Source organism: Gadus morhua, chromosome 1 (assembly GCF_902167405.1).
Source record: "Gadus morhua chromosome 1, gadMor3.0, whole genome shotgun sequence".
Taxonomy (NCBI): Eukaryota; Metazoa; Chordata; class Actinopteri; order Gadiformes; family Gadidae; genus Gadus; species Gadus morhua.
The window spans coordinates 11,749,202-11,889,759 of record NC_044048.1 but is presented as its reverse complement, the minus strand read 5'-3'; the positions used below and the strand labels follow the sequence as shown (position 1 = coordinate 11,889,759).

The 140,558-nt window shown below is 43.6% G+C and overlaps 12 protein-coding genes and 1 long non-coding RNA gene across 21 annotated transcripts in view; 6 read left to right on the top strand and 7 right to left on the bottom strand.

Annotated features, from left to right (window-relative positions):
* Positions 1-11,503, top strand: part of LOC115552347 (glutamate receptor-interacting protein 2) — a 23,315-nt gene extending 11,812 nt beyond the window's left edge. The window contains exons 10-24 of the mRNA XM_030368382.1: positions 93-236; positions 805-966; positions 1,510-1,696; positions 2,979-3,124; positions 3,282-3,362; positions 3,731-3,794; positions 4,547-4,692; positions 5,135-5,279; positions 5,551-5,690; positions 5,832-6,014; positions 6,105-6,258; positions 6,825-6,942; positions 7,310-7,534; positions 8,942-9,088; positions 9,434-11,503. Coding sequence (XP_030224242.1) covers positions 93-236; positions 805-966; positions 1,510-1,696; positions 2,979-3,124; positions 3,282-3,362; positions 3,731-3,794; positions 4,547-4,692; positions 5,135-5,279; positions 5,551-5,690; positions 5,832-6,014; positions 6,105-6,258; positions 6,825-6,942; positions 7,310-7,534; positions 8,942-9,088; positions 9,434-9,628 — 2,237 coding nt within the window. The 3' untranslated portion in view covers positions 9,629-11,503. The remainder of the gene's footprint in view (positions 1-92; positions 237-804; positions 967-1,509; positions 1,697-2,978; positions 3,125-3,281; positions 3,363-3,730; positions 3,795-4,546; positions 4,693-5,134; positions 5,280-5,550; positions 5,691-5,831; positions 6,015-6,104; positions 6,259-6,824; positions 6,943-7,309; positions 7,535-8,941; positions 9,089-9,433) is intronic.
* Positions 11,504-11,876: 373 nt separating this feature from the next.
* On the bottom strand, positions 11,877-32,619 carry LOC115552424 (sodium- and chloride-dependent taurine transporter). 2 transcript variants are annotated; one of them, XM_030368529.1, is made up of 14 exons: positions 32,369-32,619; positions 25,734-25,963; positions 25,494-25,628; positions 23,701-23,935; positions 23,326-23,458; positions 22,364-22,498; positions 21,858-21,961; positions 21,602-21,726; positions 19,564-19,676; positions 18,276-18,413; positions 17,653-17,755; positions 16,896-16,996; positions 16,524-16,694; positions 11,877-13,788 (listed from the first exon to the last, which is right to left on the bottom strand). In XM_030368529.1, the coding sequence occupies exons 2-14, from the start codon at positions 25,960-25,962 to the stop codon at positions 13,633-13,635; spliced, it is 1,878 nt and encodes a 625-aa protein (XP_030224389.1). In that variant the 5' UTR covers position 25,963; positions 32,369-32,619; the 3' UTR covers positions 11,877-13,632. The 2 variants fall into 2 exon arrangements, with proteins under 2 accessions (XP_030224389.1, XP_030224380.1); XM_030368520.1 differs by lacking the exon at positions 32,369-32,619 and adding an exon at positions 28,700-28,937.
* A 3,132-nt stretch (positions 32,620-35,751) lies between these two features.
* Positions 35,752-42,743, bottom strand: abtb1 (ankyrin repeat and BTB (POZ) domain containing 1). Its single transcript, XM_030368602.1, has 12 exons — positions 42,530-42,743; positions 41,738-41,800; positions 41,573-41,628; positions 41,051-41,195; positions 39,984-40,143; positions 39,156-39,201; positions 38,959-39,075; positions 38,726-38,838; positions 38,524-38,622; positions 38,259-38,426; positions 37,625-37,825; positions 35,752-37,229 (listed from the first exon to the last, which is right to left on the bottom strand). Exons 1-12 carry the CDS (start codon positions 42,583-42,585, stop codon positions 37,023-37,025), a joined length of 1,431 nt encoding a protein of 476 aa, XP_030224462.1. The 5' UTR covers positions 42,586-42,743; the 3' UTR covers positions 35,752-37,022.
* Positions 42,744-49,287: 6,544 nt separating this feature from the next.
* On the top strand, positions 49,288-53,641 carry LOC115552475 (keratin, type II cytoskeletal 8). 2 transcript variants are annotated; one of them, XM_030368634.1, is made up of 10 exons: positions 49,288-49,664; positions 49,897-50,105; positions 50,263-50,323; positions 50,485-50,580; positions 50,667-50,831; positions 51,060-51,185; positions 51,664-51,884; positions 51,990-52,036; positions 53,320-53,378; positions 53,534-53,641. In XM_030368634.1, exons 1-10 carry the CDS (start codon positions 49,392-49,394, stop codon positions 53,546-53,548), a joined length of 1,272 nt encoding a protein of 423 aa, XP_030224494.1. In that variant the 5' UTR covers positions 49,288-49,391; the 3' UTR covers positions 53,549-53,641. The 2 variants fall into 2 exon arrangements, with proteins under 2 accessions (XP_030224494.1, XP_030224485.1); XM_030368625.1 differs by having other exon boundaries at positions 49,289-49,664; positions 53,320-53,587.
* Positions 53,642-55,531: 1,890 nt separating this feature from the next.
* On the top strand, positions 55,532-60,219 carry LOC115552354 (NACHT, LRR and PYD domains-containing protein 3). Its single transcript, XM_030368395.1, has 9 exons — positions 55,532-55,886; positions 55,980-57,582; positions 57,755-57,916; positions 58,036-58,209; positions 58,457-58,630; positions 58,807-58,980; positions 59,117-59,290; positions 59,520-59,687; positions 59,823-60,219. The coding sequence occupies exons 2-9, from the start codon at positions 55,991-55,993 to the stop codon at positions 59,890-59,892; spliced, it is 2,688 nt and encodes an 895-aa protein (XP_030224255.1). The 5' UTR covers positions 55,532-55,886; positions 55,980-55,990; the 3' UTR covers positions 59,893-60,219.
* Positions 59,958-65,928, bottom strand: LOC115552527 (ceramide synthase 5). Its single transcript, XM_030368712.1, has 10 exons — positions 65,581-65,928; positions 64,333-64,435; positions 64,038-64,168; positions 63,878-63,935; positions 63,727-63,777; positions 63,043-63,135; positions 62,489-62,617; positions 61,561-61,667; positions 61,075-61,231; positions 59,958-60,523 (listed from the first exon to the last, which is right to left on the bottom strand). The coding sequence occupies exons 1-10, from the start codon at positions 65,754-65,756 to the stop codon at positions 60,407-60,409; spliced, it is 1,122 nt and encodes a 373-aa protein (XP_030224572.1). The 5' UTR covers positions 65,757-65,928; the 3' UTR covers positions 59,958-60,406.
* slmapb (sarcolemma associated protein b) lies at positions 65,867-75,191 on the top strand. Of its 3 annotated transcripts, XM_030368643.1 has the most exons (12): positions 65,867-65,971; positions 67,204-67,366; positions 67,461-67,582; positions 67,793-67,847; positions 70,163-70,291; positions 70,390-70,464; positions 70,964-71,269; positions 71,619-71,889; positions 72,086-72,257; positions 72,362-72,496; positions 73,206-73,293; positions 73,742-75,191. In XM_030368643.1, exons 4-11 carry the CDS (start codon positions 67,796-67,798, stop codon positions 73,287-73,289), a joined length of 1,224 nt encoding a protein of 407 aa, XP_030224503.1. In that variant the 5' UTR covers positions 65,867-65,971; positions 67,204-67,366; positions 67,461-67,582; positions 67,793-67,795; the 3' UTR covers positions 73,290-73,293; positions 73,742-75,191. The 3 variants fall into 3 exon arrangements, with proteins under 3 accessions (XP_030224503.1, XP_030224521.1, XP_030224512.1); XM_030368661.1 differs by lacking the exon at positions 70,163-70,291; XM_030368652.1 differs by lacking the exon at positions 73,206-73,293.
* Positions 75,192-77,384: 2,193 nt separating this feature from the next.
* abhd6b (abhydrolase domain containing 6, acylglycerol lipase b) lies at positions 77,385-83,236 on the top strand. Of its 2 annotated transcripts, XM_030368788.1 has the most exons (10): positions 77,385-77,527; positions 77,646-77,669; positions 77,781-77,912; positions 79,080-79,236; positions 80,755-80,868; positions 81,057-81,189; positions 81,336-81,493; positions 81,589-81,643; positions 81,733-81,833; positions 81,926-83,236. In XM_030368788.1, exons 3-10 carry the CDS (start codon positions 77,788-77,790, stop codon positions 82,094-82,096), a joined length of 1,014 nt encoding a protein of 337 aa, XP_030224648.1. In that variant the 5' UTR covers positions 77,385-77,527; positions 77,646-77,669; positions 77,781-77,787; the 3' UTR covers positions 82,097-83,236. The 2 variants fall into 2 exon arrangements, with proteins under 2 accessions (XP_030224648.1, XP_030224640.1); XM_030368780.1 differs by lacking the exon at positions 77,646-77,669.
* Positions 83,237-86,191: 2,955 nt separating this feature from the next.
* On the bottom strand, positions 86,192-103,578 carry ampd2b (adenosine monophosphate deaminase 2b). 4 transcript variants are annotated; one of them, XM_030368407.1, is made up of 19 exons: positions 103,011-103,578; positions 102,671-102,856; positions 94,492-94,616; positions 94,232-94,362; positions 93,984-94,052; positions 93,779-93,881; positions 93,151-93,328; positions 92,601-92,748; positions 92,236-92,325; positions 91,903-92,032; positions 91,437-91,631; positions 91,186-91,317; positions 90,894-91,057; positions 90,417-90,543; positions 89,793-89,956; positions 89,037-89,157; positions 88,754-88,927; positions 87,908-88,018; positions 86,192-87,526 (listed from the first exon to the last, which is right to left on the bottom strand). In XM_030368407.1, the coding sequence occupies exons 2-19, from the start codon at positions 102,780-102,782 to the stop codon at positions 87,314-87,316; spliced, it is 2,487 nt and encodes an 828-aa protein (XP_030224267.1). In that variant the 5' UTR covers positions 102,783-102,856; positions 103,011-103,578; the 3' UTR covers positions 86,192-87,313. The 4 variants fall into 4 exon arrangements, with proteins under 4 accessions (XP_030224267.1, XP_030224276.1, XP_030224284.1 ...); XM_030368416.1 differs by lacking the exons at positions 102,671-102,856; positions 103,011-103,578 and adding an exon at positions 99,062-99,206; XM_030368424.1 differs by lacking the exons at positions 102,671-102,856; positions 103,011-103,578 and adding an exon at positions 98,308-98,544.
* Positions 103,579-107,887: 4,309 nt separating this feature from the next.
* LOC115552603 (uncharacterized) lies at positions 107,888-110,794 on the bottom strand. Its single transcript, XR_003978342.1, has 2 exons — positions 110,643-110,794; positions 107,888-110,387 (listed from the first exon to the last, which is right to left on the bottom strand). It is a non-coding gene; the product is annotated as an uncharacterized LOC115552603 (long non-coding RNA).
* On the top strand, positions 108,316-114,720 carry gnat2 (guanine nucleotide binding protein (G protein), alpha transducing activity polypeptide 2). Its single transcript, XM_030368766.1, has 9 exons — positions 108,316-108,661; positions 111,021-111,063; positions 111,472-111,613; positions 111,813-111,970; positions 112,137-112,265; positions 112,375-112,504; positions 112,617-112,770; positions 113,267-113,485; positions 113,853-114,720. The coding sequence occupies exons 1-8, from the start codon at positions 108,556-108,558 to the stop codon at positions 113,455-113,457; spliced, it is 1,053 nt and encodes a 350-aa protein (XP_030224626.1). The 5' UTR covers positions 108,316-108,555; the 3' UTR covers positions 113,458-113,485; positions 113,853-114,720.
* Positions 114,721-116,324: 1,604 nt separating this feature from the next.
* Positions 116,325-127,623, bottom strand: LOC115552550 (guanine nucleotide-binding protein G(i) subunit alpha). The gene is made up of 9 exons (XM_030368753.1): positions 127,005-127,623; positions 123,039-123,081; positions 122,374-122,515; positions 121,753-121,910; positions 119,941-120,069; positions 119,343-119,472; positions 118,714-118,867; positions 117,906-118,135; positions 116,325-117,589 (listed from the first exon to the last, which is right to left on the bottom strand). The coding sequence occupies exons 1-8, from the start codon at positions 127,120-127,122 to the stop codon at positions 117,945-117,947; spliced, it is 1,065 nt and encodes a 354-aa protein (XP_030224613.1). The 5' UTR covers positions 127,123-127,623; the 3' UTR covers positions 116,325-117,589; positions 117,906-117,944.
* A 4,965-nt stretch (positions 127,624-132,588) lies between these two features.
* Positions 132,589-137,612, bottom strand: gpr61 (G protein-coupled receptor 61). Its single transcript, XM_030368613.1, has 2 exons — positions 137,473-137,612; positions 132,589-135,786 (listed from the first exon to the last, which is right to left on the bottom strand). Exon 2 carries the CDS (start codon positions 135,542-135,544, stop codon positions 134,156-134,158), a length of 1,389 nt encoding a protein of 462 aa, XP_030224473.1. The 5' UTR covers positions 135,545-135,786; positions 137,473-137,612; the 3' UTR covers positions 132,589-134,155.
* Between the last annotated feature and the right edge of the window lie 2,946 nt (positions 137,613-140,558).

Here is a 140,558-nt window from a genome sequence, read left to right as displayed (position 1 = left end):
GTTGTTTTTACGAATTCAGTAAAGACGGGACGGGGGGCGATAGAGATGGAGACGGCCTCAATGCATTGAGTCTCTCTCTTGTTGTTTTGTAGTCAAGGTGCAGAAGAGCAACCATCATCACTGGGAGCAGAGCTACTGCCCCCCTCCTCCTCTACCTCCTCCACTGCAACACGCGGGCCACGGGAAGCCATGGAACAGCCCGAGCCACTCACACAACCACCAGGACCACTGCAAATGTAAGTTATGCCATGTGACATGTACTGCTGCTGGCTACACGCAAACACACACGCACGCACGCCTGCACTCACGCACACCCCATTGTAGGGGAAAGACCTTTTTTCCTTCAGCCCATCAAAGGGAATTATTTCCAGTAGGTTGACTCCTCCTAACATCATTCACCATATTTTCGTGTGTGTTTGTGCGTGTGTGCGTGTGTGTGTGTGGGTGTGCCTCAGCTCGTGTGCAGGAGGTCGTGTTGTGACGCCCAGATGTATGATAGATAGATGACCGTCAGCAACCTACCCAGTTGCCTGAACCTACTGGCAGACTGATCTACCTATCATGCATCTGCGTGGACACTCCCACTTGTGTGATGTCACTAAGGGGTTGATTGTGAAAGGATTGATCAACACTGCACCTGGTGGTAAAAGTGGGGGTCCTTTTAAGCGAGAGGAGGTTGGGTTTTATTTCATGCATTTGGGTCTGCCTTAAGCGTTCTTTAGCTTGTGTCGGAGTGTGTGTGTGTGTATTTAGGGGGTGGGGGGCGGTCTTGATGTGTGTGACGGTGAGTGTGTCTCCTTCCAGCTCTGGTGAGCGGTGGCTTCTCCCCTTCCTCCACAGTCACCTCCGGGTTCAGCAGCCAGGGCAGCAGCAGCCTGCCCTGCCCCGCGCCCAGCGTGGCCCCCGGCAGCCCCCGCGGCTCCACGGGCAAGAGACGGCACCGCACCAAGGACCACAAGAGCTCCCGTACGATGGCTAAGACAACCTGTCCCTCTCTGCTACCAGTCTAGTGTGGGCCCTTCCCTTCTGGGAGTGGCTGTTAAAAGAGATTACTGCTCGTCCCCTCGTCCCCTTCCCCAAACCACCTTGACGTGTTGTCGGATCTGACCCATCACAGATTTAAACCTGAGTGGCGTCGTGCTGATGTATCTCATGACTCATTCTCCGCTCCCCCCCTCCTCTCTCTCTGTCACTCGTCCTTTACATGTCTCTCATTCTCATTCCGTTCTCTCCATCTTTTCTCTGCCCACAATCCCGCTCTCTTGCCTAATTTACTGTTTTTAAATCTCACACTCTCTATCTCGGTCTCTTTCGCTCTTTCTCTGTCACTCTGTCTCTCTCACTGTCTCTCTCTGTCTCTATCTCTGTCACTCTGTCTCTAACTCTCTGTCTCTCTGTCTCCATCTCTGTTGCTCTCTCTCTCGCTCTGTCACTCTGTCTCGATCTCTGTCTGTCTCTCTCTGTCTCTGACTGTCTCTCTTCCTTTCTGTCTCTCTGTCTCTCCCCTAGTGTCTCTGGCGTCCAGCTCGGTGGGCCCGGGTGGGCAGGTGGTCCACGTGGAGACCAGCGAGGTGGTCCTGCGGGGGGATCCGCTTACGGGCTTCGGCCTGCAGCTGCAGGGGGGGGTCTTCGCCACCGAGGCTCTGTCGGCGCCCGCGGTGGTCCGCTTCATCGAGCCCGACAGCCCCGCCGAGAGGTAGTGCACCACACACACACACACACACACACACACACACACAGACTGTGGGCCCCCCCTCAAAGAGTCAGGCACACATGAGTACACAACGGGGTCACCTTGAACTCTGTGGAGTGCAGCTGGACCTTGAGGGTCCCGTGGCGGATCATCCCAAGCTCCACTGCGTCTGAAAACGACATCACGGTCGTTAACATGGTGCACTGAAGGGGCTCTCCATCGCTGAGCAGAACAGCTACGCTTCTGCATGTGCTGAGCTCTTGATATCAGACGCTATTACCAGCTCCCAGGGCATTATGATGGAGTAGGATAGGGACAGTGTAGTTGCTAAGGTGGATGACTCCCGGCCAAAGAGGTACTGGGTTCGATTCCCGATCTCCACAACCCCATCCAGAGGCATCCTCGATCCTTAATGACCTGTGTGTCTGTCACTGTGTACGTCTCTTGGCATGAACCGTGTCTGCAAAATCATTTGAAATAGCCTTTGTGTGCAAAGGGTGTGCAGTCTCCTCATTTAGCCTTCCCTAACCGCGGATTAATTAAGCACTGCATTATTGAGGCCTAGTTATGTGCTGATCCTGGCGTTGTGTTCGGGGAAATCCCCCCCCGTTTTGCAAATATTGATCAAAGACGACATGACACAGGCTAATGAACAGCAGTGGCGGCCAAGCCAGTGTGTCACGACGAGCCATAGCCCCGATGCTGTGGGGTAGCCACCCCTGTTTTACATGATTAATGATAATCCCTCTCTGCTGGTGACAGATCACCCCATCCCCTTGGGAATGTCATATGAATTAGCCAGAGTCCCCAAGTGACTCCAGTAGAGCGTGCTGTTGTGATGAGGCCCACGCTGCAGGCCCCTCAGGTTAATGGATATCTCGTCTTGTTTGACGGGGCCCAGTGTGTTGTCGTGGTTGTTGTTGTGTCTGTGCAGTTAAAAGGTTGAGTGGGTGGGAATGGCGGTGTTTGTTTTGTGGTGTGGCTCTCAGCGTGGTGGGGTTGAGTCAGGTCAGTTTCTATTGGGTTGATGTAGCCAGTTGAATCATAGCGACATAGTCTTGCCGGTTGAGGATATTGGTTGAGGATATGGTTTGAACCAGTAACATGCTGGGGTTTGGCCAGTATACCTCCCATTGTGGTGTTATGAACGTCAATCTTAAAGCTAGGTTCTCTCTCTTACATGCTTAGGGTAAGATACATTTATTGGAAAACGAATCAAACATTTGTGTCCAGTATGAATGTGTATTGTGCCCCTGTGTGACCCACGCCTGTGGTCTTTGTGAAGGTGTGGGCTGCTGCAGGTGGGGGACAGACTGCTGTCCATCAACGGCATCCCCACGGAGGAGGGCACCCTGGAAGAGGCCCACCAGCTGCTCCGAGACGCCGCCCTGGCCAACAAGGTCACTCTGGATCTGGAGTTTGACGTTGCAGGTAATATATCTCACCTTGTATAACATGCATCTTCCATTTGTCTGAAATAATGCGAGCTGCATCTTCTATTGTAAAAAAAAGCTGAATTTCAAATTTTGTATATATTTTTTCACCTGCTTTTCCAACGTTATTTCTTTGTCGCTGGTGTCATTCTCAGAGTCGGTGGTTCCCAGCAGTGGCACCTTCCACGTTAAGCTCCCCAAGCGGAGAGGAGTGGAACTGGGGATCACTATAAGCGGTAGGTGAAAATGCGCACCAGGGGGCAGTCTAGCTCAACTTTTCTTTTCTTTTTTTAAACCAGACTCAATGGTCATTCCGTGCACTAAGTTCCTCTCCCTAATCTCCTTTCTGAGAATCTCTATTTTGTTTGCCCTGAAATCCCTGTCTGAGTATTGTAGCCTAGTTTAGAGAAATTCGATTTTCACTCCACCGGCGTTACGTATTTTAGCATACCACTCACTGTGATGAGAATGAATGCATAGGGCATAATGAAATAAACTGTATATGCAATTGTTTTCATCGTTTCTCAGTGCTTGAAATAACAATATTAACAGTGGTTTTGTTTTGTAATGGAAAATGTACTAACAATCATTTATTTATTTTCAGCAAGCAAGAAACCAGACAAGCCTCTGATCATCTCTGACATAAAGAAAGGCAGCATAGCACACAGGTATTAAGTATGAATAAATATATATCTATATGTGATGTATATGTCATATTTTAAAGTAGCAATATGTATTCTGTCGGTTGCAATTTGCAACCTCAACAGTAGATGCCATTAAATCACGCCTTTAAATAATGTTGCATTGCCTTTAACATGAATTGGTGGTTAAACAAAAAGCACTGCTTACCCAAGTACAGCCTAAGTCATCTAGTATTATGTAATGATTGCATAAATAAATGTTTATCCCATGTGGTTATATGCTAAGCTAGTCACTGCTGGTCTTTGGTTTCTGTGGCACACTGCAAGTCACTCTTCTAAACCAGGAACTGAACCACATTCCCTCTGTCTGACTGGGGATTATTTATCAGGAACGAAAGGAAACCATACCTTGCCCTCTGTTTTATACAAGCCTAATTGGATTGAGTGGCCAAAACTGGATCAGTAGGACGAAGCAGCCACATTTACAGAGCTAGGGAGGGAGGGAGGGAGAAAATGGGTGAGAGCGAGGGAGAGATCTCTCTGTCGATTAAGGTAAGGTTAGGGTCACCCCCATCTCCCTCCCTCTCTCTCTCTCTCTCGCTCTCTCGTCTTCAGAAAACGTGCTAATTGGATTCACACTGTATGAGTCAGACAAATCCTGCTGCTGTGTTGTTGTGATCATCTTGTCCCCTTGTGTGTACGTCTGGGTGTGCATGCGTGTGTGTGCGTGCGTGTGCGTGCGTGTGTGTGCTTCCCATGGCCATCATTCTGCCCGGCAGAACAGGCACCCTGGAGCCCGGGGACATGCTGCTGGCCATCGACAACGTGCGTCTGGAGCGCTGCACCATGGAGGACGCCATGCACGTCCTGCAGCAGGCCGAGGACATGGTGAAGCTTAGGGTGCAGAAGGACGAGGACAACATGGGTACGAGCCCGCATCGGGCCCAACCACCGACGCTGCTCAGAGAGAATAGAGACTCACCAAACACTGTAGACTCACACACTCATGGGGGGGAAGTGTAGTGGTCACCCGCCCATGGCTAAAAGGTTGTGAGCTCGAAGCCCGGTGTACACGTTTCTTGCGGAAGGCTCCTTGAGCAAGAATCCGAACCTCTTACCTGCTTGTGAATGACATCTATAGTTCACACTGTCACCGCCAATTAAAGCGTCCACTAAATAGTAAATAGTTACAAATAATCAATATGATATTTCAGCATGTTCCCTAGCTATATTCACTCCACACCAACACATAAATACATTTAATCAGGATGATCAAAGACGGACCCCAAGTGTGAACTATGAAGGACAGAGAGACCTATGTCTTCACGGGCTGTTTTTGTTCCCCTTCCTCGTTTGGATGCGTTCAGACGAGCTGGAAATGTCGGGGTCCATCATCTACACGGTGGAGCTGAAACGCTACAATGGGCCTCTGGGCATCACCATCTCGGGCACGGAGGAGCCCTTCGACCCCATTGTGATCTCTGGCCTCACCAAGAAGGGTCTGGCGGAGAGGTGAGCACGTGTTGACCCCGAAGAGAGACGTCTAGGCCAGCTCAAAGAGTCGCCTGTGGCCTGGTTTAGAAACCGCAGAATGACTCTTCTGTTAAACGGAGCCATAAAGTGTAACAATAGCTCTTCCCTTTTTTATTTTCTGCCTCTCGCTGTGTAACAAGCAGCTGCTTTGTTGTTTGTTGTGTACTGAAGAAGAGCCCAAACAATGACTGGGTGACCACTGTCTGAGACCCCCCCCCCCCCCCCCCTCCACACTGTCTGTGTTTTGAAGGACCGGTGCCATCCATGTGGGGGACCGGGTCCTGGCGATCAACGGGGTCAGTCTGAAGGGGAAGCCGCTCAGCGAGGCCATCCATCTGCTTCAGATGGCCGGCGAGTCGGTCACGCTGAAAATCAAGAAGCAGGTGGACAGTACGTTGTCGTCGGCCCCCTGGAGTTTATATCTGTCGGAGAAAGCCTTGATAATGACCGTTCTGTATGTGTCCGGTAACATGAAGGGCTAGGGGGCCAGGGGTTCACCTCCTCCTCCCTTTTCTCCCGCTGGTTCCCCAGAGCGAGAAGCCCAGCAGTCTGTAGAGCAGACAGGGTTCCTGAGCGACCCAGAGGAGGACTTCCTGAACGACTCCCAGAAGGCCAGCAAGTGCTGTGAGGTCTATTCGGCCAACGTTCCCAGTATAGACTCGGCCATGAGCTCCTGGGACGGCTCCGGGTTCGATGCCGGATACTGTAGCCAAGGTGGGCTCATAATAATAACAAGGGTTTTCCTCCATGTTTTTTCTTCCTCCTATCGATTCTCATGAAATCGTTTCAACGTGATGTGATCAGGGACGTACCTCCACAAGGCGTCGGACCTGACGCTGAATCCCAGCGAGTGGCGGCACACCAAACACAGAGGCAACGCCGGCAGCACGCGGCATCAGCACGCCACCGCTGCGTACGACCGCAGGTTCACCGAGGAGGAGTGGGACAAGGGGCCTGGGTGAGAGCACGCGTCCAGCTGCTGTTGGGAGTTTCCTCCCTGTCGGCCATTTTTGTTTGTGGGGACAGCCTTCTAAGCCGTGCTGCTTACCAGTAAATGGTGGCTTTGTGCGATACTTATTATTATTGGGGATTTGCGATGGCTTTCTGAAGTTTCTTTGAAGTTTCTTTTGAAAAGTGGATGGTTGGAAAAGTTTTTGTCATTTATCCTCGGCTGTCCTTTTTTCATTTATTTTTTCTCTCCTCTACTTACTGCCCTCAAGCTCTTTTAGAATTAATTTATCTTGTCTACTTGCGGTCGTCTTTTTGTGTCTTTCTTCGCAAACCCTCTCCACACATCCCTTTTAGGGTCCAAGGACCCCTCAGCCCTGTATTTTCTTTGGGAGAGGCAATTCTTGGGTTTTATTGTTTACTTTTTCCACATGAAGGCTGTTACTAAAAGAAAGCGATAACAATACCCTTCATTCTGGTCCTGACAGAGTTTTTTTTAAAATACAAACCACAATACCCAGTCAACTTCAGGACAGCAGGGGCTGCTCTCACGTTTTGTTTCCTGCACCGTCACAGATTTGTCAGCCCCCCTCGTGGCCACGGCACCCTCCCCCACCAGGGAGACAGCTTCTGGTCCCAGGCCCTGCAGGACCTTGAGACCTGTGGGCAATCGGAGATCATCAGAGAGCTGGAGGTAGGCTGACCCCCCCCCCCCCCCGCCATCTGCCTGGCCTCACTCTTTTATTCATAGGCCCCTGTCGGCCTAAGTGACCGATGGGATGACGCGCTATGATAATCACCAGAGTGCGTTAGCTCTTATTAACTCTGACAGGCCGGGGTTAAACGCCTCCTGTCCCACTGATCATCAAAGCCTCCTGTCCTACTGTCTTATATTTACATTGTTTGTGTGCACGCACGCGCCATTTCCTCTCTCCTACCCCCCTCTCGCCTGCTCTCTCTCTCTCTCCCTCTCTGCACCGTCCACCCTTGACATCTTTTTGCTTACATACACTATCCACATGACCCCCTCCACATGAGTCCCTCTCCTCCCCCCCCCCCAGGCCTCCATGACGAGCAGCAACCTTAGCCTGTACTTGGACGAGACAAAGTCCCACGAGGACTCTGTGTTCCAGACCACGCTGAGGAGGGAGGGGCCCCGCGACGAGCCCAGGGCCAAGGGCTCACTGGGCCGCTCCGCCGGGGCCAGGCATGCCCCGGCAATGGGCAGCATGGGGAACGGAGGCCTGACCGAAAACTTGTCCCCCACCGCTCTGGAGCTGCACAAGGTACCGAGGAGGAACGCCAGAATGTGTTGAAAAGGTTACACAACAAACGCTTTACCCTGTGGGTTAACTCACTGACCTCCAAGCCCCCCAACACTGGGTGGTTGGATTCTGATTATTCCACCGTCTACGTTGTACACCTACAATGTCATCTCACAAACAACAACTCAACGTTGGCTCATCGGTTACTTGGCAGCAAGGGTTATATTTTCTAATGTTGAAACCACATATCAACCCCGCCACCGCTGGCTCGGTGAACACGGACCACAGGAAGGGACACGGCGGCATCTGCCTTTCACCGCATTCTTAATCACCACCTGAGATTATTGTCCCAACAAGCAAGTCCAGGGGGAATTCACCTCTTCTTTATTTATCGTACGCAGTTTCCCTTCCATCCACCCGAGTTATTTTACCTCCCGTGTTCTGCCTGAGCACGCGATGCCCATCATCATCATCCTCCTCACTGCCGCGGTGGCGTAGTGGGACTCTTGGGTCAGGCCAGTCAGGACTTGCAGGGTGTTTACATGGCAGGAGACAAACGCAAGGACAACAGTCATTACACAGCATCTCTTCCCACAAGCCGCGGCTCCGAGTGTGTTTACCCGCTCTCCTCCGGCCACACGCTGCGTCGATACACATCCTGGAGAGGTTCTGTGTTGCTGTAATTAAACCGCTGCATGCGATTTACTTTGGGGCCGTTTAGTGGGATGTTGTTGTTGTTGTGGTGGACGGCGGTCGCCACACAAGAGGCCCACTGGTACAGGGAGAAATACACATTGTAAAAAAGAGCCGGACAGCTTGATTAAAAACACCGTCCTTGGCCTCGTGCTGAATTGCTAGCAAACCGTGATTTGGTTAGATAATATGGAGAAAAACAGCTACCCATATGAAAGCGTGTCCTTGGGAAAATATTTGTTTTGAAAGGAAGTAGAAACCGGTCGTCCCAGCAACGGACGACTTGCTGTTTTAATCCTTTTATTTTCTACTGGCAAAAAGCATTAAGTTGTCTCCGGCGAGATCGCTATCCGCCTCGCTGCTCCCTGAGCCCTGGTGGTCCCATGTCAACCTGTGGGGGCAGCCAATGGGGAGCCTCTGATGTACTCGCGGCCCTTTTGAGTTGCCATAGTAACGCCAGCGTGAGCTTACTGAAATGCGGCCCATGAATTTGCTCCTGTGAGGAGAGCCTGGGGAACAATTGCCTCTTGTGTCTCACGGGACCGTCTTCAAGCAAACCGTCCTCCATCTGTGTGTGTGTGTGTGTGTGTGTGTGTGTGTGTGTGTGTGTGTGTGTGTGTGTGTGTGTGTGTGTGTGTGTGTGTGTGTGTGTGTGTGTGTGTGTGTGTGTGTGTGTGTGTGTGTGTGTGTGTGGGTGACCCTGAACCCTTGTGTGTGACGGCCTCCCCCCTCTAGGTGACCCTGAGGAAGGGCCGTGAGAGCAGCGACTTTGGCTTCAGCGTGTCGGACGGCCTCCTGGAGAAGGGGGTGTTCGTCAACATGATCCGTCCGGACGGCCCCGCCGACCAGGCGGGGCTGAAGCCCTACGACCGCATCCTGCAGGTGGCTTCTCTTTTACTGACGCGTCGCATGCACGTCTCTTTATAAGCTCATCTTTCTTATGCATTTATCTCTAGCGTTCCAGATAAATACATAAGAAAGATGAGGTGGCTCACACCGGGTAGAGAGCGTACCATATAGGCTCAGTCCTGAACGCAGCGACCCGGGTTTGAATCCTGATTGTGTTTGTTTGCTGCATGTCCCCCCCCCCCCCCCTCTATCTCCCATACCTTCCTCTCTTTCTCACTCTATAATAAAGGGTTAGGTCTAAAAATCGTTAGAAAAGAAAGATGAGGTAGAGACTGCGATTAGAGCGCACTGTTGACCTCCCCTCCTCCCGTCTCGCAGGTGAACTGCGCTCGGACCAGAGACTTTGACTGCTGCCTCACCATCCCCCTCATCATGGAGGCAGGGGACGCCCTGAGCCTGGTGATCAGCCGGAACCCATCGGGGCACGACAACGGGCTCCCGGACAGTCGTGAGGACCACTTCAACGCTGGGTTCTGCTTGCCGGAGCGCCGGTCCAACAGCGTGGCACTGTGACCAAGGTCAATGATCCCAGCAATAAACATTAGGCTTTTGGAATGCTTGGCCTAGCACAAAAACACAACACACATGCACACAAACACTCACATGTGTACAGCCACATCCACATCAAGCATGTCACGCACACGGGTTTTGAGTTTGTTGTTATTGCGCATTCAGCCCCCTCCCCCACACACACCATTGCACTACTTACTCGTAGCTACACAGCAAATCAACATGCACAGAATTGTTCCTTGCACAAATTTCTTCACTCACTCGTGTGTGTTACAGTTTAAGGCACCCGCTCACATTCACTCCTGCTTGTTCCAGAGCAGCCAGAGCCATCCCCTCGGAGGCAAAACACACACACACACACACACACACACACACACACACACACACACACACACACACACACACACACACACACACACACACACACACACACACACACACACACACACACACACACACACACACACACACACACGCGCGCACACACCGCACGCACAACATTACATAACCAGGGATTCGTAGCTCCTGACTTAGCCGGCGCTAAATACACACATCTCGCATGCAAAACACGACTCAGGATGCATTTGAACACAACACGCACACTTTTCCCTCACAAAAGTCCCCAACCACTGTGTCTTTGATGGCTTTGCTTTGTCAGTTTGAGTCAGCAACACGCGTGGCGTTTTTTGGGACGTTTTACGACACAAGCCTCCTGGGTTCACGCACCTGGGCACATCGTTTGATTTTTATTATTTGATTTTTCTCCACCATTGTACAAGCGCACCACATGCACACTTGTGTAAGCCAGTGATGTTTTTTTGTTCAGACTTATTACCGTCAAGCTCACCAATCCCTGTCACTTACCAATCGATCAAATATGGTGTGATCTAACCCTAAACATCCATGAAAATGGCAATGAGAATTAATGGCTTCCAAAGTTTGTTTGCGTTTTGAAGTTTTGTATTTTACACATCATCTTTGCCTTTTATGTTATTTAAAGACATTTTCTCTCTTATTGATGTTCTGGAGATCAAAGTCTGTTTTTGATTATTTCATTCCTTATCCAAGTTGGGGTTTATGTAAACAGCTCCATGAGGCAATGCACCAGAGTGACCGGCCGTGACACTGACTTTGGTGTTTCTCTAATGCTCTGTGGTTGGAGATCAATCAGTCCGGTGGCCCATATGGGATGAATAACACATGTTTCATCAATGAACAGTAAATAATTCTGTTGTTGTGGTGTGGAACGTAAGAGTCAAACTCTTGTTTTATGAGGCATTTCTCCCCACAACGGTTGTCCCCTGATGTATGTATGAGATACTGTGCATGCTCAGCATGCATCCTAAGGACCAGTCCTCCAACCGTTTGCCCATGTTCCTGAGAGGTTTTGTGAAGACCAAGACAGGTTTAGTTTCTAGCCGACCACTTCAGAGAAAATCTGAGTCTACTTTTAACAATGTGTTAACTGCCATAAATAGGCTACGTGGGGATATTTAAGCCACATTCCCGTTTCTATGCAGCTTTGGAGGGGTCTTAGACCTTGGGACAGTATTTTTACAAGTTATTTCCATATGTTAGGTATTCAGTGTCGGTGTGTTCAGCTGCCAGTATTTATGCTTTTATTTGACATGGCCAAGATTCAGAAACCTTGTGTTCCAAAACCACATAGCCTGTAATCGTAGTTTTATTTTTTTACTGACATGCATGTGTGCTCTGTGTGAGATGTGAATGATGTTGTATAGTTTTGTCCCCCCTGACCCCCACCATTCTATGATAGAACTTTAAAAGGGAATTTAAGATTATTTTTGTTATACTTTAATATAAACTAATGTATTTCTTTTAATTAAATTCCATGTGAAATTAAACCTCTTAAGTCAAGTCAGTCTTTTTCTTGATCTGAAAGGTTTGACAAATGACGTTAGAGGCTCAATAAATATTTTACCTGTGATCGAGTCCATTACAAGTGTATCAGTCTCAGGATAGCAACTGTTGCTAACCATGAAGCTAGATGTATCACTTTGCTCAAAGGTCAGAGATGCCACCAAATTATCCAGTCTTCCCTTACGAGTTGTTGGGCAAAATATACAGCATTGGCTGCTACTGCTTGAATAGCAATTGAGCCGTGACATGCACTTCTTTGAGTGTATGGTTGTTTGTAATGTCCAAGGAGGAAGTTTATTTCGATTTGTTATCACACGTAAGCCCTTCATTACAGAAGAAAGCAGTTTGAAGTAAGACACAGACACACAAATCTAAAGAAAAGATTTTAATTTTTTTGTAATCTATCAAGAAATAATGCAATATGCATCTTAAAAAAGGGGATGATGAGACATACTTTGGTACATTTTATTTTATGCTCCCGCAGGAGCCATTTTCTATATTTGATTTGCTGCACATTTATTCCACATTTATTCAGATAGAGTCCTCATGACGTAATGTGGCTCAGTACTCAATATGTACTGGTTTAAAGTTAAAACATTTTGGCTGGATACTGTTTAAATAGGCAATTTCCCTACAATTATCGAATACACAGTCATAAACAGCATTGCTATACTGATCGTTTAGGATACAAATTGCTTTCAATATTCCGAAAAATCAGATGAAATGATTTCAGCCAGGTTTACAATAAAAATGCTGGATATAAATGGCAGTAATCAATCAGTCAATGTGTTACAGAAAGTAATTAGTTACAGAGTCTATATGATGCACAGTATAAAATGGTTACAAAAGGCATGTGTGTTTTTACATACAAGTTACAATTCTACGATACCATTGCCTACATGGGACATGAGACACTCCAGTGATATGCTTGCATGGTACACATTTAAACAGCACGACCAGGAGCCACATGAACACAGCGGAGAACATTGTTTTGAACGTTGTAGACTTTTAGAGAATTTACAGTTCTTACCGTTTGTCCTTTCCTTCCTTTCATGATGGTGAACTCGGTTATTTGATTCTGAAGTTCGTTTTAAGGATATTTTCTGCTTTTATTCTACTTGGAAAGTAAATATGCAGCAGTCTAAATGTAAATGTAAAGTTATCCCTATCAGAATAGTAGACGCTAAAATATGACCTCCTGAAATGTTTTTTCTTTTTGAATGATAAAAACACAAAACTAAAAATAAAACTTCAAACATAAAGTGCAAAAAGTTTCAATAAATGCACTGGGACGGACTGGAAGTCACTGGCAGCGTATAAAATACTCCACCTAAAAATTTACTCTTCCCTTTTCGCATTCCTTGCTCCTTTTTCCCCCCCCCCTCCTTCCGCCGTTCGTTTAACCTTCAACCTTCATCCCCCCCTCCCACCAATAAAAAAAGGATTTTCTTGTGAGTGCATTTACCTCAGTATTTTGGTAAATAATAATAGGATTTCATAAGGACACGTCCTATGCACACTGCATGTCGCCACAGCACCACTCAACCCGGGCGTTTCTAATATGAAGTCTACCTACAGATGTGATCTGGCTTGCCTCCTTGCCTCCTTTCCTCCTTGCCTTGTGGCTCGCGGCAGTACATTCAGATTGCGTCTCAAGACAAAACAACAGTTTAAAAAAAATGGAACATCAACTTTGGGCGAGAAATCCGTCAGAATAACTTTGAGGATGTTTTCGATATGTTCTACGGGATTATACTCTTAATAACACGCAGGGTGCGCACTGGATTTTTGGAAGGTGAATGTCAGTCGTTTCATGTTTCGCAGCGGGCGAGATAATCCTGCCCACGCTCAGATTTAAACGGTAGTAAGCAACAGAACATGTTCTATCAGAAAATACTGCCTTATCTGGGATCAGTGCCAACTACAGCAACAACAATGGTAACATCAAACAATAATAAACGGTAAAAAATATATCAAGAGAAAACGAATATTACTCTTTTCTTGTAGAAGAAAACCAAAAACCAGAATATTCCTAGTGCAGACAATGTAAACCTACCACTATCAAGAGTTAGCCAATATTATAAACACAGAAAGCACGTCAATCGTATTCCTCTCACAGAGAGCGCTCACATCATCGTCTCGACAATGGTGTGGGTGGGCTTGATCAAGCCTTTGTTCCCGTTGGGGTCCAGGGGCTGCACTAGCTCGCTGTCCTTCACAATGTACTCCTTGGGCCGGGAGCTGCCCCCTCCTTTCACGGGCGCCGCCACTGCTTTGATTCTCTGGGGTGGGCAACAAGAGGACTGGGGTTAGCGGCCTGTAACTGGGCTGTAATAGAAGATGTGTAGACGCATGGCAAAGGTTGATCACGGCACAAATTGAGCTTGAGTCCAAACTTTTGGGCTGTTTTTTCTGATTGTGTCGAATGTTTATTGCGTATTATTCAATGTCTTGTATTCTGGGACGCTAACAGGCAGGGGGGGGGAAAGGGGGCTACCCAAAGCCGAGAAAAACTAAACGAACATTGCACCAGTATACAGGAAATATCCTAGTAAATAACATTAGTAGGTAGGGCTGGGCGATTTTAGTTTTTTGATGACGGTCTTTCACTTGAAGCATTTTAATGAACCCCTTTGTTGTACTGTATAAACCGGCAATGTCCTTTGCGATGGTATATTTACTGCCTCTGTGAACCCCTGCCACAGGGGTTCTTTCTTCTCATAAGGAACGACGATTGATGCTGCTGCCAAGGTTAGCTGCCTTTCTGGCTTGACTCCCCCGCGCTAGACTGGGCACGCGTGGCCTTGCATCACGCTGTAAGGAAACGCTCCCAGGCTAATCAATGAGTGCTGCTACACTGACCACTCTGCCCCAGCAAACACCCCTTCTCCCCCCGCACTTACTCTAGCTGCTGCTTTTGGAAGTTTACCAGTTTAGTGCTTAGAGCCAGGGCATTTATTAAAGAACGAGTCTGTTTGGTGTGGCAGTACTCACTGAATGTCGATCGTCCAATCACATCGCTGCACTATGCGCGCATTTGCATAAGGTTAACTGGAAAGCCTGCACGCAAGACTACCCACAATCCCTTTCCCCGCGCAATAACATAAGTGAAACGGATATACAAAGTCAATGGGAGGCATTGCGGAAAGAGAGACGAGTTTGGTGGGACCGATTGACACGCAGCAAAATGCTAAATTAGAAATAAAGTCTATTTTTAGGCGCGTTGACGTGTCCGTCCAGGAATTAACTGTGCATTTTCATAGAATGTACATATGTTTGTATGTCAATTAATTAAATAACATATAGATTATTAGTTGTAGTTGCATATTGCCCTCTACTTAAATTTGATAATGAACATCTTTACTAATGGGAGCAATCTTGCATTGAAATGTTGTGCACTGTAGGGTTTAGGCAGGGGTGCATCATCATCACATCATAGGGATCATGTGGTACCCTTATATCATATACAAGGAAATCACCGTAGTTTTACAGGCCTACATATAACTACGACCGCTTGCCTCTCCGCATATTACACGCCCATTGTTTCCTTCACATCGTCTCCCCATGAACGTACCCGCCGTTGCTGCTAACAAACAAGCTGTCATACTATAGCCTGTTCTTAGACGTACATTAGCCTAGCGTTTAAGCAAACAAATCATTACAGATTAGCTGTGGTTAGTGGCAGGGGATGACAGAACAAAGATTCTCGGCTTCGCGCATCCGACAGTGTTGTTTATATATCAAGGATCTTAGTGAGAAAGGACCCAGAGAGCCCTGCACTTTTGTTTTTAGAGCGATTATGAGCGCTGGCCATCATCGGGCACATCATATTCCCACATAACAGACTGACTTCCCCACGGTCTAGTCAGCCAAAACAAAAAAGCTGATGTTTCCTGGGCTGATCTTTCCGTCGGTGGGGAGTTGACGCTGCTATCTAAATCACTGCGAAAGTAGGGAGGGGCTGGGGCGCTTCTAAATGATCCGGCACGACGGTGCTAAAACATTCAAAACATTCTGTTGTTTATATGCTTGCTTGCTTTGACCACTGCAGAAAGGTCTGTGTAACATAGCAACACTAAAAGGAAATCAATAGTGGAACTGTAACTATGGTAAGTCACCCCGTGTAGTCCCTTATCTACCGTCAGGGGCGGTGCACTGCCATTGCCCTTGTGCCATCTTTTAGAAGTCCCCTTCGCCCTTCTCTTATCTGGTGTACATCCTGCTCTCTATTGATTCAACATCCGCCTCCCCGACACCTTTCGTACCTCCCTCCTCCTACAAACACCCTACTGTTCACTGTAATAATCAGGGTGCAGCAGCAGTGCTACTGTTAGCAGCCGTAGTGGTGGTAGCAGTATTGGTGCTGGTAGTAGCAGTAGTGTTGGTGGCAATGGTAGTGGCTGTAGCTGTAGCTGTGTAAGTGAACAGCTGTGTTAGCGTTAGTGGTGTTGGTAGCACTAGCTGTGTTAGTGGTGGTGGTGGTGGTGGTGGTAGCACTAGCTGTGTTAGTGGTGGTGGTGGTGGTAGCACTAGCTGTGTTAGTGTTAGTGGTGGTGGTGGTGGTAGCACTAGCTGTGTTAGTGTTAGTGGTGGTGGTGGTAGCACTAGCTGTGTTAGTGAACTGTTGTTAGTGGTAGCGGTAGCTGTACTAGTGTTAGTGAACTGTTGTTAGTGGTAGCGGTAGCTGTACTAGTGTTAGTGAACTGTTGTTAGTGGTAGCGGTAGCTGTACTAGTGTTAGTGAACTGTTGTTAGTGGTAGCGGTAGCTGTACTAGTGTTAGTGAACGGTTGGTGGTGGTAGCGGTAGCTGTACTAGTGTTAGTGAACGGTTGGTGGTGGTAGCGGTAGCTGTACTAGTGTTAGTGAACGGTTGGTGGTGGTAGCGGTAGCTGTACTAGTGTTAGTGAACGGTTGGTGGTGGTAGCGGTAGCTGTACTAGTGTTAGTGAACGGTTGGTGGTGGTAGCGGGAGCTGTGTTGGTGGACTGTTGGTGGTGGTAGTATTAGTAGTACTGTACCTCGATCAGAGGTCCCTCAGACTGAAGGATCTTGATGACCATCACCATGGGGATGCAGATCATGGATGTCAGGGCCAAAGACCAGCCCAAGCCAATGGACCAATCGGGGTACTCGTACACCTTGTTATACGTCAGAGGCTTGTACTTCGCCAGGGAGAACACAAAGCAACTCTGGGAGATAAAAATAAAATAAAACATTCAATTTCCAAGGGCAACATTTCACCATTTCTGGTCATCTTTCAGATACAGAGTTGGGGAGTCAACTCTCAGTCAATGTCAAACATTGTTCTTCTCCTTGTCCCATCTGGCAATGCTAAATGTATCGCTTTAAAACACCCATGCTATTCTGAAACGCGGCTGTTCATCTCTTACCGCGCAGAGGACGGGAGTGATGACAGACCAGCTCCATTTCATCCATGAGTTTGGTCGGTAGCCAATCATATCCTCGATTGCGTCATAGAAGTTGTCCACGCCTGGGCACCAGAAGGCCAGAGGAGAGGGAGAAGAAGACGAAAGGTTGGAGTCAAAAGCGAAGGCATGGCCAACTTAATAATGAGCATTGATAATGACATTATGATATTAGTTTGGCGGTCACAAGACTGGATCGTTCCTTGAAGAAGCAGTGGCTATCCTAAACTGAGACTAACCTCCACAGCAAGGACTATGTCTTCCCTCCATGGGCCATCTGGCTCTGCGTCAACTCATGCGTTCCAACTGGATGACATTCCCCATTATAAATAAGCTCCCCTATTGTCTACCGTCAAAATTGGAAACAGTTTCAGCACAAATACCCGAGTTTGCTCTCCCGGGTCCGTGAGATGTTGCCCCCCGAGCAGCGTTCAGCCGGTGATAATAATAGCCACAACAACGGTGATAAAACAATGGCCAAGGGAGCGCCATCTGGGGCAGCCTTCCCACATTTGTCTCCAGCCCAAAAGGTCATCGCTGAGTGGTGCCACTGTTCTTTGCAATAGTCCCTAAAAGGCTGTCGAGGGTTATTTACTAGTGGCCATAGAGCAGGGAAGGACGCACACAGAGTTCCCACCCTGGTGTTCTAGCCGTGCACCAATTTCAGCATGTTAGTTATTGCTGTGTCTAATTAACGCAGATACAGTCGAGGCTCACTCACCGTAAACCCAGGATACAGCGATGCATTCGAAGAATGCAACCCACAAAAGGCACACACCGCTGGCTGCATAGTAGTCAAAGAGTTGAAACACATACATGCCACCCTGGATGGAGAGAAAACAAACATAAATTAGGACTTTACACGTCATATAAAAAGAAACACATGGAGGGGGTGGTGAGTTTCAAAGGGACACTAAAGTGTGAAAGGTGTTGGATGTGAGCGTTCGGGAGAGACGCACAGGGGAATGCCGGCAAACCGCCAGTAGCGATCGAGTTCAACAGGTGGTCCGACGTCATTGAAGTATAGTTAACTTAATGGAAAGAGTCATTGGAAATTGTTCCATTCACTGTGTCAAACATACAGGACGTGTGAGTGGGCTTGGAAAGCCATATTTGGTGGTGGTATAGTCATGGCTTAGGCAGGCAGGAGGTGTGTCTGCTCTGTTATCTCCCCCCGTGCTTGTCCAAGGGGAGTGGGGAGAGAGGGGAGAGGGGGAGGCTATAACTCTGCCCTTTTGTGTTGCCCAAGATTAATAGCAGACATTGCTTACAGTGAGAAGAGCCAATGAAAGAAAAGGAAACAAAGAAATTAAAAAAAAAGGCACAAAGTGCGGGTGAACTCACGTTTGTAACCATGGCGAGTCCGAGAAGATAGCTGATGGAACACATGATCGCAATGAAGATCTCCCGCCGGTAGCCCTTCCTTAGGAAAGATGGATACAGATCCACGATGGAGGTGATCTGTCCTTCCACTTCAACAAACTGTGTGGGGAAATGCGGGCGTTAAGGCAAAGAACAACAAAATCATCAACACAACATCGTACAAACCCTTCAAAATGGAATATCTATATTTGTACATTTGGTGGGTTGTCAACCAACGTTGTTAGAGAATGTTTTTATTGTACGGTAAGTCCTATACCTTGCCTACTTTCTGGATTGTAAATCATTCCCCCCCCCCCCCCCCCCCCCCCAGCGCTATTGTCCAATGAAAACAGTGTTCAGATTTCTGGTACTTGTTGACCCCTCATAAAATCGGAATGAAGAAATTCTGACGCCAAACAATGGCCTTCATGATCAACGCCAACAGCGGCGCATTCAGCGGGACAACGCTATCTGAATGAAATGTAGGCGTCGAGTAAAACCACACACGTCATCCGGGGTTATTATTTACATGAGCTCAAATTTAGAGCACCAGCCCCCGACCTCGCACTCGGCCCCGGGCCTGATGCGTTGGCACGGCGCATGACCGCGTTAGCATTGGGAGTAGAATTACACGTGGAGGATGAAATGTGATCCGGGCACGGCTGCCCCATGGCTGGTGAACACTTGTGTTTTGTCTCCAGCCTACCTCCTCATAATCAAACTTTGATTGCGGCTGAGCTGCAGAGCACCTTACCCCAACCCTAAAAAAGACTAACAAGTATGCTATGGGAAAACAAAAAAAAAATTAAATGTAATAAAAAAAAATATGGTCTACAGTATAATGTCGGCCCAAGCGCTTTTCAAACACCGTTCGGCAGCAATCGGACACTTGCAATTGCACTGTCTCTGTGGGAATTACACATTGTAGTCAGGCCTACTTGCAAATACTTCTTTGGCAAAAGGTTGGTTATAAATACTTTACGGAAGAATGTTGGGCAGCGTTTTCTTCCCCTTCTTTTTGATACTTGATACACTGGAAGACGTGGATGCAGGGAAGCACCGAATGCCTCTTAGAAATACGAGTCTGACGGGATGACAACCGATGCGTGCTATGGAGACTACATACACTGTGGGGCCCAGGGGCCCGCAGAGGTGTCTCTCCAAGGAATAAAAAAATGCCCTAACCCCCCCCCCCCCCCCCCTCCCCCACACCCGAGTACTCTGCATTGTGCACTGGAAACACTGGAGTCATTGTGCGAGAGGGACTGACCTGACTGTCCAGGCCCAGAAGCAGAAGCATGATAAAGAACAAGATGGCCCAGAAGGTAGGCATTGGCATCATGGACACGGCCTTCGGGTAGGCGATGAAGGCCAAACCGGGACCTGGCAGCACAAAGAGAGAGAGGAATGGGGCGGGGAGGAGGGAGGGGGGGATGGGAGGGCGGGGAGGGAGAGGGGCGAGGGAGAGAGTTAACCGGTTTGTCTTATTCCAGCTCGGACGCGATATGGTAGATCGGAGTTATGGAGGTGGGTGGAGTGTACGGTGGTTCAGTATGGTAGTGACGAAATTCAGTAGCCATTATTCAAAATGGAACTTTTCCAACCATGGAGAAGGAGATACAATGATATTAAGAAGAAAAGAAACTGGGGAAATTCTTACTGTCAGGTTACAGTGTTGGATTTCCATGATGGTCATCTATTGAGGAAATACACCGAACACAAAATTCCCAATTTCCTCATAGCCTGGAGCGCCCAAAGAAAATGGTTCCTATCTGTGCAGGGAGAATTAAAAACCTGATGTGAAGTAAAGTTTCATCCACTTCTAGGTTAAATGGAGTTGAATGGATGATAAATCTCAAACAGCGACCCTGAATGAATGCTCCATTAACCTCCTCTCGTTTGTTCATTGGCTAGTAGTCCTGCTCATTGAGCTATGAAGGAGCCAATCAAGAGACAGTTAATAAATGCCTGGTGAGCACTAGGCATGTGCCATAGGCATGTGTATGCTAACTGGCTAGGCCTGACACACACTATTAAAGTATGGTGGAGCAACTAAGCAAAGTCTTCCTCCAGTATTAGATCTACCTGACGATACGTATAGGTATCCGAGAATTTGATTGTAAAAGCTTTCCAATATCCAGATCTGGTAAAGTTTATAAGAAAAGGCCAAAACATTTTAGGGGATCCCCTCTACAATAATGTACGGGAGAACAGTTTTTCTCCCAGGGAACGGATAAATGATTAACCAATTATCAATTTATGTTGGTGTAATACAATAACAGCAAGGTATTCCTCATCAGAGCCCAGTATTAATTTAACAGTAAGTAGCAAAAATGGTATTTGACAACAGCACCTGCTCATTGACTAAGCTTTACAGCTCACAGGTAATATCCAATACAGAATAATCCTTTTAGTCATCAGTCATCGCATCTAGGCATGTAAAAAAGGTGCAGAGCAGTGCATGGAAACCATATTCATAATCAATGGTTGGTTTTCTAATATGACAACACAGAATACATATCATTGGTAGCAAGCGAGCATGCTGAAAGAAGACTCCTTCAGACAACATGGGATGTAAAAAAGGAAGAGAAACAGAACCGGTCGGGTCCACCTCAGCAAATCCTCAGCGTGTCGCAGAACTGGGCTTGGTGTATGATGCTGATTGGTCAGAAATATATCACAGCCAGGCAACACAGTAACGTGTATGATCTTAACCCACATAATGCCAATACTGATTCATGACTAAAGAGTGTCTTACTCGTTGACAACAATTTGAAAAGAGAGACCACGGTCTCTTGTGCGTCATCATGTAAAGTCCACGTGACGCCGGTCCTCTTTGGGACGTCTCCTTGCAGTTAGGATCTGAAGTCACCAGTTGCCATGGTCAGCTTGAGTGAAAGACTGGCCGCCCTAGTGCCGTTGAGAACAGCTGTGTATGGCGCACTTGTATTTATAATAAGAATACAAATAATCAGCCAGCAATTTAACCTAGCAGTTCATTGTGCAGCAGCGGTTTAACAAACAAACCGCTCTTGAGCGAAAACGCCAACCCAACTGAGCCTCAACAGAGGTGGAACACACATCAAACCGGCAACAACTAATTCTGTTTCTTGCGACTTCTTCTAACAATTTCAAACTTTCCTCAAAATCCTCAAAATTAGCATTCTTCCCTTCCTCAGACCAATTTAAAAGCCATTGGTTTGGCTAAACGTTTGTGCGAAAACATGTTTTTTTGCCCCTTTTTTTTGTTTTTGTTTTCCAGTAGCAGTGCCCACCATCACTGCTACCGTGACCTTTGACCCTCGTACCTGACTCTGCCACATCGGCAATGTCCACCCCTTGCTCTTGTGCCATGAAGCCCAGGACGGAAAATATAGCGAAGCCAGACACAAAGCTGGTACCGCTGTTCAGGCCTCCCAGCAGCAAACAGTCCCTATGTCACACACACGTCATGGAGGGTGTTAGAGACACACACACGCAACCCAAGGTCTTCACACCCAGTTTCTGACATGGGTTGCTGTCACTACTTAGGTCCCCCCCCCCCCCACTGGGATCAACGCTCACCTGTAGCAGTTGTATCTGTATTTGTTGTAGCTCCCCAGAGACGTCATGGCTCCCAGACAAATGGCGTAGGAGAAGAAGATCTGCGTCCCGGCATCGATCCACACCTGAAAGGCAGCATGAGGGGTGACGCGGCGTCCAAGAGAAACAAAAGGTTGATGTTTACACAACACTCTCGTGTTTTTTGGCGATTGATTTGGGCATTGGAAAGGCATTAGGTTTGAGATTGAGTTAAATGTTTGACAACAACGTAAACTAGAAGATACCGCAGAAGAAAAAAAAGTGTTCAGAGACCATTAATCATGGCCATATTATTTATAACTCCTTTAAAAATAACTACTCAGGATCATGAGCTACTCCAAAGGGGGATATTCATCAGAGTCATCCGATCACAAGATTTGAAGTCATGAGCCCTCTTTTCAACTGGGCTACCCTATTCACTCCCTCGACAAAAATACCAGAGAATTTGGTAATAATAATAATAATAATGTGCTGATTGAAGCTCCTACCTCTGGATCCTGCAGGCGGTTAAGGTCCGGGTAAAGATAAAACTTGATCCCTTCAGATGCCCCCGGCAGGGTCACCCCTCGCACCAGTAAAATAATCAGCATTACAAATGGGAAAGTTGCCGTTATATACACCACCTAGATTAGAGAAAACCGACAGGTGATTAGCCATGAACCAAACACATTATGGTAAGCCTTTCAGTCTTTACACATGTAATGTCAGTTCAGTTGAATGGTCACAGAAAACATGAACTCGAGGCTGACAAGATGCAGAAATGAGGAGCCCAGAGAACCTATCAAATTGAATGAAATAAGTAATAGTCTTATTTTGACATAAATTACATAAATACTGTAGCAAAGCCTGAATTGACCCACTGAATTGATCCAAGACCATAAAAACGAATGTGTTCCCTCCAGACTACTTTGATTTAGAGCAACAATCTTTGGGCTGACTGATGTGACACTGAGTGAATGGATATTATTGGATAGACACTTTTAATCATATGATGACCATGTAAAACAGCGATAACAGCAGTGAAAAAAGGTTCAATACATTATTAACAAAAAGTAATGGCATGCAGTCGAAAGGCTGCGTCGGCCAGGTATAAGAGCACCGGTAAGATTAAATAAACAGTGTTTTTAGAGTTCAACGCAAGAAGCAAAGAGTTGGACATTTCCTTGTAGGCTCTTTCAAGTGTTTTGTTTAACCCTGATATTGGCTTTGACCCAGTCTGCTAACAAATGCACGCGCAGGGCCAAAAGTAACTTCAACAGTATAAAGGTGACTGTGAGTCTGGCCAAGATGTAACATGCCAGTGCAGTGCATCAGCCAATGGTTCTAAATCAAACAAACCAACTTGGCCTCCAAATAAAGGCGTTTCTGTTAGCATTGGGGCACATATCCCTGTCCCGTTGCTTGCAAAACAAAAACCCAGGCAACAAAACAGAGATCATCACAAACGTACTTTTCCAGTAGACTTGACTCCCTTCCAGATGCAGAAAAAGCATATAACCCAGACAGCGAGGAGACACAGAGCCAGGTCCCATTTCAGAGTGCCAACGTCCTCGATTCCAGTGGAGATGCTCAGGACATTGCGTCTGTGGAACACAGAGATCCACACGACAGGTTACGATCTGCCGCCAGCACGGCGGTACCCCCCACCCTGTTAGCCACCGTTTCAATTAAACACAGTATACAGTGCAAAGTAAACAGGCCCATGACTGTAGCCATTTGGTGTATTATATAACAAAGAAAGCTTTCACACACACACACACACACACACACACACACACACACACACACACACACACACGCGCCAGCTGTTGTGGTCAGTACTCACTCCCAGAACTCAGTGACCGGGGAAGTGAAGTTGGTAATGTTGGCGGCCAGCCAGAGGGTCTTGTTCCTGCGGACCGTGTCCTCCACACACTGCGGTGTGTTCCAGGGCTGGTTGCACTTGGCCCAGGGGAGCTCCGGCTGGAAGCACTGGATCAGGTAGTACAGTCCCCAGGCCAGGATCACGATGTAGTAGATGTTGAGGAGAGAGACGATCACAACGGAGGCGTAGCCAATGCCTGTTGAGGACGGGATGGAGGGGTGGAGCGGAGAGGGGCCATTTTGTCAGTACAACCCCGTGATGTGGTCATCCTCAGAGTACTCTACAGTGACCTGTCAGCCAATAAAAAGTCTGGCTCTCCAGGACACATGCTTTTCCACCATAAAAACACATACAAATATTATATAAAATAAACGTCTCTATTTGTTTATTTTAATCTTTAAAAATCAAGTTTGCATGCTGATTTTAACTTGGTTGAACCTAGAAAGTCTGCCCATATTATTTTGAACCCATTGGGGTATTTTTAAACTTCTATCAACTTCCCCTTCTCGCCTTCCTGATTCTCACATCCAAAGGCGGACAAGTCAATCAGGTGACCAGGGTGTGAGAGAGGGTGCATCTGTTGTGTGTACGTGCACACACCCCAACACACACACACACACACACACACACACACACACACACACACACACACACACACACACACACACACACACACACACACACACACACACACACACACACACACACACACACACACACACACAATTTTGGAATTGTGAAACGTAAACATAGAAGATAAGAATCGTTATCTTACATTAATTGATTTTTTTTTAAATAAATAACCTCTGATTGATTGTATTGTTTGACATTTTTCAACCCCCGGTTGGGCCCTGTCCGTTGGCCTACAGCTCTTCCCTGCTCCTTTGCCTCAGACCTTCAACGTATAGATGTGAATCGGAGCGTCGCAGCTGTCGCTCTGGGTAAGAAGAGTAGGGTGGGGGGTCACTGGTAGTACCACCACAAGGTGGGTTCTTGAGATCAAAGGCTTCAAACCGTCATAAGATCCCCCCACCTCGGAGCAAGACTGCTGCTGAAACGCCCTGCTGATATTGTGTGTCACGAGAGAGTAAGGAAGAGAAACTAAACAGATGGCCCACTCACTGGTGCTGCTGTGTCACGTGACACATGGGCCAACATAGTTTTGAAAATACTGAAACTATTGCAAGGGAACGGTTTGCATTGCTAGGCAACTTCCGCTAAGTATTTGCCCCCTCCTCTGTTCCCATGGCAACAAAGCACTCAACATAGAAATGAATAACTTGCCAGTGTACTGTAAGTAGAACTCAGTGATATTTATGTATGCGTCTTGTTAGATTGCATTGACATGGATCTGTGGGCACCTGGTGCGTATCAAAGGGTTTTGGATCTTCCTCCCTGAATGTTCGCCTTGTAATCACCGTTCTCCATTGTACTGCTAACGGTATTTCACCCTAGCAGAGGAAGCACTAAATTAATAAAGGAAGATAAAGTGTAGGGTGATTTATTATCGGGTTGAACCAGATGGAGGACGAAGCCTGTTCCAAGAGCCCAGCGAACACAAGCCTGAGCGGGCTCTCTCTCTTGGCTATGGCTGCAGACCGGATACAGGAGATGGTTTGTTATTCCAGTGTGTCGCAGGACTTTCCTGGAGCCCTGAGTTATTATGCTTGGAGATTATGGAGAACGCCAAGAGTTTAGGAACCCAAAGAAAACACGCAGTCGGTTTGGGGGATGATCTGTAGGGGGAAACTGACCAGTGAAGATGGGGCAGATCTTAGCCCAGCAGGTGATCCCTCCCTCAGAGGTGTACTGGCCCAGAGCCACTTCCAAGAAGAACACAGGCAGGCCTCCCCCAAACAAGAATATGAAGTAGGGTATGAGAAATGCACCTGAGGATGAAGAAAATAAACAAACAGAAAAACATTACCTTCCATAAAACGTTAGTATTCCAAGAGCCAATACACCAAAGAGGCCCCATCTGGTCTGTTACTTACCTCCACCATTTTTATAGCAAAGGTACGGGAAACGCCACACGTTCCCTAAACCCACAAAGCCGCCAGCCACCGACAGGACAAAGTCAAGCTTGCTAGACCACTTCTCCCTCTGGGGAGCCCGGCCCTCTGCCTCGTCTTCGGGCCGTGTGCCCGGGCTCTTGCCCGGGGAGGGTTTTAGGGTGTCCTTGTGGAAGTCCTTCAAACATTGGAGTTTCTCCTTTTGTGCCATGCTGCAGAGGAGAGGGAGTGGAGAAGATGGCATATGGAAGAGAAAGTTCAAATATAGCCATGAGTGAGATGGGGGTGACGGGGGAGGGGTTGGCTACATCAAGTTTAGCAGAAGGAATAGGAGACAGAGAGAGAGCGACATAGACAGAGACAGAGAGAAAGATAGGAGGCTGCGATAGGGAGCTTGTTTGGTTTACAACATGCTGTTCAACCAGTTATTATAATAAACAGAACACCATCACTTATCTTCCTAATCTAAGACACATTTTTCATACTGGAAAAGAAAAATCAAATAAACAGAACCCAGAATAGAACACAGGCAGTATTCCTAAATATAAATATGTAAAAAATAAAACAAATATAAATAAGTAATAACATGAGTTATTCCAGTAAGCGTTCCAGTAACATCATAATATCACTGGACAGCCAATATCCTAGAGGTCTCTTGGCTATGATCAGTGAGATTCCAATCATGAGTGGTTTAAGACATTTACAGAGCCGTTAATCAAGTTTCATTCCATTTACAAGATATTACCAAGGCATGCTGAGCATCTATGGCCTCTATACACTTATAGTGCTTTGGGCCTAGTTTTACTGACTGCTGGGTATCCTATGAAAGCATACAGTATATTGCAAATAACATTTTTGTTTGACATTCACCTGGCAAACATACAAATAAATGAATAAACTCTATAGACTACATTTGAAATAATAGCAAAATTGTAATTGTGAAAAAACTGATTACGTTAACCGCTATGGATGAAAGCAGTTTTGCGTCTAAATTTATTTTCGGCCTATTCTATTAATATTTACATTTCACCTTCCACCTCCTTGCCTGCCTCAGTCCCTCTCCAGGGAGATTGGTGGCCTTATCCTGGCCTTGAACCAGGAATTAAACATGAAGCGCCTTGACCAGTGCTCCACATGGCACTCAGCTCCACAATCCAGACACACTCAAAAAAGATGGACCAGGAGGCAAAGTGGATCGGAGGGGACCTCAAACCATAACGCGTGTATCACAGTCACGGTTCTAAAGTCAACACAATAGCGGTGGGCGAGACGCCGCTTGAACTGAAACTAATGTTTGTAAAGGGAAAACATGCAGAGCCCCTCTCCCCTGCGTTACACCGGCAGCCACACAGTTGGTTCCCCGCCAAATTTAAAGACGATAGTCCCCCGACATTCCAAAGGCCTTGGCATCGTGCCAGGGGATGCAAGATCTTCATTTCACTCAGCGTACTGTACTGTAAACCACCTTTCAGAGAAAGCAATGATTTGTTATTACGCCCCTCTGTATCCCATTTCCCAGCCCCCGCCAAAGAGGAGCCAGGAGCACCCAAACCGTAATAGGGCAGGAATAACTGTTTGACAAATCACTTGGACACGTTGGGACCTAATGGGCTGTGAGCTTCCTGTCCTAGGAACATAATGATTGTTTCTGGATGAAAACGGGGAGGAATTACAAAGACTTTGATTAATTGTTGCTACTGATTATGCAAGCGGCAAAGGTTTCCCCTTCTTTAGAGCCCGGCACTGGCGGACAGAAACGGCAGGCGACTTCAAAGACTTCCCCTTCTCTCTTTTCGAGCCCAATGCAAATTTGTAGGTGGAGTGTTGCCAATCGGAACCCAAGGTATTAAGTAAGCAAGAGTTGCATTTCCAAAACAAAATAAAAAAATACTGTTTTGCCCAGAGATATCTATGAAGATATAAAAGATATATTGCTAAAATAAAAGGATTTAACTTTGTATTAATACACTTTTTCAACTTTTGAAAATATTTCTCTTCGAAGTTGTCATAACCCCACCTGATCCGATGTTGCGTTCAACACACAAAACCCCCAAAAATGAAGTAAAAAAAGAAACCGAATTGGTTCCACCTGGTGAAGTTGATTCGTACATGAAGCCTGTTTTATGTATGCCTTAGGGCTGCAATTAAAAACTACTTTAGAAGGCATCTCCTGTGGATTTAACGAGGCCCCTATCAATCGCTCCTTCGACCCCGGTCCCGCTTGGTCCCTCTCCGAGTCCTTCCGTTCAGTCATCATGCTTTTCATAGGTTTTTCTCTCGCCTGCATGTTAGTCATGACGAGCCAACTTGAACTGCTTTTCACTCTCAAACCTCATTACATAACTGGATCAGCGCTCGCCCACTCTATCCCTCCACCGCCGTTACCTCCACCCACAACCCTCCACCCGTGTGCTTTCCTTTGCCTGTTTGCGTAGAGGAGTTTTTCACCTTCTGGAAGGTAGTGTGCATGTCTGATAAGACTTAAGGTAAACAGTCCTTAAGATTAGCCATGCGTCCCGGCCAGACACCCATGGCCGGACTTTCTGTGTACCCTCACTTGATAAGGCCAAAACAAAAGCATTACAGCCACTAAGCGCCTCACAGGAATAACCCTTTTTTCCACTGCCAGTATAGTGTAGACCTGAAGGTCCACCCAATGTGGACTCAATCGTTTGATCGCAAGATTAAATATCACAAAGAAAAAAAAAAAAAAACTGAAGGCTGAAGAACTTGATAGCATGGAGGTATGCAGTCCTTCTGTTTAACACAAGAAAGTCTGCTTCCAAGAACGGATTCCCTTACTTAACAAACTGATGAAAAAAATAAATCAGTTCAACAACATTCTCATATTCACACACACACACACACACAAACACACACACACACACACCAAGAGAGAAAAGTTTCTAATATTTCGTTACTAAAAGACATTAGTGGAAAGAACTTACATTTCCTTCATGGCTGTGATTATGTATAGGCTGCTTCTTCCTCAGCTGTCACCATTCCTCTGTACTGAGAACCTTTATGCCAACACAGTTTACAAGGACTAGAGCTGACACTATGGCCCGCCCCATCGGCTAAAGACAATTAAATCCTACACAGAGATTGGGTACAGCCGCACAGCGACGGACAACTGTAAATTTCCACTTCCCACTGACTCCCTACACACACACACACACACACACACACACACAGCCAGGGACTAAGGATTAGTACTGTGCCCTGAGCACGTCACAGCCACCTTCTTTTTTTTCAACCCAGAGAAGGAAGATAGACAGAGAGGGAGGGAGGGAGGGAGGGAGGGAGGGAGGGAGGGAGGGAGGGAGAGAGCCGAGTCAACCTTTCCCTCATTAGACCCATATCTCCTCAACTCTGGGTGGATTTAACTTAAACAAGCCATTTTGCTCTAACCTTCCCAGTGTTGGACTCCTAAAGCACCAGAATGTATATTTGTGTGTGAATGTGTGTGTGGGTATGTCCTCACAGCGACCTAATTTGACACCTTTGTATAAAAGTCCCTTTAGTGAACAGGATATATGGAAACACATGCAGCGACATGCAAACAGAACCGATGGCCAGCTATCTGCAAACATCAACCCGCAGAGAACGGCCCTTCAACAATGCCTAATAAGGCAATGCGCAGTCTATTTATTTTCTGCGTGTGTTGAAAACGCCATTCCCTCATAACTTAGCTTACAATACCCACGCAATTGTGGCAATGTCAGGGTCAATTTCATCCAAATGAACCAGTCAACAGGATTTGTCACAACATGGGGCAAGGTTTGGCTTGTCTTCAATACACCCCCTGGGGCGCCGTTATGAATGACGGCCACTTGAAATTAAATTAGATCATTAATGCACAGGAAATAAATGCCTAAATAAACACAGGATTTTGGTATGGATCACCAGCTTTAATTTCATTGATGAAATAGTTAATAGCCGTGTAGCATTCTATCAATAAATAATTAAGCACTTGACCAAACCAACAGTGGACTGTTACTGCCCTCCAGTTGACACAAGGGAGACATGGCGTGAATATAATGGCATATGATGCAAGGAATTGTACTGAATGCTGGCAACATTTTCACCATTGCCCTGAGAAAAAAAACAATAGGCAAGGCTTAATTTTTTTCTCAAACACCATAATAACCATGAATAAAATTGTTTTTTTCCATTTTCCACAGACATTACACATATTTGATGATATATCTTTGAAATCATCAACACAGTTTGTAGTGAAAAATAAATCTTGATAAGACTATGGACACAGAATATTATGCTGCAACAGAGCCGCATATGGACACAAGTTTGTTGCATTAGCTAGACAACATCTGGCCAGTAGGGGGTATGCATCAGTTTACAGGAGATTATGAAGAAATAGTTGATTTCCAAATGTCCAACTTTGCACATTAAAGATTGTAAAAGAATAGCCTGACGTCGAATTCACATGATTGACATGTTGCCTAGACAAATTCTGTAAGCACAACAGTAGAAACGATGCGTACATATAGTTCTTGAAGACAATTCCCTAAAAAGGAGTATTAATTACACATTGTCTTTAGATGCAAATTATTAGTTTATAATAATAATAATAATACATTTAATTTAGAGGCGCCTTTCAAGACACCCAAGGTCACCTTACAGAGCATATAGTCATCATTCAAAACTATGTAAAACAGACTAGGAATAAAAGGAAAACAGAGGTTAAACATGAAGAATAATATTAATTAATAACACTCAAAGACGCCTAAAGTGAAGGGGGGACCTCACTAACCACCACCAATATGTAGCACCCACTTGGGTTATGTGGAAATAGCCTTATTCCTACATGAGTTCCTGCACATTCGAGATCATGCTTTATCTGAATAATGAGGTACATTTAAATCACATTCCTTTTTATAAATGGAAGGATTAATATCAAAGTCGTCCAAAAAGCTGTCCATGACACTTACGTCGTCTCAGAGAGGGCAACTGATCAACTGATAAATCAACTGATCTATGTTCTGAATTTTGTTTTTTTCTAAATTCCCCACCATCAGATATCGTTCAGAGGCTGGCAAAGCCAAAACTGTTTAATTCTGGGATCTCCCCGAAGTCAGACAACTCAGTAGTGGTCATTAACAAAAAAATGGATTTACATGAATTCAGAGTTAATTTGACTAGTGTTTGTACACAACATGATGAGGCAGTACGATTATGTCAGATATGGACATTATCCACTATAAACGTTTCTTTATCCATCAATGTCTGCATCATATCCATGAACTTAATCTATATAGGCTTCAAAGAACATAATCCACACATACTCTCAGTAATCGACAGCAACTCATGCCAGTGGAAGAGAAGCACTCTGCAAACAAAAGGCAACAAAAGTTTGCCAATTGACTCATTGTAGATTGTTACAATAATATAGTGTAATCAAATCATTATAACTAATTATTCTGGTGCATACAATAACATGGAAGCTGAAAGCATGGAAGATGCAACAGATTTATTATTCAATTATGCAATTGTAATACTTTGAAAATAAATACTTTGATACAAGGTTTGTTTTGCTTGTAAATATTGTAAATTTTCAGAAGATTGAGGAAGTTACATGCATGTGTAGCTGAAGATGCCTTGCTCTTGATTCAAATAATGTGTTAATCGATGTATACCTATCCAAAGTCTAATTAGTTGAGGCACTCCTGAAAAATAAGCTGTTACCATTGGCAAGCACACCGGTCTTTCCTTTCAATGTTATAACATTTTCATGAATCCCAGAAATCTGACCACCACCAACACCCTCCTCACGTTTGTCTTCAAAACAAATGCACGTGTCCCCTCCGGTTATCAGAGACTGATGGTGAAGACGGTTAGATAACAAGACCACCTGGATAAAACCATCGAAAGCAACACATCACAGACGGGAATCGCGTCGTCAACCGCTTCACTGTATTTTACTTATAATAGTTCAAATGTAAAAGCTAAAGCAATCACTAGGACACAAGCCACAGCACAGAACACGCCGTGTTGCCTGGTCTGCATAATCGACAAAATGTAGTAAAACGTTAATTACACGAATATACTTTACCATTCCCTTGAGCCCATCAACCAGTCGTTTGATTAATGGACGCACATAACCCGTTCGCTGACTCTGGATATAAAAAACACTGGTTAGCGATTAGACTTTAGGGGATAAAAGGTTGATAAGCACCTCATAAGGTAGCAGGCAGCCCATTATCACCCCCGGTTGAGACGAAGTGAGGGTGAAACACAAGACACACTCGCCTCTTTACTGATCATGGCCCAGCATACATCGTGCAAAAGGGTCAATAATGACAAATACACATCTCATTAATTATTGTATCCAAGTAACCTGCATGCTGCCCAAGGTGACGCGTTTAATTATCATCGAGCCCCGGGATCAATAATTAACGTTACTAGCGATTCTTTGACCATAAAAATAACGCATGTGATCTTTACCGGAAACAACTTTTACAACCAGCCGCTCGTGTTCGTAATGCAGGCTATTTCAACCCAAACATCGGCTGTAGCGCATGTAGTTGTTTTCAAATGCATTTTGTCAATGTTACCGACATTTCGGACAATTAACGGTAAAGAAGATGACGAATTACCTGTGATCTGTTTTTGAATGAGCTGTTCCTTGTTCCTTATTTTGTGCGATGGATCACGTTTGAAATAAATTTCATCGGGATGAAATCTCTCAGTGACCTTTGTTTCAACGAGCGGGCGTGCGTTTAATATCAGTTTGAGTGGAAAATCACCAGCTTCTCCGTGCAACAGGAGACCTGATTCTTAAAGAGACAGTCCACTATTGATGGGTCGTTCGTGGACAAGTCGGCTCTTTCACGAACATCGAGTTAGAAATAGATCGGGCTAGATACATCCCACATAACAACCGATATTAGCAACGAGTAACGATCAGAGCAACTGACGTAGGCAACGTTTTCATGGCTGTACTGTAGCCTTATGTCAAGCCATGAAATACATAATTTCCCGCAACTAAATACAATTCTACCTTGCATATATTTGAAAAATAGACAGCTATTACACAATCCACCATCACATTAAATGGGCACAAACAAAAGAGATATTAATAGATTTTGTAGTAAACATTAATAAATAAAGAGTCGTTTGAGAGCCAAGAGAGCTGGCTGTTATAGAACAGCAGACCAAAAAGATCTGACTCACTGCGAAGAACCGTAATGTCCATCACTACAGCTCACCAAAATGTGCGCGGTCCCTTAACTTATCTTGTTCGCAAAGTGCATGTAGATAACTGTCATGGAAACGAGCATCTAGAGAAGAACCAAGGTTGCTGTGCAAGCTGGATGCTGCCCATCACTTTGAATAAGTGATATGCGATGTGTAATTAAGCCATTCATTTGTCCTTTTTTTTTTTTTTGCTATTTGTTTATTGATTTGTAATTGTGTGTCATAGGCCTAGTTGACACTATTTCAAAACTCCTCAGCTGTTGTAATGCAAAGTGTGTTTAAAGGCACTTGTATTGTGTTTTAGTTGTGATTTCCCTTCAAGTAGACAAAATATTCATAAACATGACCGATTGCTTTCTGGCACTCGGGATGGAAATGGTCAAGTAGGCGCCTGCCTGGCGAACTGGAAGTAGCACTCAATGTCAAAGCCACATTTATATTGTTTTGGTGTAGGCCTCCCATACCATTTAATCAAAATACACGAAGGTCACGTTTCAAAGCCTCCCCAATCTATAAATACCAACAATGGTTTGTTATTGTTGTGTGTCTCTTATCATAATCATTTGAACAGTTTTCATTCGAATCATAGCAAATATTATGAAATCTGCATAACATAAAGCATCTGCATAACAAATGCAATTTGTTTAGTTGAGTGTTCAGGGTTAGACCTACTTGTCCTGGACGGATTTAGCATGTCTTTTGTTAGAGGTCTTGCTGAGGGCATCCCTGTCACATGGTAATGGTTTAATCCTGTCTCACATGTAAATACTGTCCGTGTCCTCCTGCAAAACCCCTTTGTGTTCTCCACCGGGAACCTTGTGACTCGACTCTAGTAAAGCAACCATTTGTGTGTTGTTAAAACATAAAATTGCAAAAAAAAACATAAAAGGATTCAGGTAACATGGACTGCCACGCCATGATTGTCAAGAGAAAACGCAACTATCGTTTCATCAGCTCACCTTATCTATGGCTTGCAAAAGCTAGAGTAAATATTTTGTGCCGGTTTTTATCTGAGTGTGCCATAAAAGCTATAATGCCAACGTTCACTTCCATGTCCGGGTATTGAGCTGTTAATGCAACAAGTGAGCATGTAAGGTTTAATCCGATATTACCAGGGCCGTGTCATGTGAGGTGTAAGCATCTGACTGTCACACAGTGCCAGGAAAGCGTCAACAAAGGGCACACAAATAAACATGTTTCAGATAACATAATCCTGTTGCAAGCGCTGTTAATTCAATTTTACAGCCATCTTCAACCTGGCACCAGTCATGGAATAACGTCAAATTTGTCTTTGGATGTGAATGCCTTCCTCACTGGGACTAAATCCCTCTTATTTCGTTGCAATCCTGTAAAGAGATCTTCTTGGCAACAACTGATTAATTTAGACCTTTTGTATCCAGCAGGCCTATGTCCTTTTGTTACATAATAGTTGGGGCCTTTTAAGCAAGTATCGTTTGAGGTTTAAGACAAGAGCAGGCTGAGTAAACAAGGTAAAATACGAGTTCATCGTTCAATGGCAGTAAAATTATTAGAAATGATTTATATGTTTTGTTTTCAGTTTATTACCAGATGACATCAAAGGAAGATATTTGGAAAGGAATCAAAATAGGACCTCAACTACTAGCTTCTTGCATATATACATGTTGTTTACCTCATGCCAGTAATACACACTGAGGATATTAATACATGTGAGCTGCATATATTGAACGCTATTATTGTTGCAAGAATGATTCCTCATTCGTAGTATGTGGTTCAAAGCAATAATTTGTTCAAATTATAAAACCACAACATAAGAATTTCAGCTATTTTACATCCTCAGTTATTGAAAAACAAAAGACGTAGAAGTTGTTTGCAAGCTGTGAGCCTGGCCTCCTATCATACTCTGCACTTGGGCTTAGTTCAGGTTTTAGTTACAACAAGCTAGGGAACTTACAATGTAGCCATTCATGTTTATTCCAAAGGAAAAAGCCAAAACAGACGCAAAGCACTGATGCAGTGGGCTGAAATCTCCCACCATTTTAAAGACAAAAATAGCTCTTTAGGAAGGTGAATGAGGTACCAATGTTTGTAACATCTTGAACAAATCATAATTAAAGTTATAAAATATAAATGATGTATACACATTACATTAAGGAGTTTTCCAATGGTAACTGCTATTCCAGTTAGTTGGTCTGTATCGCTGCTATTTTGCAAAGTTTTCTGATCAAATATACTAGTCAACATGCTGCTACATGCAAACGGGAAATGCAATTTGACACCTAGAAGCCAACCATGGGTTATTTAGTTACCTCAGAACCAAATAATAGGTCTCAAGACTAGCAGCACATTTTAATTCGTGGCTTTCAGTATACTAATCCTGAACAGATGGTGTATTACAATATTTTGTAATAGGAATCACTGTTATGTAGGGAACTCTCCTATATTGTGTTTGGTTTTGCAGAACTTGTTCCAATTTGTATAAAAAAGCCTGTCCACTGTTGTTTTAAAGCCTAGGCCTCCATTAAGTTTGTACTTCCGAAGGCCTCTTTGTACTTCTGAAGGTCTTTTGGTACTTCCGCAGGCCTTTTCAGATCAGGCTGATGGGGTTTACAATGGCAACAATACACCACGTGTAAGTGCATCTGTGCAAAGCTAAACAGTCCATTGCTAGCAAAACATACCAGTGACCTTGGCTTAACAGAAAAAAGGTCCACTGCCGTTGCAAGCGATGAAGCACATACAAAGAGAAATAGCTCCATCTACAGGAGCCGTTCTGAATAGTAAATGAATCGGACAAAAGAAAAAGAATATATATACCTTTTTATTCAACATACATTACTTGATAGTGCCAAATAAAAAAAGAATACAAAGGTTTTTGCTGTCATGCTAACTAATGCAATTGAGGAAAATCCTGAATGCCTACATATATTGTATTTTTAAATGATAGCCATGATAGCATCCATTGTAGTTTATTAGGTTGAAGATACCCGAAAGTAGGCAAAGGTCAGAAAAGGGGTCATATCTACATAAAACCTATGTAAAGCGCATTAATGTTAAGTATTTTTTCTAGATCACTCAGAAATAACGGACCTCTTAATTCAGACTAATTCACTGGCATTGTTTGCCAAAATAAGCAGAGTGAATGTATTTGTACAGCGTATTATAGAAGTGTATCATACATGCCATACTCATAATATAGAGCTATGTCTACCATTAAACAAGGTAGCTAAGTAAGTTCAAGTCAATGCATGCATTTATAATAAGGTGACCAGATTCCTCAAATGAAAAACTGTGACATTTGTAGTTTGGCAGTTCCCCCCCCCCCCCCCCCCCCCAAAATAGTAAATATTATTCCTAAAATGGGACATATTTACATTTAGCCTATTCTCACCATGGTAAATGTAGTACTGTAGTAACATATTGCGCTGTACTCCTGGCCCAACGCTTAACTATGATGTGTTTTAAGCTTTGGTAAACCAGCCATAAAACGAACTAAGGTAGGCAACTCAAATACCATACCATTCTATATGGTATTGATAGCCCATTGTTTATGATCGGTTATGCCTGCTTATGGTAAAAAGTTGTACGGTTAGATAAACCCCTTTGAAGAAAGTTTGCATCAAAGCCTCTCAGATAGACACTGGCCTAATGAGCAACTGTCTCAAAATTAATATTCATGATGAGTAAACCAGAACCTTTGCCATTTAAAAATCAATCAATATATTTGTACAATTATAACATTTTTCAGTGTGGACATTTCCGGGGGCAGCTCCTTCAAGCGAATTTCCCTTGAAAGCTGGGATATCTGGTCACCCTTATTCATAATGCATTCATAAATAGATACCATACACAATATAAACACTTCTACGCTTTTGCTGCCGAATTCTTTGTGAGAAAAAAAAGTACATGTCAGCCCAAAAACTTCAAGCATTCGCTTTTTTCCCCAACAATTCTATACATTTTCCATTCAAAACATTTAAAAAACCTTCCATAAGGCCACTTAAAGGACAGGTCTGATCCAATAGGGAGAGCGTCATTCAAAGCAGTGTATGCAAGACGATGCCTGGCTGACACTTAACACTCGAGTCCGATACTGACCAGTAGCTGCTCCAGCACTTGCAGTTTCTGGTTGGCCTCCTCGATGGCACTGTACGTCTGGACGTTAGTGGTGATGTGGTAGCGGATGTCGTCCACCAGAGGGATGGAGTCCATATCCTGGCGATCCACTACAGACCTAGCATCCTCTTGGATCATCTCTGCAAACTCAGCACTGTTCACAAGCTGGGAAAACACAGAAATTTCTGGTTAAATATAGTGGGGCGAGATGGTCAATATTAGGAGCAAAATGGTTCTTGTTAAACCTCATAATAAGGGTTTGGGCATATAGTGCCCAAGCGTCTTGGTATAACCTAATGTGTACCTATATTTACAACTAAGACAAAAGGCCTACTGAGATACTAGATGTGTACTGAGCAAAACATGTTTTTTTTGCAAAATGGGTGTTATGGTCATTTTAAGCCAAAATGATCTTGTCCAGTGTGAAAAATTGAAACAAATACAAATGTACGTGTTTCGTGTTTGCGATATATTCTCTGAGTCCCAGCAGAGAATGTAAACAAACATCATGCACGGCATCAGCACCTAGTGCCAACACAGACACAGAACGAGACGTTCACCTTCTCTATGATCTTGGCCATCAGCTCTTTGCACTGGTCCTCCAGGCGCGAAAGGCTGAAGAGCTTGGCCGTCTTCCAGATCTCCAGAACATTGTCCTCACATACAGTCTTAGCCAGCGCGGCTCCACACAGGCGCTTCAGGCCTGGGAGCAGATACATGTCGGCCACGTACAACATGTCCAGCACGTTGTCGGGGAATAACTGGACACAGAAAAATCACTGATTCATCGTGAATTAATGATTATGTAAAACTACCTTCGGCAGCCTTAGGTATTCCCTTGGTATATTTTAAAATGTCAAGTACTGTTAGGTATGGGCACAGAACATATATTGGAAAAGGCTGTGGGTCTGGTTGGTGATACAGACATTGCTCGTCTTCAACATAGCCTAATAATGGTGATAAGGTTTTGGTGAGAGGGCATAAACGTTTTACAACAAATTTTGTCAAGAAAATGCCATTGTGTGTTTGCAAGGAGTATTCTAATAATTTAGGATACATATCCCGGTGGAGGGCTAACTACTTCTGGCAAGCGTTACTAGTCAGTATTTCAACTTCCAGTTATTAGCTCAGCGTTTTCAGATATGTTAGATGAATGCAGATGCAAGCAGTGTGTTGCCATGTGAGCGACCCTACCTCAGTATCATCACCGTAGATGTAGTAAAGGAGGCAGATAAACACTTCGTAGGAGATGTTGTGGAGCGTGAGCACTGGGACGTTGGGCTGGGTGGTCAGTATTTCTCCCTCACTGAAATGGTCCTCCAACATAGCTTTAAAGTAGTCGCTACGTCCGCAGAAAAATGCCTATAACACATGCACACATAAACAGCTTGCCGGCCATCGAACCAAGCCAGGGTCACAAGACAGGAAAACATTGGATAAAACCTGACTGTGGAAATACCTTGTGACATAAGAAATTGTACCCTTCCACTTTGAAGGCAATGTCCGGGTAAGTGGGGTAGTCATCGGTTATGATAAAAGGAAGCTGACCACATCCAACCTGTTAAAAATACATCAATAAATGTATGAGCTTAAAAAGCCCTCACTGAATATGTTAAAAAAAAGTACATGGTCACTCATGACGAGATATCCTGATCCCTTACTCTTAATTCTGCAGGCAGGGCACCCACTGCCAGCTGCAGCATATGTTCCTGCAGCCGATCGCTGTGAGGTCCAAGGGTAAGGACCTTCACACAAATTCCAGGTTTATTGGAAACTACAGGATATTAAAGACAACAGCACAAGAGATGTGAGTTACTGATAATCAAAAGATCGCCAAACTTAATGTAATACCTAATTATATCGATGCATAAGAAGCGTAAGACAAGGTTCTTACCATATTCATACACCTGTTTACATTTATGCTGAAGGTCCTCTGTAAGGTCATCCATTTTACACTGTTTAGCCAGCAGTCTGCAGTCTTCAATAAAGCTTACGTTGATGTCCATGCGTCCTTCGAGGAACAACTATTATTATTATTACACCAAACAAGAATTTTTAAGGCATGACAGAAAAAGAAGGCTCAATATCTACCTGTGTAGATATACTGCAGGAGCGCTCCAAAAGCTGCAGGGTTTATCTGTAAAAAGGAAATATTTCATTTTAATCTCATTATGCTTCTGTTTTATCAAGTTGTTTGATCAAGTTTCATAGTCAAAGCACTTAAGGGTGCAGTGTGTAGGATTTGGTGGCATCTAGCGGTGAGGTTGCAGATTGCAACCGACTGAATATCCCCCCTTCCCTCACTTCCTCTCACCCCTCCTTCCAATATAATAGGCAAAGCTATGGTGGCCTATACTGGCCTGTATGGTATCAGTAGGTGCATCCAAACTGATGTCATCCTTTACGACAGCGTCAAGCCAATGTAATGAGGTTCCTTAATCGATTTATACATTTTGATCATTGTTATTTGAAAACGCCTCCTCTCTAGAGCCGTTATTCTGTTCTGGGCTACTGTAGAAACATGGTGGTAAAACGTGGCGGGCTTGGTGGAAGAGGACCTGCTCCCTATGGAGATCCAAAGCCATTCTCAGGTAACAAAAACACAACGATTCTTCCGGATTTGACACAAATACAAAATACTTAACAATATTATATTCCATTTCCGCAAAGTACATTCCGCTTGATGCCAATAAAACACTCAGCTTTAAAAATGCATTTGAATATTATCAAAGTCCATTATGTGTTTAACTGGCAGTCAGCTGGTACTAGCAATAATGTGGTAAAGTTTTCAATGTTTCTCCAACACCTCTACCAGCCCCAAGGATTTACCAGACTGGCCATGCTTAGCTTCCAGAGAAACCAGCAGTTCAAGGCCGGTGGCTAAGGAAATGGCTGACTCTGGTGTGAATTAGGTCTTACCAAAGGGTGTTTGAGTGTGATCAAGTTCTTTCCTTTCCACTTGGTTTCAAACATTGTCGTGAAGTACTCGGATCGTGCGCTGAGAACACAGCGGTGAGCCAGGAATATCTCGCCATGGATCATGAACTTTACATCACTGTGCTGTCCCTGCTCAAGTATCCTGGAAATTAAATTAACAGCATACAAGGAATATATAGGTTACATTGGGGAGAGCCTGGTTATCCAGTCAACTAGTGAAAATCTATAGTCTTTGTTGCTTGATTTGAAAGCAAACATGACAAAGCATTCCCTCATCTCTTTTATGTTTGTCTCAATAAGTATTTTCTACCTGGGTTTCTTGCCCCACTACGACTGCAGGTGGTACATGCAATAAACAATTATATAGATAATTGAAAATCAATATGTTCTAAATATTGTTCAGTAAATATATCATTATGGCTTGTTATTATTTAAGAAACAGTGTTTTGCTTTGTGCATTCCATCATACGTTTTAGATTGTAATGTATCCACCGATTCTTTGTGTCATTTTGTGTTTGCTAAGTAAAAAACACTAGGAGCATAAGCAGCATGGCTTACTTTTTCTTTCCACTGTTTCCTACAGGCCATGATCTCTAGTCTAAAAATCTAATTATATATTTTCAATTACATTTGATTTTTTAGCCCTTTATCAAAGTTAGAATTCAGAAAAAAAAAAAAGTGTATAAAGTTGATCTGGCATAATTTGCTCAGCCATGGCAGTGTTAAATTATTTTCCTGTTTGCATAAGGGGATCGCGAATGGTCTTGATGTCAATTTAGTGTCACACCATGATTACAGTGTCAAAGGGCTTAGCAAGCCATATGTATTTTTCTCAGCCACTACAATGTTTATATTTTTTTACAGTTTGCTCTACGAAAGGTCTTGTTGACCCTATGGTGTATATACACCTTAAGTCAAAGGTTGGGAACCAGTGGACTACATGACAATGTAAACACTTAATACACCTATTGTGATGGGCTGGGAAACTGTCAAATCATAATTATCTGAATGATTCCCAAATTAATTACAACTAAGCAATTGAGCCTTACATGTGCAGGAAGTAGTCAAAGTAGTCCCGTTGCATTGTTTTGGCAGTAATGCACTTGTGTTCTTTGAGCAGACGTCGAATAGAGTCTTTCAGGGAGCCGTACACACACCTCTCTCCATCGAATGTGTTGGCTTCGCATTTGGCACCTGAAATCATAGAGTTGGAACCACTCTTGACCTTCTGAACGTGATAATTATACGAGACCAATCCAGGTCACAACCAGCAACGGAACACCGTATTACGATGAAAAAGTATAAATAATGATAAATTAGTGGGAATTTATTGATCAAACATGTTTACAATATGCAAAATAAACCTTAGTTTTTTAAATATAGTGACTTTAAATTGTGTTTTGTCTGACCCTCTGGGGGGTATTTGGCTCATCCTTTTTGAAGTAAACACATACCATACATTCATGCACACCCTATTAAAGACACTATACATACCTGTTCCGTTGGCTCATCCTGTTTGAAGTGAACACATACCATACATTCATGCACACCCTATTAAAGACATTACATACCATGAGCCAACAGGTACTGGACAAGTTCTTCATGACCACAGAGGCAAGCACAATACCTGAAGAACAACAAAGGTTAACATTACAAATAGATTGAGTAGAAACCATAGAGGTAAAACTGCAAAGAAAGCATCCACATAACGTTACATCTTATGACGTCATACTCACAGTGGGGTGCAGTCCCATTTATCCCTCAAATTAATGTCCACGTCTCGTTCTTCAACAAGATACCTTTTTAGAAAAAAAACATAGTGTTTTGCAATAAATAAATAAATAATGCATTGTAAGAAATTATTGCAATATAATAAAAGCTGAAAGAGAAAATAAGCACATCTAAAATACATAATAAATAAATGTAAAAAATTTGGTCCAAACACACGGTACAGATATTAATAGTAATACATCCTCCGGTCATGTTACTGCTACTACCAGTAAACATCTTTGGAACTACCGACATGCAACAGAAGCCAGCCCTGGTCGAAAACTAAAAGAAGGCGATCACTCTTTTTGATTAAGCTGGTATCGAAAACAAAACTTTAACGATACGGCTGCAAACCGTGATGTTATTAAAAGCAACACATAACTTATTATTCACCTACCGCCGTGCAAGTAAACATTTGCTTGTAGCTGCTACTGCTATTGAGATGAACGAGTAATAGACTACAACGAACAGAGAGCGATAATTAAAGGCACCTATATGACCGTAGTTCACTACTATGGATGCAGTAAGGGTGTTGTGAGAAATGTAAATAAGCTGTCACCTCCGCCATGTCCCACAACATGAACAGTGACCATGGGGACTCCGACTAACATACCCAATTGTGATTGGGTATGTTAGTCGGTCTGGGTGCCACTAAACGTAAAGAAAAAACGCAAAAAAATGACATATTTAAAGAGCCCGGAAACCAGCTGAGCCAGGACTGTGCAGGACTGAGTTGTCAACAACGATTTGGTCGTTACCTGACTCTAGAAATGTCCCCCTTCTTGCAGCTGGAAAATAACTCGTATCCGTCCATAATCGATGCAGCGTTTTCAGTTCTCTCTTATACATTGAAACGGCCCAACTCTCGATCAGTTTGTACCTGTTTACTGTCAGGTAAAGGGTGCAACTTTCAGATTGTTTTGCTCTGCGTATCTGTGACTCCCAATGCTTGGTTTAGGAATGCAGTGGTCATGTGACTAAAAGGGGAGGAGCTATTGCCACAATGATCCCCTTCAGAAACTGGCTTGAAAACGGGTTGGTTGGTCGGTTTTACTACAGATTTGAATGGTTTTGCGTCAATATTCAGCCATCGTATTTGATGAGTCTCCAGATGCTTGGTTTGAACTTCACATTTACCTTCATATTTTTCAAGAAACCTTGGTTTTAAAACGAAAAAACCATCTCTTCAGAAAGCAACTGAACTGAGTAAAATGATATAGTATTTTAGACACATAATACCCAATAAATGTGATAAACAATTTTAATTGTACACAACTTTAAACAATTATTTGGAAGCAGTTTTTTGGAAATTTTAAAAAATTGCACATTTGGTATGCTGATGATTACCTAGAATTAGGCTCTAACTAAGTATTTCGTCAGTACAAATGCCATAAAATATGGAAGGACTTGGCTGAGTCTGGTATGATGTCCCGTCTAAATGCCACAATCCTAAATGAGAAAGTTATACATATGACATTATACAAAATAAATCAGCAACCTTGTTTATCCTGATTTCATTACAACTTCATTGCAGATTACTTCTACACAATGTATAGGCCATGATGAAGGCCAACATACCTTCTGGAGCAGGGGCTAAGATCATATGGCAGTGGTTGTTGCTGACCAACAAGTCTGAAAATAGACTGTATCAACAAAATGAACACAAAATAGTTGATACTATAATGCAAATATATTTCTGAGATACAAAGTTACATTTACCAATTGGACAACTCTAGGGCAATTTCCAGGTGAACAATATCTATTTACCAAAATCTAAAATCAGAGTAGATAATGAAATGCCTGAAAAGGGGATATAAGTAAGACAAATTCTTTCCAGCCTAAAATGTCATGAAGAATTTGCAATGAACTTACCCAAAGGTTGAATTGTAATTACGTAAACTCTCACGTGGCTGTCCTAAAATACATTTCAAGTTATTAAATGTCTATACGGCTGTGGCAACTGAAAAGGTTCCTGAGCCCAGGTCTAAAGCAAACAAGTTCTGTCCTAGTATTGAATTACCTCGAACATGAGCAGGTGTATATCATTTCTTATAAAATGTCTATCCACACATCAGTTTTCCATTTGACTTTGAGAACGACCCTGTGCCGTTCATCCAGATCCTTGGTACTCACATGGTCGGGTGTGTACAGGTATCAGACCAATGTCGACCAGAACTGAAACAAACCAGTCTGTCAAACCGCTTTTAACTTGCCATGTTAAACATGACTTACGTACAATGGAATCCAATACAGAACATGGTTTATCTCCTAAGTGCTTTTGAATTATTGGATAGGGGGTCAAAATATCTGATGTTTCTGAGCATATACCAGAGAAGGGTGTGGGTTGAGTGATGTGTAATGTGGCAGTAAGGAAGGCCTACCTATGCTGTATGGTTTACAGTACAGGATTTTGTGCTCCTAAGCAAAGGCATCCACATAGTCTACCATGCTGGTCTTGATATTGATAGCTGTCAGCACAACCACATCATCTCTTCCAGGAGATTAAAACGTTAAAATGTGTGAATTAACAAGCTATACTACACAGCACAATGTGTTGGCATTTGACCATCACTAGCTGAAGCAGGAGCTTTTGACCATAGCTGAAGCAGGAGCATTTGACCATCAATAGCTAGAGCACTAGGAGCATTTGACTATCACTAGCTGCAGCATTAGGAGCATTTGACTATCACTAGCTGCAGCACTAGGAGCATTTGACTATCACTAGCTGCAGCATTAGGAGCATTTGACTATCACTAGCTGCAGCACTTGACCATCACTAGCATCACTAGCAAAGGTTCATCACTAACAAAATCTTTATGGCTGAGAAAAAGTTAGGTTGATGCTCATTGATGAGAATTGATGAGAATATGATGTACTACAGTGAAAATCGAACTGAGACATCAACCATAATCATTATCCATCCTAATTGTGGGATGTACTTGATATGTTGCCACACCCTCCCTCTGGAACTGGAACCAAGCACATCTGACAGGCTAGCACACTCCCATCATTTAAACAGGCCCTCAAAACCCACCTTTCAACACATAACCTCTTTCCATTCCCTCCCTCCTTTGAACTATACCTTGTTTTATCAACCTATTTCAGTTTTTTGGCTACCTATTTTATTTTATCGTATTTAATCTCTTTACTTATATACGTTATTATTCAATTATTTTATTCTGTGTTCACCTTGTTAAGCGACATACGTTGAATGTATTATTATTCTTTCTGACGACAGTGAAAGAAAGGGCAACTATATGTTGCCCTTTCAAAGATAAGCTGTGCACTGAAAAATAAAAAACGTTTTGTGAAAATTCTGGGGCATATGAAAGGGTCAAAAGTTCAATAGTTTCTAGTAAATGAAATAGGTATTATTTAGAAGAATATATTCTTCGTATTTTAAGAGGGTAAAGACAATATTGGCAATGGCATGCTTGCTAAAGATTCTTGCTACACAAACATATGGCCAGACTGAGGCCCCGTCCACATGGAGCCGAAACGGGCGAAAACGATCCGGTTTCGTTTTATGCGGTTCAGGAATATCTCCGTAAAAAGACGGAGTCATTGCGAAACCGCATCGAGCTGTAGAAACGCTGTAGTAAATATTCAAGGCGCTGGTTCTCCACAGAAAAAACTGGAGTGCATACAGCCTGCGCGCATACAGCCTGCGCGCTGTATACAAACATTCAGTCACGAGGAGAATCAACCTTTTAAATTGAGCAGAAATTCTTTTTAATGTAGAGTTAGTAATTCAATTAATCAAGGGGCTATATTTAAAGCCACAAAAAGAATACAAATAAAATAATAAATAAAAAATTCAACGCAACTCTGACGTCCCCCAGCTGGTGGGGGGCTAATGACGTCATCGTTTGTGTTTCAGGCGTCCACACGAATCCTAACCCGAAACCGCGTAGGTCCGGATAGACCACCTCCGAGGGTGGTTTCTGAAATGTGCGGTTTCGGGCACCTGATTCGCCGGCTCCATCTGGACGGTCGGCCGAAACGCACAAGACTTATGCGGTTTCACCAAAAAAACGGCTTTGTGTGGACGGGGCTGTTACGTATTTTAGGAACACAAGCTGTATTTCCCTCACTTAACCAATAGGGGGTAGGACCAAATATATAAGCCGTAAATACTACACATAGCCACAAGGGAAAGCAGGACATTACTGAAGGCTACAATAGATACTTTAGCCACAGAGGGCAGCATCACAGACCAGGCGAGGAAAACCGAGGATTACGTCACACCGGTTTCTCTCCAAGTCTTCCGGTCCTCGCTGAGTCCATAAAGAAGACCACCTGGCCACGAAAACTTTAGAACTCTCCCGGCAGCGATTACAATACGTGGGTTTGTGGTTAGGATCAGCTAGGAGAACACTCTCGCACGTGCTAAGGCACATCTCCAATCTCTCTTTACTTCAGAGCATCAGTTTACCATACCGAAAATACTTTATACAAATAAAGTCTCGTTAAAGCTATTCCTTTGGATTCGACCCCTCTTTCCAAGAAGTTTATTGCAGGGCCTAAAATGACCTTATGCCAATCTAGTTCCAAATCGTGGGCCTCAGGTTCATTGACATTTCTGAGGGCATCCTGCAATCAAAACAAGGAAGCTAGATCCTGAAAAATATCCATCCGAAACAATCCCTCCCCTCCCTCCTGTGCCACACCCCCAATTCACATGACTAGCTCGCTACAGCAATAGGTCTGCGTAGCCCTGCGAAAGACTTTCAAAAGGCAGAGCAGGGTAGTTATGCAGGACAGGTAGACCCTCCAAATATTTCCCTTTTGGACAGGCTTATTATTGGCCTGTGATAACATATACTATAAGTTGCCCTTTTTGTGTGGGAGCATTTGATTAACTGACTACTGCCAGAATGTTAATAGAATTTCAGCAAATCTGAAAAACAAATTATGCTAAAAAACATCCATAACGTTGCTTTAAGACAAACCCACAATACAATATAGCTGCTTTAAAATACTCCACTGATTGAACCTTACCTTGTATTGCCTCCATAATCCACCTTTTTAGGGGTCCAAGCCAACAGGTTGGATCCCTATTGTTTTTGTAAGGATTATTATTAGGGGTCCAAGCCAACAGGTTGGATCCCTATTGTTTTTGTAAGGATTTTTCCTATTATTATTCCCCCGTAAAAGTGGGAATACAGCCCAAACCGTAAATGTTGCACACACGCCAATTGCATGACTAGATCCAGGTCCGTGAGGACTACGCAGACGACAAAATCCAGACACGCCGGTCCCTAGGTGGCGCTATACCAAGGAATACGCGTTTGGGGCTATAACTCCCACACCGAACCTCCCACAGTCAAAAACTTGTACGCACATATTCACTGGAGTCTGCTGCATCTTTTGGCATAGGCCACGCCCATTTGCGTCCATAATTTTTTTTCGCTAAATCGCGAAAACCGCAAAACTGTTTTTTCCCTACTCCTCCCACATTTCTTGACCAATCGACACCAAACTTTGCACACGACATCGTCAGACAAACACGAAAAGAAAAACTCAAACATTTTTTGATCCGACCTTCGATTACGAAACGGTAGCATTTTGAAAATTTGTTTATTAGCTACGTTTTACGTCGAAAATCAAAAATCCAGAAAAATACCAAAATTAGCCATCGGATCAAGTCCAAATTTTACACACATGTCGGTGCTACCCTTAGTGGCGTTCGAAAAAGATTTCGGAAAATTTTGCCATAAGGGGGCGCAATAAACGAGGAAATTGTATATCTTCTAATTGGCCAGAGGAATGCTCTTCAAACTCAAGGGAAACCATCAAGGGGCAAACCCGAGTCTACATAGACAATATGGCCAAGAATTATTAATGTGGGCGGGAGTTATTTGGCAAAGGAAAATTGTCTTTGGAAAATTAAAAATTTCGCCACAGGGCGGCGCCAAAAAACGACGACATTGTCTATCTCCTATTTGGCCAATGGAATGTTCTGAAAACGCGTTTTAGGCTATAACTCCCACACCGAAGCTCCCACAGTCAAAAACTTTATATCCACATGTTGTTCACGGTAGCGTTTTGAATACTTGCTTTGCGTTGTGCCGGCGAAATGCACATTTCTTGTCGCGTTGTGCCGGCGAAATGCACACTTCTTGGACCCCTGCATAACTGCTTGCAGTTCTAGTTATTATTATTCTTACCCCCCTAAAAGTGGGCCCACACCCCAAACCGTAAATGGTGCCGACACGCAAATTGCATGACTAGGTCCAGATCTGTTCGGACTAAGCAGACGACAAAATCCAGACCTGCCGGCCACTAGGTGGCGCTATAACAAGAAAATCGCGTTTGGGGCTATAACTCCCACACCGAACCTCCCACATTCAAAACCTTGAACACACAGATTCACTGGAGTCTGATGCATCTTTTGGCATAGGCCACGCCCATTTGCGTCTATAATTTTTTTTCGCAAAATCGCGAAAACCGCAAAACTGTTTTTTCCCAACTCCGCCCACATTTCTTGACCAATCGACACCAAACTTTGCACACGACATCGTCAGACGCACACGAAAAGAAAAACTATATACTTTTTTGATCCGACCTTCGACTACGAAACGGTAGCGTTTTGAATATTGCTTTATTAGCTACGTTTTACGTCGATACGCAAAAATTCAGAAAATACCAAAATTAGACATCGGATCAAGTCCAAATTTTAGACACATGTCGGTGCTACCCTTAATGGCGTTCAATAAAGAATTCGGAATATTTCGCCATTAGGGGGCGCAATAAACGAGGAAATTGTATATCTTCTAATTGGCCAAAGGAATGTTCTTCAAACTCAAGGGAAACCATCAAGGGGCAAACCCGAATCTATATAGAAAATATGGCCAAGAATTATTAATGTGGGCGGGAGTTTTTGGCAAAGGAAAATTGTCTTTGGAAAATGTCGCCACAGGGCGGCGCCAAAAAACGACGACATTGTCTATCTCCTATTTGGCCAATGTTCTGAAAACGCGTTTTAGGCTATAACTCCCACACCGAAGCTCCCACAGTCAAAACCTTTATATCCACATGTTGTTCACGGTAGCGTTTTGAATACTTGCTTCGCATTGTGCCGGCGAAACGCACATTTCTTGCCGCGTTGTGCCGGCGAAATGCACACTTCTTGGACCCCTGCATAACTGCTTGCAGTTCTAGTTTGTAAATGTCTTTGTAAATCTCTGAAATGTTCATTTTCATGGATCACAGTGTTTCTTTGAAACATTGAACATGTGGGTTTTAAAATAGAATAATGTAATACATAGACAGAAATAGACAATGTAGCCCTCATTGTTCCCATACCATTTAAACATTTGCAGTCTTTTTTAAGAATGAATAAACAATTCATGTCACTCTAACAGCAGAGCCATTCACCAAGGTGGGAATCCTACCCTGAAGGAAAACTAAATATTTATGATCTATTTGCATCACCGTGGGTAGCAGAGGTGTGTGTCAAACTGGTTACACCGCTTAACCTCACAATCAAACCCCGCCCTTCCCCGCACACTGATAACAGCTGTCTGCGAGGAGTCTTCATCTCAGTGCTACAATATTTCTAAGCTCATACTGCGCCTCCCCACATCAACAGTATCCTCCACGCACATTGCGACCACCATGAGTTTGAGATCAAAGCATGGCAGCATCCAGAAGGGTCGATACTCCGGATACTCAGGGGGCTTCAGCAGCATGTCTCTGGGGTCCAACTCTGGCCCCAGAGCCAGCAGCTTCTCCTCCCCCGGAGGCGCCCCTATCAAAGCTGTGTCCGTCAACCTCAATCTGCTCACCCGACTCAACGTGGCCATAGACCCCGAAATCCAAGTCATCCGCACCCATGAGAAGAACGAGATCAAGGGCCTCAATAATCGCTTTGCGTCCTTAATTGATAAGGTAAGCTAATTATTATTTTGTTTTTCCTCAAGTGGTTTGGCTACCAGTCTTTGTCAGGACAGGATAGATAGTTAGAAGACGATAATTGCAATACTTTCATAACCTGAACGCGACTTTCAACGTGGATGTAATTCTGAATGAATACTGCAAGAGTTAGGCTAGTTGCTTATGTTTTTTTTATTGGTTGGTTTAGTGAATGTTGATGACACCTGAGTTATTATCATGCATATAGGTCAGATTCCTAGAGCAACAGAACAAGATGCTAGAGACCAAGTGGAAACTGCTGAGTGAACAGTCCGATGAAGAGTCTAAACTAGAGCCGATGCTGAAGGGCTACATTGCCAACCTGCAGAGACAGTTGGACACGATCGGCAACGACAAGGAAAGGCTGTGCCAGGAGAACGATGTTATGCACAAATATGTGGATGACTACAAGAACCAGTAAGATAGCATTTTTTAGATTTTTTTACTGCATTGTGAAATGTGAAATATGTTCAAAGGAATTTTATTTTAAGATGACATTAAGAGTCATCTTGCCTAATTAAGATATAATTAATCACTTTACTGCAACTTTCAATGTATGATTATGTCGATCCAGATACGAGGAGGAGATCAACAAGAGGAACGGTGCAGAGAATGATTTTGTCATGATTAAAAAGGTACAATATTGGTTATTATCTTAGTCACTCACTCGTTCATTCTCCTTCACTCACACCTGGTTTGAACAGTGCACCGGCCAGCTTTAACGGCCACATTTGCTGATGAGTCTGCAACGTAAAGCCGATGGATTGTGACCCATGCTTCCTCCCCTCACCTCTAGGATGTGGATGCTGGCTATTTGACCAGGGTGGATCTGGAGGATAGGTTGGCTGGCATGACTGACGAAAACCACTTTCTCATTGCCTTCTATGAAACGGTATAGCCTTAATTCAACTGACATGCATTTCATTGTTTGTTCTACTCTGTCTTTATTTTTAACATTGGCCTTGTGTGTGGGTTCAGGAGCTGGAGGAGCTGCGGGAGAGCATGAAGGACACCTCGGTGGTGTTGCAGATGGACAACGCCCGCGGTCTGGACATGAGTCAGATCGTGGCCGAGGTCAAGGCCCAGTACGAGCAGATCGCCGCCCGCGGCCGCGCCGAGGCCGAGGTGGCGTACAAAACCAAGGTGAACCGGAACAAACGTTAACACCTGCAAATCGTTCCTTTTATTTCAGTTGGTTCACGTCATATTGTCGGCTCTCCGAGGTTCAAACATCAGGTGTGAGGCAATACATCTATAAAGGAAATGAAATGTTTAAAGGCAATGCTGGGGGATCTTCCCTCGAGATACATGTTGTATGATGTCATGAGCTGTGATGATAATTAACATTCTATCCTTTGATTTTGTCACCAGTTTGACCAGATGGCTATCCAGGCAGACCAGTACAGCCACGAGCTACGTCAGACTAAGTCGGAGATCGCTGATCTCACCCGTCTGATCGGCCGCGTGCAGAGTGAGATCCAGTCGGCCAAGGGGCAGGTGCGTAGCAGTGGATGGCTTGGGAGGCGAATCAAAGTTGTATTATCAGTTATTTATCAACAGGAAAACATCCTAAAAGACATACAGACTGTGTATGTAATGACACATATGAAGCAGTGCCTATCAAGCAACTGTGAGATATTACATATAGCGGAATCCTGCTGAGCAGAATCCACCTAGATACTGGCTAAGGCATCTAGGATATTTACATACTATTGAAATGTAAAGTTAGGCGTCAAAATGAAACTTCATGGCTGTGGATCCCGACGAACCAGCAGACAATCCCGGTGAACCGGTTCCCGTTGTCGACATGTTTCTTCCATGAACCAAATAAACAAATTCAGTGCAGTTATCAGAGACAACCATATTGAGATTAGACATCGACATGTGGTGTTCATTTTGTTTTGTTTTAAACTGTATCACCGTATCTGGACTATTCCCAGGAAAATGTATCAACCTGTTGAATTATTCTGCTCAGGAATCCTCGCTTGAGAAACAAGTGTCGGAGGCAGAGGACAAAGGGCAGACGGCCACGAGGGACGCCGACGGCCGCATCAGGGACCTGGAGGTGGCCGTGCAGAGAGCTAAGCAGGACATGGCCCGCCAGCTCCGGGAGTACCAGGAGCTGATGAACATCAAGCTAGCCCTGGACATCGAGATCTCCACCTACAGTAAACTGCTGGAGGGTGAAGAGGACAGGTGAGGAGGAGAAGCATCCGGACGACCCTCAAAAACACAACAAGGGCTAAAAGCACAATTTTGAATATAAATGTGTGCTATTTTTTCCTAATTTCTTCACTACAGGATTGGTCAACAGGCTGTGGTCAGCATTCAGACTTTGGCCTACAAACGTAAGTATTCCAAAGAGATTATTATTTTTAAGGCAGTGAACCTTAAACCACTCTTTTTTGTTATAAACAGGGTCATTTGTGTTATATGATCATCAACATTGTAATTTATGCCAGTTTATCACTGCTACTGAAATAAATCCCAAATTTAGAGAAAACTTAAAAAAAAATGTAAATTCTCCCCAAAACACTGTGAACGTTTCACTCTGATGCGTACACAGGTGGCGTTCTTTTCGTGGTGCCAGACTACCTTTTACGAGGTAGTCTGAACTCATGGCCAAGGGGCACTGGCAGTGTGTGTGTGGACTTGTGGAGCTCTATCTGGGCAGTGGTTTAATGGGGTGTCTGCGAGAAAGTTTGGCCTTTCGGACACTTATTATATGACGCAGTGTATGTGGATGGTGAAGCTCGGTCTGAGCAGCGATATATTTATTTAAGGGTTAGGCTTTCCGGACAGCTATGGTATAACGCTACGGTGTGCGGCGGAATTCATGTACAACGTTGCTTATAACGCTCATAGCAGTTACACAACGACAGTACTAAAAAAGTATCATAAAATTGCCTTTGGTTGTAACCCTGGGGTTGTGACCCTGCCCACTCCCCCCCTCTCCCAAAATGCATTTTGAAAATCAAATAGGGTTCGAATTCCATCTGAAACATGTGGGCTCACTGGTTCTTTCAGGCAGGTTTTGTTAAAATGCCTCCTCAATGGATTCAAGCTTAGAAAATGACATAAGTCACCGACTAACGATAGGAATACAACTGCATGGAGCAACAGTTGCCCCATCTTAACTAGAAAAACGTCATGGTTTCTTAGCTTAAATGGTTTGCTAGCTTGAATAACAACAGCTTACTGATATGACATGCAGTGACTTTCAGCTCTTTGTTAACAAATGTAACATACAAGACTTTTAGTGTGTGTGTATGCGCATGCATGTATCTGCGGGCTTGTGTGCATGTATGTGTTTGTATACATGTTGCCATATGTGTGCAACTATGTACAGTATGTATGCCTGTGTGTGTCTTTGTGTATATACGTGTATGTGTTGCATACGTGAATGTGTTTGCATGTGTGTGTGTGTGTGTGTGTGAGTGTGTGTGATAGTGTGTGTGATGGGGTGTGTGTGTGTGTGTGTGTGTGTGTGTGTGTGTGTGTGTGTGTGTGTGTGTGTGTGTGTGTGTGTGTGTGTGTGTGTGTGTGTATATGGTTTTGTGTGTGTGTTTGTACTATTTGCACTGACATAGTATTTGTTTCATGTGTTTTTCCCACTCTGCTTCCCCCCTAGGCGTCAAGGAGATGAACGAGATCAGCAAGCAAGACAGGTCCCCCCCCATTGTCTATAAGGTAGTGGAGACCCAAGACAACATCACATCATATGATTAAACCGAGGTCTTCAATCTAGTTGCATATTTATGCTGGTCTCTCCCTGGTTCTTATTTGTGAATTCTATTCAATTACTATGTTTTGTTAGCAGATTTATTTCGATTTGTGACCAACAGAAACCTGACCAATGAGCCAAACATAAAGGTCTACTGGAGGATTTTGAAGCTGCATATTAACGTGTCTGTGTGACAATTTGTTTAAATAAAAATCCTTTGCAGACTTTAGATTTGTACAACTATTATTCCCTAATCAAACCCTGTTTTTCTTACACTATCTGAAAGTCTTGCACTTGTGCCACTAACTCATGGGTTAATTAGTTTTTACTCTCAATGTAAACCTTACACACCTAACCTGTCAGGTTAACAAATGGATTTGTGGATCGCAGAAAAATGCAGAAAAATCATTACCATGAAAAGACAACGGTGGAGGCTTGTCGACAGGGTAACAAAGAACCACCAACAGCAGAGGACCACACCAGCTTTGTCTCAGAAGGAGGGGTAAGGAGAAACACCAGGCCAAAAGAAACATCAAGGCCCTTCTGCCCCGACCAGGAGTGGAACATGAGGGTTGACCTCGACAGGCAGCTCCGGTTCCCCACAGAGATCCCCACCCCATCTCTCCGACCAGACATAGTTGTGTGGTCAACTTGTGTGGTACTGTGACCTCATCGAGCTCACAGTACCACAGGAGGGAGGGATTTAGGCCGCCTTTGGATTCCGAGGGTTTCTGGGGTGGTCAACCACACGCCTCTTGAGGGATGCAGGAGTGACCGGAGGGAGGCTAAAGAGGGCAAAGGACCTGGCAGAGAAGGCTGAGAAAGGGAGCTTTTGGCTCTGGCTGAGGAGGAAGGATAGGTGTCGGGGAAAGAACACCTAACCACAGACAACAGCAGCAGGGGAGAACAACTATCAGCTGCAGGGGGTGACAGGGAGACGTCCCTGTCAGTGCTCCGCCACCAGCAGGCGTTCCAGAATTAAAGGAGTGAAACGTTGGTGAATGTTGGTTTCTGGCTGATGACCCTGCACTGACCCATGGGCACCGGAGGAGGGGCGACAGGCAGCAATGCCCAGCAGGCGATAACATCTTCCTGTACATTTACTGGGACCTTGGGTGCACTACTTTTATATTGTGAGTCCTATCTAACTACATAGGGAATGATTCCAACCAGTAATTAAGGGCCGTTTTGTGGAAACAATGTGTGTTTGTTGAATTTGACACAGAAGGAGAGGGAATCCAAGAAGAAGTCGGAGGCCATGTTTGTTTCTGTCTGGGATTTATACATACATTTTCAGGTGTAGCAAGATAAAATAATTATTTGTAAACAACCAGAGCTCATCCCGCCCTATAGGAGCCGTTTGAGGAGGCAATGACTTGAACATTGACTATTACAACTCATTGCTGTTTCTAGCCAAAATGGCCCAAGGTTACAAGTTAGAACCATTTATTATGGAGTTAGATGGGACTCTATGTTGAGATAATTTAATCTCAATGGCGAGAGTACCAGGTGGGGGTAGAGGTTCTGCAGAGCGATAGTCTGGTAATTCCATTTTGGGATGCTTATTGTTCCTTGCCTCAAGCTCTCAAACTACATTTTAATAAAACATCTACCACATCCGGGATTTTTTACATTTTAAATACACAAAGGGTTAGCCTCCAGCTAATGTCACAAATGTTGGTTGACTTTGGTATGTGTTCTTGTTAAACTGGTCACAACCTTTGGATAATGTATATAGATTGTTAAAACCTCCACAACCCAACAGTCCACAAATAAAGACTGAGCCTGAACCTTGAAATCTGGATAAAACTATTAGTTTGTACAAATGTGGAGAATGTCAAACCAATTTGTGAGAACAACAGAGTGCAAGTAAAAAGATACAAAACAAGTTCAAGTGTTTACCTATTGGTGGCAGTGTCTGAACACTTCTACCTACATGTCGATCTGGTAGGCAACGCTTTGATTTCGTAATAATAATACAAAAACAAATAATTATATCTCATAATGATTATAAAAATCTAAAAAGTTATCATCATGATTAATATCATTATTTACATCATGATGATTATTTAGCTATAATGGTCACGCGGTTATAAGTAGGAAGTGGCTGTAAGGCGGGGCCAGACTGTTGACGCGCCATGTACGTGTGCTGTGCAGGAGCGCACTTCATTTGCCTTTTTTTCCGCCTTAAAACATCTGTTTTGTGTGTTCTATGTTGTATGTATTTTAACATGCAAGTAAATGTCGTCCGAGAACTATAGACGTGTGCATCAATTCTAAACCTGTAATTAACCAGATATCAATCCTAATTCCGTGTCCGGAGGTTGATTTGTTAACTAAGTAGTTGGAAGACTGTAACCCGACTTTCTTTTCTTAAGTCTCGGGACACTTTGTCAACTATTGTTTACACGTCACTTAATCGGCTGCATTTTCAAGAGCATTCAATAACTGCGTTATACTTAACGGAATATAAGGTAGGCCTAACGAAGCAAGCCACGAATTAATTAATTGATGCAGTGAAATGTCTTTCTATTTATAAGTATTTTATCTATATGTTCTCATCACAGGTTTTGAAACCATGGACAAAGAAGCTTTGTTGGATGACCTTATGTCCAATAAGGGCACATCGTCCCTTCTGAGCGGCCAGCTGGCAATCAAAGTGGTAATAGACAACCAATACATACCTCCTTTGATAACTGGGGCTGAGGAAGACATAAGAGCCAGCTTCACCTCTCTTGGCCATGTTGTCGACTCAGTTCTGTCCGATCAGATCAAAACAATAGCACTAGTTGGCTCAGCAGGGTCCGGTAAAACAACTGCCTTAGAGAAGTTTATTGTAGACTGGGCCAAAGGGGATCATTGCCAGAAGTTCTCTCATGTGTTCCTTTATGACTTGAAGGATCTGAGTTGTGACAGCCAATATTCCCTGAAAACATTGATACAACAGAATCGCCATCCGTTCGACCCAGAGTCTATGGCTCTTGTGCTGCAGAGGCCAGAGAATGTAATGTTTGTGTTTGACACGTTGGACCTCTACAAACATCCCTTGGACCGCTCAGAACACACTCTCTGCTCTGATCCCAGCATGCCAATCACAATATCCACTTTGTTGGCCAGCCTACTTCACGGGTCTCTTCTGAAAGGAGCTACTTTTTTAGTGGCCACCAGGCCTACAGACAGTCTGAAGTTTCTGGAGGGCTTCAAGTTGGAGCTGTTGGGGTTTTCAAAACCCCAACGAGAGGCCTACTTTGGAAAGTTCTTCCCTGACCCACATGTGGCCAACATTGCTTGGCAGAACATGGAGAGGACATTGAGTTTTTACGATTTTGGTTCCTCTCCTCGTTTTTGTTGGACTGTTTGCTCAGTTTATAAGAATCAGCTAGATGCTGGAGAGAGAATGCCTGAAACAATAACTGAGATATGTGTCAATGCAATGGCACAAATAGTCGCATCCCTTGCACTGGATGAGGTCCGGGCCAGAGAAGTGGTGTTGGCCCTAGGTAGACTGGCTGCTCATTGCTGCATCAATCCACAGTCTACCTGCTGCAAACACAGAATTGCAACATTGGGTCTGAAACAGCTCCTAAACGCTCCGGTCCTGGTTCACTCCCTGCTAAGGGTAGACGGTAACATGGAATCAGATCAATGCATCTTGTCGTTTCACTCCCAGCTGATGCAAGAGTTGCTATTGGCTGTGTCTTTCTTTTTGGATAAGACAATAGCGAAAGACGCGACTGAACTGTTGAACACGCATGAAGGCCATGTGAGGTATCTTCATCTCTACCTGGCAGGGCTTTTGAACCCCAGTCAGCGGAGGCCACTGGAGTCTCTGCTGGGGGCGTTTAACGATGAGCAGCTGATGGACTTTAAATGTTGGCTTGAAACCAGCTCTCAGAAAACAGTCGAAGGCTACCACAAAGAAAAACACCTGACAGTCTTCCGGCTGCTCCATCAGAGTCAAAACAATGTGTTGGTGAAGGAAGTCATCACGCCGTCTGCTCGAATCGGCATCAGCTATGGAGGCCTGGGCCTTGTTGACTGTGTTGCTTTGAATTACGTTGTAAAGTGCCTTGGAGGGATGGAGTGTTTGAATCTGTATTTAGCAAATAATTTGACGGAGGAGGGAACAGATGCCCTGATCCCAGCAATGGGCCTGTCTCAGAAGATAACGTAAGTCACCTAGTATGCAGAAAATATTTTTTTTATATTTATTGGATGTACTTTCTTTGCATATCAGAATTTTTTAGACTTGTTGTTCACTGTGCTTGCATGACAAACCACCCTTGTGGGGGAGCACAGGTCAAATTACACCCTCTCTCCCTCCCTCACTCTGTCTCTACAGGTTATCAAATAGCTCCCTGAGCGCAGCCTCTGTTGCCCATATAGCCAAGGCCTTAAGGGAAGGAATAACCAAGGAGCTTGATCTGTCGCATACCCAACTTGGAGACGCTAATCTCAAAGTCCTCTGCAGTGGTCTCAGAGCTTGCAAGTTGCACACATTAAAGTAGGATTTTCCCCAAATCATAATTTCTCTTAGCTGGGGATGGGAGAATGTTGAATGATATAATATGATAATGACATGGTGTGAATATGATATCTACTATATTAACTATATTAATATAGCATTCTAGCATCCGGACTGACAGAGGCCTGCTGTGGAGATCTGTCCTTGGCGCTTACCTCCTCCACCTCCCAGTTGAGTGTGTTGGACCTGATGTTCAACAAGCTCGGTGACCAGGGGCTCGTGCAGTTGTGCCAAGCCCTGGAGAACCCTTTCTGCAAACTACAAGAGCTTAAGTATGTAAAAATGGACCTGATATGTAATGACTTATATTTGGCTGTTGGCTATATTCAACATGACATAAAGCTGAAGGAGTGAGGCGTGAATGTAATCAAATTCTATTAAATGATTTGTATATCGTCACGTGTCCTGTCCGCATAATTGGGTTCAGTTTATCGAAATGTCTTATCTTTGTGGTACTAATTTCAATGTTGCATCTTTGTGGTACTAATCTCAATGTCGATTCTTTGTGGTACTCATAAGGCTACGTAGCTGTCAGGTGACAGCGCAATCCATGGAGGCTTTGTCCACAGCCTTGTGTTGCGGCCAATCACAACTCAGGATTCTGGACCTGACAGGAAACACAATTGGTGACGTTGGAGCAGAGCATCTATCCCAAGCACTACAGCACCCACATTGTAACCTACAGAGGCTCACGTAAGGCCAAACTGAAATGATCACTGCTTTTGTATTTGCTGGGTAAATGACCCCGAAACCAAGTATCAGCATGAATAAAATCATAATTCATATTGTGAATGTTACATCAAATACAACAGTGCCCTGAGATGTAGACTAATTTGCATTGTGATTACTACTGTCCCATCTTTTTTCAGACTCAGTGCCACAGAGTTGACAGGGAGGTGCTGTCAACGTTTGGCCCAGGCCTTGAGATCAGACCACTGCTCCTTGGTAGAGTTGGATCTCTCTGTGAATGAGCTGGGACCGGAAGGAGCGCTGCAGCTCTGCAAAGCTCTCCGAAAACCCGGCTGCCCACTGGAAAAACTCAGGTACACTCAACTTCATTTGATAACACTGGTCTTCAGACAATGGCAAGTTGTAGACGTCAGTGAACACAATGGAACCTGCTCGCGGCACACAGGGGTCACCTGAATTGACTTGTTGTAACGTTTGCTTTTCTTCCAGTTTGACGCGGTGTGAGTTGACACAAGTTGTGTTTACCGAGTTTGGTCTCCTACTGACGAGTGGGGGCTCCCAGCTCAAGTCCCTGTCTCTAGCTCTGAATGACGTAGGAGACGAAGGGATGAAAAGCCTGTGGAAGGCTATCGCAGATCCATGCTGTCTCCTAGAGGAATTGAGGTCAGTAAATCACTGAGCAGCTCTCATTACGTCTCAAGTGTGCCCCAGAAACGCTTGCTTTGAATGAATTTGACTACAATTTGACTGGTTCACTCCTGGGTCTCGCTCAATGTCCCAAGTGCACCAAGAACCGTGAAACTAGCTAAAATTGTGCTTTAACTGTATTTATATGCACTGTGTCCCGGTACAGAGACTAAATGCCATTTGATGTCCATTATCTACACATTAGCATTGAAATGACCCAGCTGACGGACGTCTGCGCTGGGGACCTGTGTGCATCCCTGAGGGCCAGTCGCTCCCTGAAGAGCCTGGACCTGTCCAACAACAAGCTGAGCGATGCATCCATTACAGCCCTTGTCCAGGTCGTACAGGACAGCCCCTTCTTGCAGGAAGTAAAGTGAGTGATCCTCCACATAACCACAGACACACATTAATACCTGTTGCTCCTAGACAGGCATTCGGTCACATTGTCTATGGAATTTTGCCTTGTTTTTATAATTATTGTCCTTTCTTTGCCTTATCTTCCTTTTAGCCTGAAGTATAATGACTTCAGTGAAGACGTTTTCGAGATCATGGACGAGTGTGGCAAAATAAATTACTAAAGGTTCAAGGACATTTTACTGCTATCGGTTTAAGATGGCTCGAAGCAATAATGGCAACTATGACATTTTATTCAACAATTTAATAAATATATTAAATATACTGAAAGGAATGCATAGTGAATTACATTAAAAACATGTTTAATGTAATTTAATTTGACATAATTTGGTATTTTTGAACATTCTCTTTAAGGCATATAAAACAATACTTCTACAACCATCAAATATATTATTCAATGATAAAGCTCTTTCATTTCACAGAATAAAATATTTCACTGAAATTGTAATCTTAATACAAAACAACAGAAAATAAACTTGCTTTATAAAATCGTCTAAGGTCATTCTGTAAGTACCTGACTGCCGTAAACACAAAAGACACACAGTGATAAATAGTCCTCACTCCAGACGCAAGGTGGATGTCAGCGTAACTCTGCCGGAAGTGATTTTAAAGCCACATATCTTTTTAAAATAACAACAGAGATGGATGTCATTGGTAATATCCTGTACAGATATTAGCTCAGGTCCTGGAACAGCCATTCGAGCTGGAGTCCTTGGAGTCCTTTGAACTCCTGCAGTTTGTGTCGGCTTCGTCCTCCGAACTGCTCTCAATGTCACTGCGGTCGTCCTTTGCAACCTGGGAAGCGAAGCCACATTATGCATCAGTGTTATCCCCACGAGCTGCTTCAGAATGGACTTACAGAAATGGGCGTATCTATTCCTGGCGGGACTCTCCATTCATGTGCCGCCTATCAGCTGATGGCTAACACGGACCAATCAAACACACGTACACGATGGACGGTCAATTTAAGACCTTGCATTTCACACACACTCTGAAGTTAAGCGTGCAGGCCTGGATTTGACCCCCCAGCTCCCCCCTCTGCCCCTCCTGCTTTGTTGCTGCTCTGTGTTGTAGTTAACCTATGCATCAGGTTGAGATACAAGATGTACCGCCTGAGTGGATTGTACAGGGTTCCCCTTTGTCCAATGTTGGTATGTTTTATCTGACATTTGTTTGTCATTGTTTCAAATCCTTCAGCATGGAGCCCCTTAAAGAGTGGAACCTTAGTGCCAAACTAAAGTGTGTTACCATTTCATTCAATAAATGGTTCGGTCTATGACATGAGTTATTTCTGACAGAATGACATAAAGGGCACACTTGACGTGGGACTCGGACTAGACGTTTACCTTTCCCTTGAATAAGGCCTTGATGGCGATGCGAGCGATGAGGTAGAACCAGATGACGTGGAGGACCTGCAGCACCAGTAGCAACCCGTTCAGCAGCCACCACGACTGGTAGGGGCCCACAATCTCCCAGCTCTCGATCAGAACGCTGCGGACCACCCTGGAGCGGCCCAGCCAGACACACAATCGCAGTTGATCAGTTTCGGGAGCCGAAAATTCATGGGAGATTTCTATACTATTCAAAAATGTTGTGGGAAAACTGTTTTTACATGCATGGCTCACACCGTAAAAACATTGAACCAATAAAAACATGAGTGACGAACAACAAGATTTTACACCAAAACAAATATGATTGTTAACATGTAGGTGATGTTAATCTTTCTAAGGTGTTCTCCATCAAACTGTGTGTTTGTTTTAAAAAATGACGGGAATAGTCTGAAATGTACATTGTTTAAGAACACATCACATTAAACATGTTGAAAGTCTCACCAGAATGGATAGATGACAAGGCGAGTGATGAAGAAAACTAGGCTGAACACGATGAACAGTGTGTCGCATAGCTTCTGACACTTGGCATAATTTGCAAGTTTAGCAGCCTAGTAGAAAGAAAGAAAAAAAAGTACCATTAGGAGTTAATATAGAACTGGAGTTGATATTTCCTACATTAACAGAGCAAAATGTTGTCAGTAATCTTACCCCACACTACATAAACACATTTCAATGCCAGGTGTTAATGGGGTCCTAGTGTAACTATAATACACATGATTCTCTTTTACACAGAGCAACACCCCATGATGTCTTGTTCAACTCTGTTATTGCCAAACAGTCTCTTTGTGGAAAAATATCTTAATAATGGATGGGTATTAATTAAATCAATCCTGCATTTTTTCTCACAGAACAGGTAGGAGTATATTCTCGGTACAGCTATAATTGTTACTTGCTCCATGCTCCATGGGCCTTAATCCCCTCGCCACATATTGGTTCTAAAACGTAGCTTCAGCTAGCCACTAGAACCGAGATGGCTGCTAGGTGAAAAGGGATTATGGGATGGCAAATAAAGCTGTCATGTCAGCGTCTTACTTGACCATGGAACTGCATAGGTTAGCTCACTATTAAACTGTAAACGTGCACAGGGTTATACATTAACTAAGAGAAAGTACAATGCTCCCTTCAGCTAAAAGAAGTAGACTTTTCGGTTTAACAGGGTGTGTCACACAGATAATTCCCATTGAATACAATTAGTACTACAACCCAACACAGCCCAACCAGTGAACCACAGAAATCCAACTACTTAAAAGTTTGAGGACCTGCATAAAAAAAAGGGAGTGACTTGTTTTGTCTTGTGCACCTACCCTGCAGTATGCAGCTATCTCCACGTCTGATGACAAATAAACAACAGATCGCCCTGGCAATTTACCTCCAGGAAGATGTCTGCGGCGTCATGCACACACATGACCAAGGTTCCCATCCGCAGCATGTTGTTAGCGTAGGAGAACGTGATGAGAGAGATGGTGGCGAAATGGTGGACCAGCATAATGTTGAAATCCTGACAGAGGTTAAAGCAAAAAAACAAAAACGCATCAAAAGTGTACAATAAATGACAGTGGTTGGGACATGTGTGTCACTTGTTAACCATGTTTTGACTTGCTTTACTGGTTATATATTGCCTCGACTGATTGAAAGCACGCCTTGGAGCATGAGTATCGGGGTAAAGGTGCATGGGGAGCCTGGTTCAACAAGTATCTGTATGGCTGTTATTTTATGCAACACAACAGCCTCCTCTCACAGGCATTGCATTTGCATGACACACAACTTTTGCATTTGAATTTAGAGACAAAGAAGGCTAACAGGGTCGGCTACATAGGCGTTTCAGGAAAAGCCAGTTGTATGTGTGCCACACCAAGACAACGACTCCAGTAGAATTTGACAGTGAGCGAGACGATTGACAGATGTTAGTAATGGTTGGCTTACCTTGCGCTTGACGTCTGTAAACTGGGTGAGCATGAGGGACCAGTAGAAGGCCAACTCAGCTAGATAGTAGTTGTACTGGCCAGGGCTTACAGGCTATGAAGGAAAATAAAGTACAAAAATACCGTCAAAGAGCAAGTGAACCCTGTCTATCAATTCAGATTCCACCCCTATGTAACTTTAAGGAATTATCTTTAGGCTGAATTTCATCGGAAGTGTGGGGGGGGACGTGTTATCCGCAGGGTTATGGGCCACAGAAACTGTGTGATACTTTTGTTACAGCTAGTACATACAGTTCTTTGTGTTTGATACAAATATATTACAAATAACTTTAACATTAGGTTTTTATAGCCTGGAGACCATCCTGATAATAAGAAAAAGACAGGCCACCGCTGTATTAGCCATAAGTGCACTCATTCCAGAAATAGACAAATTAACAACTATGAAGAACAAGAACAAGAGTATGCACTCGCAGAGTTTGTCACCCCAAGTACTCCGGCGGATTGAAATCGATGTGGCATGGCTGAGAATACCATGTTGTATATCATATAAGAAATAATACCATGCAAAAATAATGGATTTGGGGTTCACTTCCCCTTAAAAGCAACCTTCTTAAGTAATGTAAGGTTTTCTTACTATAAGAGTGTCTGGACCTAGCATTTGAGCTGCTGTTTAAGTAATTATTACCTGAAATGGGTAGTTGTACCAGCATTCTTTGGTATTCCACATCCAAGGAGACTGGGGGAAACCAGACACAGCATACATCATTATACCCATGAAATGTTTCACTAATGCTACAACACCTTGAGGTGACTTTGTCGCAGCCTGGACAACTTACCACCCATAAATAGCGAATTGCATAGATGAATATGCCAAGATAGAACGTAAACCTCCACCTAAAGTAAAGGAGAACAATAGAATGACAATGTTTAAAATCCACCTGACACAAAAAAACTGAAACTTGTTTGCTGTGTGGTGCATCCAAACTGTGAACCTACATGCTTTCAGAGAACTTTTTGAGCAAGCTTGGTTTATCCTGGTTACGCCTGAGGCGAAACCACCTCTGAATCTTCCGCACATCCCAGTCCAGTTGCTTAGAGAGTCCAGCCAGTTGCTTCTCGTCGGGAGACTGAGCAGTTAAGTGTAAAAACAGACATCAACAGTCCACTCAATGAATAGCGCTTTACATTACTGTGTGGGGATATATGTTTGGATATCACGACACATCAGTGGTTTGTTTGTTTTTACAGATATGAAGGAAACCAGCGTATCTATACACAAGGCGTTATGTACCGTTCTGGATCCATACACCTTCTCCAAGACAGCATTGCTCTGAGGTGGACGACTCACATCAGCCTGAATATGAAGTATCTGGGCACAGGGCTTGGCGACAAGCCTAAACACACACACACACACAGACATGCGCACACACACACACACACACACACACACACACACACACACACACACACACACACACACACACACACACACACACACACACACACACACACACACAGGATTATACAAAATACATTCAAAAATGGAGGGAGGGAAATCGGCACACTTGAGTTCATTGAATACTTCTTTATTGGATTGGACGGGCTGAGTGGAACTCCTGTGTGTTCGACACTCAGTGCTCAGCTTTCACAGTTTGCCCACAATAATTATTTGTGGAATGCATTAGCTACTGACAGACGGGGGGGGGGGGGCAGAGAGTGAGAGGAAACAGTCATCGAAAGTAGAGGAGAATCCTAAAGAATGTGGCACCTCATCTAAACAAAGTGATGAATAAGTCATGTGAGGGGAAGGCTTGTGGTTGGCCATAGTCTAACAAGAGAACTGATAGGGGATCTGTCTTCTTGAGTTGACCAATGTCCAAGCACTGGAGACAGGGGAATTTGCTAATTTAACCATTAGCCCATGCACAGCATGATCTTAGTTTTAGGCAAACACCTTTGACAATGCTGGTAAAACTATTGTGCAATTATCAAACTGACTGTATCTTTTCCTATGATACAAGATAGAAATGTATGTCAGCCATTTGAAAAGCTACAGGAATGTGTATTTGGTGGTTACTGAAACGGTAAGCTGGTAGGCCTACGTATAAAAACGTGGCAAAAGAAAAGGAGGAATGTCCATTCATGGCCAGTGGTATGAAACCACAATAATAAAAAGGTAGAAAGAACCAGTGAGTCATTGTGGGATCTTTGTGAGGCTTGCAACGCTATGATAATAAAACCCACAGGTCTATTTTGACTGGTTAAAATCAGTCTACTTTTCTACCAGGTCCCTTACGGAAACACCGCCAAAATGTGTCTCGCTCTTTTACTTAGGGTAGATTGAATCGATGGTTCATTTTAATTAACTATCCCTTCTGTAAACGATACACGTTTGAATATTTAAAAGGTTCTTTCTTCCCCCCAGCCCCATATGACCAAAAGTCACGGGAGCATTTAACCAACAAGTTGGGGACGCGGTAGCGCAGACGTTGCAAAGACACTGCGAGCTCACAGTTGAACATTGGAAAATAAGTCTTACCTTTCAAAAAGTAGCCGTAGAAAAAGCACGCCAAATGCCAAGGGTATGGCATACACAATTTGGCCTATTCGGGGATATTCCACCCCTGGAGGTGGATGCTCTAGATCCGCCCATGTTACATTTTCGGGCAGCCAAAATCTTTCGCTCCAAATCCATGATAAGATAGAGGAAGTCATTGAATAGAGATATCAAGAGCAACAACGCTAAACTATACCTAATAACTTAAAGTCTCGGCATTTAGAGACCCAAACATGGAAAAACTTGCCACCACAAACTTCAGGAACTGTTTCCAGCAGCGCCAGCAGCACCTCTCGTCCAAACCATCACTTTGGTAAACAAGCCCGCTAAGTGACGACACGACACTGGGCTCAGGGCAACTCCCACTTTACCGGTGAGTCACGCACGTTTTCGGGTTGAAACCTGTGGAGGCATATGTCCTTCTTTTATTCTCTTATTTTTTTGTCAACTAAAGCCCGGTCTAGGCTGATCTTGTTTTGCGCTGATGCGGCTAAAAGATAATATAATATAAGCTCAAAGTCAAGAAAAATAAAGTAGGATAGTAGTCAATTGCTGTTGATTGCGTTAATAGGCCCAGACCACTGAGACGTTTTCAAGCGTTTATACGTATATATCGTATATATCAGGTTGGGGTCTCTGCCAAATCTCTGATTTCACAGATGAACTGTGACAAATGTGATTGTACATTTTCCTTCAGTCTATTGGTAACCAACTGAAAGATCTGGTCCAAGTCTCTTTTGTTTGAACATTTACTTAGGCCCCAGCGTGGGCTGGCTTTGGGGAGGCCTTCGACAGGGAGGGTTGGGTTTGCTGTGTTGAAACTCTACAATACTACTTTAAATTTGGCCTGCAACGATGCAGTAGGCCTACAGGCTCTGCAGCATTTTTTTATTATGCAATAACCAAAGCTCATGGCGTCTACGAGGCCTGGATGATGAAAGTCTAAATCAGTTCTTCTGTCTTTTAATTTGTGTGTCAAGGTGCTTATGTGGGCGGTTTTATGTGCAGGTATTTGAATGTGGTGTTTTGTGGTTTTATGTGCAGGTATTTGTACGAAGTGTTTTGGTGAGTTTTATTTGCAGGTATTTGTATGTGGTGCCTTTGTTTGTTTTTCGCAATCACTAGTGTGTGTGAGAGAAGTACTACACTTGTCACCTGTTGACATGATCCATATTGTTTATAGAACAACCATATGTCTTCAACATGATCACATATACAACCTACAATAGCAGGCCCATTACTTCCTTGGTCTGGGAATCCTGTTTATTGTAAATTTATATTAAGTGTAGTGCTGGCACTCAAAACCTTCTGGAAATGCGTTGTGCACAAAGACTGTTTGGAATGGAGTATTTATAGAACGTAGAGGCCAATGCTGATTAATTTAAAGGGACAATCGGATGACCTACATGGAAATACGAGCGGGGGTGGGGGGCGGGGGGGGTGGGGGGGGTAGGTGTGTCAGTAGGAGGCAAGAGAGAGAAAGAAAGAGAGACATTTGATACAATGGTAGGCCCCATTGTGTGTCGGCCAGAGTTTTACATCAGCACCAACATGCAGCGGGACAGTGCAATTAAACCAACAAACGTTCTCTGTTTCCAAGCGCAGCTGCAGCTTCCGGGATGCCCTGCTCGGATTCGTGACCTAGTGCTGAGAGGCGGAGAGCAGAGCCCAAACCAGGGGGATTGTTTATCGGAGCAAGTGCACCAGTCTCTCATCCTGAGTCACGGTTTATTCATCTATAGGGTACCGGTGTTTCAAACTTGCACAAGTAAATTGTTTTTATTTGGATTCTATTAATAAAACACTTTGGATGGCTGGGATAGTGTCAATGTTGATGCTGGTGACCCCCTGTCGCCCCCTAGCCACCCCTGAGAGATGGACTAGTCCAATTCACATCACAAAAATCTGATGGTGAGAGGAGAGCTGTTCATGTCAGAGACTGCTGCTCACCCCAGCTCGTACAGTTCCTACCAAGACAGTTGAGGTAATATCTTCTAAGTTTCTGCTCATTCCATTTGTAAATTATTTACTGGGAATGTTCCCAATCAGCTTTCAGGGCAGTGATTTGGTCAACACTTTCTGTAGGAATAGTTTTTCTTTCCCCTTCTAATTCAGAATCTTTTTGTAGTTGGGATTTCTTTTTAAATGTACAATGTGTTTGGATACTATCCACTAAAATATTCCTACCTTGCAGAAAATGGAAGAGAAAGGTCTGACCGATCCTTTGAATAACGTCTCATTGATCCAAGGTAAATCTTTCTTAAATGCATTATCTAAATAGGACAGATGTGGAGAGATTGTGTTTGGATCTGATGTTTGGATGTAAGCAAAGGAGCCCGTAAATAGCTGACCTTGAATCTCAAAAGGAGAAAGTCTAGCAGTGTCATGACTCTGTGAGATAGTTGGGGGTGGAAACGGATTTAGACCCTCATATTTCATCACGTCAGGATTTATTTCTAGAGTGTAACATATATGAATGTCATCATTCTGTTCTAAAAGGAAAGTATGATAACATGTCCTTAGTTTACCTTCACTCTGCCTTTGACAATTGGCTGAAATTATTTATTGATGGAGACTGCATTTTAATGCATGAAAGAGCTATATTGTGTTCATGACATAGTGTAGGAGGCTTGATTTGGAAAGGCACATTGGGGAATTCTTTTTTTTGTGATGAAGGATTTGCCATTAATACTGGTTGCAGAATACAAAATACAGACATGCCTTTCTCGACAGCTTAGTGCCCCAAGGGCTAAGTGACGCTCCATGATATGCTTGATTTTCCTTTGCACAAACACTAAATTCTACTTCACTGCAACATGACTGGAGACGTAGCGATCTCCGATTAGCTGTTTGAATTATATTGATTGTATAGTTCAAATGTTGAGTAAAGGGCTGTTAAACCATAACCACTGCTATAGCATTCATCACTTGGTGTGAAAAGAATCAGCTGCGCACTTGAATGGTGTTAAGGCTGCGCACAATGACCCAGCTGTTCTGGAAGGTATTTTTAATCAAGGGTGTCCTTTTCATCATTTGGTCAGGTATAGACTGGACCACATGCACGTGCGCATGTTGGCAGTGCCTTACTAAACATAGCATTAGTCTGGAGGAAATCTTTCTGGTTCCTCATGAAAACACACAGTCTTTGATGTGACAACGCAGAGGATGGCTGCCACATTTGCAACCCAACAACAACACAGGCATTCCTTTATCCGCTACACATGGCACAAAGTGAGACACTCTCTCACCCACTAACATTCTCATGCTCACTCAGCCAAGGAGATGCAGGCAGGCTTGTTAGCATGTGCAGCCACACACACACACACACACACACACACACACACACACACACACACACACACACACACACACACACACACACACACACACACACACACACACACACACACACACACACACACACACACTACAGCAGAGATAGCAAAGCCCGGGGGCAGAGAATAGCATCCTACCCCCCCCCCCCCCAGTTCTCAGTGAGGGGACACACAAGGCTAGTCATGTGCTTAAGCCAGTTGGCTCTACCAGGCTCCATCAGTCCCTCTTCACCCTGTCATTTCAGACATGTTAATCATCACCATTCTCTCATCTGGTCGCATCACTTTGCAAAATTATTGATTGGGTGTGCATGTGTAATTGTTTGTGTGCTTGAGTTTTGTTTACGTGTGTGTGTGTGTGTGTGTGTGTGTGTGTGTGTGTGTGTGTGTGTGTGTGTGTGTGTGTGTGTGTGTGTGTGTGTGTGTGTGTGTGTGTGTGTGTGTGTGTGTGTGTGTGTGTGTGTTTGTGTGTGGGAGCTGAATATCTATATCTCAATCTCTATTTATTTGTTTTTCTATCGAACTTGTTCAGGAAACTGTGATTGCATCAATATGGCATTTCCTAGTCATGTCAGGGCCCCCCTAATGTGTCCATTTATGGTGCACAAGCTTGACCCATTCTGGCTCTTGCTGTGCTCCTGCCAAAGGCTGTGTTTGTGATGAGGTCATCTCTTTTGGGAGCCCTGGTAGATTAGGGGATCATGGTGTTAACCAGGGTTTCCAAAATCCAAAAGCATTACAAGCTTGTTCCCACGTCTAGGAAAACAAAACATATCCTTGACAACATGGGCTCGTTTGTTTCTTTAGTACGTTGTTAAAGCTACCGATAAATGCTCAACACAAACATTCCATCGATTTAAGATGGATCACTTAATGGGATATGGCAGTCTGACATAATATTAGAAAATTCTGGATGTATTCTATTTCTGGATGGAGCAATTATTTTATGTAATAGGCCGATTTGTGTGTCTTGGGAAATTATCCATCAGTTTAGCTCTGGCTAAATTTAATACCTGAGGCTGAAGTTAACAAGCTAAAACATTGTGGTGGTCATGTTTCTATTTTAATGATAACTTTCCAACCAGCTGTCATTGCTAACAGTCGGCACTGGTATTCACATCAACAACTGTTAACCTATGCATTTACTTTGCAACAGAATGGTTCATCCAAAAATCCTTTCTGGTTCTTGGTCTGTTACTGAAAATGGTTGCCCTCCTTGTATTCCTCAGATGAGCTGAAGCGGACTAATATGGCGTCTTTAGGTGACTCAGAGAAATTAATCCAGCATTTGAATGAGCAACTCCAAGAAGCCCAGGAGTCAGCCAATACTGAAAAACTAAAATGCATTCAGTTGAAAGGTATAGGAATACATTGAATTCTGAAAAATGTAATACTACTCATACAGAACGGGTTTATAAGAATTTGCAGCCGACTCATTAACCTAATGCTTTCACAGGGCTCTTGGATGAAGAGAGAAAAGACAGTAGCCATCAAGCAGATGAATCAGCAGGTCAAATCAAACTTCTGAAAGGTGAGCCCCCGATGTCTGCCCTCGGGCTTCATGTCTGTGCATGGAACCAGAATGTTTTATTTCCTATCTGAAATCCTCTATGTGATCCTATGATATGAAAAGGATATATACAACAACTCGCCAAAGCTGTGAAAGCGTTATGAGATATGCACACCGTGCAACCCTTTTGTAGCTGATACTGATCTTGGCTTACTTTGCAGAATTCCATTTTTATCAGTCAGAATGAGAATTATACTCGTAAGAATAATATTATGACTAGTAGGAATTCAACTTTTACCAGTCAAAATGGAATGCTTAAAAGCAAGAATTAAAACTAGATACCCTGAATTCTAACGTGTTGGATTCTTTCATCGACGTCTGTGTGGAAACCGTTGAATCAATGCCTTTATCTCTGATTGTGGAGATAAAGATTTCCGTAGAGAGAATTGAAGCCTGCAGTGAGTGAGGCTCGGACTATCAAAAGCTAGGATGGCAGCCAACACATGCACTATTTGGACAGGCCAACTGCAGCAGCTCCAGAGCGAGGTGTCTGTCTTGAAGGCACAGAGGGATGAGGACCACTCCAGGAGCCATGGTGACCAGCAGGCTGCGCGGGAGGAGGTGAGATCCCTCCAGCAGGCCCTGGAGGCAGCCGCCGCCCAGCGGGACCGGGAGACCGCGGCTGCCCGGAGCAGCCTGGCCACGGTCACCCAGGACCTGGACAAGTGGCGCCTGACGGCCGGAAAGTATGAGCGCGAGATCGACAGCCTGCAGGGAGACCTCCAGCAGCAGAGCCTGCAGTGGCAGAAAACCGCAGAAATACAAGGTAATGCAATGATGACGTACTTAGCTTTCTGGTCATTCAAATGAAACTAAATACAATTATTGATGGAAATTAATAAGTAGCCAACGGTCACCATTTCTAATCAAAATGTTGCACTTTCCACAATTCATGAATACTCCCAAACATAATTTTTGTCATGAGTTGACTCATGACAACCTCGATTGACTAACCTCATCGATGCACAATCTCCGCAATCAGAGATAAAGGGCATCGATTCAACTCTCAAAATCTCTAATGAAGAAGGTCACGGAAACAAAGTCGTCGTGTTGGATGGACGTCGGGGTCTACACACGGACATCGTCGATGACACCCCGTGTCCTGTCCCCCACAGCGGCTGAGCTGCAGTCCATGCAGAAGGAGCACAGCTCTCTCCAGAAGGAGTGTGCCGCGCTGCGCTCTGAGAAGCAGGACCTGGTCAACAAGCACCAGGCCGAGCGGGGCCATCTGCAGGGTGAAAGCGCCGCTCTCCGGGCCCAGATGGAACAGCTGCTGGGAAGCCAGCAGAAGGAGAAGCTGAGTGCGCAGAGCGAGAATGCGGCCCGTTGTGCTGAGAGAGACGCGCTGCTGGAGAAACAGCAGCAGATGGAGATGGATCTCACCTGGTGAGTGGGCCTGGGAAACCCCTTGCCTGCCCGGCCCTGTCCCTGCCCTGCTTTGCGCTACACGCACACACCCACATCCATGCTTCCCGCCCCCTGCTTCCCTCTCTCATTCATTCAGCTTCCACTTCCCTTTATTTGTTGTGGCTGTAATTATGCAATATCCTCAGCATCTGGGCTTTGTGTGTCCTTCTTTTAGCTCTCAAGGCCAGAACGTTGTGCTCAGCGAGAGCCTGAAGTCCCTGGAGAGATCCCAGGAGGACCTGGGGCAGCGGCTGGGGGACCTGCAGCTCCAGCACCAGCAGGACAATGCCAAGCTCCAGGGCCAACTGGGGGAGGCCCGGGGCCTCACCCAGGACCTGCAGAAAGAGGTTGCCTAGTCATAGCATGTCGTCGGGTTTTAGGTGAGGCATGCAGTGTTGTTGTGTCATCTTTGAAACTCTGCTATACCCTTGTCTGATGTGCCCTCACGCAGAACGAGGATTGTAAAACAGAGCTATCGGATCTAAAGGAGAAGTACGAGAAAGCCGAGCAGGAGAAGCAGTCGATCACAGATGAGCTGCAGGCAAGCCATGCAGAGATGAAGCTTCTGCAGGAGAAAGGATCCAAGGTGAAAGCAGTTAAAGTTGCAATGTGTAAGATTGAGCTCTAGCAGGTGGGACACGTTGAGAAGAAAACGATTGATAACACTATTCTGCCCACTCTTGCTGGCTGTGCAACTGTTGGTCGCAGCTGGCTGTTCTTTTATCTATAACATTATTGAAATCACTATTGATCGGCATTTACTACCGATATGTCCAGGTCATTTTAAGCTACGACATTGTTCAAATGTTACACTTTGAGACTTTAAACAACTTTAAAGGCGACTTTTTAAATTTTAACAATGACTTTGATTACTACTTTGTTTCATTATCGAGGTTGGAGTTTGGAACCATATGAGGCAAAAGAGCCGTTGCTGACATCGGAAGCAACCATTTTTGACAGTTCTTGAATTCGTAGACCTTTGCTTTGTCTGAAACATTGCATTGAAATCACATTGGTGCTGAACACTGATGTGAATAAATGTCAATCTTCTGGTCAGATTCTCATTCAATGAAAATGTATTCCAGCACGCCTGCACAGACTGCATTTATTCCCTGTTCTAAAACGGTTCCTTGTTGTAGTCCTGGACACTGATTATCACTCATGTCCTTGTGCATGAAACCAACTAGAAAAAACAGAGGTCAAGCCTAATGGATCATTAATACGCTGTCCATGCTGTTAAAGTTTCACCGTATCCCTCTACAGTTGATCACTGTAATATCCCTTCCCTCCTTTAGAGCGATCTAGTGCTGCCCCTTCAAGCCACACTCATCTGCCTTATCCTGGCTTGGCTGTTGTGGTGCTTCAGCGCATTGTGGTAGAAAGGTACACACTACACCTTTCCTGTCGGGGCCGACATCCCTCATCCATCTCCACCTCTTAGTAGAGCATCGCATGACTTTAATCCCTCTTGCCTTCATTCCCCAATTTGAATAGCTTGCTGGGGAGAAAATCCAGAAACCGCCCTTGCTCTGAGAAATCTAACCTTTCTTATCATGCAGTTTTCAACATCTGACATCTGCTTGTCGTGTCTCGTTGTGGGATGGCTGCTATCTAACAGCTGCTGTGTTTTGGGTTTTCTTCCCAATGGGCTTAAGCTTGGATGGGCTTCAAACTGTGCATTTAGAATAGCTATTTTAACCTTCCTGTCTACCGCATTGGGTTACAACAGAGTGGTCCCTCTGGCGCCGCCCTGGGCCAATTCACTGATGAGCACTATGGTATAATGAAGTGGATGACGGTCTGTTTGTTTGTGCGTTGCCACCTGTTGCAGAAGCCCTGGATGGTTTTGGGATCGGCCGCCGCTGTGGCTCTGACCGCCGTCACCGTCGCCATGCTCTGCAGGACCTGAGGACCGGAGAGAACACACACACACACACACACACACACCCATAGACACACACACACTTTTGCTCGGATCTGTGTACTCGTCAGCTTCCTCCACACTGAGATCCAAGCCATCTGCCTAGCTGTGACCTGAAGAGCTCTCACGTGGTTCTCAGTATATCTTAGGAGTAAGTCAAATGATTGTCGGTTATAAGAGAACATTAAGTGTTATTCAATGACCGTTTATTTAGGACATCTAGGGAGATATATGAATCATGCTTTCCTTTTTGTTTTTAGATTTTTTGTCATTGGACCTCCAGTGTTGAATCTATGTGATACTGACCTTACTAAATCTTTACCTAGTTTAATATTTAGCTTGCGTTAACACAACATGCACCAAGCAAATCTAATAACCCATAATCCAATGCATGATTACTTTCCCCTAGTGAATGATTAATGAAGGTCAAGGTTGTGGGGAGATAACACTCCAAAATACATTTGAATAATTAATATCGTAAGATGTTAACTTAGACTTTTTGGCCCTTTAAATGCTTCCCTCATGTTTCAGGTCTACACTTTATGGTTTGGTCTTAAACAAATTCTAATAATTCTCAATGATCTCATATCTGCTGTCTCTCTAAACTTAATGGGTTAAATATTCAAGCCCATTCAGGGGATCCAATGCGAATGTCCTGAGAATTGATAACTGGCATACTCTAGACATGATAGTCATTTTGTCTCACAGGAATGAACAAGAGCTCTAGAAGGCTGATTGACTTCTTTGGAGATGCAGATAAGAATGTCTGTCAAATTTTTATTTTGTTTTTGATTGTAGATATTCCATTATCCATCACTGACTTTCAGAGACAGCTACAACAAAGAAACAGTGTTTATCTTCCATGCCGTTTATGAAGCAGATCAGTGACTATGGGTGTTTGGAACGACTTTAACCATGCTCGTTGCTGATAACAATGCCCAGTTTAATGGCTTGTTTTTATTGGGTTATGGATATCTATTGATCTTACACAATTCAAATGATAGCAGAGCTCATCCCTGGTACTTTATGGTCGATGGGAGTAATATTTAACTAGACCTGAAAACCAGATAGGATTTTCATTGACACTTTATTCATAACATGATTTGTTTGAATATTGGATTACATCCCATATGACACACTTAGGAAAGGTTGATTCTCTAGACACACGTTCATGTAAAAGGTTAAAAGAATTCTTTGGGAAACTGAATTTATCCCTGTAAATATTTGTGCAGAGTTATTTTGTAAACAGAAGGAAATGTTGTTCAATTGTTAAAACGTATGGAAAATAATTGTCTAAGTGTCCTACTAATTTCACTAAAACATGAGTTCCCCCTATTAAAGAAAAAAGCAGAGAAAGCCTTGTTGTAGTCTGTCTGTTGTGACAGTGTGAATGAACAGTCCTCTCCGATGATTAGCTTTACACAGGATCGTAAAGTTAGTGACTGCGATTCATTCTTACTGTAAACCATAATTGTGTAATCCAGCACATTTCGCGTGATTGGAAAACATTGCGCAATTTAATGACTCACAGCTGGGTTCTGAACATGCAGTTATTTTCCATCTAGCTAGATCCTCAATAAGATACAACCTCATAGTTGTAGATATTAAGGCTAAGCAGACCGGACCATCACTTTGACTTGCTGTAGTGACATCAATTGTAATCCAGACTGTAGCAGTTGACCCCTGCCACACGCCATTTGGCTGGCTGCCACACACCACCTAGGCCTTACTGGGTTCCTCTGACACCTTGCCACAGGTAGTGGTTGAAAACCGGTTTATTTCAGAGTCGCGGGAAATTTGCAGGCAGAGCAGGGGTTAATTCCCAGCATGTCAGAGCTCTCCCTGAGTGTGTGTGTGGTGATGGCTGTTTCCCCCTGTGTGCATTGCACTATGTGCCCCAACGCTCCCAAGGTAGGCAGCCTCATCCAGCCCCAGAGTCTAATTAGTCTGACTGGGGCCATTTGAGACTGCTTTAAACAGCCATCAAGCACACACAGTTCTCACAGACCAATAACCGGCATCACCTAAGAACCATGCCCCCTCAGGCTAAAAACAATTCCAATAACCAAAACAGACCAAAACATAAAATGCACATGTCATTTGTAGGAAATGCACTTCATGTGTTGGCTGAAAAGGCCTCTTCCTGTCTCCATGCCCTGCATGAGAGGAAGTGGAACAAGACAAGCCAGTGGTGGCTGCAAACCTTGCTCTGTCCATTTATTCTGCTCCAATTTGTATCTAGGTCAGGTTTGACAGCAGAGTACCGCAAACCTGCTCCCATACTCTTTGCCTAGTCCTAATAATAATATCTGACCAGGATTTATCCCTTAAAGATAAACGCCCAACGATATATTGGGATTTTGCTTTTTTACATCATTACCAAAAAATGGTACGGACGTATTGCATGGGTATGCATATATTTATGCACATCCTATAAAACTACCCTTTTGACACAACATGTTTAACATTATATTCCTACATGTTACTATTTCTCTAAGGAGGAAACTTGGGAAACGCCTTATTCTCATTAATTTGAAGAAATATGTGCTGCATGTCTGAAAAAATAATATAATCAATCAAAGACGATTCAAAATCCAGCCAAGAATTGAATCAGGAGTCTGTGTTCAAACATCTAAAATAGCCATTATTGTGTGAAACGGTATTGGAGAACACCCTGTCTGTTGCAATCCTGACACCCGGTGGTAGATCATAGCACTGTGGGGGGGGGGGGGGTCTGTTGTGATAGGGTTCAAGTAGGCCTAATACATTTTCATTTGAAATAGAAATGTTGCTTGCAGATTTGGAGAATATCTTCTCAAAAAGAAAGCTCTGTTGGATTTGCAGAATGTCAACTATAAATACTTCCTTCCCAATATGCTGCTGGTCCCTAGGGTTCTGCACTGTGTGGATAAGTTCTCATTTTCAACCATGTTGACAAAAGCCAGACTATACACAAGCCCCTCCCTTCTTTTTAGGCCTCTCATCCTGTTTGCATCCAGATATGTGTTACTTCCTCCCTTCACTGGAATTTGAATGAATGGGTGATGGAAAATGAGTTGAAAAAGACGCAAATACTGTCATAACAGAAGATATTTATTGTTAGATTGTTTGAAACGTCACCATTGTGTTGTGCCTCCTTACTGTTTTGAAACCGTCCGCAAAAGAATATGGTACAATGAATAGCTTTATTTTGTGGCTTGATATTAAACATAAAAAATATTATCAAACGCACTACAATGGATAAGGAAATCCGTTCCACACTTTTGTTCTTTCTTTGTAGTATGTATGGTTTTATATCGAAAGCTCTCTATTTCAAATATATACAGAGGCATACTTTTATCAAGCAGTAGGATATCTTGAACCTCAGTGGATAGCAAATGATTTGTACATGTTATAGGATGGATTTTATGACCACATTATTGTATGCCTCACTTTACCGCGCTCTGGGCGAACACTGATCTGCACGCTCACTTTAAATAATTGACACAATAACAAAGGGGCCTGGTTTCACACAATGAACGGATCAATCAATACAGTCAGCCCGACCAAATAATCAGCCCGGCTAGTGTTCTTTCCAAGGACATTTGACCATATGTCTGTATCACAGACATTGAGACCTTCTGCCTTTGTTTGACCATCAGTTATGTGTGCCAGCTCCTGACCGACGATATATGAAGAGGAAAATAATCGGAATACGTAAGTTAGGATAATTTTCAAATCTTTTTATCGTTCCAATGTCTAAATATGAGTTTACGGTGTGGGAAAAGACTTTCACTAATACTAACATTTTTCCTTCTGTGTTCTGGGTTTGAAGACATATAATTTATGTTATATGCCTGTAAGTATCCAAAGGCTTTGTGTAGCAGTCAAATATTGATATGGGTAATAGTATTTGAACTTGATACGTTTTTTTGAGGTATGCAAATGTTTATTTTGTTTGTTTCGTTAGGGGTGCCATGGCTGCTGATTTTGATGTGGTGAACCTGTTTGTAATTGCTGCTGCAACACTGGCTATTCCTATTGTGGCTTTTGGTGCATCCTTTCTTCTTTGGCCCTCAGTACTCATTAGAGTATACCACTGGTAAGACATACAGTTTAGTACTTTTTATTATTCTCTTCTCAACTATTATAATATGGTGTATATTGTATGAGCAAGCGTCTGCCCCTATCCGAAGTTGGGCTTGGGTCCAGATTTCCCTGGTCAAACCTATATGCCAATGAAGAAGTATGATCAAATCAAAGTGCAGGTTTCAAGTCTGTTCCTTAGATTGCGGATCACACAGGATAACAAAAACCCTCCCCACAGTCCTTCCGTGGTTAATTAAATTCTCTTTCTGCGTGTTAATCATGTGTGCTCTCCTATTATTGTCCTCTTTAATTCATCACACAACAAACTATATAATATTGTTGTCATATATTAACACATGACAGGGGGGGGAGGGGGGGTAGCAGTAACCTCTGATCATCACCTGTTTAAATAAAAAAAGGGTGTAACCCACTGATTCCTATCGGGTTACCGTTATTCAAATAAAGCTAGACAGAAACTACCTACACCCTCTCTAGGCTGAAGATTTTGTGGGGTGTGATACCTGGGCAACATCGGCCCCAGACCTGTTGGTTTGTGGGGCATCTGTTGTTGGGCATGTGGGACAAAATAAGAGCCATTTGGGGATGGAGACAGAGGTCTGGCAGGGAGGAGAAGGTTGAGAACCGGATGAAGGTGAATAAACATAAATTGTTCGATCAACTGCGCCAGAGGAGTGGAGCGATAGAGAACGATGTTTGGCAGGCAGCGGGATAAATATCAGGATGAAAGCTTAACATATGTGGGGGTCAGAGAAAGGAATCTGGCACGGAGGGGCGTGATCTGGCAGAGAAAATGTGTCATCAACTAACAGTAGGGGTCAGAGACAGGGCTCTGGCAGGGAGGAACAGAACAGCATGAGGAAAAGCAACATCCAACTGTTTAATGATTAATACATTACTCAACACTGAGGAGGTCTGATTTCTACATCTTAATTTCATTTTATCAGCAGTGACAACATTTAGTTATAAAGGAAAAATGATATGCGCAGGTGTGTGTGTGTGTGTGTGTGTGTGTGTGTGTGTGTGTGTGTGTGTGTGTGTGTGTGTGTGTGTGTGTGTGTGTGTGTGTGTGTGTGTGTGTGTGTGTGTGTGTGTGTGTGCATGTAGACGATATGCTTGAACACAACACAGTGATCAATCCAGATTAACTGCTGTTGTTCAGGTACTGGAGACGGACTCTGGGCCTTCAGGTGCGCTACGCAGACTGCGGCGGCTACCGCTTCTGTTACTCCTGCAGGGGCAAGCCGGGAATGAGGCCCTCTATCCTCCTGCTGCATAATTTCTCTGCTCACAAAGACACCTGGCTCACCGTTGTCAAGGTAATAGGAAGGCACAACAATGGTTGATTATTAGGTGAGTGCTGCATGCAGCGCTCAACTATTGTTCTTCATAAGTTTTATTCTTTCTTACTTTATTATTCTCTACAAACTTTGGGACCTATCTCCTTCCTCGATTTCCAATTTCCTCACACACACACACACACACACACACACACACACACACACACACACACACACACACACACACACACACACACACACACACACACACACACACACACACACACACACACCAGTGCAGTGCAGTGCAGGGCAATAAGTTTGACCTTTCAGATTCTTCAGTTCAATTAATTTTACATTTCTGCATCTTTAGCAATGCCTTGCGAATTTCCTTCAGCTGTCACTTTCTTTATTTCAAATCCCTTCATTTGATTTAAGCCATTTAACATTTCTTTATTGTCTTAATATTTGTGGCTTTATTAAAAAAAATTAAAACTTTGCAGCACTCACCGCATTGTATGCAGGAAATTCATTTTCTAGTTAACATTAATCTTGGAAGCAGATGTTTAACTATTTTTCGACCGGAACTTCTAGGGGGAGACAGCACAGAGACAAAAACTGAAAGATATTTTACCAAAGGGATTCTACCCTAGAGAAACTGATTCATGCCAGAACCTTTGTAGGTGTATTTCAATAGTGGCCCGTATACAAATAGACACTATTTTACTGTTTACTACCTGAGGCGGAGTTTGGATTCACTAAATAGCCAATTACGCTCTTACAGATCCCAAATATGCAGTGAAATGAAAGTAGAAGCCATGTTCAGCTAGGTATGGGCTTGTTGGCTTGTCAGACTTTACATTAGTAATCAATGTCAGTTTTTTTTTATCCTACATTCATATTAGATAAATAAATTAAAATAAAATACATCATTGCAACTTTGCACGTCTTTGATGTGCCATGAATATTTAACAATTACAATAATTCAACACGACAACACATAATCAGAAGGTCATTTTTCTGTATGTGTGTTTGTGGGTTGTTCTGCTGAACTATAGCGCTTGATTATGATCATAATAAGGCTTGTACATCGCAATGTCACAACTCAATTTTGGGAGCATAGGATCATTGGAATGTTAGCTATTAGGTTGGTAGTGGGATTTATTTTGTCATGTTAAGTAATAAATCATGCAAGAATTTGTCATTATGGGGCAAAATTGTTGTGTTTGAAACTGCCACTGCGTGTCTCATTTGAGATTTGGCAAAACAACAATTTAGATTAATACAATGGTTTTCACATTGGTTTACAGCACTACAGCTCTCGGTATAGCAGAGTATGGACCACAAAAATCCCCTGATGCATTCTGATGTACAAGCCCTGTATACATTTACAAGGGTCTAAAGATTTGAAAGGACGGATTGCATTGACATACTAGAACAGACATCACTCCCAAGGACCCCCCTCTATTGAAGTTGACTTCTTGCTTTTACACACAATTTCTTGTAAATATACATATCAGCATTATGAGTGGTAACCTCCTCCCCTTTGTGCTTAAGTATCTACCCAAACATCTGCACATCCTGTGTGTGGACATGCCTGGGCATGAGGGGACAACCAGAACCAATAAAGACGATTATTCGATTCAAGGACAGGCCAGACGGATCCGTCAGGTAGGTCTTTTTAAAATATGATGCCTTTTCTCATTTTGGGTCTTTCAAATAAAAAGTTGGTTAACTTATTTTTGTCCAATAAACAAGCCACAAAAATTCATCAATAATAATATACTGTTTGTCTAATGGAGTTTCCCCGGCTTTCAATTGACCTGCTTAAGCTCAATTCATTTCATCTCATTATGTAGTTCGTAGAGGCCATCCGCTTGAACAGGAAGCCCTTTCATTTGGTGGGAGCCTCGATGGGGGGCAGTGTGGCGGGGGTCTATGCAGCCTGCTATCCCTTAGATATCTGTAGCATGACACTAATTTGTCCAGATGGTAAGTCTATACTGTCTGTAAGTCTAATTGAATCTGTTAAAAATCGACCATGAAATGCATTGTTGTCCCTGATCGGTTGATGTTTTGGTCCCAAAGTATCAGGGCTTTTTTGAAGAATAAGACATTTCTTTCATTTTAACCCAAAGGTATAAAACATTTATCTGAGACCAAATTCGACAACCATCTACAAGACCTCCAGCACAACCAGTATACACTAAGCATCCCACTGATTCCAACCACACCGGAGGAGATGCAAGACATGTTGAAACTCTGCTCCCATGTTCGCTTCAAGATCCCTCAGCAGGTCAGATCCACATCATTTTTAAATCATAGAGATGTAGACTCAAAATAATAATATATTTACTAATCATAAAATGTATTTTTTTATCCATTGTTTAGATTCTTCAAGGTCTGGTAGATGTTCGGCTTCCGCACAATGAATTTTATGAAGAAGGTTGGTGGATTGCTTAGTTGCTTATTGTCCATTAACCATATTCCCTCGATGTGAGCTAAAGGCAATTCATTTATTTTGATTTTTTTAAGTTTTCATGGAACTCATCAGCGAAAGATCAAGATATGCCTTACAAGAGCACTTGCATCTGATTTTTACACCTCTACAAATAATATGGGGCAAAAAGGACCAGGTATGATACAAATGTGTATTTTACTTGGCTAGGTTTAAGATGCATTTAATGATTTGGGATAGCAGATAATTTAACGTTAACAATTTTGCCAGGTGGTGGATGTCTCTGGTGCTGCGATCATTGAAGAACATATACCTGGGTGCAGAGTGGACCTGCTGGAGAACTGTGGCCACTCGGTGGTAATGGAAAAGCCCAGACAAACAGCAAAACTCATATTAGAGTTCATCATCGCAAAGCAAAATACCACCAAGAAGTCATCGTGAAACATCAAATATATATCAAATTATTTTATTTATTTGCCAGATTTATATTAGGCCTAGATAATGTAGGTCTACTTCCTAATAGGTGTCATTATCTATAAAGCCCTTTGTGTCTGGTTTAAATTGATCTGAAAATATTGATATTTCCAATAAAATAAAAGTTATAGAACTAAACATTGATAGATAGATAGATACTTTATTGTCATTGCACATGTCACAAGTACAGAGCAACAAAAAGACCATCCCGTCCAAGAAACATAAAAGACAGTGTGGGGAGATAGGACGGAGAGACCGTCAGGGCTCCCTCGTTAGATAAGATAAAGGTAAACAAGAGGGTAAACGAGGGGGAAAAAAAGTTAATTCCCAAACTATGCTCCTGTGTGTGTGCGTGCGTGCGTGTGTGCATGCGTGCGTGTGTGAGTGTGTGTGTGTTGAGTGGGTTGCTCAAATCCAATCTCTCTCAACTACAATTTTCGACTATGGCAAGCCGATTTGACGTAAATTCGCTAAATATATGCGATATGCGTTGCAGATAACTGCAATGCTGTTTCGCCTAGTCAAAAATAACATTTCGCATATCCGCAACTATATTCCTCCTATCCACAATTGTCATTTCAGATATCCAGCAAATTCCTCCTAGGAGAATTGACGTCATTTTTGCCATTCATCATGTCTATGGGGTTTCTCATTGCAGATATCTACAATTCAGTTGCGGATATCCACTTTGTATTTACGGATATCTGCAGCTGAATTGTAGATATCTGTAATTCCAGTTTGAGATATCTACAATTTGATTCTGACTAGCTATAATTCATACTTTGCAGTCACGTGACTACCATGGCCAAAAAACGCAGGCAAAATGGCGACGAATAGCGGCCAGCCAGGGGAATTGCAGCCTTGCAGATTTCCAATAGGCCTACTACAATCAATCAACTATTTAGACCATAAATGTTCAAATTAGATATCAAGAAAAGTTAAAAACATACTCGGAACTTGTGATCCATACACAGCACCCGCTGAGGTGTTCATTGCTTTGAAGTTGGCAATGTCTCGACCAGACTTGGAGTTTGGAGATATTTACATTTATCTAATAGAGAGTCTGTCACCTTATACCGCACAAAAAAATAAAAGCCTTCAAAAGTACGGATAGCAAACTTTTTTTCAAGAGTGGATGGGTTAACAACATTGTCATTTGGGAGGTGAAAAACAGAGATATCTTCATAATCAAAGCAAAGGTGAGTGACTATCTATCTATCCGCAAAACGATCAACAAATAGCTGTCTTCTGAATCAAATAACTTTTAAGTAGCTGTTTTATTGGCCAAGTAATGCGGTAGCGTCCACACAAGTTACATTTTCTCAAGCATTTCTGAAGTTCCAGCGCAGCGGAGCTTTTTGCTGCACTCTGAAATAAAACTGCTTAGGATCGTTTAGTGACAGCTGTCACTCTGTTATATCTATCACTCTGAGCATACTCTTGCTGAGCGGAAATGGACAGCGCTAGCACTGCATTCCACCGCTACTCCTCCCCTTCCTGTTGCTGGCTTTCCCGTATTGTGCTCCCCCTCAAATTCGGTTCGTGTGGATTTGGTGATAATTTCCCCCCCGGCACTATTTTGCATGGACACCGCTGCTGCTTCCCTGGGTTAGCCCCGCCCTAGACTATTGTGATTGGTTTAAAGAAATAAAAACAGGCCAGCCCAGTTTCCCCCCGGATAGACGGCTCTAAATAGCGTGGTTCCAGACTATTCTACTTGCTGTAGTTTGGTCTGGCTTTGCAAGACTACTCTGAGCAGGACAAAACATATAAGCTGTAATAACTACTCCAGCCACAAATGGCAACATCTTTAACACATATGAGGAAACCAGAGGCAGGCTCTCAAATCATAACCAATCAGAGCATGTACCACGTAACGTAGGCCACGCCTACTCCATATCTAAACATAGCAGACCCCGATGAGGGGAGAGATTTTATAATATGTCCATGAGAGATTCTCTAGAGGGGCAGGGGCCAGGCAACCTCGGATGGTCTGCTAAGCGTCGCTCCGCGCGTGGATATACGATTCCTCTCCTTTTGCGGTATAGTAACCATACCGAAACTAGGCCAAATAAAGTGAGTTAAAAGCGATCCTGATTCGAGTACCTTTTCTAAATAACGCAAAAGTTAGCTATAGACATGATATGTATTATTGTATATTTGATTCGAATTTGCCATAAGTAATATATATTGTTTAATTACACATTATAATTACGATTATTTCAAAATTAAAATAACCCTCCCTCTGCCGTCATGGGGATTGTCAGTGTTGCCAGATTGGGCGGAAAATCTGGCCCAATCTGGCAACAATAGCGGAGGCATCAGCATTCAGCACAGCAGTTTTATTTCAGAGTGCAGCAAAAAGCTCCGCTGCACTGGAACTCAGAAATGCAAAATGTAACTTGTGTGGACTCTACCGCATTACTTGGCCAATAAAAGAGCTTCTTAAAGTTATTTGATTCAGAAAAAAGCTATTTGTTGATCGTTTTGCGGATAGCTAGATAGTCTCTCACCTTTGCTTTGATTATGAAGATATTCCTGTTTTTCACCTTCAATATGACAACGTTGTTAACCCATCCACTCTTGAAAAAAAGTTTGGTATCCTTTTGTAGGCTTTAATTTTTTTGTGCGGTGTAAGGTGACGGATTCTCGATTCTCGTCTGGTCGAGACGTTGCCAACTTCAAAGCAATGAACACATCAGCGGTTGCTGTATGGATCACAAGTTCCCAATATGTTTATCTTTTCTTGATATCTAATTTGAACATTTATAGTCTAAATAGTTGATTGATTGTAGTAGGCCTATTGGAAATCTGCAAGGCTGCAATTCCCTTGGCTGGCCGCTATTCGTCGCTATTTTGCCTGCGTTTGTTGTCCTCCAGGTAGCCATGGTAGTCACGTGACTGCAAAGTATGAATCCCTTTTTGGTGAAGGGGCCACACTCTTTTTCTGTTGCCTCTATTAAAATAAAGAAAAGATTGATTGAAAACCAGGCGCGAGGCCATGTGCGTTGCCACACTTGGCACATGCCCTGCCATAGTACTGGCTATAGAGGTGGGCTGTATTGCGCCTCGAAAAATGACCAATAATACCAATAAACAATAAAAGTAGAATTCGGCTCGTATATTCTTTTCTGCATTCCATGAGCCAGTCCCCTCATCGCTGGCTCCTCCATCTAACACATCCTACCTGCTAGGCAGATAGCCCATGCTGCTGTCGCTGGCCCACCCTCAACGCTACCCCGTGTCCACCACTAGTAGTCCCACCCTCTTGGCCAAGTCAACCCATTATAAGCGTTTCCTCACAGACCACCCCTCAGAGGTGGGGGCCAAGCTGTTAAAAAAATATATGAAAGATTCTTGCCCTGTAAAAAGGATGTCCCCATCCAGGGGACAAGACAACAGAGTCTACATAAACATTTGACCTCCGTTGTCGACAGTTTGGGAAATTTTTGATATGTCCTTCTTACTCATGTTAACTGTTATTTTTAAATTATGTTATTTTTTTTTTTTTTTAAGTTCTTCGTTGTTTTCTATGTTCTGAGTCCTGACTAGTCAAAAAAGAAGTTGTTGATATCTACAATGTTAATTCCGGATAGTCAAACATAGTTAATGACAATTCGGCTTGCCATACAAAACTAAATTACAGATATCGTCAATTGTCATTTAAGATGTGTGACGAGTTGAATGTCTTTTTCCGTGACGTCTGTAATTCAGTTTCGCCTAGTCAAAACTGAATTACAGATAGTCCTATCTCTATCTGTCGTTTCGACAAGTCACAATTACATTACAGATATCTTGAATGAAAATTCCAACTATTCAAAATGATATTACGACTAGTCAGAAAGAAGTTGTTGATATCTACAATGTTAATTCCGTCTAGTCAAACTTAGTTAGTAAATGACAATTCGGCTTGCCATACTATGACCTAAACTTGCATTGATGGATACAGATCAAACCATGGATAGCGCTGTCTGTATGTATTTAGCTTAATGTCAAATCTATACAAATATTCCCAACCTTTGCATCCAAGTATTTTAGCAATATTTAAACTCCTTCAATTGGTCAACTGTAGCAATAACTATGTTTTTTAATCACCTTTTGACATGGAGATCAGTGTACTACACTTTAGTGAACTTATCACAATGGACCAATGCAAGGAGGTCCTTAGTCTATTTTTCATGGCTAATAATATATAGCCATGGAAGCCGATAGACAACATCAACAGCATGATCAGGTTCAAGTTGCTAATAGCTTTTTTCTCCTTGTGAATTTAGCGTTCTTAGATCCAGCACAGTTAATGATTCACAGCTTTCAGCCATGTATGCTTGACTTGTTTTGATCAAATAATGTCAAAATAAAGCCAGGTTAAGTAAAGGTAGACATAGTTACCATGCCCCTTTTTCAAACAAAGGGGCCATGCATTGACAGAGTTACAACATCACGTCAATTTATCACCCCACTGGAAAACACTGGATGGGCCAAAGAACATTACAGAAACAACTAAATAGATATAAACCTGTAGGGTGGGGCTGTGGAGTGATGTCGCTGAGGCCTGTCACATGGCAGTGTTGTGGTTAATGATCCGGTTCCCATGGTTATGCAAGTATGAATTCAAATCAGCCTTACATACGTGCATTAAGGTGAATGCATTGATGATTTCACACACCCACAATAACAGCCTGGTATGATACTGCAATGCACAATACAGCACTTCACAGAAAGGAGTAATGCCTCACTGCTATCCGCTAATATGAGGATTGGAAGTCGACATGGTCAATGTTGATAACAATATCTTAAGAGTTGCTCTCGTTCATGCTGTGCAAAAAGAAATGACGTGATATACAGACTAGCGGACGGAGAAATTAAAAGAATATGGCCACATGAATAAACACACTGAGTACAGTGAATACAAAAGGAACTCTTGAACCACAACAATCACAACAATAATAGAACGTTAAACACTTCGGATAGTGCAGACCCTTAAAACAGGCCATAACAGGGCCCCTTTCACATTGCTAAGCCATGGTAACTCACAGTCTCCTAGTAATGCATTTCTGCTTTTTAATTAATTCACCATCACTTCTGGTTTCAAAAGTTTTTTGATTTGTGTTCAAATTCTGACTTGGTCCCAATGTAAAAATAGAAGGGCTTGACTTGATTCGTAATGATGTTTCTTGGAAGCATCTAGTGATTCCTGTCGTCCTTCATAGTCAGACAGGCCTCTTCTTCGATGGTCTCCAGCTGGTCTGTGCGGATGGCCTGAATGATCAGGTTGAGCTCCTCACACATGGTCTCGTATCGGTAGGCCACGCGGATGTCAGGCACGTTGGTCCGTCTGATGTCGTTCCCTTCGCGGCCCTCCTTCCCAAAGTATGGGCCCAGCCAGTTGCTCTTCACCTAATGGACACAACATCCAATTAGCCAAATTAATTAATCCATGAGGATATATTATATAGACCAAATCCAAGATAATCAAAACATAATCTTCTGAAGACATACACGATTATCCATGGAAACCATCTGCCGTTCAGTGGATTAAGACTTAAAAAGGGACTTCCTTGCAGGATAAAGTCATAAACAGCAATATCCCCTAATGTAATATCATTTGCGGTCTAGGTAAAATCATTAACATAGGAACAAGACATATCACACAATAAATAAACACATTCTAATTGTGGAGTGGAAGCTTTTCCCCAAACAAAATTGTCTAGAATTGTTCAATCATTTACTATACGGGGAATTCCTGCAGGGAATTTTTTTCATTTTGCGTGGGTTCACCTTGTGGGAGAAGCCACTCATCAACACACTGTTCCTGGCCAGCTCACACATGTCGCAGGAGCTCAGCTTCCACACTTGGGCCGCAATGCTGTACTCCTCCATAAGAGGCTCCTGCACCGCAGACATGCAAAGATAAGAGGGAAACACATCGGGGAACACTGGGTTAACAGGGACCAGGTGACGGCGACCCGGCTGGGATACAATGTTTTTGTTTGTGTCTGAATTTGAGAAAATGCAGCCACGCTAGATTTCCGGTCTGTGTGCTTAACTATGTTAATACAATATGATTCTAGCTCTTGAGGAGAAGTTGTGCTCAGTATGAGCTCACTTTGGGCTTCAGAAGCAAATTATTATCAGTGTTTCCCCCAGTACTGTGTTGTTAAGGCGGCCGCCATAACAACAATAGGGCCCCGCCTTGACTACCAATGTATATAAAAATATATATATATATATAATATAATATAATAATAATATATTAATAAATATTTTTTAATTATTATGCATTAACAAAGTAGAAAACTCGTAGGGAAAGAAAACATACTTCCATCAGGTGTAAAAAATAAAGATCAATAATGCATCAGTAATACTGTTACAACAATGGTCGTGCCCCCCCCCCCCCCCCCTGCTCCTTGACTACCTTGACTAAGACATTTTATGGGGGAAACACTGATGATGATCCCATTTCAGTAGGTGATACACAATGGGTTAAAACAATAGGATTCTAGTTCTCTAGTTCACACTCCATAAGCTTTTGGCTTACGAAGCAGACTATGAGGATACCATTACAGTTACTGATAAATAAAATGGACAGTGTTTCTTGCACCACGGCCAGGGAGGGGGTCTGACCTTGGTGAAGTGGAACTGCAGGGGGTCGTCTGTGGACAGGGAGACCGGCAGGCCCCGCGACAGGTACTCCAGGAGGGGGTTGCGGTGGTAGCTGAGGAACAGGCTGTTGTTGCTGAGGGGGGACATGGCGATGCCGACCTGGGCCAGGTAGTACAGGTACTGCAGGACGGGAGCCTGGACACAGGGGCATGAGTCCTGAGTTAACCGTGAGTCTGTGTTCACATGATACTGCACATGTTGGATCCATGTGTTTCCGTTTCATCGAGTATGAAAGCGTGGTTACCTTCCTCAGCAGCAGGCCGTGGGAGATGTTCTCTGACAGCATGAAGCCAGACACCAGGTGGTGGATCGGTCCTGCCTCTCCGCAGTGGGGACGCAGCACGAAGGTGTTGAACCCACGTTGCCTGGGCGTCGTCAACACATACGCACCCCGGGTGTTAGTGCACTCATATGCAATGGGAATGCACACTTCTCGACCCAAACTCTACACGAAATTCTAGATGACACTTTTAGCAAAGTGCAGATTTTTTTTTTACTATGCATATTGTGTCTTATATTGTTGCATATTCTTTAAATTTACATTTACATTTAGGACATTTGGCAGACGCTTTTATCCTGAGCGACTTACAACGGTTCATGAATATTTGGCCTGTTAAGCCCTTTGAGACTGTAATGGTGATTAAGGGCTATGCAAATAAAATTGAATTGAATTTAATTGAAATTCGTACACACGACGGCGGAGTCAATCATGCAAGGCGACAGCCAGCTAGTCGGGAGCAGTTGGGGTTAAGTGTCTTGCTCAGGGACCCCTCGACACTCGGGGATCGGGGATCGAACTAGCGACCTTCTGGTTAAAAGTGAAACTGCTCTTCCTCCTGAGCTTCCACACATGTGTATTTGTTATGACTGTGCTGTACTGCTTTGACACGCATTTCCCATCATATCCTAAGATCAATACATGAAGTTGGATTTCTTTCGGCATAAACATCCAGGATTTGTCACAACATACGGTGATCCGTCCAGGTGTTGAGGGCCATACCTGCGCAGGTGATTGAGCACGGTCATGTTGGCGTAGGTATAGTAGAGGTAGTATGAGTAGGGGGGGTTTTCCTCCCCTGTCCAGCTAGCTGGGAGCGGGCTGTCCAGGTTAAAGATGTGCTGCTCAGGCTTGGATTCGTCATCCACGCTGTCGAAGCCCACCACCTGCAAAGACCAACCCAGGAACAATAATACACGATCAGAATTAATTAAATGTAAATTAAAAAAATAGATTAAATTATCAAAGGAATTGTAATTGTATTTGTTGCAATGGGAAACTCATATTTACATACATGCAATGCTTTGGAATAACACAACATGCACATAATCGCGGTAGGCCTAAACAACACGTTGCCGTTTATGAACCAATTCGCCGAACGTGTTGAATTCCACACAGACACACACGCACACACTCTGCTCTTCATGTTATGTTTCCATGGCAACAGCATGAAACAGACTCTATGATGTAAAGGCCAGGGAGTGTTTGGCATCTGTCACACTTCATTAATCTTTTTGTAGTTGGATACAGTAAAAGGTTTTTAACCTTATAATGAGATCTGCCAAACACTGCGCATTTGAATGAGGTTTTTAATGCGTTCTGGATAAACAAAAGAGAAGCACTTACATGCTGTAGGAAGAGGTGTAACTCAGGGTGGCTGCCTGGGTGGACGGTGACCTCAAACAGGGGCATGAAGATGTTCTCCAACATCTCCTGAAAGCTGGACAGCTGCTTCTTGGTATGGTAGACATCACTTTGGAAGAGAGGGGCAGAAAATCGCTTTTTTATTATAACATCCAGGCAATTTGGTACCTTGAGATTGTTCAAACATATTCAAATAGTAAAGGAGAAAAATAGGAGAAAAAGATCCTAAAGTAGGTGCAAAAAGCAAATGAAGAAACTGCTTTTCAGTAAGGCCAATTTGTAAACAAATCAATATTCCATTTTCAAACATCAAAAATGTATATTGCATGTATGTGTGTACATATGTAGGCAAATATGTATGTAATAGCATTTAATTCACTTTAATCTCATGTAATTATCTAGATGACATTTGGTGTGGTAATATAGTTAAATGTATTGCATTAAATGTAGACATCTTACAAGAGTCTCGGTACTTGCACAAGCCAGCGCACATTGTCTGAGTAGACGTGGTGCATGACCGCCCACTTGGCCAGCTTGTCCCACTCGTCTCTGCACCGGCCATAGATGGACAGCCTGAGCTCCACGTTCTGGTACTTGCTCTCCTCCAGGTCAGCCATTACCTCCTGAAGGCGTAGTATCAGGTTGGAGTCAGAAGATGGCGCCAGTGTACCGTCAAACCCATGCTATTGGCAAGCGTGTAGGATTACATGTTTTAGGCGTCGGGGTGCATTATGGTCAATTTGAAGAGCACCTTTATGATGTGACCGAAGTATTTCCCCTCCACGTGATTGTCTGTTTTTATGAAGATCTCCCTCAGGATGGACTCGCCGATAGGGTTGTACTTGGCGTTGAATTTGTCAAAACGATGGAAAGTGTTGCGGTCCTAAAAAGGAAACACAAAAAAAATAGTTTAGCCGACAAAGAGGGTCACTCAGACACTAGATTCCAGCAAGCTGTGATAAATAACATCTTTCATCATCGGGATGGAGCCGCCGGCCGTACAGCGTGCATGTCCAGCGTGTCGACGCTCAGGTCGAAGGCGGTGAGGTTCATGCTGTCGAAGACCTCCATGAGGGTCTGGCCGCGGCCCTGTTCCACGTGGACGATCTCCTTGGGGAACTTCTTCATGGCCCGCTTGATGAAGCGCAGCAGGTGCTTCTGGTTCATGCAGGACGAGGCGTGGATGTGCGTGTCCACCTGAAGACAAACGCATGGGGAAGGAAAACCTCATCCGTGAGATTTTCTATAAATTTATCAGCACATCACATCATTATCCTCTTCATAGCCCCGTCTTTATGGAAGTATGTTATTTAACATTTACAAATAGAACTGACACATTTATTTAGTTTTTTGTTATAACTTTAAACATTAAACAATTCTAAAAACGTTGCTCTTTCTTTGCTAAATCTTTACACAGAAGATCCGGTTTCAAAAAGTGTAGAGGCGGGGTTTCCGGGGGCTCGCTCACCTTGCGGATGTTGTAGAAGTCTCGGTGCGGGACTTTCTTCTGTTCCGCCAGCTCCTTCATCTCGTTCAGCAGGATGTGCATCTGGAACTTGGAGCTCAGGTATTGCAGACGGCGATAGCAAAAGGATTTTCTGCCTCCGTAAGGAACAAGAGCCGGAAATTCAGGTCAACCAATTTCAACCTCATCCCCTCAACAGTTTTTATAATGATTTGATAAATTGTGTTCCCGAGTGTTGCACAGATTTTCGGAATGTACGATATATTAGGGCCTAATTATGTACACATAATACACAAATTGACACAAATGACCGTGTTCATTATGTACGTAACTCACACTGGGCCGTTGATGATGAGGGCCATCATCATGTTCATATCAGCAATGTATTCTCGCAGGTCCGTATAGGGCAGGTCAAGCTCTGTGCTCCTGGATAAACCCAAACACCAGAAGCCGAAATTTAATTTGGTGTGTACTTCAAAGTCGAAGAGCCTTAAATATCAATTTGTTCTACGTCAACACCTTAAAAACATTAGGAGTTGTATAGAAAGGCGGAAGAAAAATAACAAGCAAAACACACAGTTATCAAACAATTATTAGTCAGATCTCAATTCTTGTGTGTGGCAAACAGTGTGTGTTTGCCTTGCCCCACCCTAGTGAGCAGTGAAGTGGGCAGTGGTGTGTGGGGTAGTTCTTGGCCTCACGTGTCCATGGTGCTTTGGGAGGTGAACACGTGCACCACCCCATCGACCATCTGGCAGCCGTAGCCAGCGTCCGGGGGCATGGCGGCCAGGTGTTGTTTCTCGTAGGGGTGGGTTTTGGAACCGGGTTCCGGGTGCATGTGAGTGGGGTCTTAAGAGGAGAGGACAGAATCAGGGATCAGGCCAACATGGATGTGTTTGTCCCCAAGGGCGTCTTGAGTGGGCAACACATACGCCGCTAAATCTGTGACCACTGCCTGGAAGTCATGCACTGAGAGAACAGACGTTTATTATTGTCGAGACCCAGTTTGGTTTCCAGTGAGATGTGGAGTCTTTGAAATTAACTGGTGCGGGATGTCTTGAGTGTCTAAGTTGTTTGTTTGCATGTGATTAGACTTGATTCACCAATACTAGATCTCTAGATCTCGTTCGCTGAGTTGTATGCGTACTTGTGCGTGCCTTCATGCTTGTGCTGATGCATGTGTGCATGTGTGCGTGTGCGTGTGCGCGTATGTGTGTGTGTGTGCGCGCGTGCAAGTCTGTGTTAAGCTACCAGCAGTGGTTTCTGGGACGTCCTCATCGCAGGCCCCCAGGGGCCGGTCACTCAGCTCCTGCAGGTAGCGGGCGGTGGTCGGGCAGAAGCTCTGCAGAGACTCGCCCATGTACTTCTCCCTGATGAACAGAGCCTTCACCACACACTTGGCTGCATCCAGCAGATCTGTGAAGGGCACCTATACAGAGAGGGAGGATTTGGAGAAGAAGAAGTAGTAGGAGGAAAATAGTGGTAATAAGAAGAGGTAGGTGGAGAAGAAGAAGAAGTAGGAGGAAAATAGTGGTTATAAGAAAAGGTAGGTGGAGAAGAAGAAGAAGTAGGAGGAGAAGGAGAAGAAGGAGAAGAAGAAGAAGAGGTAGGATGAGAAGAAGAAGAAGAAGAAGAAGAAGAAGAAGAAGAAGAAGAAGAAGAAAAAGAACACGAAGAGGTAGGATGAGAAGAAGAAGAAGAGGTAGGAAGAGAAAAAGAAGAAGAAGACGTAAGATGAGGAGGATGGAACAGAAGAATAAGAGATAGAGTGAAAGACCAATGTATGAATATAATATAAATATATATGATACAAATGTAGTACACAAGAGCAGTGCTTTAATGCAGCCATGCTACTGGAGCTTCAGCAGCCGTAACTCACCCCGCATTTCTCCTCCCCGGAAATGGAGACTCTCTGGTACTCCCTCTCAGGAATCAGCTCTCTCTCCAGATAGTAACTCGCCTGGTCCTCGTCCTTCAAATATCTGACAGAAGAGATATTCCAAAGCTCCATGATGTGCGAAGATCAGTCAATATGTTCAGCTGATGAGGTGAGAGGCAGTGACCGCGTTCAGCCCCTCACTTACTCTAGATCTGTAGCGCTGTCTGTTTTCATGAATTCCTGTTTCGCTCGCAGCAAAATATCTGGCTCGAACCTGGGGAACAAGAGATCCAGGGTGATGTGGTTATCAGTCACTCATACACACAAACACACACGCACACGCACATGTACATTTCCCATTCATAATTTGGAACAATCTCAAGTAGCTGAGATTGTCCCACACAAAGCCCCCCAGGGTTAATGTTGGACTGGGCGCTCTCCTGCGGGGCTCACTTGACATCCTGGCTGATCTGTCTCTCCAGGCGCTGGCGTCGCTCCTCCAGCTGCTCGATGGGGCTGTCCTCGGGGAACTCGTAGGGCGCGCTCCGCATCTCGCTCTCAGCTAGGCTGCGGGAGAACAGCTCCTGAGAAACACATGTACACCCAAAATAAACATCCACTAGGAAACGCACAGCATTCAAACACAACACAGATCCACATGGGGATACATGTTAAGTGAGTGAGCTGAGATGTGTATTCTGTGAAGCGCTGACCTCCGCGATCTCTTTGTATTTTCCGTCCATGGATGTGCGAAGGTCAATGGGCTGCTTTAGGGCCACTGGGATTCCCGGCAACGAATGCTGGGAAGTGAGGAGGTGACGTGCGCCGCGAAGCTCAACTGGGGAAAGAGAGTGAAACAATTTCCATAAGAAAAACAAGTAGGCTGTTTAGAATACGGACTCGTATTCAAATTTGAAATGGGATGAAATGGGATGAAATGGCGTCGAGACCATTGTATCATGATGTGATATGATGAGGATATCTTTGCAGCCAAACCATACATTTTCCTATGCAAATAAATAGACAGGTGTGTATGGTTTCGGTTGAAACAGAGTTTAAGATCAACCACCGGTCAACCACCACCCCAACAAGTCCTGTTTTGTTCTGCCTGAATGACGTCCTTCATCTTCTCCCGTCCAGCCGAAGGCTGATCCGAGTTAGGCGCGAGTGGAGGGTCCGAACTAAGCTGCTATCAAGAAACAATGGGCTCTTAAAGTCTAGAGACCATCAACACATATACGGCTATTCGTGCCAGTGCCTCTGCAGGACTGAAACAAGTTATCATGCAAAATAACAGAACGGAAACAGTAGAGTAGGCTTACGCTGAGGGAGACTGTAGACGGATGCCTTAAGTGGCAGGGAGGGCTATAGGGACATAGAAAGGAACCCCTTGCCCAAAAACAGATCCAACCGGGGGCGTTCAATTCACGCTGCTTCCCCCAGGGGTCTATTTTGACACCCGTAGGTGCTCATTAATCTTTTGCTGTCCAACTGCACACCTGCCTCTGAATGCCCCTATGAATATTTCATCCTCCGCATGGTAGATGTCTGTGGGTCTGCTTCCTACCGGCTTTGCTCTGCTAGACAAAATATGTCTCCCTCTTTCTCTAACATCCGCCGGGGGGAAATTGAATACAATCATCTTAATGATTGTTTTCTTTACTGTCTTTATTCATCTATTTTATTTATTATTTCCTTTTATTGTGTGACCATTTTTCTATGTGAAGCACTTTGAGTTTGCCTCGTGTATGAAAAGTGTGAATAAATAAAGTTGCCTTGCCTTGCCTTAATGTGTTTAGCGTCTTCTGATGGGGCTGCGTTTAGGATATGAATGAGCACCGGAGCTAGTCACATACAGGTGATATAGATGGCCTTTCTTCACGGAAACACAAACTCTCATGCAGTTAAACACAGTCAACACTGCCACGTGGAAAATAAAAGAGTAAAAATGCTTTTTATGCTACGCACCACATGCTTATCACCTCCTGTCCAACACCACCCAATCAACACCTCCTACTCAACCCACACAGACACGCAATGCTTCTACTGTACCGGTGAACACTTAGCAATATTATTTGATACAGTCTTAGCAGGGCTAGGGAAAAACATTCTTCCACAACTCTACCGCATACGAATCCTCTCTATATTTCAAATGTACTCATCGAAACTGATTGAGTTGTGAACAATAGTATGTGGAAGACCACTGACCTGCTTCACTGTATTTCTCATACACAAAGCCTTGACTCAGAGTTGGTGTTTGGATGAGGTTAGTTGCTGTACAGAGGAGCGACCCTAGCCAATATATACTCAACCATGCTAGCGACGGGAGGAGGTGGAGAAAGGCTTGTGTCCAAGCGAGCGGCCCTGTCTTGTGCACTGTACTGTGAGGTAACAGTGGTGTGGTCACGGGGTTACATCTCACTGACTTTATTAGAAGGGGGCATGGGAGGGGAGAGGAGGATCGCCCCCCCCCCACCAACCCGCCCCACCGGAAAAAAACATCCAAGCTGGACCGAGCCTAGCCAAGCAGAGCCCCCCCAGGCCTGGAGATAATCCCCCTGATGGTGTCTATATTTGGCGCGCTGCAGCTAACGTTACATAATCTCACACATCCCCCATGGTGAGTGAGGAGACAACACAACAACAAGATGCTCCACAGACGTCAAGCATCTCGTCTGCAGAACAGATGAAGGACCGCCGTGTCAGAGGGGTCCTATGGCTGATCTGAGGGGAAGAACGGCGATGTGCTGTGATGATGTAGGAGTGTAGCCTAATAGCCTGTCAACTGTGATGCCTTGTTGCCCCAGATTAAAAGATCATGGCACTGGCAAGTCCTTAAGGTCCTTGATACATAGAATACAGTACATACACCCTGTTCTCCCCACGGACAGCTGGCTAACGAAAACAACCGTCCCCGAGACCTTAGCAACCGATCACAGAGTGTCATGTTAAAGCAGGCGAGTCTTTCTGCATGTATATTTCATTGCGATGCATAATGCTGTGGAGCTCGCTGTCTGACTCCAACATGATACAGTAGGGGTGTTGTGGAGAACAAGAGGAAGATAATACCCATCAATGAGGGGTCAGAGAGGGCAGCCAGGGTGTCAACAGACTGGCTTGTTTACTCAATTTCACCCTTGTTAGATGTTGTGTTCTGACACACACACACACACACACACACACACACACACACACACACACACACACACACACACACACACACACACACACACACACACACACACACACACACACACACACACACACACAATCATGGTTCTCAGTCTTTTCAGTTTATAATTGTCCAGGGATTTTCTAGGGATTTTTCCATAACTTTTTTGTGCTCAAGAGGATTCATTCATAGTGCTATGAACAATCAGTAGCAGCAACCAATCCTTGACGTACAATCAGTCAAAGATATCCATGAATCCCCACAGTTTTGACATCAAAACGCCTATTCATCCCAACTTAAACTGTTAAAAAAAAGCATTTAACACCAAAATTGGATGTAAGTTGGGACAATTATTTCACATTGGCCAGGAGCTACAGGAGCGGGCACTCAACCAGGACTTTAGCTTGCACTGTGCCAACACAAAACGAATGACAGTGACCCTTTGATTTCGGCACACTCTTCATGACCTAGCATGACATTGTTTGATTTGCTATTCTGGACGCTCTTGGTGAAAAAAGTGAGAAAGGGGCTCAATGATATAAATGATTATAGTTGGCTTATTCAAGGTCATTTGACAGCCCTAATGCAAACACCCTGACACATGGTGAGCTTTACGTTTGTGATTATTCATCATCATATTTTACCATTCATTTGGGTAGGTGGTTGGACTTCAATGTGCCATTTTCTTTTAAAGATTTGGCAATTCCATACTGGTGTCCATCATTCAGTATAAGATTATGTTTAGCATCATAATCAGTATTAAACCACAACAACAACTATTTTGTTTTGTCTGGATTTAAAAATGATTCCTTGTTGAGGTGGGTGACAAAGGCCATGAACATAGACGCCGCATTGGCCTTGGTTCGTACGTCTACGTCCCCGCCATATTGGAGAGGGCAAGACAAGGCCTGTTATCAAATACCAGCAAACGGGGGAGCTGTGCTTTTTTCCAGATAAAAGGCACTATAACGTTTACATTTGTCAACCAATTTCAATCGGTTGTTTTTATTCAAGTGTTTATGATCTATGTGGCATGAAAAAGAAGGAAAAGGAAAAACGATTGGTATATACAATATAAACTAATATGATTTAACATGAATAAAAAAAATGCTCATTGAAGTTGTTTGACAAATGCAAATGTTTCAATCCAGGAAAAACTATCCCTTTTAACCGTATTCATCGGCCAGCCTTGGCCTCTCAAATATGGCAGCGACGTTGATGTATTGCAGCAACGGGTCAATGCCAATCAACCCGCATCTTTACGTATGTATGTCTTTTGTCCCCATCACACAGAACCATGAAACAAAGAGTGTGTTCATCATCACCATCTGAAACACAAACATAAAGATCTACTTAACCTAATTGAGCTTTGTTGTTTTAGGAACTTGAGTAGAATGTTATTCCTCAACAATTAATAAGAGATATCCAATAGTAGTAGGAAAGTAGTACTCAGAATAGTAGTAGTAGTTATAATAGTAGTAGTAGTAAAAATGAAGTAGAAATCGAATTATATAAACTGAGGCTCCCAGGCTAAATCCCCGGCTGGCTCTCTCAGCACAACAAAGCTCTACAATGTAAACATGTCTACAAATAACCTCCTTTATACAATGAAGAATATCACTTGAGGACAGATGCGTTTTTGTTTACCATGGGATGGGGGGTGGTAGAGCGTACTTTACTGCCCAGAGAGAGAGAGAGAGAGAGAGAGAGAGAGAGAGAGAGAGAGAGAGAGAGAGAGAGAGAGAGAGAGAGAGAGAGAGAGAGAGAGAGAGAGAGAGAGAGAGAGAGAGAGAGAGAGAGAGAGAGAGAGAGAGAGAGAGAGAGAGAGAGAGAGAGAGAGAGAGAGAGAGAGAGAGAGAGAGAGAGAGAGAGAGAGAGAGAGAGAGAGAGAGAGAGAGAGAGAGAGAGAGCTCAGGGTGACATCTGCTGTCCAGAAAAGTGGACATGATGAGGAGTGAAGGATGAAGAGGAGGTGCCGCAAGGAGACGAAAAGAAAGAAAGACCTCTGCGCATCGTCCCACAACAGACAGTCACACACACACACACCGAACACACACACACACAGATGAACAGCGGAAGCCGCTGCATTAATCTATCCCTGTCATACATACATGGAGACGGTGCAGTGGGTCCATGCACTCCCCTTCACAGCCCAGTGTTTTGCTGCCTAGCCCTCCGGATGCTTCCTGGTTCAGGCCAGCTGTCGCCGCTCTATAGCGCCTCTGCAGCTGATTCGGCTCATTTAAATGGCTCTGACATCCATCCGGAATGTACCAAGTGGGGCAGACAGATGGGGGCAGGGGGGGGGGGAATGTGCATTATACTGTGGATGTGAATCGTCCGCTACATAGCCTGTTGTTTGCTCTTTGCAACTCCTGCGATTGCAACTCCTGTGTGTCGCTAAGGGCAACATGCTGGTGTCCCTCTCAACAATATCTCTGCAGAGCGTTCCCACTTGCCCTCCTCTCGGATTGTAATGTCCACATGCAGCTGCAAAACGTTTTAACAGAGGTTCAATATTTCAACTAAAATGTATTTGGACTGGACACGTTTGTTCCCAATGTTCAAATATTAGAGCTTTTTTCTGGTGTTTCGACACATGTACTCTGCTCGGGTATTCGTTTCACAATAGCAAAAGAAAAAGCAAGGTTAAATGTTTACACTTCCAAACTTTGTTCCGTTGAACTGAGCTTATTACGTAAAAAGAAAGGAAATATATATATATATATATATATATATATATATATATATATATATATATATAGAAGAGGAGACACTGGTTCAGTGGTCACAACAATTATAATAAACATTTCTTCTCATTTGGATGGCGTTTGATGTAGTTTAAGAGCAGGACAGACCCAGTCATGTGGGTCCATAGAACAGACACAGTGATTTGGTCAGGTAATTGGTCCTGGACAGAGCCTGGGCTGTAATACATTATCAAATCAACAGAGCCTCAGGTCAATGTTCATTTTATGGTATTAAAGGATATGTTTGTTTTCCCCCAATTCCAGTTTGCCTTTGTTCTTATCCAAACATTGCATACCTTATCTGAAGATGATTCACTCTCGACTCAATCAATTACCAAATGTGCAACATGTGTGAAGAATATGAGGTTTAATCTATTATGCAATTGTAAATATACAAATATAAAGAGGTCATGGACCACTGACCAGTGTAGATGTTTTTATATTTTGATCTTAGTAAAGTATAGATGTTTTTATTAACATGGTAAATAGCGTTTCAAGTAGGTGTATGACATGTTAATAAACCAGCGTACTGAGAAATCAATTATCTAACTTACAAAACCTGGAAGAAAAGTGTTTCAAAGAAATCAACAAAATAAAAATGGTATCTCTCGGTATCAGCTATAACTTTGCTCAAAATGACAAGAAAAAAGGTTACAGAGACAGCTAAGTGAAGTGATCAAATCATCCTGGCGAATCCAGAGCCGATCCCAGATGCTTTCCACCATGCCTGCCTGGAGACCTTCATTCATCAAACTCACTATATTCACTTAGACCAGGCTCCCTCCCTTGGCCAAGCACAGTATTGCGCCCCAGATTTGACTGAATCCCGACAAGCAAACGTGTTGCAAGAGCAGCATGCACAGCAATCCTGTTGCTGTTGCAGGAAAAGACAGAGCAGAAAGCTGACGATACCTCGCTACAGCCACCAGGGCCATACCTTTCACCTTCACTTATATGACCATTAATAGAGCGAGCTGTGATAAACAAACATGTCCCACAACATGGGACTAGAACTGAGTATTTGTGTTCCTGTTTCAGGGCATCTCAATGTATCTTATATGTTAAAATGTATATCCTCTTGTACAACTCTGAATAATAGCAAAGTTACTATATACCATCATACCAGCTCATATTTTTCTTTATTTTATACACTCATCAAAAAATATTTAGATATATTATATTCCATTTCAGCTAAATCCGTTCTGCAAGGTGTCACTTAACACACTGCACATTTAAGAAGATGAATGAAGTAAAAACCAGAGCTAATACACAAACATATCGAAATGTCACCAAAGTCATCACTGATAAGAACAGCAATCCGATTCTCTGGTCCACAAAGGATTGGATTCCACACAGTCGATAATTACACTACAATTAATCCAATTCAACCATCACAGAGTATGACTCAGTAGACTCCGACAACCACAATAAGTCTCAGTGAACCCACGCTCTGTAGGGACAGATTCCCCTTGGCTAGCCCTCCATCACTGCCCTGGTAAACCACCCATGAGTCACCAGCTGTTTGTTGTAGTGCTTCAACCGTGATAGCATTTTCACATTACGCCAGTGATTCTGTGCACATCTACAAACACAGAGCCTCTCTCTCTCTCTCTCTCTCTCTCTCTCTCTCTCTCTCTCTCTCTCTCTCTCTCTCTCTCTCTCTCTCTCTCTCTCTCTCTCTCTCTCTCTCTCTCTCTCTCTCTCTCTCTCTCTCTCTCTCTCTCTCTCTCTCTCTCTCTCTCTCTCTCTCTCTCTCTCTCTCTCTCTCACATTTATCTTCCTAACCGTCAGGGTTAGAGGCTGAGCAGTGGGGGAGTCACCAGTATGTGGCTGTCCCGTACTACAGTCCTAATGCAGTTGTACTGCAATCATGGCTGTCAGCTGTGAGGGGTAATTATGGGTAATTTAGGAAGAGCAATGGAGAAAGAGCGTGTGTGAGAGAGTGAGAGAGTGGGAGAGTGAGTGAGTGAGAGAGACTGAAAATATTTCCCGAGGAGAAAATCTTTGGCGCATCAACAACATTTTTTTGCAATTCCATTTTCAGTACAAAGAAATGTCACATCTCCTTCCTCCACGATGGAAGAATTATATTTGCTCTAGGAAACATGCCCTTCCACCGATTTAATAGGTACTGTAGTTTTGATTGATCTAATGCTTTTTATATTTCATCTGACATTAATTACTTAAGAAAAATAGCAGGAGTATTTGCATAACATTAATATTGGATGCACGTACTGGATTCCCCAACCTGTGTATTCGATCGGGGACGGTTGTAAATCGCTGCTGTATTGACATTCTTTCAAACAATGCATCTATTCAAAGCTTTGTCTATACATTAAAGACAGCTCGTATAAATGCATTCAATGTTGAAGTGAAGTTAGACCCACCTTTCAATAAAAGGGGTGATTCAAAGAAGAAAATTCTGCATTTGGCGATCAGTTTCATAATCAACACATTTCTGATGGTTCAATGATTGTATGCATGTATATATTCAGCAGCTTCATCTCCTTTGTGCAAAAGGAAGATATATCTATGAAAATGAATGGATAAATAAATGATGAAAAAATTAATGAATACAAAAAATAATATGCTAGAATCGTGTGCAACAAGCCAGAATTGTACAATATGCTGTTAAAACGCTGTACTGGGGTACCACTGCTGTACCTGGCTGATCAACAGGTCACATACGCATCTCCCTAAACAAACACTTTTCCTCTGTGGTTGGCGGCTGGGTATTAATACCACAGTTTTCTCTCCCTTTTAGTTGGCTTAGTCAAATCTCGCTTCACAAATATTTAATTTCATTACAAAGGTTGAATAATTACAATTATAAAAGGAGAGAAAAAAAAAAAGACTCACAGACAGCAGTCCCCCACGAAATCACTACGGCGCAAAGTTGTTGCCTGAATCATGTGACTGCAAACATCATCTGTTCCTCTGATTGCAATAGGGAGGATTCCGTGGACTTACCCGGGCTGGCATTGTACTGCAGGCTGCCCCTCTTCCTGAAGGGGGACTGGGGTTGCTTGCTCTTGGACCCGGGTGCGGTGCCAGTCCCTGGGGGGGACACGCTGGAGGACATGATGCCTGCTACGGTTCAGCTCAGCGTGGAGAGGCTGTGTCTGTGAGAGATGCACTTGATGGAGTGACGGCAGGCTAATGAGAGAGGGAGATGAGAGGGAGGAAGAGGATGGGAGGTAAAACGGCTAAATATACAGAGAGAGGAAAGCAGAGGGGGGAGAAGAGAGATAGACAATAACAAAACAGGTGAGCGACATAGGAGGTGGAGAGTGTTGAATGTGATGCTCACACTAGTAGAAATGCTGCGAGCCTGGCTTCATTGCTCTTTGACGTTGGGCTGTGTGTGTGCATGTGTGTGTGTGGGTATGAGTGTGTGTATGTGTGCGGGTGTGTGTGGTACGTGTAAGGAGGAGGGAGCTCCAGTGTGTTTGGCTGCATGAGTATCCATTCTCATGCTGCAGTGACTGAAGCTCCGCCCCCTAATACTCCCCCTTCCTTAACTGCAGTGATGGCGTTACGTTAGTCACACACACACACACACACACACACACACACACACACACACACACACACACACACACACACACACACACACACACACACAATGACCATCCCACTGACAGACATCTTATGGGCTGCCCTGTTACCATGGCAACCACAAATCCGCGCATGCCGCTGGGGGAATATATCTTTAGGGTCGATCACAGCATTAATACCTGACACGTGGAACGGAAATGTAAAGAATGTGCCGTCACCAGTACGGAGGGGTTTTGGTGTAGGGAACTTTGTAACATTAGGAAGCCTTTAATGTGCTGTAAGCTGTGTGGCTGAGGGACTACTGTGGACACTGAGATGTGGGGGAAGAGAGAGAGAGAGAGAGAGAGAGAGAGAGAGAGAGAGAGAGAGAGAGAGAGAGAGAGAGAGAGAGAGAGAGAGAGAGAGAGAGAGAGAGAGAGAGAGAGAGAGAGAGAGAGAGAGAGAGAGAGAGAGAGAGAGAGAGAGAGAGAGAGAGAGAGAGAGAGAGAGAGAGAGAGAGAGAGAGAGAGAGAGAGAGAGAGAGAGAGAGACTATTGATGAAGCAGGATACTTTTAGAAGTCAACCACATCCCTACATGTGTCTCAAAGTAATGGGCATAGGGATAACCTTGTTCCAATAACTAAGTATAAACCCCCATATCTAATCCAAGCATGGGATGACTTTGTGTATTGTAGGCTACTTTGTTTTTAACATCAAAAAGGTCTGAGCTCTGGCATTTTGTATTCATTCAGATCGAGCATATTTCTCAGTTGTAAAGACAGAAGTCATAGTAAAACCGGACAAAACCAAGTGCGTCTATGGCTGCTTCAAACAATAGGCTTACACACATTATAATACATTAATATAAAAAAAATTACTCACCTCAAATAATTGACATGATATAAATGAAGACGATCGGGAGTGGGAGTTTGGAGTGACCCATGACTCGGCCGGCCCGGGAGAAATGCACATCTCTGAAAGGGCCATGGCCCGGGGCCACGCGTCAGGGCTCCTCTGTTCCGATAACAATGCGCTGCTGAATGCACCCAGCTGACACACACAAACTAGCTATGCTTATGACCACTTGTTATGTCCGGAGAAACTCTTAATCAGTTGTGTAGTGACATATGATATTCTACACTACAGCAACTACGAAACAACCGTTTCACAAACATCGTTTCACGACGCATCAACCTGCCAAATTCAAACTATCGTTGACATTAACATGTTCAATTAAATGGACGATTAGATTATATTTTTTAATCTCTAGCTCATCCCGTCAGTTCTAGAAGCATCGTAGTTCACCGAGGAATCATTCATTTTAATTGCAAAACTAAAAAAGTTAGGCCTACCAAAGATTTTGCAGACATCGCAGTTCTATAGAGCTATGGACGTGGACCTGACGCCCTCTTATGGCCAATATGGAAGTGCATTCTGGCTGAAGGCCAGTTTAGTAATAAGAGCCTGATCATAATCTAAATACAATTTACAAATAATAACTATACAATAATGATTATATATTATTTAAGATAACTAATATTATTGTATAGCCATACAAACCATACATTTTTTACCACACAAATCATGCATTCTTTAGGCCTATTCTGTAACAATTGTGTTAAAAAAAAAAGAAAAAGAAAGTGATCAAACCTGCATGAGCATAGAAGGGGCAAATACTTATAAATACAATCCCATGGGATTTTTAAATATTTGTCGAACAAACTGATTTAATCATTAATTGAAAGTGTTTGATCTCTCTTCAGCTATAGATATGCCTTGACTGTAAATTAACTGCTACCTCCCTGGCTGACATACAGTACATACCTTCCCTTTAAATGTTTTACTTTACCCCTTCCACCTTAATTTTACTATTCAATTCGATTTTAAAAATCTTGCTGCATTTAAAGGGCATTGGAATGTGTGTTCATAGTAGCACACTGGTAGTGTGCTACTATGTATGCAACTGTATTCCTGAGTGTAATCAATACATCCAGTGTGTGATTATGGCTCCAGGATGGATAGAGGGAGCCCTCTTATGTGTGGCATGAGCATCCAAGCTGATAAGCAGGGGTAAACCTCTGACAAGCTCTGGTAATGGAAACCAACCAACCCCCCCCACACACAAACACACACATACACCACAAAAACACATACACGCATGCATGCACACACTCACACACACACACACACACACACACAAACACTTAAAATTCCTGTTGATCACAATATATGTTTAAATATACAAATCATCGCTTTTAGTGTATGCCATGCATAAAGAAACACTTCATAGAAAAATAAAAAAATAGTTGCCTCATGCAACTGCATCGAAAACCTTTTTAAAGATAAGCGTATCATAACTAGGAATCGATACATTTTTGCCTACAATTATTAGTCGGATGAACAAAGTCTGTGACATGAAAATACCTCTTTGTTTTGAAAAACTTTAAACTATTGCAAGTATATATGTGTGACATACAGTGTATATAATAGGGTGTGATTATGCATTTATGTATCAGACAATCCGTCAGTAGGGGCCACGTCATATCATTCTCAGTGATGTGCTTCTGTAGGTCACACTGTTTGTATGATTGATTTGCGTGACCTTCAAGAAGGTCAAAAGATAAACCAGCTCCCTCCTTGGTGACCGCGTGCACTGCACGTAGCAGACCACATTCAACATCTCTTGCTTTCCTCCCCCTTAACGTAAATATATATATCTATCCATAAATATATCGCCAAAGCAAGATAGGAGTACACGCACACACACAGATACACCCCCCCCACAGATATGACGCTCTATCAATGTGCTCCATATGGGACCATCATGGTATGTGTGGCGCCCATGCCTCCCAGTACCGGCTGATCTCATGCTCTGTGGGTAATCCGGTCAACAGATCAGCCATGCTGAGGGGGGCCGGCCACTAGGTGAGCAGGGCTGGTATGCCACCAGGCTTTAATGGGATTGGCCATCGAAAGGATGCCACGATTAGCCTGCTTGGAGCCTTTCAGGGCTTTGAAACCTGCTATAGCCAATTAGCGCACAAGCTTAGGTGTGACGTGAGGTGTGCATCATGGTTCTCAGGAGGGACAGTGTAGGTCAGTCCAGCTCTGGCTTGATGCTTGAGGATCATTTGGAAACGATGTCGGATGCTTCGGGGTGGGATAGTTGTTTTTTTGTGAATGGAGAAACAGCTGGGTTCTGAAAGCATTCATCCGTCTACGGTTCAATTGACAAACAATGACGTCATAAAGCATCCTGCTTACAGCGCTCAATAAACTCCCAACCTGATGTCTCATGTGCTGCTGTGCGTGTTTATGTGTCTCTCTTTGTAATTGATACTCTATGCAATTCACCCTATGGCAATGATTTTACTCTGGAGGACAATCAATTCTAATCTAATCTAATAGGATATTTTATAAAACAATTCAGGAATTAGTTTTATGGCAGAATCGTTTTTAGTGCTAGGTGTATTCAGCTAAATGTGTAAGATGCTAGGTGAACACTAAATAAGTACATGAGAAACTATCAACACAGCCTGGTTAGACTTTTATACTGATAATCAATCTCAACGATTTGGTATAACTGCTCTACGTTTTTCACAAGCCTGGCACTCTAATATTCACCATCTATCAATCTCTCTCTTACACTCTATCTCACACGTGCATTTATGCAGACATGTCACGCGAACACACACACACACACACACTCACGCAAACATGTATTCATACACACACACACACACACACACACACACACACAGAATGACACACAGACACAAACACACTCACTCATTGTGACCTTGGAAAATTCTGTTGAGCTCTCCATTAATACCAAAGAAACAACATTTACTGACAACTACACTTATATTACTTGTAGAAATCAAAGAAATAAGTAGAACCAAAGAAGTTAGGTTGTTTCTCTACAACTATACCCTTCATTAATAAACAATATGTCATGCGGATGAAAGGGGAATTTGCAACACAGAAATTTTAAATAAACTTCTTGGTTCCTACTTTGTTGGTAGGCTGGGAATGTTGCATTAATATAAAATGCAACCGGGCTTGCATGAATCGAAAAATGGGTTGCAGATATCTTTATACAAATAATTTTGAGTGGAGCATCGTTAAAAGTGAAAAGTGTCACATTTCTCATGTATATAGTAAAAAAAAAAAATCATATTCATGACAATGAGTAGGGTTAATAATGGTACTCAGACTACTAATGTATAATGTTACTGCAAATTGAAGATAGTATATTGTCATTCCGAAAATACTGCCTAACCCAGATCTATACCATACCACAAAAACTGTTTGTGTGTGTGTGTGTGTGTGTGCATATGTGTGTTTGTGTGTGTTCATGCGTGTGTATGTGTATGCATGTACGTATGTGTGTGTTCATGTGTGGGTGTTTGTGTGTTTATTGGATCATATTCCCTGCAAACCTTAATCCATCACACCAAAAGGGTCAAACCCTGCGCTTCTCAAGGACCCCACCTAAGATGTTACATAACAGAACCAATTGTATTTTAATTTTTCTGAAAAAAGTAAGTTATAGCCAATGCAACCTTGATAGTAGCCTGATTCAACTTAATAACTGATAATATCTACCCCCTATCGGCAATTTAGTAGAGAGCTGCTTGCTTTTTTTAGCATTCATCACACCACCTGCTTTTTAAACGTCTTAAACGTAATGGGTTTACTCGTCTTTAATGCCCTCTTCACTGCATTATCCATGTGACTGACTCTTAGGCCTGTAGGCGACTCTCCATTGGCTATGACCATCAATGGCTTTCTCCTGTGACTGCCACTGCACCAAACTGTGACCAAAAAACACAATCATTCACTATTCGCGATGAACGTTTTAAGACTTTTTAAATGATAAAAATGAAAGGAAAACCCCATGACTTTGGAATATGCACATTTCTCTGCAAAAAAGTAAAAGTTGTAATAGTTGTAATGGTTTTAATTTTTCCCCATTATTCCTCCCCCTTGACTGCAGTCCTTATTTGGCTAATTGGATTGACTGGCCAATCAGGAAGAGGCCCCTCCTAAGACAAGGCTTAAGTAAAGAGAATTAAAGGCTGGCTCTTGGAGCGGAACCGACTCTTGAATTGACTTGACCCTTCAGTGGAGACTATCTCATCATCTAATCGAAAAGGGCCTAAGAAGCCAGAAAGCCTCAAGCGCCTCCCCCCGTACCCCGCCTGCTCGGAAATCACCGGCACGATTAGTGCTGCACCCAGTCCCGAAGAGCAGCTCTTGGAGAACCGTCAAAATTTCTTATCTAGAGGATCTTGATTTGGAGGTGGAAGAAAGAATGGGTGCAGGAGCAAGCGCCGAAGACAAAAAGTCAAAGGAGTTAGAAAAACAGCTCCAGGAGGATGCCGACAAGGATTCCAAGACAGTCAAGCTGTTGCTGCTTGGTAAGTTGGCTCCTGAGGGGACTTCTCTCTGGGTTAGACTTGGTGTAGACACCTTCAGGTCCAGGAAGCCATGATACTGCCGATATACTCCGATGGCATCTGTGGTGCTGCCAGATCCTATCGTGCAACAATATCTACATTCTAGCTCAGAAAAGCTTGAATTAAGACTTGGCTTGATCTAAAGATGAAGTTGAGCAGGCGGGAGTGACAGGCTCTATCCCTACCTGGCCTCAACACCACACCCTCTTTCACTCATGGAAGAAAGGAAATGGGGAAATTATTACTTATTTATGGTTAATTTCTTTCTAAATCTAAATTTGGAACTGCTATCTGGGCATTGTGTCATTATGTGGCAATAATGATAACAATAATAAATAATGTATGGCTGAAGCCTTAAGAAGTTGCAAACATACATCAAAGCAAGTTGTACGCGGATTGGTGGACTAAATGGTTATTTTTACAATCAAGGGCTTTTCCGGAGGTGAAGCGGAAGAGAGAGACATTTTGCTCAGGGCTTGGTCAGGACTGAGAGATGCTCAGGGGATTTAAGATCCCGATCCAACATTAGTGTATACTTTGCTAAACTATAGTGTAAAATATGGAGGTTTAGGATATGGAGGGTGTGTTCAGCTATATGTATAACGGTTTGAAAAAAGTTGTTCCTAATACAAGTTCTTGCAATATAATGCTGACCCAGAAACGTCCCATTACGATGCAAGGCTTAAGTGCAAATTAGAAATAAAAAGTTGTGTCAATATAATTTTCATTGGTAGACAGTGCGTTTGACTGATCCGTTAATCAACTGATCATTATCTCTATTATTACTATCTATTTTATAGTTATAAAGTTCAAAATCTGTCATCAACAGCAGACATCAACTTTGCTGATTGATATTAATACCAAATGTTGTCCTTTATCCCATTTTCATTTTCTCTCCCAAGATTGGATTACCTAATTTTACTTGATTTAAAAAATACTTCCCACCTCACACTTCAAAGATAAAATTCTTTGGTCTAAAATAGATTGGCTTAGAGTAGGACAGCGATGATAGTTAAATCCAATTAGCTTAGTGGAGCCTACATTCACCTGCCCAGTGTTTGGTTTTGCCAGTGTGTATAACAAGAAAGCATAGCCTACCAAAAAGTATAGTGGGCCTATGTTAACAGCAATCTAACAATGATACCATTCCATTATATGTCCTAAGAATATATAATATGTAAATATCTCAGAGACAGAGCCCTACCCTCCGAGGGGGTTTTGTACTGCATCAAAGGTGGAGGAAAGAAAAAGGAAAATCTGAAACAACTCTTGTGCAATTTAATTATAATTTACAAATGTAACCCATTTTGCAGATTTATTTAGTGAGAATTGATAAAGCCAACCACCTTTCCTAATTTATTATTTATTTTTAAACATTTCAATACCCACCCCTCTACACTATTCAACTACTAGTCTCTTATGTCAATGCCACCAGCCGCATACCTTCATTTTATTTAGCCTTTCCCAGTTTATTGACCAAAGTCTCACGATTTACCTGTGTTAGGCATTATAGGACAGGAGTGACATATTGCGGTCTAAAGCTGTTACAGTTGAGAACTCTGAATGGGGGGCTGATGCGCGAGCCTGCAGCGGGCCAGGGCAGCATTGTCTCCATCATGTGTCTGAAGAGTGTGAGGAGAGCTCGCGGTCTGGTTGATGCAGCATCCAAGGGTCAAAATCTGTTAAACTGTAGCAATAACACCAATGAACAGTAGACATATACTTGTTTTTAACTCTTATACTATTTATAACATGATGCTTGCTGCTGCTGCTGGAAGTGCAATTTCCTAGGGGGAACTTTCCAGAGGGATTAATAAAGTTCCTATCTATTAATCTATCTATCAACTAATTTGTGGATTGACGTACAACATTTATTTTTCTTGCAGAACCTCGACAACTTAGGACTTTCAATAATAAAAAACAGGCCTTCAAACCGACCAACCTGGGGCTTAAAAGATCAAAGCCTCGTGGAATAAAGTAGCGTCCTCTGTTTGGAGTGGGAGGAACGCCATTCTGGTTGTCATGATCTCCTTACAGGCTTTCCTTCCGTCTGCCCCTCCACCAGCAACTAAAGTCCTGCAAATCCAATTGGATCAGTGAAATTGTAATCATGTTAGCACCCCACGCTAATTTTAGACCATTATGTTTGAAGAGGCCACGCTACTATTAATGTGATTTATGGGCCCAAATCTTCCCAATTTTCAGACCGTCATCGTTGTCTGGGTCCTTATCGGTCATAGTGTGAATTGATGTAATGGCTGACCGATGGGATGACAGTAAAAAGTGTGATATTGTTGTGATATTTTTGATCTTTTTCCAGGCGCTGGTGAATCTGGCAAAAGCACCATCGTGAAACAGATGAAGTGAGTTACACTAAACAGCAATGTGAAGTGGCTAAATGAACGTGAATGTGTGTGGGTGTCAGTCCGTCTAACAAAGCAATTGCAAAAAATGTCTGTTGACGAATGCAGATGGAACGCCAAAATTACCCCACGTCTGGTCATTTCCTTTTAAAAGACAAAAGGTCAACCGTTTGCTCACACTGATTTGTCAGCACTTGCCATTTGTCCCAGTTCCTGTGACGCCCAAATATTATTCCTAAACATACCACAAGGTGGCACTGTAACAGACCATTGAACAAGATTCGGTGCCTTTATTTTCTGATTGTCTGATTCCAAAAAAAAGCGTAGGCCTACAAGGCTACAAACTAAACCGTACTCTCCTCTATACAAGAAGTTTGACTCCCAACCTAACCATGTCCCTGTCTAAAGGATTCTCCATCAAGGTGGTTACTCACGGGAGGAGCAGATGGAGTTCAGGAGCATCATCTTTGGCAACATCCTGCAGTCCGCCCTGGCTATCATCAGAGGCATGGAGATGTTGGCCATTGATTTTGGAGCAACCTCTGGACAGGTCTCAAATCCCTATTATTGGTTTCAAAAAAAGATAATCCAGACATTTAACTAAAATCATTGAGGACGTTCATTTTCCCAAACTTGAAAGAAAGTTGAAACCTAAAAGAAAATCCCTCCCTGTAATTTCTATAAACACAAGGATTTCCTTACCTAGCAGTAGATGCACCACCTCACATCTGTACGCATGAATCCTACAGGAGGATGCCCAGAAGCTGCAGAACCTGTCAGACTCCATCGAGGAGGGCACCATGCCCGCTGAGCTGGCGGACGTCATCAAGAAGCTGTGGAAGGACACTGGTGTCCAGGCGTCCTATGATAGAGCTGCTGAGTACCAGCTCAACGACTCCGCTGGCTAGTGAGTACCCCACATTTCAAACTTAACTAAAAATGTCAAACTAACACAATAGACATTGCAAAAAATGTTTGTGTTGTTTCAGTGCGCGAGAGAGATTTCCAGCTTGGTCTGTAGTTTGTGAATGAATTCGTGACACGTGTTCTCTTGTGATTTTTGCCATTTACAGCTACCTCTCCGACATGGACCGAATCTGCAAGGCCGACTATCTTCCTAATGAGCAGGATGTGCTGCGGTCTCGAGTCAAGACCACTGGTATCATTGAAGAACAGTTCGGATGCAAAGAATTGCACTTCAGGTAATTCAAACAGCAGGTGAACGCATTACCATCCATGTCCAATCGGCAATCTGCATTGACGGCGATAAGTAAACACATAGTGACTTTTTTTCCCACCCCTCACAAATAGGATGTTCGATGTGGGCGGCCAAAGATCCGAGAGAAAGAAATGGATCCATTGTTTCGAGGGTGTCACCTGCATCATCTTCTGCGGAGCTCTTAGCGCGTACGACATGGTGCTGGTAGAGGACGACGAAGTGGTACGAGCCGACAACAGCACCTCCCCACCACCCTGACACCATCGAAGCACTGAACCAAAACCCTCTGAATCTACAAACTCACGGTGTCTTCTCCTTCTCCCCGTGTCCTCAGAACCGCATGCACGAGTCCCTCCATCTGTTCAACAGCATCTGCAACCACAGGTTCTTCGCGACGACTTCCATTGTGCTTTTCCTCAACAAGAAGGATTTGTTCGTGGAGAAGATCAAGAAGGTCCACCTGAGCATCTGCTTCCCCGACTATGATGGTGAGTGCGTCCGTCTTATCGGTCATATTGTGGGATGGGCGTGTCTGGCTCCAGCATCTCCAGGGAGAAACCCTCAGGGTTCATGGGTTATTCGTTCGGATACAGATCAGGATGACTCCCAAAGTTTTTCTCCTGCCTTCTCAAAAGTGGATGCATATAGTTAGCTATAGCGTATTAAGCAATTGGAAATCTAGCCTGCAGTAAACCTTTGAAAGGCTCTCCTCGATCTATAAAACCTTTTCTAACAATGTTATATTTATGTTGTATCAGATGGCATGCGTAGTTATTGTGTCCTACTTAAAATGGATTTCACAGCAAAACAAACACATCATGTCAAAGTCATGTGAACCAACTTGACAGCACTTAACTTCGAGTAACAAGAACTGAATCAAATAATATCAATATCGAACATATCTCATGTCACACCATGCACTGCGTTAGCCTCAATTCTCTTCTCCACGAATGCCTGTCTGACCCCTAAACCATTTTCCTGCAGGTCCGAACACATACGACGACGCCTGCGCCTACATCAAGACACAGTTTGAGGACCTCAACATGAAGAAGGGTGTGAAGGAGATCTACTCCCACATGACCTGTGCCACAGACACAGAGAACGTCCAGATTGTGTTCAACGCTGTCACGGATATCATCATCAAAGAGAACCTTAAAAGTTGTGGTCTTTTCTAAGCTGTGGATTGCAGTGGAAAATAAAAAGGTAATACTGCAACAAACCCTCACAACCAACACACATTTAAAAAGGCAGAGGTATTGCGGAGCCAATTTCATCCTAGTGCAACGCATCGTATCGGGGTGGGCCGCGATTGCCTGGCAACCATTCTGGGGGCAATAATTGGAGCTTATGTAAACTCATATCACATAGGTAACTGGGAGTGCTGGAGATGACGGAGAGCAATGAAAATGCCTCTGGTTCTCTCATATTGTATTCTCAGGAAATTATATAAATATCGGTTACAATGTAAAATAATTTTTTTTTTCTATCTTTATATCTATCTAATATGTTCAAATTACATTTACAATTATCTTTGATGTATCATTGTGCATTTTTTCCCACTACTTTCCAGACCTTCCTGTCCAACCTTAACCCTCCACCTCATACTGGCATTAACTGAGAAGTGTTCTAATGTACAGAAGAACCCAAGTTGCTACAAATTGTTAATGCCACCCAGGGCTCGGCCCCCCCTCCTCAAAGCATGACCATTACGACAGCCCCAGCAGCCAGAAGTCAGCAACAGCAGCCCCACACCCCAGCCACACGGCGTCCTTGTCCTTCCATCTCTCCACAAGGAAAATAATGACACAGCAATGCTAGTTAGCATGTGAGATAGTGGCTTCGTATACGTGTGTGTTTGTGTGTCTTGCCGCCCCAACTTCCTGCTGGAAATCAAGCTTGGAAAACCGTGGCTCAGTCCATCTGCTTTCTTCCTATTATTTGACTACTGTGTGATAGGACACCTTTACTTTGGATAAATGAAACAGAAATCCCTGTAAAAGGATTACATGAAATTATCAATGTGAAATTAATTTATTAAATAGCAACGATGCAACTTGTTTTTGTTATTAAGTACAGTAGTCTTGATATTGTATTTCTAAAAGAAAAGTTGCTAATCGAATATGACAAATATTCTGAGATTTTATGCTATTTCCAGACTACAAACCCCATTGTTCATGTATTTATTGCTAAATAGTTTTCCCTTATTTCAATCCACTTACCAGTCCTATATTTTAAAAAGTTGAATAAAAAACATTGTAGAGATTCTTTGTACATAAAAGTAGATGGTTATATTTTGAAAGACAAATAATTCATAAATCTTATATGGAATATATGAACAAGGGAAACTCTAGAGGGATGCTATTTTTTGAAGAGGGGTTGTAAAAGTCTATCCTTTCTTATGAACTGTAGAGGCATGAAATAAAGATGCATTCACTTCACCTGCTTCTCAGAGTCGCCTTATTTATATGATCCTAGTATACCTTCATATCCCTTCCCCGCAAATTCATAAATGTAAACGTAAGGTATTGTGAACCTATTTGTTCCAACCCTTTGACTCCAAATACACTGAAATAATTGATAACACTAAAAGTACATCCAAGATACGAGTGTAACCAACACACATTGGTTTTACATTATCTTATCGACTATCCAAATTTGAATTTTGAACATTGGTATATAAAATAAAGAGTCAAGCCTACCTTTTTCGAGGGCATTTCCCTAACCTTTCTGTGGAAGAACGGTAGCGGTCTCCCTAAACTCTTTGGAATGAGAAGCATGATAGAAACCTTTCATATATATTTTTTGATGACAACTGAACCGAAAACATTATGGTTGACATACAGGCAGTCAACTTCAAGAATATCCGATAATCCCCTCATTTGCGCCAGCATATCGACTTTTCAGCCCAAATAAAACTTGCCGCGACCAGGCCCGGGAACGGGCAGAGAAGGGCCCCCAAACACAGGCCCCTCAGAGCTCTGGGCCCCAATGCGACTTCATGCATTGTATGTACACCCCTGTCACTATCAGGGATATGTCCCTTCATGCTCCATTCCATTATTGGAAAGTATCATTTTAAATGTAGTGATTATGTAAAATAAGTAAATAAGTAAAATGAAGTGCTTCAATCTACTTGGCTGTGGTAGATTTGAATACAGTTGATCTGTATCCCTATCCTAACCCTATTATCTATATCTGCCACTCAATTATTTATTCCAACATATTTCAACACCACATTCGAATACCCAGGCAAAAGGAATGTTGCGTTCCAGGCATTTCATGATTAAATCAAAGTAATTATCCACAGGAATGCAAATACTTCATTTTTGTCCTAACTACACTTAGAGGGGACTTTGGCTTGCACTGTGGAAACACCCAACAAATCACAGATTTCCTTTAGTAGCATAATTCTTCATGACTTTATGTAGTTTGATTTGCCATTCCAGGCACTCTTGTTAATAAATGTATAGACAAATGAAGGCAATTTTTCTTAAACTTCCACAGTATTTTTTAGATTTGAGGAAATAGTATTGAGGAAACGAGGATATTAAGTTTACTCAGAACGGACAAGAACCTGTGTCTGTATTTAACAGAAAGATTCCTTATGGAGGCGAGAGACAGCCAGGCTTCATATTAAACCCTCTGTTGTAGTTAGCATGATCATTGTATAAAATGAAGGTGAAATAAAGGATATAATACAGCTTCCAAACACGTGTTCAGAAATGTAAAGTAGTAGTTCTGTCAGCGAGTGATATTTAGTTCAATATTCCTTTCAAAGTCAACTTTTCGTCGGTGACTGAACACACCCCACACGAGCATGACGTAAGTTATGCAGTCTTAGTGTGCGATTTGTCAGGACATGTAGCTTTCTCCAAATCGCGTGGGAACCCTGTTAGAGCTTGTGCTCCAGGAGATGGCGATAAGATAATTTCAACACTGAAGTGTACTAGATACAAGATATATTTTTACATCACACATGGGGTTCGTTCCTACATTTCGTGGAATTCGGTTTACTTTGATTTGTCAAAAAAACGCGAGGAGACAGGAGAAAGAACGGCCCCTTTGGGCCCCCATTTAATCCGCTTTAGATGAAACACGCCACTGTACAAATTTCAAATTGATTCACACATGCAAGTCATGTTTGTTAGTTCATCCTCAATATTTGCGTTCATAATGTCAAATCCTAACCTCACTCTTAATTCTGCTGGCAAATTCTGCTATAACTGTCAAGAGTTGGTCATAGAAAAATAATGAATACATTTTCCCTGTTGGTATGCTTGTTAAAACTATTTTTCTGCCACTACCTATACAATTAAAAACATTTAAAATGTTTAAAATTACCTAAAAGTTTCATGTTCATTTCCAAAAAGAAAAGTGAACATTGATGGAGTTATTCATCTCTTTCCAACTTTGTCCCTTCACATTGCCCCACATTGTGCTGCAGTGAAGGAGGTATAAAAATATATAGAGAATACAAAGTAAAGATAACTACAGTGAATACACTGCTATGTTGCAATGTTAAAACCTAATGGGTTCAGATTATGAAACTATGGTACCCTGAACCTTGATCAATTCAGACATGAAGGGTTATATACACATGATCCACACAAACTATCATCTATACATAAATTATGAAATACACACATCTGATCAAGCAGAACTAGGTCATCCTCTAATACCAAAGTGCAACTCAAAATTCAAATTGAACAATAAAAGGCAGAAGAGATGGAGTAATCAATGAAACATGATGTACTTGACAATTACAATTAAGAGGAAGAAAAAATAACAACGGCTAATATCATTTCATAGATGGAACATGGATAGGGAGTGATTAACAAGCAGTTTTTGTTGGTCCTTGTGCATAGTATCAATTGCCAATATAACCTTGTCAAATGTAGTTGGAGGAAATATTTGAAATCCAGTCCCCTTCTTAAGAGCACCAAAGGAATTGCCACAGTAATTCTCAAATAGCTTTTCTCCTTATTAGATTGTGTCTCATTAAAAAAATTGATTCTACTGAGTAAGTGAAAAGTCAGATCAGATTTGTGAACGAATACAACCGATAAATATAACCTGCAACGCTACTAGTGAAAAGTGTCCCTCGCTCATATTAAAACTCTGTGTGGTCCCATGTCCATGATGACGTGGGCCAGTTCACTACTTCTACCAAAGTACTAAAGTACTTCCCAAAAGGGAGGATTTAAGGCACAACACAAATCGTGGGGCAACAATGTCATAAACAACATGTCGTTTACTTGCATTAAAAAACAGCCAACAAGGTCCCGATCGGGCTCCCCCATCCATATCCTGTAGAAAGACGGAAACATAAAATGGAAATGCTTATCGACTTTTATTCAAATATTATTCCACCTACAAAGTTCTTTAAATATATAATGATGATTAAATTCCCGCAGTGAATGGCTGTAAACTGGTTGTTAATTTAACTGGTTAGTGCGGAAGACTTTCATAAGATCAGTATACAAAACTAAATTGTGACTAAGGATTACAGGAAGTTAACATGAGGAACCCCGCCAGTAAATGCCAGCCCGTTTTTCACACATTGGGCTCAGAATGTCCCACAATGCAATTGTATTAAAACACAGCGCTAAGCCTCAGTGTGTACCTGCAGCAGGGTCCAGCTCCTCTATACAGCACGCTCTCCTCAATACAGCCCGCACTCCTTCAGGTTGATCTTGATGATGACGTCGGTGACGGCGTCAAACACAAACTGCACGTTCTTGGTGTCTGTAGCGCACGTGAAGTGGGTATAGATCTCCTTGGTGTCCTTCCGTCGGTTCAGGTCCTCAAACTGGCATTGGATGTAAGCAGCGGCCTCCTCATAGGTGCCGGTGCCTGGTGTCACAAAACATTGGTTATTTTAAAACACTTTGAACCGGAAAAGTATATTAGAAAAAGCCATTAAACATATTGTTTTACATTTGGACCAAACACATGATCATGGCGTGTTAGGCACGACAATAAAACACCAAATAAAATCTGTCTCACTCAATGTTTGGAGTTATGAATCATTTGTCAGATGACGAAATATCTGTTTTGCAATTTTCATTGTAAAACATCCCTGCAATGCTAACCCTCGCCTAGCGATCCATGGAACGAGGGGTACACCCAGTCTTCCTTATTTTTACCACTGGGTTGTGGGGTACGTTAAAGGTCTCAGGGCTGCCGTTTTAGTAGATTAAGATGTTGTGCCATTCATGTCGAAAATGTGTGCCATCTTTTAAATCATACGTTCACTGAAACCATTTCAAAATGATATTTGCCGTTTCCTGCCACTGCGTTAGCCCAATTGAATTCCTTGCAGTCAATGAGTCAACTGAATGTGAAATGGAAGGGCGTGCGACATCCGCGGATGGGTTTTCTCAGAGCATGAAGGAAGCCCTTTATGTGATGGCCTGCTCCGAGGGTCTCACCAGAGTACTCGGGGAAGCAGATGGTGAGGGGACTTCGGCTGATCTTCTCCTCAAACAGGTCCTTCTTGTTGAGGAAGAGGATGATGGACGTGTCTGTGAACCATTTGTTGTTGCAGATGGAGTCAAACAGCTTCATGCTCTCGTGCATGCGGTTCTGAGAGGAGAGAGGGGGGGGATGTTGTATGAAACATTGATGGTGCGAACTATACCAAACCAATAAGGTCAGCCACAAGACACATGTCGATAAGTGGAATTGAAAGTAACAGTATCGGTGGTTCAAAACCTGATTAAAATCAGCGATTGAACCAATGCGTGGTTGGTTGAGCTCTGTATGTGTGTGTCTGTGTGTTCCTGTATAGAAGACAAGTGAGGTGGTGTTACCCCATCCTCGCCCCTTTGACACCATGGTGGTGGTCATTTAGACACCAAATTGACAGAGCTAGTGTCACAGAGCGCTGTGCAGCGTGATACCAGCCACCACGAAATCACAAGCCAACCACGGGAAACGTCGACCAGAACAGGGAATTGAAAGTAGTCGCCTTGAGCCGGCGAACGGAAACAAAAAGAGCGCTACACGAGGCGACCGGAAGCGCTGCCAGTCGGCGGTGGCTTTGGGCTCCGCCCCCTACCATCTCCTCGTCCTCCGCCAGCACCAGGTCGTAGTCGCTGAGGGCCACGCAGAAGATGATGGCGGTGACTCCCTCGAAACAATGGATCCACTTCTTCCTCTCCGAGCGCTGGCCCCCCACGTCAAACATCCTGGAGGCAGCGAGAGACAGGATTAATGCCACGTGTGGGCGACACGGGGAAAAACATGGCATCCTCTTTCACCGTGCTTGTAATCCGATAGTGTGCAAGGTGGGAGCTATGAGGCAGTGACCTTGGCTCGGCTCACACAAACACTGCATTATCATGCCAGGCCAAGAATGTCCATTTTTGCCTCATAGGCCTATAAAAATATCAAGATTACATAGAGTAAGGGACTACTTTATACTTGGTTAATCCGTATCATTAGTATTGCACCATAGGTTGCGTAACGTGGCCTTATTTGGGACACAATGGTAGTTTACGGCATTATCCAATAATCATTATTGTGAGGTTCCATTTTATTTAAACACCTGATTAAAAACATTTCAGGAGAGGATTTCTTGAGCAGGGAATGTAAAACAGACATAAGAGAAAAGGGAGAGTCGTAGAGAATAGCAGTGAAGAGTGATGTGCACTGACTTGAAGAAGAGCTCTTTAAAGGTGAAGTGTGTTTCCACAATGCCAGTGGTCTTCACGCGGGTCCTGAGAACGTCCTGCTGTGTGGGGACATAGCTGGACTGGGAGATCCGCTCCAAGTCGTTCAGGTAGCTGAGCAACAACACACAGACACACACACACACACACACACACAATCAGTGGTGATACACACAGAGGAATACAGTGCCTATGGTCACATTCAGAGGTTTGGTCCCTAATCATGTGCTTGACCTAGTTTAATTTGTTGAGGCATGTTTCACAGCTACTTGAGAGACACTTCAAAGAAGATCAACGACGAGACAAAAATACTTGAAAGTGATAGTATTGTGAGGCACGGTAAGGTAGAAAAACAAAAAAGGCAGAGGAGTGTGCGGAATGATACTAAATAAGGGTTTGTGTTTTGATGGTGGATAAACACTAGTTAGGGTTGCTGCTGCTTGTGAGTAGAGTAAAAACAGCAGAACCAGCACTGGTTGTTCTGGTCTCAACATGTGGACAGCACACCTCCAGCCTGGACGCCTCTGCTGTTCTCAAAACAACACTAGACTTGTCCTTCACACCGAGCCACCTCGGGACAGGGGTGAGTGAGAGGCAATAAACCCCCCTCTCCCACTGCACAAAAAGCCCCCCCCCCCCCCCCCCCCGACCAGCATCTGGCCTTCCTCCTCAGGTGGCGGTGTTACAATGGGCATTCATTCCTTTGACAAATTACTCCACCGTAGTTACAGGGTTTATCGGCTCCTGCTTCAAAACGGAAGTGATGGAAACGCATGCAAATTCAGGACCCTTTTCAGGCACAATGCTATGACGCTCGCTCAGGTTCCGGACATTGGTGCCTAAATAGAGCTCTTCTGAGTTCCCCCCCCCCCCCCCCGTTTAAAAAGAGACTGAATAAGGAACTGATTAAAAAAAAAAGTATCCACTGTTACATTTTCACGGGCCTCCATGCTGCTCTCTAGTTTACTAACCCCGTCTCAGCCACGCTTGTGATGTTGAACGTGACACAGCAGAGAGAGAAAACGGGACAGCATCGGGAAAGAAGCCAACCTCTTGCTTTAAGCAGATTTTCCCGTGTTTCGAAATCCTGCGTATATACCAACTAATTCTTTGCTTTGATGTACTCATAGATATGTAGCGGTAAGTAGAATATGTTGTATGTCATCAGTTTTGGAAGTCTTTATGGTACTTCACTTTGATGTTTCGATATAACACAACACATTTTCTTAAGAACCGTTCTATTATTAGCTTCTGCTTTCTCTGGAATGTCAGCAGCTAAAAGAGACATTCAAAACATGAAAACGGCATGCAGAGCAAGACCTGTCTTGCTCTGCAAAATTCCCTCTCTCCAGCCCTCTCCCTACCAGTCTTTCTCCTTACTCACCCTTTATATCTCTCCTCCCTCCCCCCTCTTCCTCCCGCCCTCTGAAACTCTCCCTCCCTGGGCCTCTGAATTAAAAATACTTCAAATTAGGATTTATAAATCAACAAGAGAAACAAAGCAGCATTATCAAACAATGATTAAGCAAGATATGACCAAGCTTTACTTCGCCAGAAGCTGGATATGACTGGGAGAGTGAAGAGTATGGACGCCCATCCGGACATTTCTTTGCAGTGGAAAAATTAGGTTTCTTCAAACCAAAATCACGTGGATGATCAAGTGGTGTGATTAACAAATTGAGAAAAACCAAGTCATGGGCATTGGACTGATTTGATTACATGGGGAGTCGTAACCATGATGCGATTGATATAGAGCTATTAGATGGATTAGTGAGGCAAGACCAGACTCCTCCTTACTATGAAGCGGAGTCGTTGAGCTGGTATTCCCGGGAGCGGACGAAGCAGGCCTGGACTCCCTCGTCGGCCCAAAGCCGGTGGATCACGGCCGTCAGCTCCGTGGACATCACGCCGTCCTCCGTGGAGCCGGCCAGAGAAAACAGCTGGCGGGCGTCGTTCTGCCGCCAGACACAACACCTCAGGTTAATGTCAATCTGGTGTACGGCTCACCAGTTCAGAGTTCGCCTAGACGCCGCATAGCCGCCCCTCCCAACCCTCCTACTTGTTTTATGCTGTACGTCCTGGCACTTAATGTACGCACTTATTGTATATCGTTTAGTTATAGTATTTAGTTATGTAGCATCTTATCCTAGCTATCTTTTTTGTATACAGGGAATGGGTTAACCTAGCGATTGTTAGCTCTTTGTACTTGGTTCTATGAACATCCTTACTGTACCGACAACCATATATCGTTTCACTTTCTTATGACAAATGTATTTATTGTAAGTCGCTTTGAATACAAGCGTCTGCTAAATGCCAGAAAATGTAAATTTAAATGTATTTCAATGCCCACTTTGGTTCAAGTTTAGGTGGATTTGCATGGGGAGAGAGAGGGTGAGGGGGGATTGGGGTATGGCATACCGCACGGGCCGCATCCCCAAAGTCGATTTTTAACCAGCCCATGGCCCTGATGATGGCGATGATGGACTGGATGGTGTTGCTGTACACCACCACTTTATACTGCTTGCACTCTTCTTCTGAGTAGCCGTCTTCATGGATGATCCTGAAATGGAAATGTTTCCAAAAACAAACTTAACACAGGTTGAATTAAAAAAATCAGCTTTAAAACACTTTTTCCCCCTAACTTTAAACTATTGGAGAATTTTGTGTATAATGATTGCACTGATTAAAAATGCTTCAACATTTTGTGCTAGAGTGAGTTTGCACCATGGCTAACGTGGGAATCAGTGTGTGTGTATGTATGTGTGTGGGGGGTTGGTCTATTCATGTGCTGCCAGGGCAAGGCTGGCCTCCCATGCTTTTGTTTGGCATGTTATGTAAAAGGAGGGCTTTCTCCTCAGCCTGAGCACAGCAACACATCACATATAAACCGTGGTGTCCACAGAGATCCAAAAACTGTGCCCCCTTTAGAAAATGTCTATCTCCCTGCACCATTAACCTCTAACAAGGAAGCAATGGTTGGGGAAGAGATGGTATGTCCCTCAGTCAGTAAATCACCGAAGGAAACCCAGAGTGCCCAAGCAAAACCAAAAAGGGGAAGTTGGTCATGAGTGGTTCAAACTTACTTCATCTGCTTCACTATGGTGCTTTTGCCAGACTCCCCGGCACCTGGAAAGAGGAACAATGGTTGTATACATGAGGCAGTGATAACAGACATGGAAATAAAGTCAAGATTGAGCCATGATATTCAAAGTGTTTCCCCACTAGTTCTAGAATCCTCTTTGAAGGCAGTGTTTTGCATATAGTGTGTGAGCCCCTAACGACCTCCTCATCATGTGGGTATGGTGCCTTTCTCCATGCCGAGGAGTACCACGACGCCCTGGTATGCGTCCCGGTGTAAAGGTGCCGAGCTGGGCCGGGGCGACTCAAGACAAGCGCGTCATCAGTTAAAGACCCACATGTAAGCGGGTAGCCAAGCCATGTAATGGGGATGCAATCCCAGTGGCACCAAGTCAAGCCAGGCCAGTGTAGCATAATCGAAAAAGACCATTGTGCAGCAAAACCAGGATAAGCGGTCGCCGCATGGTGACCTGGACAGTTATGATTTACTCCCTCACAGAGAGCTGCTGCAATAAACCACCATTTGATTCAACTCTTAGGGCCAGCCGTCAGAGCATAACATAAATGAAGCCACAGGACTCTGTTTGCCATTAGGTCATATTTACACGACTTAGTGAGTCAGTGGAAAATAGAGACATACGTATCATGTCTGGGTTTCTCGAAACGGGGAAGTAGACCCAAATGATAATCCAAAAATCCTGGATTTTTGCAGCAGCAAAAGGGATTACGAGTCAAAACAGCCAAGTATGGAGCTACTGAAACAATGACATAATTTTCCGAAAAAATTATTCAATGTTATTTTTCCCTCGTTTCTTTAAGTGAACATCATAAAAATATCTATCACAGAGGGATGATTCCAATACACACCTACCAAATATCTTAAAGAAATTTATAATAATATCTCAATGTCAGCTGATAAACAAAGTAGAAGGCTACTGAGTAGTCCCCTTCTCAGAAGATTGATAATAATAACAACCCTCTATGTTTTATGTCATACTTCTTCAAAGTCCTACATAGAATGGATTCAAATCGATGCCAAAGTATGGGGCTAGCACCCTGCTTGTACTGCTCCCGGCTTGGCTACTATTAACTCCTAGGTTAGCAACCCGCTGGATTAGCTACAGGCTTGGCTGGTCATTAGCTCCAAGCTGATCAGCCAAGCCAATAAGTTATCTAGCAGTTTGCTAGGTTAGACGCAGGACTTGGCACCTTGTTAGAACCAATAGTCGGCTCATTTCACATCACCATCCTCTCAGTTAAAAGGGTAAAATGTGTGTGCATGGTTAATTGTTTGGAGGGAGGGGTTAAGGGCACATTTAGGATTCAATTACTGCTTTCTGTTATCCATCATTTGGAAGTATTTCCCAAACATGCTAAAAACTCACCTGGAACTTTGACCACCCTTTTTCGAGTGTTCAAGTAGATCACCAAAAATCCAAGTAAACAAAACAATTCACATGTTGAGCCAATATTATTCCACTAACCCCCTGATATCAAGCTGTTCCAGGCACCAGGGTTCACACAGGGCACAATAACAAGGGTTCAACAGGCTGTTTTAACTGAAGCTGTTTTCTGCCAGATCCAAGCCCTACTGCCTCTCATTCCAAAACAGGTTGCCAACCCCCATCCAGAAATGACAGAAGAGCAGCAGCAGGAAGCTGCTGGTGTATCCTAGCTTAGATAACGGTCTACCGGTCCGATCAGATAAATGTCACATCATATCACTTGCAAACAATCAGTGAGACATTAACTTTCATCTGGAGTGAGTGGCAACCATGAAATCCATTCGTGACCAAGCTCAAACCCAGTGAACATCGAGAACTACTGTATTGAGAATATGATTATGGGGATATTTGGAATATGTACTACCGTTACTAGAAATGTCTTCTGTAAGGCCGCACCAGGCAGAAGTAATACATCCAATACACCTTTATTTTCAGGCCACCATCACACACATTTTTTTTGGAAAAGGATTCCATAGCCGAATATCATATCTTGATTCATATCAATTCTCAAATGGACATCTCTAAATGTCTGTTCATAATAAGGGCCTACAACAAGAGACATTTAGTGGGAAGTCTGGAGCTATGCAGCTCAGAATAGGCTGGCCAGGGCTCTCCCGAATGGCCCATTCATGGCATTTTTGGCTTAGCATCAAGTATGGCCATCAGCCAGCGTAGAAGACCATCTTTACACAGGCATTCAATAGCGCTGTCTAACCCCCATCCAGAGGCTAGGACCGGTTCCACCCGGTGAGTATGGCCTGTGCTGGATCATCCAACATTCATTTAACCAGAATGCTAACCTCAGATTCTTTCAGATTTACGATCTGTGGTCAAGAAAATAAGCTCAATTCCATTGGAAGCAGGCTCAACCCTGTGGTTTTCTTCCATTAGCTTCAAAAACCAAACTTTACTCAGACCCTCACCCAACAGATACACCCCCCCCCCCCCCTTCACAAGTTTGAGTTGGAACAATCCAAACCCCCCCACCAACAGTTCCAACACAGACAAGAGGAGGGAATTGTCTGGAAAATTGCTTTTTCCATTAGCCCTGTGGTCAGAGGTTACAAAAATGAATATTTCCATGTAAAAAAGAAAAGAAAAGAAGAACACACCCATACACACTATTTTCGTGTGTCCAATATACAGTTACATTTCCAATCACGAATCAGATAATCACCAGAGCTCAGCCAGATGAGGTTGAGACCCACACACATGGTACGAGTCTGGGGAATGTATCTGTGCTGCTGTGTAGTGCATAACAGCCCCATTAGCAACATCTATGGCAGCCTTGTATAATGGCTCCAAGTGATGACACATGGACCCAATACATCAATTGGAAAGGGTGCTTACAAAGAGTGGCCGCATCTACAAAGTGCATGGCGTCCCTCGGTACCATAATCATCATTGTTTGGGGTAACTGAACAGTAGCTTGCTATGGAAAACCGTCCTAGCTAGGCCTGTTTATGAATCTGCCCAGTAGATGCACAACTACTGCATAGCACCCAATGGGTCCACTCTACATTATAAATAAAGGTTATTTAACCATAACATTTTACTATTCCTAATAAGAACTATGAACAAGATTGATTCCATCCGACAGATCATCTTCTAGTTGTCTGTGGCTGCCTATGGGAGGTTTCAACTTTGACTCACTTGATTTTACTTTACACAATCATAGTGTGTGTTGTAACCCACTTCTTCCTTTTGTTTCTATGATTTGCATAGTGCATTAAGGAAGCTCAATGTTTGGCCACCTTCTCAGCATAGTATACAGGGCCAAACATCCCCATGACTAGTGACAGATACTGTGGTTCCTGTGGGGCAGGTTGGTACATCACACCAGGAAGCTGATGTCATTACCCCCGAACCAGAGGCCAGAGGGTATTCCCTCTGGTATTTCACAATTAAGCCAAAGCATTATCAAGTTGTTTAGGGGGGGCGGGGATAAACAGTTTGCAACTTTCCGTTCACATCAAAATGTGAACAGCTTGTGCAATAGTGTCATGATTAGAAATGTAAAATGTGTCAGGCTGCAACATAGGCCGATTAATTAGTTTATGTTTAGGTGCCACTGACCACCAACTTCACTCATGCCTACAGGAAGAGCCCTCAAGATTAAGATTAAGAGTGTGTGTGTGTGTGTGTGTGTGTGTGTGTGTGTGTGTGTGTGTGTGTGTGTGTGTGTGTGTGTGTGTGTGTGTCAAGGAAAGTTGATGAAACAAATATTTGGAGGATGTAGTCATGATAACCTTGACAAAGAAATATGATTTATATGAACTGCGATAAAGTTTGAAAAATACTTACATTTGTCTTTCAGACTGTCACCCTAGAATCAGTTGCCCATAAACAAGGTAGGCCTACTCGTTTGCACAGTAGGCCTAGTCGGATAACTTCTACCATGTACATCAATAACTTCTCTAACGTTATAATAATAATACAAAAACCGAGACACGCTCGTGTTCTTACCAAGCAAGAGAAGTTTGACTTCTCGGCACGACTTCTCCTCATCTTCTCGCAGATGTTTGTCAATCATTTTACTCCTCTCCATGGCAGCTTTGTCCTCGGCGCTTATGGTACACCCCATTTTCACCGACTTTTCCTTGTGTCTGTTCGTCTGAACAGAGTTGCTTATTAACTGGTTGAAATAAATCGCTTCAGTCCTCTCGTCAAGCTCCCAGCAGCAGCCAGGGACTGGGAAAGGAAAGGCGTTGGCACTAAATGCTGCTCTCGCCAACTAGCCCCTCATGGGAGTTGATGGTAATCGCACGCAGCAGGAGTTTGTTACTGTTTAGTCTTCAGTTTGGTAAATGTTGGTTTTCATTGAGAACCTCTTCTCAAAAGCGATAATTGACGATTTATATTAAATTTAGTATTTAGACAGAGTCGTTGACAACATAGCGGTCCTCGAGCAGACTCCGCAAACAATTACCGAACAAAACGAAAACTGCGTAGACACGTAGGAGAACAAAAATAAGTAGCGCAGAACTCAATCCGAGGATCTCTGAGAAAATTGCATGCAGAAAATGTCCGTTAAAACGTAAGGCAGGTTAGTCTTGCGCAGTCGCACAGCGTCTGCAGCTGGATCAGCTGAAGGGGAAGAAAAAAGTGAACTGAAAAGGAAAAAAGTTTGTGTACTGACTGGTGGGAAATGTAGTCTTTCTATGCGCATATTCTACTCTTAATAAGAACGAATGAAGAACAAACAAAGTAAACCTCAACTATGTATGGAATGCAATTTAGGTCGATGTTAAATTAATAAATAAATGAATATTCCTATGAAATACATTTATCAAAGTTATAATATATGCATAAATCATTCAATATTGTTGTTGTTTTTTCCAAGGATCTTTTATTTTATAATTCCACATTTATTTATATCACTAGCATTGTATATCAATAAGCCACATTCATTTCCCAGCTGTTTTCATTTCCATCTGTTATATTCAAATGAGGCGTGATTATCAAAAGATTCAGACCAAAGAAACAGCACCGGAATAGCACTGAATCACTGAATAAACGATTTCCAACACATAGGGGGATGGCGTTGGGTCACTAGGCGACTGATAACGTGTTGCGGTCCAAACCAAGAAGACTATGCTATCCTTTTATCCCCACGTTCTCTGAAAATCTCAGACACTGGACCCGAGAATATCAACCCGTTGTTTTTTTTAAGTGCCCTTCTGACTCTACAGGGTTCGTTGCCTATGGTGAGGGCAAGGAGCATTACGACCTATGCAGTGCGAGGAATTGGGGATTTCCTGGTGCTGCTGCTTTGCCCCGAGATCATCAGGCCACGCTCATTTGAATATAATAGATGGGAAAAAGGAGATAAATGCAGCATTATGGAATAAAAGTCCCCGAAAATATATAAATGTGGAATTATAAAAAAGAAGTCCCCTGAAATAAATGGATATGGAAATATTAAATTGTATTAGCCAGACAACTCCCTAAGTAGTCCTTATGAAAAACATCTTCTTTTTAAATAAAAGCCATATTTAGCATTTAATATGCATCTATCTGTACTTATTAATTTATTTCATATTGACTTGAATGGCAGTCGTTACATTATAGTCATATGTGCCTATATTGATAAACTTACAATTCCATAAAATTGTTGCAATATTGTGGCACATTCTACATTCTTCAATTGTCGGATCAAATGCTGACCTTTTCTTTAGGACATGAACTGAAAATAGGACAAAACTTTATGCTTCACCCAAACGCTGCTAATCATTAAACATTTTATCATTGATTGTTTAGTCCTATATGTTTCCAAATTGTTAAAATACCTTACACAATTACAGTGAAACCAGTATACAATTTTTGCTTTTATTTGACACTACAAAGCCCCTTCAGGGTTAATTCCTATGAGTCCTTAATGTTTCCCCTACTTCTCTGGTTAGCTTCCTCCTTGTTCAACTGTGATCAACTGGTTCTAAGAGATTCTAAAAGAATTGGAAAGTGTTAAAGTGGTAATCTCAAAGATTTAAATGTTAATAAACTGTTGCGTCATAATCTATCGCCGAATGAGGTAACACAATGGTGATTGAGCCTATTGCTCTTTTGCTGTCGGTTGCTGTCGGTGGCGACACAGTTGTGATGCATGGGCACATACCTCCTTAACGCCACATTGTTCCCGAAAGAGAACGAAATGGAAATCTTCGAGATTACCACTATAACTCATCTCACAGACATTGCTATGTGTATAGTAAACCTTACTTTTGATTACATGAATTCATTCATGGTATTTTAAATGTCTCTGTTTCAAACTGACGTTAAAGAACAATGCGGATTAAAGTAAGGTTGTCACACCACCAGGTGAGTGTATATATATGTGTGTGTGTGTGTGTGTGTGTGTGTGTGTGTGTGTGTGTGTGTGTGTGTGTGTGTGTGTGTGTGTGTGTGTGTGTGTGTGTGTGTGTGCTTGTGCGTGTGTGCGTGCGTGCGTGCGTGCGCGCGTGCGCGCGTGTGCGCGTGTGTGTGTGTGTGTGTGTGTGTATGTATGTGTGTGTGTGTATCCACGGGCCTTCTACACCTTCTCTCCCTCTATCAAACCCCCCCGGGCCCTCAGATCCTCCTCAGCCGGTGTCCTCTCCACCCACACATCAAACCTCCGCAGCCTTGGCGACAGAGCCTTCTCCAGGGCAGCTCCCAGGCTCTGGTACACCCTCCCCCAACACATCCGTGACTCCGAGTCCCTCACCATCTTCCAGTCCAACCTCAAGACCCATCTCTTCCCCTCCGCCTACCCATAGATCCCCCACCAACCCAAGCCCCATCATCTTTACATTTCCTTGTGTTTGTTTGTTGTTGTGCCCCTTTGAGTGCGAGAAAAGCTTTATTAATTGAATTTATTATTATTATTATTATTATTATTATTCTACAATGAGGTGTAGCTTTCTCTCCTGCTGACCCCACTCCCCCCAGAAAGGTCATGTTGTTTGAACCGCTCCACTCAGCTCGGGGGGGGGGGGCCACCATGGCATCACATGAAAGCCTGGAGTCAGCAGGCTGGTCGGGGGCGCCCGCTCAGCAGGGCCTTTTCCAAATTTAGGACGGAGCGGTGGTAGAGAGGTGGTGATGGTAAACAAAGACGAGAAGGATAATGATATGTTCATTCTGTGGATACTGTGATGTGTACCCTGTGTCGGTGATGGTTTGCTTGTAAGTCGCTGAGATTCTCACATGGATCGAAAACCACAACTTCTTGCTTCATCTTTGGGCTGTTAAGATTTGCCTTGGGATATAGCTCGTAAACCTCTCACCCTTTTGGGACTTTAGGGATGTTGGTGGGGGGCTTTGTGCGAGGATTTGTGTGAGAGCTGAGGTTGTGGCTGCGGTTGTGGAAGGGATACAGCTCATGCCTGCGTGCTGGCGTCTGTCTGGTGATCAAGCAATGCAGCAGGCTCTCCGCTCCACAATAACGGCCTATTGATAATCACTAATTTTGGTCGGCCTACTTCAAAATGTCAGGCCTCTTTCATCTTTCCCAGGGCTTTATTTCTGTGAATCTCCATTTCATAGCATGCCCCCCCCCCCCCCCCCCCCCCCCCACACACACACACACACACACACACACACACACACACACCACACACACACACACACACACACACACACACACACACACACACACACACACACACACACACACAGACATACACACAGACAAGGATAAACGTGTGCATGCATATTGTGGCATACATGTGTGAAACGGACCACACACACAAACACACACACACAGGCACAGGCAAGTGAAAATGATGCAAGTGTGCACGGGGCTCAAATGCACACGGACCGCATGCACACAAACACCAACACAAATGCATTGAAATTGAGGAAAGGGTATATGCTTCACGATTATTAAAAGTTATAATCTTGAAGAGGATTTTCATGTAAATAAACATCTGTCAGGTCACTATCTATTGCCGGATGAAGCAACACAATGTTGTGTGTTGAGTCTGTGGCCCACTGATGAAAGCCCTTGCATTTGCAGGATTGTGAATATTATGAGCTGGATGACACTGGATTAAGCGGTACACAGTAAGTGATGCCTTTATCATCACCGAGCCGTGGTGGTTCTGTCAGAGAGGGCAGGCGAGGAAAAGGCAACAGTCCCAGGCTGCGTTTCATTAGTCGTTCATCATGCCCTCAGGGGAATCCCCGCCACCATCATTACTGTCATTTATTTGAAAAAAATGTGTGAAATCAACCCTGAGATCTTCTGTGCAGAAGGAGCGAGTCAACAACGATGGTCACTCCAGGTGTATATCACCCACAATGCATTGCAGCAGTGCATTAGTTGCAAGAACATACATTCATGGTTTGTTGGCGTTAATGTACGTAAAATGATTTATCAACAAAGGTGTGCTTATCAACGAAGGAAAATATTAATACATTGAGCAAGGTAAGTTTTTATGCAATGCCAACATCTCTGAATAGAAGTGTAAGTATACAACAATTAATTTTCAATTAATTTGTCCAAAGGTTAAGCTTTCCTAGCTCTTTGTATGAGTCTGCTGGTATTCCTGATGATTTTTAAAATGCAGTATAACGCTAAGCCTCCAACTGGCGGAATATCCATTATGGTTTGGGCGAGAGTGGACAAGGGCGGGTGGATTCAACGGGCCTACGTGCGACGCGTGCTGTAACGTTGAACCAGGATTAAGGTTAAGGGTAAGTGAATAAGTGGAGTTACTAAATAAAATACAGCCTCGTTCTAGAATTAATTGCGTGTGAGGCGGCATGAGGATTCTTCTGCTAGCGTTGCCCCTAAATCAACCGCAAACGGACAGACTTCACAGAGGGGACACCGTTTGGGTCTCCGGGGCTGTCAAAAACAAACCTGCAATTACCGCTCCACGCAATAGGTGTCGCCAAAGAGAACGAAATCTATCCTCGAGATTGCCAGTTGAACTGGCTACAATGTTACTCAGAACTTCAAGTAGGCTGCCATTCATTACTTGGGTAAATAATATAGAGATAATTGAATGTTTAAATAATGTGTGTCGTAGAGGGTCATGTCGAGAGCAGGATTGCATGGTTTAATATCACTCAGGATGAACATTACAACCTGAGTGGGTTTATTAAACCCTTTGAAAAAAACTTGCAAACAGCGTAAATAGCATGATAATATGTATAGATAATAATATTCTTGTACATCGTCTATGTTTTAATAGGAAACAGTTTTAATAGCAAACGGTTTTCTGCACACCAGTACCGTGTTTTCACCTTGTGGTCTGATGGAGATAAAAATGTATCAAAGAAAAAAAGAACAGCAGAGTCGGGCCTGGTGGACTCTCTGTGCTTCCTTTCGAACCACATTAGGAACATTAAGCATTCCCTGACTGGGTAGCCTTTCATTTCAGACTGCCATCACAGTTTAAGACCTCCCTCGGATCCGCTGCCCCAAAAAACACACTCAAACACAGAACGAAAAGTCAAGAAAAAAGATTCTCTCTGGAATAAAAGACAAAAAGGTATTACAAACATCAAAACGTTGCATGTGTTTCACCCCCCCCCCCCCCCCCCCCCAACTTCTGTCGTCTTTATTTACCAGTGTGGGCTTAAAGGGAGCTAGGCGATGGAAATCCACCTGAGAGGAAAGTATCAGTGATGTCCCCCATTTGTGGCTCAATCAGGCCAAAGGTAAACGTTGCCATGTGTAAGCATTGTCTTGCCTGTGTGCTTTGTAGCCACAACAGGCTGCCCTTGTTTATGGCAAAACACACTGGCACACTCACGTACCACCCTGGGTGCGGCGGTGAACAAGATTTACCTGTAAACAGCACTGCCATCAGGGGGAGACCGAGTGGTCCCAGTCAGGAAACCACACAATCCCATTCAGCCAAACACACAGACTGTTTTAACCAACATTATGGAACATGATGTATATGTAATAATGAAACCTTTAATGAAATGACATTGCTTAACCCCTTTGGCGGTCACATAATGAAGTGATTATGTGTTTGAAGGTCCCCAGTCCACACTCGGATAAACATGATAAAAAGGGTTAAAAATACATCGGCATGTGAGCCTGTTTATTACGAATACCGTTAAGAGCACCAACTGATGAAATTATTTTATCAACACTGTATTTTTCGAAACTGAGTGAGATTAGAAAATAATCAACATCCAGTGTTTCCTCGTGGCATCTGTTTGACATAGAAGAATGTGCATTCATCTTTGAAACCAAGGAAAAAGTACATTTTTAATGCAAATAGATTAATTGCTGATCCATTGCACACCCAAATAGCTCATTTTGTCTTTGTCTAGGCCCATATACCGAACCACTGTCCGTTAACCTTTACCCTAATGACATCTGCGTCATCCCAACATAGCAATTTTAAACCTGAATTTAAAATTCACCCGGAAGGATCATCGGTTGATAAAAAGGCAATTAATTTGAGTAGCAACTACAGTCTCAAAAATGTGATTGTCCTGGGGTTTAGTCTGTTAAATAAATAAAAGTATGCTGTAGTAAAGATTGTCATATACCATGTCTATTCGATACATTAAAGAAACAAAAGCTAAACTACTTTAAACAGCAAAGTATGGCAGTGTAAGAAAACAGGATAACTAAGCTCAACTATGCCCAACTCTTCTTGTTCTTACTATGTCATGAGTTGTAAATGGTAAGGAAGATTACTTTTATGCATTGAGTCTTATTGCATCCAATTTACGAAAACCTTCTGTAATTGATTTAGATTTCGTCCAGACTCTTACCTTGACCTGTCCTTCTTCGTATCAATGTGTCTTTATGGAGGCAAAGCATTTGCTCTACTCTACATCGTTGCACTGCACCTCAATTGCTGAGGAAGTATATTGAGCAAAACAAGTGATAACGAGTAAAAAACATATTCTTAAAAGGGGACAATTCAGAATGTCCGCAATAAAATAAAATAAAATCAGATGGTATAAATAATATCAGCTTTGTTTTCGTTAGGTTGCCCCTTCAGCCATTATTCTTCAAAGAACATAGTGTTTCATAGTCAGCTGAATACCTCTTTATCTTTAGTAGCACTGATGATCATATGAACAAATGGCATGTTTGTTTTGTTCAATAAAAAAGGCAAATATAGTTTTTATTTTCGGCCTCGTCTCGGGCACATCAGAGGCTACAGATCAGCCGCAGTCTTGCAGCACTTCTCCGATGCATTTCGCTCTATGAACTCTGAGGTCTCCTCTAGGATCTGCCCGGGGATGTGGAAGTCAGCTGGCATATTCTGCTCGGTCGCCGTGTCCGGAGGGCCTTCGCTCGCGGGCTCCTGCGGGCTGCTTCTGCCCTGCGAGTCGTCGCAGTGTGCCAGATTGCAGCCTGTGCCCTGGAGGAACTGCAGGAAGTTCTCCTCGATCGAGGCCTCGCGGCTGGGCAGCTGCTCGGCCTCGCTCAGGCTGGCCCTCTTGAACAGGCAGGCCAGGTGCCGCCCCAGCTCCTGGCGGATCTGTCGGTTCAGGCAGCCGTAGAAGAAGGGGTTGGAGGTGAAGCAGAAATAGCCCATCCACGTGACCACGCCCTCAAGCCGGGCCAGAGAGGCCGGCGAGCTGGACACCAGCGCCGAGTACAGGTGGAAGGAGAAGTACGGCAGCCAGCAGAAGAGGAACTGCCCCCCCACCGCCACCAGGACCACGGCCGCCTTCCCGCCGCTGAAGTTCCTGTGCGGGGTGCTGCGAGCGCCGGCCCCGCCCAGGCTGACGGCCAGCGTGGAGTGGCTGCTGACGGAGTCGGAGCGCTGGGGCCGCGGGGTGTCCATCCAGGTGGGAAGGGGCCCCTGCTGCATGGCCGCCACCCGGGCCATCTTGAACATGTTGCAGTAGACCACCAGGATGACCAGCATGGGACATAGGAAGTAGATGCAGGTGAAGAAGACCATGAACAGCAGCCGCGTGGTCCCGCCCCCCGCCCAATGCAGGGAGCAGTGCCTGTGTCCCGAGCCGAGGCCCGCCGGGGCCCCCGCCCTCCGGTCCCCCTGGAGCAGCCAGCCCAGCAGCGGCAGCGCCGACATGACGAGGGCTTTGACCCAGACGGCCACCAGCACCGTGGACACCACGCCGGCGGTCATCCTCGCCGCGTGGCGCATGGGGTGCACGATGTAGTAGTAGCGCTCCACGTTGATGGCGGAGATGGTGAGGATGGCGGCGCTCACCAGACACACGCTCAGGCAGAGGTAGCTCCGGCACAGCGCCTCGTCGGACAGCGCCTCGTCCGACAGCATGCCCAGGGGCATCAGCACCAGCGCGGCCAGCAGGTCCACCAGACACAGGTGGAACACAAAGGCAAACTTGCGCAGCTGCGGCGTCTTGGTGATGACGGCCATCACGGCCAGGTTCCCCACGACGGCCAGCACCACCATGAGGAGCATGGCCACCAGCGCCAAGGCGCGGCTGGGGTCCACCCCGGCCGGGGGACCCCTGCTGGGGAGGGTCACGTTGGAGACGTTGGGGTGGAGCTGGCCGGGGCTCCATGAGGCGTTCCACAAGGCGCTGGTCGAGGCCGAGTGCTCCATGAGAGGACAGGACGAGGAGGAGAGAGGCCGCTGACGTTCAGGGGCCCATCTCCCATCCTCCCCTGCCGTAGGGTGTCGCGGAGGAGCTCAGGGAGTGCGTGCGTGTGTCATGGCAGTTGTAGCATATCACACCAGGGCGGGGGCTGATGTCGGTGTGTGGTTTTACACAGAAGTCAACACCAATTCCTTGGATTGGATTGGATGCAACATGCCGGCATCCTCTTCAATGGGAGACAGGTAACCTGGAACAGAAGAAAGTACGGCTAGATTTGGGTCGATTAGGAAACCTTGATATTTGCTCGTCCCGTCAACGTTCAAGAACTTGCAGCAAATGCACTTTCGTCTTCAATAGTCCTACAGAGATCTCTTGGGAAAACTTCACCGAAGTCCTCAATCCTGAAACCTGTAGGCATGCATGTTAACTAAACACACTCTTTAATTAGCTCTTTGTTATGCTGTGGCCCACTGTGAAACTTGGTTGATATATATTGAAGTATGCTAGACCTCTTTATTTGCTGCATTTTTTGACATCTGCATCTTCAGATGTGTGTTTTCAGGACAGCCAGTGCCCCTAGGGGGAAGCTAAAAGCACCATATGCCCTGCTGAACACTAACTGGGAGCCAAGCGATGATGGAAAATCAGCTGGGGATGTTCTACCACGGAGAGAGCTTTTATGTATTTTAAACCAATACCAGGACTTTAACATCGTTCTCAACCATCCCAAATGTTCCCTATGAATGTTCCACAGGATTCCACTGATAGTTGTATACACAATAACCAAAGGATAGCACAGGAAAAAAAATCTAAAAACTTAAAATAGTATCATTCCTTCATGAGGCTTTTTGAGTCAGAAGAAAACCAGTGGCAGAGATCCATTGTGTACATTAGGTTACCCTCTGAGGCCGGTATGTAAAGAAGGGCCTTCAGGGCTGAGCTCTGGGGGAGGACTTCTTGTATTGTACATATGCTTTCCAAAGAGCGTTACAACAACAACCACGAGGAGGCCTCGTACTTTGTTTACTGTCACAACCTCACCTGGACGCAACCCCACACACTGCCCCAGCCGCCGCAGCCAGCAGTACATTTCCACGCGCCACACACCTGCATTCGCAAGTTTTTCCATTTATCAAGGATGACAGCAGACGACAAGGATATATGTGGCTGCAGTGAGTCTCGTTTTTTTTCCCCCTTCGGAAACGGTGCGAGCGCGTAAGTTGTGGGTTGAAAGAACCCCTCCCCAGAGACCCCTGGCCACAGTCAGTACTGTCTAGTTTAGGTACTGATACATTCTCAGGTTTAGGGTTAGTCTGAGATTGGTCTCGTCAGCAATCATATCATCAGCATATGAAAAGATATCTGGGAATAAGAGTAATCGTAAAAATAGTAATGATAATATCAATAACAATAACTACTTATAATATTAATATTATGAGAAATAATGACATAACAATAATCATTACTCGCGCCAAGCTGTCAATTAAGTCCACAAAAGAATCCCGTTGGCCACCGGTGGGACACCATATGACTATCAGCCCTATCTTATGCACATGACTCTGTGTTTACTAGGAAAAGAGAATTAGCCTGTTGTTCGAATTCATTGCGGTGCACCTTTTCCCCGGGCAGCCAACGAGGACGGACCTCTTGCACTGTGTGCTACTCACAGTGTGTCCTATAACAACGCAAAGGCCGAGGGAACGACTAACCCTAACCCATAACAAAAAGACCATTGCTACCATATGCCGATGATATAACCCTTTGCTTTTAGAGAGCGAATACCCACATTCCCGTCACACATTTCACACCCTGCTAACTTTTCACCAATCCATCAAACATGGCTAAGTGATTTCTGCTCTGCTCCTGAATCCGTCTGACTCTGGCTCACCCCGGTATGTGGGTGAAGACAGGCCAATGATAAAGAAGGACTTACCCTGTTTTGGTGTGGGGTTGCTGCTTTCTCACCGGCCAGGGTTGACAGTCTGCTGGAGTGGCACTGTTATGCTCTCTCTCTCTCTCTGTCTCTTGCACTCTCCCTCTCCCTCTCTCTCTCTCTCTATCTCTCTTGCTCTTCTTCACTCTCTCCCACACACACAGTCTCAGACACGTCACAGAGAGGGAGAGAGAGAGAGAGAGAGAGAGAGAGAGAGAGAGAGAGAGAGAGAGAGAGAGAGAGAGAGAGAGAAATAGAGAGAGACAGAGAGAACTAAAGGGAGAGACGTTCCTGTGTCTCCTCCTCACCTGGCCCTTTCATCTCTTCATCGGCTCCCCCCCCGCACCCCCTACCCACCTCTATCCCCCACACTCATCTCTTCCCATGTCTACCAGTACACACAGACACACACACAGTCGCACGTCTCTTCCAGCCCAGTCCTCAATGCAGGTGGCCGAGCGCAGACCAAATCGAATAGAAAGAAGAGACGAGAGCTCCCTGCCTTCCCAGCCTACCGATGCACAGAAAACACACGCACACAAACACACACACACACACACACACACACACACACACACACACACACACACACACACACACACACACACACACACACACACACACACACACACACACACACACACGCACACACACACACACACACACAAACCTACGTACACATAGACACACAGACACACAGACACACACACATGGATGCACCCAGGCACAAACCAAACACACATGCACTCTTGTCACTTACTCACACACACACTCTCACACACACACACACACACACACCTACACGCACACTTGTGTGCTGGCTCCGGTATGCGCTCAGGGCTAATGCAGAGCAGCAGCGAGCAGACAGCAGGCGCGGGGAGGCAGGCAGCAGCCAGGCTGGATGCCGTCTACTGGGTCTTAGTGCCTCACAGCCCCTGGGCCACTGGAGGAGTGGAGGAGGATCACTCTCGCTCTCCGTCAACCCCTCTCAGTCGTTGGGTCTCAGTCGTTCTAGGTCTCTCTGTGTCTCTCTCCCTCTCTTTCTCTCTAGCTCTCTCACTCTCTTTTCTTTCTGCTCATCCTTTCCTTGATTGTGCTTTACCGCTACTCTGGGTTCAGGTCAGAAAATACTAACAATTTGTATTCAAGAAATACCCATAATAGTGGAAATGTGCTCCTTGTATCTATGCATGTGTGAATGGACTGGTGAAATCATCAGTTTTAACATCAAATTTGAAGAAGCACTTATATGATGATTTCACTAGGAGAGGGAGTTGTATGCAAAAAAGCAACTTCATACAATGTGGCTTTATGTTTTGTGAAGAACCACAACACTGCTCATCAAAGTTCTACAGAGGCAGGTATTGTGTCATCATACTTCGCACTCATTAAGACCCAGCAACACATGTGAGAATTTGTCACATTTTAGATAACATGTGACTACAAACTAATACAAACTAGTGAAATTAATTCTTGAAAATGTGTTTAGTGTTTACCTTAAATTGTGATTTAAAAGCGCGTGCTTTTGGAAGATGCATGATTTATAAGAACAGCAAACATTTGTCAGATGACATAAGGCCTATTTACCGAGATACTGCAAGGGTTGAACAGTTTCACACTAACACAGTTGATCCAGAGGAGTGTGTGAAGGAGACATGGCCGTCCATCACCCCTTTGGTTTCCTGATGTGTAGTCCACTGTGGCTGACATGCTTCTTTTGAAGGGAGACAATAATCTAAACATTATGATATCCAGTCCCTGATATGGCATTACAAGAACCTACGAGCTCCATTGTCTTCGTGGATCCATGTCAAGGACCATGGTTAGATTAGGTATGAAAAAGGAATTCATGAGAACATAATTTCACTCATCTACAAAACCCTGTGAAATGTATGCATTTCGAGAAAAATAAGCCTCATTCTCATAAACATTTCCAAATATAAATTTATGAGGATAAAAGTCTTTGCAGTAGATGCTTTTCATTAGGACATGCATTTTACATTTGTAGCTTGCTTACTAGACCTGGGGTGTAAGCTGGTCACGAGGACATTCTCGCTTCTCATATGACTTTCAGAGACAAAGACGGTACCTTACAAAACCCTTTAATGGTTTATTCTGGAGCCTTGTTTGTAACAGCACCAGGACAACTATTATGATGTGTTTCACCAGAATCTGAAAATAATGCACATGTATTTGGTAACATGTGCATTACCATTCATATTTCTAAAATAAATATGAAATGCTCTGAGGTTTTCTGTCCAATCTCTCTATTTCTTTATTTATCTGTTTCTCTTTAGCACCCTCCATTCATCTCTTCTGTGTGTGTGTGTGTGTGTGTGTGTGTGTGTGTGTGTGTGTGTGTGTGTGTGTGTGTGTGTGTGTGTGTGTGTGTGTGTGTGTGTGTGTGTGTGTGTGTGTCTGTGTGTGTGTGTGTGTGTGTGTGTGTGTGTGTCTGTGTGTGTGTGTGTGTGTGTGTGTGTGTGTGTGTGTGTGTGTGTGTGTGTGTGTATGTGTGTGTGTGTGTGTGTGTGTATGTGTGTGTATGTGTGTGTGTGTGTGTGTGTGTGTGTGTGTGTGTATGTGTGTGTGTGTGTGTGTGTGTGTGTGTGTGTGTGTGTGTGTGTGTGTGTGTGTGTGTGTGTGTGTGTGTGTGTGTGTGTGTGTGTGTGTGTTTGTGTGTGTATTTGTGTTTTGATCCTTGTGTCTTGTGACTGCACCCAAGTCTGAGGTGTTGGATAATGACAGAAAGAGCAGATACTGGCTCACTCCAGCAGCACCAATCATAGGGGAGGAAAATATAATGGTTTCCGTGGCAACCCTGACTTCAGCCTCCCTACTTGCCTGGGTCCCTCCTGCCTTCTCCCACCTCCCTGCATCACAGACTCCCTCCCACCTTTGTTCCCTCCCTTCAAACAACAGGATACACACACACACACACACACACACACACACACACACACACACACACACACACACACACACACACACACACACACACACACACACACACACACACACACACACACACACACACACACACACACACACACACACACACACACACACACACAGATTAGTGTTTGGAT

Bases quoted from the DNA above. Each gene is read 5' to 3' on its own strand.
- slmapb (XM_030368643.1), top strand. From the start codon at position 67,796: ATGGAAGAGAAAGGTCTGACCGATCCTTTGAATAACGTCTCATTGATC. The intron at 70,292-70,389 runs GTATAGGAATAC...ATGCTTTCACAG, and splicing joins AAAATGCATTCAGTTGAAAG to GGCTCTTGGATGAAGAGAGA. The intron at 70,465-70,963 runs GTGAGCCCCCGA...CTATTTGGACAG, and splicing joins TCAAATCAAACTTCTGAAAG to GCCAACTGCAGCAGCTCCAG.
- LOC115552550 (XM_030368753.1), bottom strand. From the start codon at position 127,122: ATGGGGTGTACCATAAGCGCCGAGGACAAAGCTGCCATGGAGAGGAGT. The intron at 120,070-121,752 runs GTAAGGAGGAGT...GTTGTTGCTCAG, and splicing joins CTCAACGACTCCGCTTCATA to CTACCTGAACGACTTGGAGC. The intron at 118,136-118,713 runs GTGAGACCCTCG...TTGTGACACCAG, and splicing joins CTGCTTCCCCGAGTACTCTG to GCACCGGCACCTATGAGGAG.
- abhd6b (XM_030368780.1), top strand. From the start codon at position 77,788: ATGGCTGCTGATTTTGATGTGGTGAACCTGTTTGTAATTGCTGCTGCA. The intron at 79,237-80,754 runs GTAATAGGAAGG...TTTGTGCTTAAG, and splicing joins CCTGGCTCACCGTTGTCAAG to TATCTACCCAAACATCTGCA. The intron at 81,190-81,335 runs GTAAGTCTATAC...TTTAACCCAAAG, and splicing joins GACACTAATTTGTCCAGATG to GTATAAAACATTTATCTGAG.
- ampd2b (XM_030368407.1), bottom strand. From the start codon at position 102,782: ATGTCCTCCAGCGTGTCCCCCCCAGGGACTGGCACCGCACCCGGGTCC. The intron at 93,882-93,983 runs GTAAGTGAGGGG...CTCTTCTGTCAG, and splicing joins GACAGCGCTACAGATCTAGA to ATATTTGAAGGACGAGGACC. The intron at 92,033-92,235 runs GTGAGTTACGTA...TTACGGAGGCAG, and splicing joins CTCATCATCAACGGCCCAGT to AAAATCCTTTTGCTATCGCC.
- abtb1 (XM_030368602.1), bottom strand. From the start codon at position 42,585: ATGGACGGATACGAGTTATTTTCCAGCTGCAAGAAGGGGGACATTTCT. The intron at 40,144-41,050 runs GTAAGGCTCAAT...TTTAATTTCCAG, and splicing joins TTTGACTACTTCCTGCACAT to GATACTTGAGCAGGGACAGC. The intron at 37,230-37,624 runs GTGAACGTCTCG...GTGTTTTCCCAG, and splicing joins TGGCCAAGATCATAGAGAAG to CTTGTGAACAGTGCTGAGTT.
- gpr61 (XM_030368613.1), bottom strand. From the start codon at position 135,544: ATGGAGCACTCGGCCTCGACCAGCGCCTTGTGGAACGCCTCATGGAGC.
- LOC115552527 (XM_030368712.1), bottom strand. From the start codon at position 65,756: ATGACTTCCTCTATCTTATCATGGATTTGGAGCGAAAGATTTTGGCTG. The intron at 63,778-63,877 runs GTAAGTTGTCCA...GGTTTCCCCCAG, and splicing joins CAATTCGCTATTTATGGGTG to TCTCCTTGGATGTGGAATAC. The intron at 61,232-61,560 runs GTGAGACTTTCA...GGGCCGCTCCAG, and splicing joins CTTGTCATCTATCCATTCTG to GGTGGTCCGCAGCGTTCTGA.
- LOC115552475 (XM_030368625.1), top strand. From the start codon at position 49,392: ATGAGTTTGAGATCAAAGCATGGCAGCATCCAGAAGGGTCGATACTCC. The intron at 50,324-50,484 runs GTACAATATTGG...CCTCACCTCTAG, and splicing joins ATTTTGTCATGATTAAAAAG to GATGTGGATGCTGGCTATTT. The intron at 50,832-51,059 runs GTGAACCGGAAC...TTTTGTCACCAG, and splicing joins AGGTGGCGTACAAAACCAAG to TTTGACCAGATGGCTATCCA.
- gnat2 (XM_030368766.1), top strand. From the start codon at position 108,556: ATGGGTGCAGGAGCAAGCGCCGAAGACAAAAAGTCAAAGGAGTTAGAA. The intron at 112,266-112,374 runs GTAATTCAAACA...CCTCACAAATAG, and splicing joins TGCAAAGAATTGCACTTCAG to GATGTTCGATGTGGGCGGCC. The intron at 112,505-112,616 runs GTACGAGCCGAC...CCGTGTCCTCAG, and splicing joins TGGTAGAGGACGACGAAGTG to AACCGCATGCACGAGTCCCT.
- LOC115552354 (XM_030368395.1), top strand. From the start codon at position 55,991: ATGGACAAAGAAGCTTTGTTGGATGACCTTATGTCCAATAAGGGCACA. The intron at 57,917-58,035 runs GTAGGATTTTCC...ATATTAATATAG, and splicing joins TGCAAGTTGCACACATTAAA to CATTCTAGCATCCGGACTGA. The intron at 58,981-59,116 runs GTACACTCAACT...CTTTTCTTCCAG, and splicing joins TGCCCACTGGAAAAACTCAG to TTTGACGCGGTGTGAGTTGA.
- LOC115552424 (XM_030368520.1), bottom strand. The intron at 23,936-25,493 runs GTCAGTTTCCCC...CGTCCTCAACAG, and splicing joins GATCTGCCCCATCTTCACTG to GCATTGGCTACGCCTCCGTT. The intron at 21,727-21,857 runs GTGAGCGTTGAT...TGTGTGACATAG, and splicing joins TACAGATACAACTGCTACAG to GGACTGTTTGCTGCTGGGAG.